Source organism: Urocampus carinirostris, chromosome 14 (assembly GCF_059441175.1).
Source record: "Urocampus carinirostris isolate Australia breed hairy pipefish chromosome 14, RoL_Ucar_1.0, whole genome shotgun sequence".
Classification (NCBI taxonomy): domain Eukaryota; kingdom Metazoa; phylum Chordata; class Actinopteri; order Syngnathiformes; family Syngnathidae; genus Urocampus; species Urocampus carinirostris.
The window spans coordinates 3,537,548-3,640,456 of NC_142362.1; the positions used below are offsets into that span (position 1 = coordinate 3,537,548).

A 102,909-nucleotide genomic window follows, 5' to 3' on the forward strand; every position below is an offset into this window, starting at 1 on the left:
CATTGGAAAGGGAGCTCCATTCCAACACCCTGAATGTTTTACGTAAACAAAGCTAACTGAGGCTAATCGTACGTACGCGTTGTCGTAATCCTCCGTACGAAAGATGACGCTAACACGAACGTGTAAAAATAAAAAAATCAGGTTGTTTACACGTCATTTAGCACAAAAAGTGGCTAGCGCTTCATTGGAAAGGGAGCTCCATTCCAACACCCTGAATGTTTTACGTAAACAAAGCTAACTGAGGCTAATCGTACGTTCGCGTTAGCGTCATCTTCCGTACGAAAGATGACGCTAACATGAACGTGTAAAAATAAACAAAGGGTAAAGAAAAGAATTATGAATAGGATTTCTTACCTTTGTGGTGGACCTCTTCCAAAACTTGCGGCAGTTGCTTGCTTATAGCGCTAACTTCCTTAGCCGCATCACTCGATTTCGATAACGCGAACATACGATTAGCCTCAGTTAGCTTTGTTTACGTAAAACATTCAGGGTGTTGGAATGGAGCTCCCTTTCCAATGAAGCGCTAGTCACTTTTTGTGCTAAATGACGTGTAAACGACCTGATTTTTTTATTTTTACACGTTCATGTTAGCGTCATCTTTCGTACGGAAGATGACGCTAACGCGAACGTACGATTAGCCTCAGTTAGCTTCATGTTTACGTTCAAGGTAAACATTCAGGGTGTTGGAACGGATTCAAACGATTTTACATTACTTTTAAAACGATTCCGGTGATCGTACAAATCGGTTTTCGAACAGTGTTCTGGAACCGATTATGGTCGAGAACCGAGGTTCCACTGTACTTGCGTTGGTCAGAAGACAGAGGGGGAAAAAAGCTGTTGTTGCTGCTAGTTCTTCTTTGTTTCTTTATCTCCTTGTTTTCCTTATCCTCACTGCGAAATGTGGAACTGGAGTGCCACCTCCAATTTCGTTGTCACGATATATCCCATGTTGTAGCAATGACAATAAAGGTATATTCTATTCTATTCTATTCTATTCTAGTTGTGTGCCAAAATCTGAGAAAAAAACGTTCGCTGTTATTATGACTGATTTGTTTCACTTTTGAATATTTTCACCCGGGGTTGGGTAGGGTTACTTTAACTTGATTACTTTCAATGACTTTTGGATTACTCTAATACCAAATATGCTAATAAAAGACAAAAGAAACTAAATATGAATCAAATGATGACTCACAACACGTGGTAAGCTTTCTCTCCTGGCTTTGATCTCTTTGATCTCCGGCAAAACCAGGGTTGGGTAGGGTTACTTTAACTGGATTACTTTCAATGACTTTTGGATTACTCCAATACCAAATATGCTAATAAAAGACAAAATAAACTAAATATGAATAAAATGATGACTCACAAGGCGTGGTAAGCTTTCTCTCCTGGCTTTGATCTCCGGCAAAACCAGGGTTGGGTAGGGTTACTTTAACTGGATTACTTTCAATGACTTTTGGATTACTCCAATACCAAATATGCTAATAAAAGACAAAAGAAACTAAATATGAATAAAATGATGACTCACAACACGTGGTAAGCTTTCTCTCAAATGTTGTTACAGTCTAGTTTGTCCTGTTTAATTTCAATATAAGTTTTTGATATCAATCCTGTCTGTCTGTCCTGTGTGGTATCGACCCTTTCCTTCTGTTTAAAATCAATGCTCCCACCCACCCTTTGTCAGTCCGTCAACAAACCTCTGCCCCGCAAGACGCGGGTTTTGACTCTGTCCGGGTCCCTGTTGGTATTTCCTGTTCAGTATCGTTCCCGTTTTTTTTGTCCTGTTTAATATCGGTTTCAAGTTTCGTTCCCGTCAAGTTTGTGCTATTTGATTTCGATATCCTGTTTTGATATCAATCCTGTCCGTCCCATTGTTTAATATCGGTTTCCAGTTTCGTTCCCGTCTAGTTTGTGCTGTTTAATTTCGATACCCTGTTTTCATATCAATCCTGTCCGTCCCGTTGTTTAATGTCGGTTTCCAATTTTGTTCCAGTCCAGTTTGTCCTGTTTAATTTCGATATAAGTTTTTGATATACCATTCTGTCCGTCCGGTTGTTTAATATCGGCTTCCAGTTTTATTCCCGTCTGGTTTGTCCTATTTGATTTCGATATCCTGTTTTGATATCAATCCTGTCCGTCCCATTGTTTAATATCGGTTTCCAGTTTTGTTCCCGTCTAGTTTGTCCTGTTTAATTTTGATACCTTGTTTTGATATCAATCCTGTCCCTCCCGTTGTTTAATATCGGTTTCCAGTTTCGTTCCTGTCTCGTTTGTCATGTTTAATTTTGATACCCTTTTTTGATATCAATCCTGTCCGTCCCGTTGTTTAATATCGGTTTCCAGTTTCGTTCCCGTCTAGTTTGTCCTGTTTAATTTTGATACCCTGTTTTGATATCAATCCTGTCTCTCCCGTTGTTTAATATTGGTTTCCAGTTTTGTTCCCGTCTAGTTTGTGCTGTTTAATTTCGATACCTTGTTTTGATATCAATCCTGTCTCTCCCTTTGTTTAATATCGGTTTCCAGTTTTGTACTTGTCTAGTTTGTCCTGTTTGTTTTCGATATCCTGTTTCATGATTGATTCTTGTGTGTCCGTCCTGTGCGGTATCGACCCCATCTGTCCGATATTTTCTTTTCAATCGGTATCGATCTCGTCGGCCTCTGGCTTCCTATCATTTCACGCCAGACTGCTGCCAAACATGCATGACTCCCTATTTCCCGTAGAATAAAAAGCTTGTGTGAGAAACGTCACGCGTTTGGGTCCTGAAAAGGCGTCCCGCGGGCCAGATCAGGCCCGCTAAGGGATTGAATCCGGCCCGCGAGACAACACTCAGAGAAGCGCAAGAGAAAAACAAGCGGCAGGTTGAAATATGTCAACTTGATGTTGCCAAAGGAAGGTGCCTCTCACAAAGACACTGTACTTGTATTTATTTCTCTCTCTCTCTCTCTCTCTCTCTCTCTCTCTCCTTTCAACCCCTTTTCTCCCACTCTGTCTCTCTCTTTCACTCTCTGTTTCTCTCTTTTTCTCTTCCTTTGTTACTCTTTGTCTCTTTCTCTGTGTCTTTTTAACTTCCTTTGCTCCAACTTCCTTTTTTCCTTTTCTCTCTTTTCTCTCTCTCTCTATTCTTTGCACTTTCTTTTCTCTTTTCTCTCCTTCTGTCTTTCTATTTCCCTTTGGATTTCTTTCTACCTCTCCTTTTCTTTTCCCCCTCTCTCTTTGACTTTTTATCTTTTGTTTCTCATGCTCTCTCTCTCTCTCTCTCTCTCTCTCTCTCTCTCTCTCTTTCCATCCCTTTTCTCCCACTCTGTCTCTGTCTCTTTCACTCTTTGTTTCTCTCTTTTTCTCTTCTTTTGTTGCTCTTTGTCTCTTTCTCTCTCTGTGTCTTTTAACCTCTTTTGCTCTAACTCCTTTTTTTCCTTTTCTCTCTTTTCTCTTTCTCTCTTCCTACCCTTGGCGCTTTCTTTTCTCTTTTCTCTCCTTCTGTCTTTCTATTTCTCTTTGGATTTCTTTCTTCCTCTCCTTTTCTTTTCCTCTTCTCTCTTGACATTTTATCTTTTGTTTCTCATGCTCTCTCCCTCTCTCTCTTTTTTTCTCTCTTTGTCCCGCCCTCTCTCCATTTCCCTCCCTCTTTCTCTTATTTCTTGATCTCTCTTTTTCTTTCTCTTTAATCTACTAGTCTGGCCCCCGAGAGAATGTTTGTTCTATCGCGTGGCCCCCGAGTTAAAATGAGTTTGACACCCCGGGTTTAGAAGAACTGGCCTAAGTCTGCCGCCCTCTGCTGGCTGTATAGGGTAAGCGCACACAGTAGACTTGGAACCGAAAAATAGAAAGCCAACGTTGAGAGTAATCGAATTTAAATGTGTTTTTTTTTCATAATAAAACATTAAACGTTGGAATTGTGTGTTTTGGGGCCCGAACAGGGTGTAGAGGTAGGGGTGGGGGCCACATTGGGTTTAAAAAATAAATAAAATGGTCCTGGAGTTATTTCATTTACATATTATATGTCTTTTAATTTGTTTTTAAATCGATTTGTTTTCATTAAATTGTTTTTAAACGCTAAAAATTAAAGTTAAATAATATATTAGGTCCCAGTTTCAGCCCTAAATTTGATATTTAGTTGTGTAGCATATATGTAGTTGTATTATTATTTTTTTGTAATATTTCTGCAGATTTTTGCAGTATTTCCCCAGTACTTTTGTAGAATGTCTGCAGTATTGTTTTGTAGTATTTATATAGAATGTTAAAATGTTTTCCTAGTAGGTTATCTATAGTATTTTTGTAGTAATACTGTGGTTGTATTTTTGTCGTATTTCTGTCGTAATATTTCTGTAGTAATAGTTTTTTTTGATAGTATTACTATAGTAGTAGTATTTCCGTAGAAGTACTTATGAAGTATTTCCATTGTAGTAAGTCCTTAATAGTACTTTTGTAGTATTTATTTACTATTTTCGTAATATTACTGTCTGTGTTTTTTTTTATAGTTTTGTTGTAACAGTTCCGTAGTAGTATTTTCGTATTATACTATTACTGTAGTAGTATTTCTTTTCAGAATGAAAGCAAAATAATGAAAGCACTAAACATGATATTTAGTTGTGTAGCATATATGTTGTTGTATTATTATTTTTTTGTAATATTTCTGCAGATTTTTGCAGTATTTCCCTAGTACTTTTGTAGAATATAGTATTGTTTTGTAGTATTTACATAGAATGTTAAGATGTTTTCCCAGTTATCATTTTGGTAGTTTAGCTATAGTATTTTTGTTGTCATACTGTGGTTGTATTTCTGTCGTAATATTTCTGTAGTAATAGTTTTTTTTAATAGTATTACTATAGTAGTAGCTTTGTAGTATTTCCGTAGAAGTACTTATGAAGTATTTCCATTGTAGTAAGTCCTTAATAGTACTTTTGTAGTATTGATTTACTATTTTCGTAATATAACTGTCTGTGTATTTTTATAGCTTTGTTGTAATAGTTCCGTAGTAGTATTTTCGTATTATACTATTACTGTAGTAGTATTTCTTTTCAGAATGAAAGCAAAATAATGAAAGCACTAAACATGATATTTAGTTGTGTAGCATATATGTTGTTGTATTATTATTTTTTTGTAATATTTCTGCAGTCTGATTTTTGCAGTATTTTTCTAGTACTTTTGTGGATTTTCTGCAGTATTGGTTTTGTAATATTTACATAGAATGTTAAAATGTTTTCCTAGTAGGTTATTTTTGTAGTAATACTGTGGCTGCATTTTTGTGTTATTTTTGTCGTAATATTTCTGAAGTAGTAGTTTTTTTTTCTAATTATAGTATTACTATAGTAGTAGGTTTGTAGTATTTCCGTAGAAGTACTTATGAAGTATTGTAGTAAGTCCTTAATAGTACTTTTGTAGTATTTCTTTACTATTTTCGTAATATTACTGTCTGTGTTTTTTTTTATAGTTTTGTTGTAATAGTTCCGTGGTAGTATTTTCGTATTATACTATTACTGTAGTAGTATTTCTTTTCAGAATGAAAGCAAAATAATGAAAGCACTAAACATGATATTTAGTTTGTTGGAATTTTGTAGTATTTTGGTAGTATTTCTGTCGTCATATTTTTGTTAAAGAGGACAAAAATGGCACCCAAAACTTTATACATACATACATATAAATACATATACACACACATATCTATCTCTATCTATCTCTATCTATCTCTATCTATCTATATCTATCTATATATCTCTATATATATATCTATATATATATATATCTATATCTCTCTCTGTCTGTCTGTCCATCTCTGTCTGTCTGTGTGTCTCTGTCTGTCTGTGTGTCTCTGTCTGTCTCTCTGTGTCTCTGTCTGTCTCTCTGTGTCTGTGTCTCTCTCTCTGTGTCTGTGTGTCTCTCTCTCTGTGTCTGTGTCTCTGTGTCTCTGTGTCTCTGTGTGTCTGTGTCTCTGTCTCTGTGTGTCTGTCTCTTTGTGTGTCTGTCTCTTTGTGTGTCTGTCTCTCTGTGTCTGTCTCTCTTTGTCTCTGTCTCTCTCTGTGTCTCTGTCTCTCTCTCTCTCTCTCTCTTTGTGTCTCTGTCTCTCTGTGTGTGTCTCTGTCTCTCTGTGTCTCTGTCTCTCTGTGTGTGTCCCTGTCTCTCTGTGTCCCTGTCTCTCTGTGTCTCTGTCTCTCTGTGTGTGTCTCTCTGTGTCTCTGTCTCTCTGTGTGTGTCTCTCTGTGTCTCTGTCTCTGTGTGTGTGTCTCTCTGTGTCTCTGTCTCTGTGTCTCTGTCTCTCTCTGTGTCTCTCTCTCTCTGTGTCTCTCTCTTTGTCTCTCTCTCTCTGTCTCTCTCTGTGTCTCTCAGATATATATATATATATATATATATATATATATATATATATATATATATATATATATATATATATATATATATATATATATATATATATATATATATATATATATATATATATTCATAGTGGAATCCCTACTTAGGTCACAACGTTTGTCTGGTATCTTGTGTCAAGAACCGGAACAGGAGGAGGACCCAGATGCGTGACGTTTCTCACACAAGCTTTATTTTACTGGAAATGGGGCAGTCATGCATTGCACGAGCAGATATCGGACGGTTGGGGTCGATACCGGACAGTACGGGACAGACAGGATTGATATCAGGCACTGGAGACTGGAGTCCGATAAAAAGGACGAGATAGACGGGAACGATACCAAACACTGGAGATCGAAATTAAACAGGACAAACTAGACGGGAACGCTACCAGACACTGGAGATCGATAACAAACAGAACAAAATAGCCGGGAACGAAACCGGAGATTGAGCTTAAACAGGACAAAATAGACGGGAACGATACCGGACAGGAAACACAAGCAGGAAACCGGACAGAGTCAAAACCCGCGTCTTGCGGGTGCAGAGGTTTGTTGATGGACTGACAAAGGGTGAGTGAGAGCACTGAGCTTAAATAGGAGGGAAGCCAATCAGTCAACGAGCCGCAGCTGGCGCCAAACGGGCGGAGCCCATTGGGTGCCATGGGCAACAGTGACATCTTGCTTCTATGCTGTACTGGTTTTCATTCACATTAGACAATAGAGTGCCTTCTAGTGGTCAAATATTACACACTGGGGCTTAAAAGGATTTAATTAGATTTTTCAAATTTAGATGCAATTTAAATTATTTCGCTTACAGTAAATAAAGCCATTCTTTGATATAAAGACTGTTATGCATAGGCGTACAATTTTATGGATAATGTGTAGTATTTACTTGCAGGGGGGTAACCTGCCCAGTTTTTAAGAAACCCCCCAAAATAATGGCATTTACAACTCTCTCTTCCTTAATAAAAGGTGTGTGTACTCTATTAGAAATAGTAAAAACTGAGTATGATGTAGTAATAGTAAAAAAGCACTGCTGTGCCGTTAAAACAGCTTCCAGTTGCTTCACCTTTTCACAGCATTCTTTGCCGGTTCGCTTTTTGCAGTCAGCGTGTTTCGTCTGGAGTGTCCTCTTGATATTATATGCTTTGAAAACAGCCACAGTCTCTTAGCAAATTGGCAGACCCAAACGCAAAACACAAGAGATATGCTCTTCCACTAGGGGGCCATGTTTATTTAAACAGGAACAAAAAAAACTTTATAGGTGAGAAGGAGGTGCGAGACCTGTTTATTATTCTCTCCAGTTTTCGTTCACGTCTAGTGTGTCCTGTTTATTTTCCATATCCTGTTTCATTATCAATCCAGTCTGTCCGTCCTGTGCGGTATCGACTCTTTCCTTCTATTAAGATCAATGCTTTCACCCACCCTTTGTCAGTCCGTCAACAAACCTCTGCCCCTGGCAGTGGAAGTTATCTTGAAAAGGGGCTTGAGAGAAAAACCAGAGAGAGGCGACTTTGGGTGAAGAAAGATCTTGAGGCAAGGATTTGGGAATACCTTTAAGCAAGATGGGAACCGAAGGAGGGGATAATGTGGCAGGTATGGCGAAGTTGGAACAAGTTTTGTCATCTTGGAGCTGGAAACGCTTCGGGAATCAAAACCTTGAGAGGATTCCAGAATCAAAACCGTTGAAAAACTTTAGGAATCCAAGACGGTTCAGCAAGGAGGTATGGGAGACCAAGATCCCCTGGGGAAGCGGGAAAGTCAGGGGGACTGGAAAATGTGGCACTGCTGCCATCTGTTGGTGAAGGACTGCCAGTGCCAAACATGACACATGCAGTTGTTTCGGAATTCCGTGAAAAAATACAGTAAATTCCGGACTATAGAGCGCACCTGATTATAGGCCGCACCCACCACATTTTAAGAGGATAACAGCTTTTGTACTTACACAAGCCGCACCTGTATATAAGCCGCTTGCGCCCACATGAAAACATGAAACACAATCACAAATTTAATCCGAACCCGACTTTGAGTCCCGCGATTGTAACTGGATATAAAATACACAGTCCAAAAACCACACCCGGCAAAATGAACGGAAAATGATACCGGTACTTAAGGTTTGATGCAGACCTGCAGAGTCCGGGTCCCGTTGAAAATAATCCAAGGAAAAAAAAAGTATATTTGCAAAGGTAAGGGTGGGAAAAATATATATCCACTATTGTCCGTCTCACCTTTACTCCACTTTCCGTCAGCCCCTGTTGTTTTCGCCCCTTCTTTTTGATTCGCCCGTGGAAAACATATCAGAATAAGTCTCTAAAATAAATACATTACAAAAATATACAGTTGCAAATACATATTATACATGGTTATACATATTTACAAAGAAAGACGGTACACCGAGAGAGTTTTCAAAGCTTTAATAATAATATTATAACTTTCATCCCAAACCGTGCCTGTGAAGGGTAGCAAAACGCTACTGGCAACATGCTCGCAACACAGTAAACGGCTCTGTTAAAAAAAACATACCGCACTTGTAGTAATCACGGTAAACCGTCCTCATCTTCCTCCTTACAACTGACGTCATCAAAGTCGTCTTCTCCAGTATGGGAAAGAGACTTTACCATATAGGAGTCGTCCCACGCTCCCTTATTCAAAAACACGCTAGCAACACGCTCTCAAAGTAAAGTTTACGCGCAGTAGCTCTGTTTCCTTCTTTATCGGACCGCTCGATTGCATTTAGCTTGAAAGCTGCGTCATGTGCCTTTCTTTTCGCAATTTGCATGGTGAGGATATGTCTACGCTAATTTGATTTGTGCACAAGCTAAGAAGTTGCAGTCTTCCTCTGCACATACATTCCACCGGTCTAAATCTTACCTTTTGTACTCGAGCGCCGCTGGCGACTGTTAGAAAAATGACATAAATTGGCCGCATCACTGAATAAGCCGCAGCGTTGAACGTTTGGGAAAAAAGTAGCGGCTTATAGTCCGGAATTTACGGTACTCCAATTTCCACTTGTACGGGAAGCAGCGGCCCTCACAGTCAACTTTCCTTTTTTTATATACAATCGCCATTTCGGAAATGGGTTGAAATTCTCACAGAAAGCCAAGGGTAAGCTGGGCAAAGGGCTACTGCCATCATCTGGTGAAATGATGAAAACATTTTGTACAAATTTATTTTATACAGCGTATCAATATCTGTAAATAACGAATATTTATTATTGATTGCTACTATCACAAGTTGCTGCCTACTAGGTTTTTATTTTGTGTCTGTCATGATAAGTAATTTGGAACACCTGTGCCCGCTCGTTTGGCACCAACCGCTCTGGGCCATCTGATTGGTTCCCTGTCCTTTCACTCTCCTGTCGTCAGTCCGTCAGCAAACCTCTGTTTCTACAAGGCAAGCATTTTGACTCTGACTCCTGTCGGTCCCGCTTTTTACACCTGGTTTTCCCACCCGTCCGTTCCTGATGTCTCCGTTTGTCTCCAGCTTCGACCTGTTTTTGACCCGACCGCATTTGCTCTCCCGTCCCGGCTTACGACCCGTTTTTCCTCCCGACCACGTTTTTGCTCTCCTTTCCCGGCTATCGACCTGTTTTTTTCCGTCTTTGACACCGCCATCTCCCGCTACGGAAGATCCACTTCCATATTCGGATCACGATCGCGAGCACTGCCCTTCCTCTTTCTATCAATAAACCCGTGGTTAACGCTACGCATTTGGGTCCTGATTCCGTTCTGGTCGTGACAGTGTCCTGTCTTGTGTTGTGTAAGTTTCGATATACTTTCCTTTGCATAATGGCAATTGTACTACTATTAATTTCTATTTCACTTTTAAAATTCTGTCCAACAACCTCGTAGAAACGTTATCAGTCATTAAAAAGATTACGTCAGGCATTTAAATAAGTAATAAATAAGAAAACACCAAATATGTGAACAGATTTTTGTTTTGTTCCCCTTTTAAAATTTTTTATCTATTATATTTAAGCCTATCCTGTCTTTTATTGAGGAATAGAGAAGAATGCTATGATTTTTGAGGATGCTTGGGTAGAGTTTTGGGGTGCTTGAGCACCCCTAAAACTGGGCTGGTTACACCCATGATGTGTGCACTACATGGGGTAGCTTTGAATTTCATGACAATAAAGGTGTTTTATTCTATATTGTTGATTTAAAGACAGACAGAACTGGCCCCCAGGCCGGACTTTAGGTAGCACCCGGAAGCTCTGAGTCTAAAACAGGGGTGTCCAACTCATTTTAACTCGGGGCCACACGATAGAACAAAGATTCTGTCGGGGGCCGGACTAGTAGATTAAAGCGAAAGAAAAGAGAAAGAAATAAGAGAAAGAAGGGAAATGGAGAGAGGGCGGGACAAAGAAAGAAAAGGAGAGAGAGGGAGAAACAAACGAGATAAAAAGTCGTGAGAGAGGGGGAAAAGAAAGGGAGATGAAGAAAGAAATCCAAAGAGAAATAGAAAGACAGAAGGAGAGAAAAGAGAAAAGCGCGAAGGGTAGGGAGAGAGAAAGAGAAAAGAGATAAAAGGAAAAAAGGAAGTTAGAGCAAAAGAGGTTAAAAGACACAGAGAGAGAAAGAGACAAAGAGTGGGAGAAAAGGGGTGGAAAAGAGAGAGAAAGAGAGAGAGAGAGCAAGAGATCATGAGAAAATAGAGAAATAGTGAGAGAAAGGAAGAGAAAGAAAGAAATCGAAAGAGAAATCGAAAATAGAAAGAGAGAAAGAAAGAAGGAGACAAAAGAGAAGAAGAGAAACAGAGAATGGGAGAAAGAGAGAAGGGAAAGTGAGTGAGAGAAAGAGCAAAGAGAGAAAAAGAAAAAAGGAAGAGAGAGCAAAAGAAGGTAAAAAGAAACAGAGAAAGAGACAAAGAGGTACAAAGGAAGAGAAAAAGAGAAAAAGGGAGGTAAAAAGAGAGAGAGAGAGAGAGAGAGAGAGAGAGAGAGAGAGAGAGAGAGAGAGAGAGAGAGAGAGAGAGAGAGAGAGAGAGAGAGAGAGAGAGAGAGAAAGAAATACTAGTACAGTGTCTTTGTTCGAGGCACCTTTCTTTGGCAACATCAAGTTGACATAGTTCAACCTGCAGCTTGTTTTTCTCTTGCGCTTCTCTGAGTGTTGTCTCGCGGGCCTTATTCAATCCCTTAGCGGGCCTGATGTGGCCCGCGGGCCGCCTGTTTTCGCCTGTGGTCTTAAATGTCCCCTGGTTGAGAAGCGCTATAAACCGTGAACACTAATTATATTTGTATTTGTTATATCATTTCACTTTTTTTTTTTAGGAGAGAGGGGGGGTCAAACTCCTTTGCAACGATACAAAGGGGGCGGAGTCTCTACAACCCCCCCCGCCCTACTAAGCTACAGCCCCCGCCCACTCCCAAGTCTGTTTATAATCCAGATGCGCTTTTTGCCGAGTTGCCTTGAACGCAGCAGCTGCAGACGAGCGAAGCATTGAGCACAATGACGGCGCTCGGCAACACCTACGACGTGATCGTGGTCGGCGGAGGGATATCAGGTGAGGGACGTATCACTCGGTTAGGTTTTAAACAAACGGGGATTGTTTACTTACAAAGTCGATATCTTTCCGCGAGGGCGATACTAGTGCGGAGGTGACAACTGTTGCAGGTTTTGCAGCGCACGCTATTCCACTTTCCCCCGAAAAGGAGGACATTTAATCTGATTTTTGGGGTTTTTTTGTGCAGGATTTGTTGATAAGCAACAGTCGGAAGGCGCCTGTTGAGTAAGAGCTAATCATCCAGGCACAAAAAGCAGACTTTTGCGTTACATAAGAGCAAGAGGGGCGGATTGGATGGTGGGGTCTTTCTGTCTTTGCTATCTCTTGTTTTGCTTTCATGGTGGATTACACATTCTTGGCAAGGTTTTTTTTTTAACATAAATAATAAATAGCAACATGGTGCAAGCGATAGCATCATTGTACGCATACCTGTCAAGCTCCAGGGCTCCATGCCCTTACAAACTGTCGTATTTTTCCTTACAAAATACAAAATAATCTATTTTTTGTTTATTTATGTAGTTTAACATGTTATATTGTACATGTGTTTCGTTATATCATATATATTGTTATTTACAGGGTTGGGTAGGGTTACTTTAACTTGATTACTTTCAATGACGGATTACTCCAATATCAAATATGCTAAAAAAAAGACAAAAGAAACTAAATCTGAATAAAATGATGACTCACAACACGTGGTAAGCTTTCTCTCCTGGCTTTGATCTCCGGCAAAACCAGGGTTGGGTAGGGTTACTTTAACTGGATTACTTTCAATGACTTTTGGATTACTCCAATACCAAATATGCTAATAAAAGACAAAAGAAACTAAATAGGAATCAAATGATGACTCACAACACGTGGTAAGCTTTCTCTCCTGGCTTTGATCTCTTTGATCTCCGGCAAAACCAGGGTAGGGTAGGGTTACTTTAACTGGATGACTTTCAATGACAATTGGATGACTCCAATACCAAATATGCTAATTAAAGACAAAAGAAAGTAAATATGAATAAAATGATGACTCACAACACGTGGTAAGCTTTCTCTCCTGGCTTTGATCTCCGGCAAAACCAGGGTTGGGTAGGGTTACTTTAACTGGATTACTTTCAATGACTTTTGGATTACTCCAATACCAAATATGCTCATAAAAGACAAAAGAAATTAAATAGGAATAAAATGATGACTCACAACACGTGGTAAGCTTTCTCTCCTGGCTTTGATCTCTATGATCTCCGGCAAAACCAACATCAAATGCGACAGAAACAAAATGAGGATAAATCCAACATCATTTTTGCCATTCCATGTGTTCCGTTACTCCCCAAGCCTGCACAAAATGGAGTCATTTTATTCCTATTTAGTTTCTTTTGTCTTTTATTAGCATATTTGGTATTGGAGTCATCCAAAAGTCATTGAAAGTAATCCAGTTAAAGTAACCCTACCCAACCCTGGTTATTTAACATTTTGTTGTGAGACACTGAGTTGCTCGACATGAATGAGGTTTATTATAAAAAAAAGTTCAAAAATGAAGTCGCTTGGACGTTCACTGTAGAAGGAAAAAATACATGCAAATAGAATGAAGTAGAATAATACATTTTCTTATTCAAATTATGAATTCTTTTTCATAATTAAATTATTGTTGTAATATACTGATTAAAGGGATGACCACAAACCTGTCTTTTTTTCATTTTCTCCTTTTATACTTCCTTTTTTACTTCTTTATACAACATCATCAATCGTAATATAATGCGTCAAAGCAAGTGAGCCGTTTGGGAGCCGGCTCTCTTGAATGAGTTGAGCCGAAAAAGCCGGTTCTCTAAAAAGAGACGGCCGTGCAGACGAAAACTCTAACCGCGAGACCAAAACAACAATGCCGGATCTGCCTGACGAAAAGTTTGGAGTGCGGTAAATCTTTGTTAAAAAATGATAATGACAATTTGGTGTCAAAAACGATGCGTCCCGGGGACGCACGTCGATTTGACACGATGCGTCCCCAGCAAAAATAATGCATCTAGGACGCAGGGACGCGGGCAAACCAGAACACTGATAACCACAAACCTGTCTTTTTTCATTTTCTCATTTTATACTTCCATTTTTTCTTAACTTCTTTATACAACATCATTATTCATAATATAATGCATCAAAGCAAGTGAGCCGCTTTAATGAGTTGAGCCGAAAAAGCCGGTTCTCTGAAAAGAGACGGACTTCCTTTCACTACACAACTACCACATGAAATCCGACGTTTTTAAGACCACATGTATTTCAAATTTACTCAATCAACCCCGCCTGTTTTCAGATCAGAATGACTTACGGCGTTTTATTTCAGGTTCGGCCATTGCGACTCGATGATTGTATCTAAAGAAAATTCATAACTATGTTGTAATGTAGGCCTACTGCTCTCCTTTCGCTTTGTTCATCGGAATGATGCATGATGGGAAATCCCCAGGCGGCAGACGCATGTGCAAAGTATCCTCAAACCGCTCGCTTCGTTTGCAACGAAAAAAACGATACAGAGATAGAGGCTACCGCGGCGAACTCCTTTGACTCGATTGATTGCCGTTTGGTGATCGTCGGTGTATACCGGATGGTAACCATCATTGCCAAATTTACGTTTTTCCGTACAGATTTCCTTGTACGTCGTACTCGTCTTAAAATGCATAAAAAACGTACTTTGTACGGAAAAAAGTATGTCGTACGTGAGATGAGAGCGAAGCCTGACGAGTTCTTTATTATCATTGTATTGCTCCAACAAAATTAATTTTGCAGTGCAGTTGGCAGATATACTATATAAAGACGAAAAAATATAAAGTATTCCCCTCTATTATAAAGTATTCACATGCATAAAAAACTATACACAACCGGAATATTGCAATTAAAACCAGGAAAAATGAATATTGCATGAATAACTGTTACAAAGTCAACTAAAATACCCCCCATTTGCACAATATTTTGGAAATGTGTCAGGACCAGAACAGAAACAGGACCCACTTGCGTACGTTTCTCTCAGTTTTATTGGGAAGAAGGGAAAGGATTGCACACACGATACGGTGGTCGCAGGGAGCAGGTCGCTCTGAACGCAGAAGTGGCACTTCCGTGGCGAGCGATGGCGGTGTCGGGAGCGGAAAAAACAGGTCAGTAGCCGGGACAGGAGAGCAAAAAGAACGTGGTCAAGATCCGCAACGAGTCGAGAGCCAGGAGAGGAGAGTAGACGTGGTCAAGATCAAGAAACGTGTCGAAGCCAGGAAACAGACGGGAGCCAAAACAGGAGTGAGTCAGGGTCGAATAGCTTGCCTAGCGTAAACTGAGGTTTGCAGACGGACTGACAACAGGTGACAGAAAGGAGTGGGTTTAAATAATGACAGGGAGCCAATCAGAGTCCGAGGCAGTTGCCGTCAAGGGGGGCAGGCACAGGTGCCTCGCATCAGTAATCATGACAAAATGAAGTCAATGCAAATGAAACATAGTAATTGATATGACAAAATATCGTTTCTTGGTTTTAGTTATTGTTTCTGCATCTTTTAAAGTGGCAAGAAGTATTTTATGTTCGTACTGGTTAACGTTTTTACATTGTATCGTATACTTTATTTACACAAGAGAGCTAACTGTGGTCATTGCCGTTGCTGTTTACGTTCCACCGGATGCTAACGTTGGCATAGCGCTAAATCTCTTGCCTGCTGCTATCAATAAACAGCAGCTCGCACACCCCGACAAAGCTTTTATCGTCGCCGGCGACTTTAATCGGGCATGCTTAAGGACTGTACTTCCCAAATTCATTTAATATGTGGACTGAGCAATTAGGAAAAAAAACACTGGACCGTGTGTACAGTAAGATCTAGTTGGATCCGGCCATCTCTGTCTGTCCCTCACCCCCTCATACACCTCCTTCCGGAGGAAAACAAAGCCTATGCAATCAAGGACAGTACAAACATCTTCTTTGTTCCTTTATCTCTTTGTTTTCTTTATCCTCACTGTAAAATGTGGACCTGGAGTGCCACATCCAATTTCGTTGTATATATTCAACCCATTTTGTAACAATGACAATAAAGGTATATTCTAAAAAAACAGCCATATTGTTAGAGTAGGAAGAAATAGCTTACCAATTTTGCTCTGGTATTGACTGTTTGCTATCTGTTTTGATACTAAGCAGCACGCCGTTGGAGTCATGCTGGCTATTTAGTGATTCTGCGGGCAATTATTTTAAATGACAGGATGGTAAATCAACAGTCTGCTCAATATATTCACTTAGTATGAACATTGTTTGGTGCAGCTGGAGGCTATTGATCGACACTTTGATTGTCCCCGTTTGCTTTTGGTGCTCTCACCTCCAAACTATTGATGTGCACCTCTTTGTGTCTTCAAGATTCGGAATTCAATCCGGAGACAATACAGATCCTGTATTACGCTCAGGGTTGGGTAGGGTTACTTTCTATTACTGTATTTTCCGCACTATAAGGCGCACCTAAAAGTCTTCATTTTTTCAAAAGCTGACCATGCGCCTTATAATACAGTGCGCCTTATTTATGGATCAATATTAAATCGTAAAGTCTTCCAACTAACTTGCAGCCGCCGACTCGATTTTCCCCCGAATGAGTAGTCCGTGGTGTATGCTGGGATTAATTTACCGGCGTTTCATTGGCTAACCAATGTGTCAATCATCATTTGAATCGATCACTATTGGCTAAAGTTATTCGGAGGTCAAGGGGCGGATCCTTTTTATCATTTACAGGCTGGCATTGGTTTAAACGGCAAAACAAAGCCTGCAATTGGCCGAAAAAGATGAATGTGTATAGCACATGGTTGACGGCATAGAGAAAACATTTTTTACTATTCTGTATTTGTAAATATTTTATTCTCTTGGATTTACTACACTCACGGATATAAGAGGACCATGGCTGCACATTATTATTGAACACAACAACTTCGGTGAGCTACTCCGGCTATATATTTTCCCTGTATCTTGTTTCAGACTGAACTCGATGTTTCTGTGATAAGCGGTGCAGATAATGGATGGAATGGAGTGTCTATTTTTAAATTAAACTCAATTCCAAGTGTTTATTGTCATATGCACAGTAAAGTTGCGAGCGAAAATAGAAACTAAGGAATGGTTGGCGTTTCTTGAATCCCAAGACTTTAACCTTCCGAATGATATTTGAAATGACGCATTCAAGTGACATCGTACGGACACCGCATTCGCACGTGTCTACGACACGTATTTGCTTCTTTGCAAGCTTTGGGAATGTTAAGGGGGTAATAAGTCGGACTGAACTATCTGACTGTTTTGTCCACGTTCCCATTGTAGCGCTTTATAATCCGGTGCGCCTTATGTATGTCAAATATAGGACCAAAAACTATTTTTTGGGGGTGCGCCCTATAACCCAGTGCGCCCTATAAGGCGGAAAATACGGTACTTTTGGATTACTCCAATACCAAATATGCTAATAAAAGACAAAAGAAACGAAATATGAATAAAATAATGACTCACAACACATGGTAAGCTTTCTCTCCTGGCTTTGATCTCCGGCAAAACCAAGGTTGGGTAGGGTTACTTTAACTGGATTACTTTCAATGACTTTTGGATTACTCCAATACCAAATATTCTAATAAAAGACAAAAGAATTTAAATATGAAAAAAATGATGACTCACAAGACGTGGTCAGCTTTCTCTCCTGGCTTTGATCTCTTTGATCTCCGGCAAAACCAGGGTTGGGTAGGGTTACTTTAACTGGATTACTTTCAATGACTTTTGGATGACTCCAATAGCAAATATGCTCATAAAAGACAAAAGAAACTAAATATGAATACAATGATGACTCACAACACGTGGTAAGCTTTCTCTCCTGGCTTTGATCTCTTTGATCTCCGGCAAAACCAGGGTTGGGTAGGGTTACTTTAACTGGATTACTTTCAATGACTTTTGGATGACTCCAATACCAAATATGCTCATAAAAGACAAAAGAAACAAAATATGAATAAAATGATGACTCACAACACGTGGTAAGCTTTCTCCCTGGCTTTGATCTCTTTGATCTCCGGCAAAACAAACATAAAATGCGACAGAAACCAAATGAAAAACAATCCAAACAGCTTGCCAACATCATTTTTGCCGTTCCATGTATTCTGTTACTCCCCAAGCCTGCACAAAATTGAGTCATTTTATTCATATTTCGTTTCTTTTGTCTTATTATTAGCATATTTGGTTTTGGAGTAATCCAAAAAGTAATTGAAAGTAATCAAGTTAAAGTAACCCTACCCAACCCTGTTTGGCAGTGACCATTTTGAACCCCTTCAGTGTCATAAACGTACTTTCACTTCATTTAGTTTTTTTTCGCATTGCAAAAAAAACAAAACTATCCTACCCCTTCTCAAGGTTTCTTGTTTACCTCCAGCCGAGGTTTGTGTCAGAACCAGAACAGACGGAGGACCCAAGCGCGTAGCCCAATCCCCCCCGAAACAATTTTTACACACATTTTTACTCCCGATTTATTTGATTTCCCTCTTCTGGCAAAAAAACACTCTCTCTCCCTCTCTCTACCGGACTTACTGTTTGTATGTTCTCCCCATGCTGGCGTGGGTTTCCTCCGGGCACTCCGGTTTCCTCCCACATTCCAAAGACATGCATTTCGGGTGGATTGGCCGGTCCAAATTGTCCCTAGGTGTGAATGAGCGAGCGAGTTGTCTGTCCCTGTGTGCCCTGCGATTGGCTGGCAACCCATTCAGGGTGTCCCCTGACCACTGCCCGATGATTGCTGGGATGGGCTCCAGCACCCCCGCGACCCTGCTGAGGATAAGCGGTGCAGATAATGGATGGAGGGCACTACGGCGGCGCAGTGGTTAGCGCGTGTGCGGCACAGTTCTAAGCTCTTGGGAACCTCCTGTGTGGGTTCAAATCCAGCTACCAGACTTACTCTGCGGAGTTTGTATGTTCTCCCCGTGCTTGCGTGGGTTTCCTCCGGGCACTCCGGTTTCCTCCCACATTCCAAAAACATGCATTTCAGGTGAATTGGCCGGTCCAAATTGTCCCTAGGTGTGAATGAGCAAGCGAGTTGTCTGTCCCTGTGTGCCCTGTGATGGTCTGGCAACCAGTTCAGGGTGTCCCCTGCCCACTGCCCGATGATTGCTGGGATGGGCTCCACCACCCCCGCGACCCTACTGAGGATAAGCGGTACAGCTAATGAGATAATATATATAAGTATAACCTTATCCTCCTTGTTTTATAACCTTATGTTCTCTGTTCCTTATCTTCTTGGTTTCTTTACCTCACTGTGAATGTGTGAAACTGGAGTGTCATGCCCAATTCCGTTGTCACCATATGTAAACCCATTTTGTAACAATGACAATAAAGGTATATTCTATTTTATTCTATTCTATTCTATTCTATCCCTGGCCTTCACAGTGTGATAAGTGGTTGTCACAAGGCGCTGCTGTCCATCTGCGGTTGTCTCAAGCGGCAAAAAGGACAATTCCATGTCCAGCACAAACGGGAACGCTCGTGCAACTGCCAGGGTTTTTATGCGAGTAAACAAACGATGCGGTTACGAAGGTCCGTCTAATGGTGAGACACGAAGAGGTTGAAGCCAGCCTTATTGGATTTGATTGCTTCTCAAGCGTTTGTGTGAGCGCTTGACGACATTTGAACCGACACTGACCTAAATGTCTCCGTCTAAATCAGGGGTGTCAAACTCATTTGAACTCGGGGGCCACACCATTGAAAAACATTCTGCCGGGGGCCGGACGAGTAGATTAAAGAGAAAGAAAAAGAGAGATCAAGAAATAAGAGAAAGAGGGAGGGAAAAGGAGAGAGGACGGGACAAAGAAAGAAAAAAGGGAGAGAGGGAGAGAGCGTGAGAAACAAAAGATAAAAAGGCGTGAGAGAGGGGGAAAAGAAAGGGAGAGGAAGAAAGAAATCCAAAGAGAAATAGAAAGACAGAAGGAGAGAAAAGAGAAAAGAAAGCGCGAAGGGTAGAAAGAGAGAAAGAGAAAAGAGAGAAAAGGAAAAAAGGAAGTTGGAGCAAAATAAGTTGAAATACACAGAGAGAAAGAGACAGAGACAGAATGGGAGAAAAGGGGTGGAAAAGAGAGAGTGAGAAAGAGAAAGAGAGAGAGAGAGAGAGAGAGAAAGAAAGAGAAAGAGAGAGAGAGAAACAAAAGATAAAAAGTCATGAGCGAGGGGGAAAACAAAGGGAGAGGAAGAAAGGAATCCAAAGAGAAATAGAAAGACAGAAGGAGAGAAAAGAGAAAAGAAAGCGCCAAGGGCAGGAAGAGAGAAAAGGAAAAAAGGAAGTGGGAGCAAAAGAGGTTAAAAGACACAGAGAAAGAACAAAGAGCAACAAAGGAAGAGAAAAAGAGAGACACAGAGAGTGAAAGAGACAGAGTGGAAGAAAAGGGGTGGAAAAGAAAGAGAGAGATAGAAAGAGAAATAAATACAAGCACAGTGTTTTGTCCGAGGCACCTTTTTTTGGCAACATCAAGTTGACATATTTCAACCTGCAGCTTGTTCTTCTCTTGCGCTTCTCTGAGTGTTGTCTCGCGGGCCAGATTCAATCCCTTAGCGGGCCTGATCTGGCCCGCGGGCCGCCTGTTTGACACCTGTGCATTAGAGTTTCTCACCTTCATTGTGCTCAAATGCTCACAAGTCACTGGGGGCCAACATTCTCGTTCAAGGATATCAGACCGGAGGGAAGCTGTAATTGTGGATCAATACCGAGCCTGTCGGTATCGTGATTGAAGAGGCTCGCTTGTAACTTAGCTTTGAGTCGATTGTTTATGTCTGTTGTCTGACAAGAATAAGGACACACATTTCTTTCAAAGCCAGTTGCTGTAGCCGGGGACCCCTCCCTTGGTCGCTACCCAGCTCGTAAAGGTCCGGCTGCTACCCAGTGGGTAAAGGTCCGGCCACCAGGCGCTCGCCAGCGGACCCCACCTCCAGGTCTGGCTCCAGAAGGGGGCCCCGGTAACCCGTGTCCGGGCGAGGGAAATTGAGGACCAACGTTACAGGAGATCCACAGACGGGTCGGTGCAGCGTCTGCCGTCATTCGGACCCTGTACCGGTCCGTCGTGGTGAAGAGGGAGCTGAGCCGAAAGGCAAAGCTCTTGATCTACTGGTGGATCTACGTTCCTACGACCTATGGTCATGAACTTTGGGTCATGACCGAAAGAACACCATCCCGGATACAAGTGGCTGAAATGAGTTTCCTCCGCAGGGTGTCTGGGTTCTCCCTTAGAGATAAGGTGAGAAGCTCAGTCATCCGGGAGGGACTCTGTAGAGCCACTGCTCCTCCGCATCGAGAGGAGCCAGTTGAGGTGGCTCGGGCATCTGATAAGGATGCCTCCTGGACGCCTCCCTCGGTAGGTGTTCCGGGCATGTCCCGCCGGCAGGAGGACCCGAGGGCGACCCAGGACACGCTGGAGAGACTATGTCTCTCGGCTGGCTTGGGAACGCCTCGGGGTCCCGTCGGATGAGCTGGACGAGGTGGCTGGGGATAGGGAGTTCTGGGCTCTCCTGTTAAGGCTGCTGCCCCCACGACACGACCCCGGATAAGCGGAAGATAATGGATGGATGGATGGATGGATTTCTTTCAAAAAGACAGTTCCTAAAGCAGTTCTAACTTTTGATGAGCACTGAATTTGGGACATACTGCCTCAGATTCTGATTGGCTCCCTGTCATTATCTAAACCCACTCCTTTCTGTCACCTGTTGTCAGTCCGTCTGCAAACCTCAGTTTAAGCTAGGCAAGCTATTCGACCCTGACTCACTCCTCTTTTGGCTCCCGTCTGTTTCCCGGCTTCGACACGTTTCTTGATCTTGACCACGTCTACTCTCCTCTCCTGGCTCTCGACTCGTTGCGGATCTTGACCACGTTTTTTTTTCTCTCCTGTCCCGGCTACTGACCTGTTTTTTCCGCTCCCGACACCGCCAACTAGTTATCATATTGGGTGGGAAACAGAGACAAGCTGCTACGTCACACTTCGCTAATCACTGGTTCAGTGCTTTGCGGATTTTGAATTGAATTGAAATGCTTTACTGTCCCAATCACAATCACAAAGAGTCTCAAAGGGCTGCACAGATCAAATACTATTGCAAACTACAGACTATTATGACACCATCCCCTGATCCAAAACCTACATGAGGGCAAATAATACACATTATCAACATAAAATATAGGTTATTTATCTGCTAGAGAATAGAATTGTGTTTTAAGCTTAGATTTAAACATTTCCAGATCGAATCTCAGGGGGAAGAGCCTTCCACAGCACCGGGGCCCGAATGGAGAACGCTCTCGAACCTGCAGATCTCTTCTTGGCTCTTGGGATCACGAGTAGACCAGCGTTTTCAGAGTGAAGGCTCTGGACCGAAACTTAGGGGGGAATTAAATCTGAAAGATATGAGGGAGCAAGTCCATGCGTGATTTTGTATACTACCAACAGAACCTTCAAATCACATCCTAAGCTAACACGGTTAGCTAAAATTGGGGTCATGTGATTAAACTTTCTCGTCTTAGTTAAAAGCCTCGCTGCAGCATTTTGTGCCAGCTGAAGGCTCTTAATTTTGGACTTCGGGAGACCGGAGAGTAGGGCATTACAGGAATCGAGACGCATGAATTATAATCTCCGCATCCGACTGAGACAGCATAGGGTGAATTTTAGCAACGTTGGCAAGATGGAAGATATCTGTTCTAGTAACATTCTTAACGTGTGTTTGAAAGGACAAATCGGGGTCAAATATGACACCTAAATTTTTCACTGAGTCACTCTGGATGATATTACGTTTGTCAATGTTCAGAGCCAATGTTCAAGTCACGGCATTTAGATGGACCAATCACTAGCGTTTCGGTCTTTTCAGGGTTGAGGCGCAAGAAGTTGGGTGACATCCATTCTTCTATCTCAGTGAGGCAGGCTTCATTAGTAATATCACATAATGGGAGCATGTAAATGCTGAAAGGAAGGGGGCCAAGTACTGAACCCTGCGGAACACCACGGGTAACACTAAAGGGCTCAGATGCAATGTTCCCTCTAATTTTCCAGGGGTCGGAGCGTTCACACAAAGTCGGTGAGCAGCGCTTGAAACAACAGTGAGCCACCATAATCCCAAGTGTGGCAAGATAATTCATGATCAAACATGTCCAAAACTTGACATCAAGTTACATTTTGCTGAGTTTCCGGCAATGCAAAATGATTTTTCTCTTTTGAATGAATTGACTATTGCATAGGTTGTACGGCCCACAAACGTCGTTTGTTCTTACAATTCTTTCACAAGATATCTATTTCTTTTTATTTCCTGATGTATTTTGTCGCATAATACTCACATTTTTGGGGTCTTATCTAGTCGGTTTCACGATACAGAACTGTATTTAATCACATTTTAGTGGAAGTACAATGTTGGCAACAAGATTAACTTTGTATAATTGGGAATTATTTGAATGCAACACAAACTTTTTCTTATTTTTTCAGTATTTTTTTTCTACTTTTTTTTAATTCTTTAAAAAAAAATAATCATTGTGTTTATTTTTTCCGAGCTGTTACTTTTTTCCTTTTGTTCTCTATTTACTTTTTTACTACATTTTTTTTTCTTTTTTTTCTGGCTTTTTTTCCAAAATGTTCCTTCTTTTTTTCTCTTCCTTTTGTTTCTTTTTTTCTCAGCTTTTCCCTACTTTTTCATTTTGGTATTTTTTTTCTTTTTTGTTCTATTCCCCCCCTTCCTCTAAGTCATTTTGTGCATCATTTTACATACTATTTGGTCATGTTGGGATGAAAGAAGTAAAAACAACCCAAAGAGCCGTTTAGGACCCGAAAGAGCCGGTTCCTTTTAGTGAGCCGAGCCGAAGAAGCCGGTTGTCGACAAACTCTACTAACTTTACTCAACTTCGTTCTACTTCGACTCGACTTTAAAATACCGCATTTAGGACACAACGTCGGGGGAACCCGTGTATTTTGACCTTCATGCACTGTAACTTTGACTTAGTCGCTTCTTAAATAGTAATTTTGAGCCCTGATTTTTGTGCGCTGGCTCGATTTTCTTGTGCGCCGAGACTGTGCGAGCAGTGCGCAATTGCGCACGTGCGGAGCTTAGAGGGAACACTGCTCAGATGTCATTTCACCCTATTCTACACAGTGCGTCCTATCGGAGAGGTAGGATCTGAATCATAAGAGGACGGTTCCCGAGTGACCAATCCATTTTTCCAACCATTCTAGTAAAGTATTATAACGGGTAATGGGATTTTAACCCATGACTTCATGAAATGAAATGAAAAGATCTGCATTTCTATAGCGCTTTTCAAGTCAATGACTTCCCAAAGCGCTTTACAATGTACTCCACATTTCCCAATAGCGGCCTTGCAGCCATGTAAGTCAATAACCAGCTTATTGGGGGTATTAGGGGTTCAGTGTCTTACCCAAGGACACTTCGACATGTAACACGGACGAGCCGGGATTCGAACTGGGATCCCTCGATCCCAAGACGAGCGCTCTACCTCCTGAGCTACTGCCGCCCCATGAACTGCCGTGCGCCCACTTTGAGAAACCAAAGAAACCAAATTCTCATGAAAAAAAGGTTCCTGAATATTGCTAACTGCTGCCAGTTCTTTGCCAATATCCAAAACTAGCTCCACACACAGATTTTTTTTTTTCATTTTCTCCCAAAATTACCCAGACAATCTAGAACAGGGGTGTCAAATTCATTTTAACTCGGGGGCCACACGATAGAACAAACATTCTGTCGGGGGCCGGACTAGTAGATTCAAGAGAAAGAAAAAGAGAGATTGTCGTGTCCAGTATGGTCGCCGTGGCGACCGGCTGGCCCCGCCCCCTGGGCACCGGCTGTAGTAAATCAGCTAATTTGCGCGTCTGTTACTTAAGGGTGGGTTTTGGGTTTTACGGGTGCTGGCTCATTGCATTTTTTGTCTGCATTTCCCGTTCTGTTTTGCTCTGTCCTGTTTTGTTCGAGTCGGAGGAAACCTGTGTTTTCACGTTTTGAGTAAAAGCCTGTTTTTGTTCTGTTTTGTCCCGGAGATTTGGACGACTTTTATTTTCCTTAATGAAAGTTTTGATCGTCAACGCAGATGAGTTCTCCCTTCCTGCCTCCGTTCTGGTCCGGTCCTCGTGACAGAGATAAAGAAATAAGAGAAAGAGGGAGGGAAAAGGAGGGCGGGACAAAGAAAGAGAGAAAAGAGAAGTCGTGAGAGAGGGGGGAAAGAAAGGGAGAGGAAGAAAGAAATCTTAAGAGAAAAAAAAGCGCAAAGGGTAGGAAGAGAGAAAGAGAAAAGAGAGAAAAGGAAAAAAAGGAAGTTAGAGCAAAAGAAGTTGAAAAGACACAGAGAGAGAAAAGAGACAAAGAGCAACAAAGGAAGAGAAAAAGAGAGACACAGAGAGTGAAAGACACAGAGACAGAGAGTGGGAGAAAAGGGGTGGAAAAGAGAGAGAGAAAGAGACAACATCAAGTGGACATATTTCAACCTGCCGCTTGTTTTTCTCTTGCGCTTCTCTGAGTGTGGTCTCGCGGGCCGGATTCAATCCCTTAGTGGGCCTGATCTGGCCCGCGGGCCGCCTGTTTGACACCCGTGATCTAGAAGATAAAAGCTTTTATCATTTGTGTATTCTCGTCTTCGACTAGAAGCCGAGTTTGTTTAAACCTAATTTGAGAATACTAAGCTTTGTACTCAATCTAAATGAGCTTTCTTATCAAAGAGAAGGCTATTTTTCTGGATGGCTGCAGGCATAAACAAGCTCTGCACAGATGCTCTTTGTTCTCAAAGACAGACAATGACCTTTCCCAGACTGGCACAGGTAATAGCATCACTATAATAGCCTCGCGGATTTTCCGAGGCTTCTGAGCACGCGGCTAATGCTTTCTCTAAAGCAGGGGGTGTCAAGCGGGCGGCCCGCGGGCCGAATCAGGCCCGCGAGACAACGCTCAGAGAAGCGCAAGAGAAAAACAAGGTTGAAATATGTCCACTTGATGTTGCTAAAGCCAGGTGCCTCGAACAGAAGACGCTGTACTTGTATCTCTCTCTCTCTCTCTCTCTCTTTCTTTCTTTCTTTCTTTCTTTCTTTCTTTCTTTTCCACCCCTTTTCTCCCACTCTGTCTCTGTCTCTTTCACTCTCTGTGTCTCTCTTTTTCTCTTCCTTTGTTGCTCTTTTTCTCTTTCTCTCTCTGTGTCTTTTAACCTCTTTTGCTCTAACTTCCTTTTTTCCTCTTCTCTCTTTTCTCTTTCTCTCTTCCTACCCTTCGCGCTTTTCTCTTTTCTCCCCTTCTGTCTTTCTATTTCTCTTTGGATTTCTTCCTTCCTCTCCCTTTCTTTTCCCCACTTTTTATCTCTTTTGTTTCCCCCTCTCTCTCTTTTTCTTTCTTTGTCCCGCCCTCTTTCTTTGTCCCGCGAGACAACACTCAGAGAAGCGCAAGAGAAAAACAAGCTGCAGGTTGAAATATGTCCACTTGATGTTGCCAAAGCCAGGTGCCTCAAACAAAGACACTGTACTTTATTTCTCTCTCTCTCTCTCTCTCTTCCTCCCTTTTTCTTGCACTCTCTATCCCTCTCTTTCACTCTCGCTGTCTCTCTTTTTCTCTCCCTGTGTCTTTTTACCTTATTTTGCTCTCTCTTCCTTTTCTCTTTCCCTCTCACTCTTTTGCTTTCCCCTTCTCTCTTTCTCTCCCTTTCTTGTTTCCTTCTCCTTTTCTCTTTCTATTTCTCTCTGGATTTCTTTCTTTCTCTCGCTTTCTCCCTCTCTCACTATCTCTTTTTATCTCTTTAGTTTCTCACATTCTCTCTCTCTTTTCTCTCTCTCTTTCTCCCTTTCTTTTTTGACCCACCCTCTCTCTTTTTCTCTCTCTCTTTATGTGTCTCTCTCCCTTTCCCCTCCCTTTTTCTCTCACTCTCGGTCTCTTCTTCTCTTCCTTTGTACCTCTTTGTCTCTTTCTCTGTTTCTTTTTACCTTCTTTTGCTCTCTCTTCCTTTTTTCTTTTTCTCTCTTTGCTCTTTCTCTCACTCACTTTCCCTTTTCTCTTTCTCCCATTCTCTGTTCCTCTTCTCTTCTTTTGTCTCCTTCTTTCTTTCTCTCTTTCTATTTTCGATTTCTCTTTGGATTTCTTTCTTTCTCTTTGTCTCCCTCTCTCTCACTATTTCTCTTTTTTTCCTCATGATCTCTTGCTCTCACCTTGTATTGCAGCCATGTAAGACGCTTACCTGCTTATTAGGGGTATTAGGAGTTCAGTGTCTTACCCAAGGACACTTCGACATGTAACACGGAGGAGCCGGGATTCGAACTGCGATCTCTTGATCCCACCTGAGTTGTAGGATTTGTGAACAGTGCTATATTCTCGTTTGCCCGCGTCCCTGCGTCCTTAACGCATTATTTTTGCTGGGGACGCATCGTGTCAAATCAACGTGCGTCCCCGGGACGCAACTTTTTGGACACCAAATTGTCATTATCATTTTTTAACAAAGATTTACCGCACTCCAAACTTTTTTGCCTGGCAGATCCGCCATTGTTGTTTTGGTCTCGCGGTTCTAGTTCTCGTCCTCACGCCGATCTCCAGTTCGAGTCGTGTAGTGAAAGTCCGTCTCTTTTTAGGCTCAACTCATTAAAGAGCCGGCTCTCCAACGGTATACACCGACGATCACCAAACGGCAAATCAATCAAGTCATACGAGTTCGCCGCGGTAGCCTCTATCTCGGTATTGTTTTTTTTTCGTTGCAAACGAAGCGAGCGGTTTGATGCTACTGTGAGCATGCGTCTGCCGCCCGGGAATTTCCCATCATGCATCATTCCGTGGTAGTTGTGTAGTGAAAGGAAGTCCGTCCCTTTTTAGAGAACCGGCTTTTTCGGCTCAACTCATTCAAGAGAGCCGGCTCTCAAACGGCTCACTTGCTTTGATGCATACCTGTCAACAGGTAGGTTATTGCTGTACAAAGTACGTGTATTATGCATTTTAAGACGGGTACGACGTACGAGAAAATCTGTTCGGAAAAAAGAATATTTGGCAATCATGGGTACCATCCGGTATATTCCGACAATCACCAAAGGACAAATCAATCAAGTCAAACGAGTTCGCCGCGGTAGCCTCTATCTCGGTATTGTTTTTTTTCGTTGCAAACGGTTTGACGCTATTGTGCCATCATGCATCATTCCGTTGTAGTTGTGTAGTGAAAGGGAGTCCGTCTCTTTTTAGAGAACCGGCTTTTTCGGCTCAACTCTTTTGTTTGAGAGCCGGCTCTCAAACGGCTCACTTCCTTGAATGATGATGTTGTATAAAGAAGTTAAGAAAAAAAGGAAGTATAAAAGGAGAAAATGAAAAAAGACAGGATTGTGGTTATCCCTTTAATCAGTATATTACCAACAATAATTGAATGCAGAAAATGAATTCATATTTTGAATACGAAAATGTATTATTCTACTTCATTCTATTTGCATGTATTTTTTCCTTCTACAGTGAACGTCCAAGCGACTTCATTTTTGAATTTTTTTTAATAATAAACCTCATTCACGTCGAGCAACTCAGTGTCTCACAACAAAATGTTCATGAACAATATATATGATATAAGGAAACACATGTACAATATAACATATTGCCGAGTCATACCTAAGACTTATAACATTGGTAAAATGGCGGCGCCCTCTGTTGGCTGCGGCTGCATCGGCTCGCTACAACGGGTCAGGTGTATCGACATTTCGTTCTGTGTACATTGTTACAAAGAATGACAATACAAAGGAAATTATTATTATTACTATTAAACTACTTAATGTCATGTCCAGCATGGTCGCCGTGGCCCCGCCCCCTTGGCACCGGCTGTAGCAGATTTTCTAATTAGCGTGTGTGCTTCTTAAGGGCGGGTTTTGGGGATTGCCGGTTGCAGGTTCATTGCATTACTTTGCATTATTCTGTTCTGTTTGACTTGAGGAAACCTGTACTTGCCCGTTCTGAGTAAAAGCCTGTCCCCGGGACCCATCACTTTTCACAGCTCAAATGAACACTGAGAGCACGAAAGATCAAAGTCCATTCAGACGGAGGCCTGGCTAAATATTGTAAAGATAAATACTGACTTGAGTTTATTATCATTATGTCACGCATCAATCACACATTGAAATTTGGACCCAATTTCCCCCAATTGGTCCCGCGTTTTGCACCCGTTTTCCACCCGTCCGTTCCTGATTTCCCCGTTTGTCTCCGGCTAGGACCTATTTTTTGACCCCGACCACGTTTCGCTCTCCTATCTCGGCTTACAACCCGTTTTTTGATACCGGCAACGTTTTGGCTCTCCTGTCCCGGCTATCGACCTGTTTTCACATTCTTGACACCGCCATCTCCCGCTACGGAAGATCCACTTGGCGGCTTTTGCTCAGGAGGTAGAGCGCTCGTCTTGGGATCAAGAGATCGCAGGTTCGAATCCCGGCTCCTCCATGTTACATGGCGAAGTGTCCTTGGGTAAGACACTGAACCCCTAATGGCCCCAATAAGCAGGTCGGCGCCTTGCATGGCTGCATGGCCGCTATTGGTGTGTGAGTGTGTGTGTGAATGGGTAAGTGTGAAGCACATTGTAAAGCACTCTGGGAGTTCTTCATTGACTTGAAAAGCGCTATATAAACACGTTCCTATTCTGTGAGCGGCTTGCTTCCCGCATCCAGCGAGCACATGATCACGGGCGCTGCCTTTCCTCTTTGTCTCAATAAACTTATGAGAAACGTTACGCGATTGGGTCTACCCTTTGTTCTGGACATGACAGAATTGGGAACTTTTCTACTCGTTGATGTCATCTTACGGCTTGAATCACTATTGCAGTCTTATGTGACCTGTGCAAGTACAAGCATCTCTTGAATGCGCTCAAATAAACAAGCCTTTTCTTACTTTCACCATTTTCTGTCATGATTACTGATGTGACTCAGCTGTGCCCGCTCATTTGGCGCCACTAACCGTGGGTTCTGATTGGCTCCCTGTCTCTATTTGAACCTGGTGTCTGTCCATCTGCGATCCTCAGATAACACTAGGCAACCCTTTTTCGACCCTGACTCCCACTTGTCCCGTTTTTTGCTGCCGTCTGTACCCCTTCTTCGACCCGTTTTTGATCCTGACCACGTCTACTCTCCCGTCCCGGCTTTCAACCTCTTTTTGTCCCCGACCACGTCTTCTCTCCTTTTCTGGCTCACAACTCGCTTATGACTCTGACCACGTTTTTGCTCTCCTGTCCCGGCTACTGACCCGTTTTTCCGTTCCCGAAACCGCCATCGCTCGCCACGGAAGATCCGCGTTCGGAGCACAATCCGAGTATCCGAGCGGCCTGCTTCCCGCGTCCAGCAATCACCGGGTGGTGGCCGCAACCCTTTTTCTTTCTTCCAATAAAACTTGTGAGAAACGCAACGCAAGTGGGTCCTGTCTCCGTTCTGGTCCTGACATTTTCCTGCTGCACAATAAACGCAGGGACAAGCATGAAATCACTCTCCACACAACGCATCGCCCTCGTCCCGCATCCTTGATTCCTAATGTGTTGCGCATCCCGGACCGTTTAACTAAATAATATAAAGGCTCTTTGAACTCAGTACGGCATCGTTAACACACATTTTCAATTTCATTTCATTAAATAGCCTAACGTACAACTTATATTGTATCTTTGTGCCAAAAGTGAAAAATACATTTTTATTGTTTTAATTTTAAAAGAAAACTATTATAAAGAGATCGAATCTTCTGTGTTGAGTTTGCATGTTCTCCTCGTGCTTGCGTGGGTTTCCTACAGGCACTCCGGTTTCCTCCCACATTCCAAAAACATGTCAGGTTAATTGGCCGGTCCAAATTGTCCCTGGGTGTGAATCAGCGAGTGAGTTGTCTGTCCCTGTGTCCCTGCGACGGGCTGGCAACCAGTTCGGGGTGTCCCGAAGATAGCTGGGATGGGCACCCCCGCAACCCTAATGAGGATAAACCATGCAGATAATGGATGGGTGGATACTATAAAGCACAGGTGTCAAACAGGCGACCCGCGGGCCAGATCAGGACCGCTAAGGGATTGAATCCGGCCCGCGAGACAACACTCAGAGAAGCGCAAGAGAAAAACAAGCTGCAGGTTGAAATATGTCAACTTGATGTTGCCAAAGACACTGTACTCTCCTTGTCTCTCTTTTTCTCTTCCTTTGTTGCTCTTTGTCTCTTTCTCTCTCTGTGTCTTTTTAACTTCTTTTGCTCTAACGTCCTTTTTTCCTATTCTCTCTTTTCTCTTTCTCTCTTCCTACCCTTTGCGCTTTCTTTTCTCTTTTCTCTCCTTCTGTCTTTCTATTTCTCTTAGGATTTCTTTCTTCCTCTCCCTTTCTTTTCCCCCTCTCTCACGACTTTTTATCTTTTTTGTTTCTCTCTGTCTCTCTCTCTCTTCCACCCTTTTCTCCCACTCTGTCTCTTTCACTCCCTGTGTCTTTTAACCTCCTTTGTTCTAACATCCTTTTTTCCTATTCTCTCTTTTGTCTTTCTCTCTTCCTACCCTTCACGCTTTCTTTTCTCTTTTCTTTCCTTCTGTCTATTTCTCTTTGGATTTCTTTACTCCTCTCCCTTTCTTTTCCCCCTCTCACGACTTTTTATCTCTTTTGTTTCTCACGCTCTCTCCCTCTCTCTTTTTCTTTCTTTGTCCCGCCCTCTCACCTTTTCCCTCCCTCTTTCTCTTATTTCTTTATTTCTCTTTTTCCTTCTCTTAAATCTACTCGTCCGGCCCCCGACAGAATGTTTGTTGTATCGTGTGGCCCCCGAGTTCAAATGAGTTTGACACCCCTGCTATAAAGGGTATGGCGCTGCTCATTGGTAATTATCAAGCCTGTGGGAATTAATTCAGCACGGCGGCGCAGTGGTTAGCGCTTGTGCGGCACAGTTCATGTCATTCAAACCTGTCGTGGGTTCAAATCCAGCTCCAGACTTTCTGTGCGGAGATTGTATGTTCTCCCCGTGCTTGCGTGGGTTTTCTCCGGGCACTCCGGTTTCCTCCCACATTCCAAAAACATGCATTTCAGGTGAATTGGCCGGTCCAAATTGTCCCTAGGTGTGAATGAGCGAATGAGTTGTCTGTCCCCGTGTGCCCTGCGATTGGCTGGCAACCAGTTCAGGGTGTCCCCTGCCCACTGCCTGAAGATGGCGGGGATGGGCTCCAGCCTCCCCCCGACCCTAATGAGGATAAGCGGTACGGCTAATGAGATGAGATGAGATGAGATGAGATGAGATTATAAATCACCATTAGATGGCAGGAGTGGCTTGGATCAGATCTTTGTCCACACATTGAGGAAGACCATCTTCCTGGTGTTGCTTCCTTTTCCTGGCGAATGAGTGTGTGTAGGCGCCCCCATATGCCGAGTACGCGTCGTGAAGTTTGGTGAAACATCTTTTTCTTTTTTCAGGGTTGAGTGCAGCCAAGCTTCTTCTTGAAAGTGGACTAAGCCCGGTTGTCTTGGAGGCTCGTGACAGAGTTGGCGGGCGAACTTTGACTGCACGGGTAAGAACTGAATGTCGGTGGATGATGCTAGCCTTAAGAATTCATTGCTAACGTAAGATACCTTTGTTGATCATGGAACAGATGTCCGACTCAGTTGGGTAGTGCTCAGGGTGTTCCAAAAGTAGGCTCCCTGTCCCTATTTGACTATTTTAGCATATTGCACTAATACGATCCCAAAACTGTATGTCACATCCAACATGCAGTGTTCCCTCTAACCTGCGCACATTTTCTCCTACATTAAATGGCCCCACGTTGGGCGCCATTTTATGTAGGAGAAAATGCAGGTTCGATATCTTTTAAGTCTTCTTACGTGATTTAATAAAGTACACCAAGGCTTGCCATGAGGGGGAGCTCTTTATTTCGTCATCCCAAAGAACTCAGAGAACTCCAGACATAACAACGCTTTTATAGCTTCAGTTTGAGTACAACCCAAAAGGCGGCCCTAGTCCTCTTAACAACAAGGAAGATGCTGTCGTACCCTTATTAGGACATGTTGTTCGCCTCAGTTTGCTCAGAGAGTCCTTGAAGGTCCCAAGGACCTTCCCGAAATGATGTCAACATTCTGTCACACTGTAAGCAAGTCTTTCTACATTTCTTTCTAAATGTATGCAACTCTATTCTACAAATGCAAGTCTATTTTCCACAACAAAGATCGCTCGGAATACGAAACAGATCGATTGCCAGGACGGGGGAGCAAAAATGTAATCGAGTTTAGAGGGCGTCAGAGCCGGGAATCACACAGGAATCAGGACAGGAGAAAGTCAGGGTCGAAAAAGGCTTGCCTAGCGGGAGCTGAGGTTCGCAGACGGACTGACAACGGTTGACAGGAAGACGGGGGGTTTAAAAGGAGATAAGGAGCCAATCAGCGTCCGAGGCAGTTGGCGCCAAAGGAGCAGACTCAGGTGCCTCGCATCAGGAATCACAAAATGGCTTCTCTGGTTGAGTGAACACTATTAATGTGAAAAATCAATAGCCTTACAAAAAAACGTAATTAGCTTTAAAATGGCACAACTTTTATCTACTATTTATAGTTAAGAAGATAATAGGGACTTCAAATATGGCCACAACTTTTGGAACACCCGTTATTTTGAATGTATCAGTATTCAAAAATAAAGAAACAGTGTTTTAAGCTGATTTATGTTCCAATTCATTTTAGAACAAGGAAACGAAATGGGTGGACCTGGGCGGGGCTTACGTGGGCCCGACACAGAATCGCATTCTCCGATTGGCTAAGCAGTACGGCATTAAGACTTACAAAGTCAACGAGGAGGAGGATTTGCTCCATTATGCCGAGGTGAGTGTTCCAATCTTCTTCTACTAACATCTGATTTTGGTCCACGTACCTGTCGGATGGACGTTCAATGTTAATATTACCGTAAATTCCGGACTATAGAGCGCACCTGATTATAAGCCGCACCCACCACATTTTAAGAGGAAAACCGATTTTGTACATACACAAGGCGCGCCTGTATGTAAGCCGCATGCGCCCACATTTAAACATGTAACGCAAACACAAAATGAACCCAAACCCGACTTCAAGTCCCGCGAATGAAACTGAATGTCCTTCGTTAAAGTCCACAGTCCAAAAATCACAGCCGGCAAAATGAACGGAAAATGATACCGGTACCTAAGGTTTGATGCAGACCTGCAGAGTCCGGGTCCCGTTGAAAGTAATCCAAGGAAAAAAGTGTATATTTCCAAAGGTATAGGTGGGAAAAATATATCAGATGAACACATTCACTGTCTGTCCCTCACCTTTAGCGGTCCCCACTTAAACTCGGCACCCCGCGTTTGTTCCACCCCTCATTTTTCGTTCACCCGTATCAGAATAAGTGTTTAAAATAAATACATTACAAAAATATACAGTTGCAAATACATATTATACATGGGTTAGACATATTGACAAAGAAAGACGGTACACCGAGAGAGTTTTCAAAGCTTTAATAATAATAATATAGCTTTGACAGGGCAGTTAATGGTAGCAACACTCGAGCGCCGCTAGTGGCCGTTAGAAAAATGACATCAATTGGCCGCATCACTGAATAAGCCGCAGGGTTGAAAGTTAGGGAAAAAAGTAGCAGTTTATAGTCCGGAATTTACGGTACATAAATTGTAACTTTGTGTTTTTTGCAAAGTTCTTGTCCTGGGGATTTAAAACTGTAATTTTCCCATTACATTTTAGAAAGTTTTTTTTCTTTGTGTCGCTTGGTGATACATCTGGCTAGCGTACCTTGAAGAGTTGGTACTCTCCTTTTGACTATGGTTTTCATTTGCAAATACTGTAAAAACTATCCAGCTTATGTTTTACATTTTTTGATTTAGTTTTTTATATGATATAAAGATGTTGTTGGAAGATAGATGTCAGAACCAGAACAGAAACAGGACCCAACTGCGTGACGTTCTCACACAAGCCTTTTATTTAACGGGAAATGGGGAGTCATGCACGCTAGGAAGCTGGTCTGGCGTGGAAGGACAGGAAGCCAGAGGCCGACGAGATTGATTCCAATTGCCTGAGCAGATATCGGACAGATGGGGTCCATACCGGACAGGACGGGACAGACAGGATTGATATCAAAACAGAAATTAAACTGGACAAACTAGACGGAAACGAAAACTAGAGATAATAATAAACAGGACAAAAATAGACGGGAACGATACCGGACATGAAACTCAGGCAGGAAACCGGACGGAGTCAAAACCCACGTCTTGCGGGGCAGAGGTTCGTTGACAGACTGACAATGGGAGAGTGAGAGCACTGAGCTCAAATAGAAGGAAAGCCAATCTGTCAACGAGCCGCAGCTGGTGCCCCACGGGCGGGGCCAATTGGGCGCCATGGCAACCGTGACATGTATAAGTAAACTGTATTGTTTTGTACTAAAAAATAATCCTTTTCATAAAAGAATATGCTCTATAAAGATACCTAGTTGAGTTTAACCTACCTTTGGAAGATGAGCTTCAATAGTTGGGCGACACATGTGTTCTAGGGCTTTTTCCCACGCCGTCTGGGTAGAGTAGATCATTGAATTTTCAAAGCATGTGTGCCGGTTAATAGCTGTTCTAACCAATAAGCAGTAATTCTGAATTCAAATACTTGAGTTACTATCAAACATTTTCCTGATAATTCTGAGTCTTGTCCATTATCAACTAGTCTGTAAGTCTCATTAGCAACACACACAGACTTTTAAAAAACAAAATTGGAATTGAAGGAATATGGAAGGAATTGAGCATGAGCAGACCTGACCTTCACGTCAGTGCCCATAAGAAACTCAGTGATGCAGCGCTTTTACGGATCACAAATAAAAGGAAAGAGAAAACAAATACAGTGGAACCGCGCAAGTGCGCTTTTGCGGGTTCAGAGCTTGGCGGGTCTAAAAAATATACCTTACCTTCTCAATAAAAGCATTTATTGACTTGACGCCATTGAGCGCGAGCTTATGTCAACTGAGGACACGGTGTGGACACTCTTATTGTGAAGGGGAGGGGGAGGCCCTGACACAATGCTTAGTTATGGTGAGTTACCGCTTCGCTCACCCCCCCCCCTCCTTTAACTCCTCCCACCTCACCCCCTTCTTATGTGGCGCTCAGTTTTTTGTTATAACATGAATTTCACTCTCTCTCTCTCTCTCTCTCTCTCTACCCGTATTCTATATGGTGTACTGTATACCTGTATACGTTTTTTTAAGCATTTTTGAAGGGGCGCCGCTATTTCGCTGATTTTCAGTTTTCGCGGGTGGTCTTGGTCCCCATTAACCGCGATATCCGAGGGATTACTGTATATTATCTGTTGTCTATCCACTGTTGACACAATTTAAGGACAAGACATGTCATTAAAGTAGCGTTCTTTTTGCTCTAAAATCTAAGTTCCATGAGAAAAAAACTTTAGAAGTGAAGATTCCAGGTGAAGTACGGTACCCAGCGAAATGATTGGCCCCTGAAGAAATTGTCACATTTCAGGTTTCAAACTTATAGCTAAAAAAACTGAAAATATTTTCCAAGAATCATCAACATTTGAGACAAGATTGTAAAATCGAAACCAAATGATTTCAACATTTCATAATATATTCAAGAAAAAAAACAGTAGTTCCCTGATGATTTCTGAATGATCCAATGTTGACTTAAATGACTTCAATAACAGAGTGCAACTGTAATGCATCTACTTTGTGATGGGCTAAGAGGTCTGTGAAAGGAGTCACTGGAGAACAGATATCGTTATGAAGACCAAGGAACACACCAGGCGCGTTTGGGATAAAGTTGTGGAAAAGTTCAAAACAGGAATGGGATACAAGAAGATTTTGCGAAATTTACACACCTCCCAGAGCACTGTGTGAGCAGTAACATCAAAATGGATATAACATAAAACCATTGCAAAACTATCCAGACCTAGCCGTCCTTCTAAACTGTCGGACTAAATAAGGAGAAAACTAATCAGAGAACAAACCAAAAGGCCCATGATCACATTGGATGACCTGCAGGCGTACACAGCTGAAATGGACCAATCGGTGTTTATGACAGCTATTAGTCAAACAGTGGCAAGAAGAAACCCTTTTTCCAAAGAATACCATAAAAGACTCGTTTGGTGTTTGCAAAAAGCCACATGGGAGAAACAAATTACTAATGGAAATAGACCAATAGACCAAAGACCAAAATAGCGATGAATAAAGTATCTATCTATCTATCTATCTATCTATCTATCTATCTATCTATCTATCTATCTATCTATCTATCTATCTATCTATCTATCTATCTACCAAAATATAACTTTTTGGGCTGAATGCAAAGCGTTACATTTGGAGTAAGAGTAACACTGCACATCACATCAAAAACCATCCCCACTGTCAAACATGGTGTTGGCAGCATCGTGAGATTCTCTGGGATTGCTTTTCTTAAGCAGGGACTTGGAAGATTGTTAGAAATGATGGGAATTTGAATGTAGACACATACTGGCAGAAAATCTATTGGAGTCTGCAGGAGACCTGAGAACGGGGCGCAGGTTTACCTTCCAACAGGACAACGACCCTAAATATTGAGCAAAATCTAAAACGGAATGGTTTGAAACTAACATTTTAATGGTGTTCTGATAGACATTAGTAAAAGTAGAAAGTGAACGATGATTACAGACATACTCGAGTCGTTGGAATGACTAAAAGTGTAACAAGCACATTGCAGTTCTGAGAAAAATATTTGACATACTGGTGCCGAAACCAAGATCCACGCACACAAACTCCCACAATGATGGGACGAGTGAAGTAGTTTCCAATATCCTCAATACTGATCTACAGGAAGTATTTATACGCTTTCTTAAAAAGTGAAATCTCCAAAGGGGAAAAAAATGAACCCTATTTCATCCCAACTGGCAGCAGGGTTGGGTAGGGTTACTTTAACCTGATTACTTTCAATGACTTTTGGATTACTCCAATACCAAATATGCTAGTAAAAGACAAAAAAAACAAAATATGAATTAAATGATGACTCACAACATGTGGTAAGCTTTCTCTCCTGGCTTTGATCTCTTTGATCTCCGGCAAAACCAGGGTTGGGTAGGGTTACTTTAACTGGATTACTTTCAATGACTTTTGGATGACCCCAATACCAAATATGCTAATAAAAGACAAAATAAACTCAATATGAATAAAATGATGACTCACAAAACGTGGTAAGCTTTCTCTCCTGGCTTTGATCTCTTTGATCTCCGGCAAAACCAGGGTTGGGTAGGGTTACTTTAACCTGATTACTTTCAATGACTTTTGGATGACTCCAATACCAAATATGCTAGTAAAAGACAAAAAAAAACTAAATATGAATAAAATGATGACTCACAACATGTGGTAAGCTTTCTCTCCTGGCTTTGATCCCTTTGATCTCCGGCAAAACCAGGGTTGGGTAGGGTTACTTTAACCTGATTACTTTCAATGACTTTTGGATGACTCCAATACCAAATATGCTAGTAAAAGACAAAAAAAAACTAAATATGAATAAAATGATGACTCACAACATGTGGTAAGCTTTCTCTCCTGGCTTTGATCTCTTTGATCTCTGGTAAAACCAGGGTCGGGTAGGGTTACTTTAACTGGATTACTTTCAATGACTTTTGGATGACCCCAATACCAAATATGCTAATAAAAGATAAAAAAAACTAAATATGAATAAAATGATGACTCACAACACGTGGTAAGCTTTCTCTCCTGGCTATGATCTCTTTGATCTCCGGCAAAACCAGGGTTGGGTAGGGTTACTTTAACTGGATTACTTTCAATTACTTTTGGATGACTCCAATACCAAATATGCTAATAAAAGATAAAAAAAACTAAATATGAATAAAATGATGACTCACAACATGTGGTAAGCTTTCTCTCCTGGATTTGATCTCTTTGATCTCCGGCAAAACCAGGGTTGGGTAGGGTTACTTTAACTGGATTACTTTCAATGACTTTTGGATGACTCCAATACCAAATATGCTAATAAAAGGCAAAAGAAACTAAATCTGAATAAAATGATGACTCACAACACGTGGTAAGCTTTCTCTCCTGGCTATGATCTCTTTGATCTCCGGCAAAACCAGGGTTGGGTAGGGTTACTTTAACTTGATTACTTTCAATTACTTTTGGATGACTCCAATACCAAATATGCTAATAAAAGAAAAAAAAACTTAATATGAATAAAATGATGACTCACAACATGTGGTAAGCTTTCTCTCCTGGCTTTGATCTCTTTGATCTCCGGCAAAACCAGGGTTGGGTAGGGTTACTTTAACTGGATTACTTTCAATGACTTTTGGATGACTCCAATACCAAATATGCTAATAAAAGACAAAAAAACCTAAATATGAATAAAATGATGACTCACAACATGTGGTAAGCTTTCTCTCCTGGCGTTGATCTCTTTGATCTCCGGCAAAACCAGGGTTGGGCAGGGTTACTCTAACTGGATTACTTTCTATTACTTTTGGATGACTCCAATACCAAATATGCTAACAAAAGACAAAAGAAACTAAATATGAATAAAATGACAAAATTTTGTGCAGGCTTGGGGAGTTTCTTGGAACACACGGAACGGCAAAAACGATGTTGGCAAGCTGTTTGGATTTATTTTCATTTTGTTTCTGTCGCATTTGATGTTCGTTTTGCCGGAAATCAAAGAGATCAAAGTCAGGAGAGAAAGCTTACCACGTGTTGTGAGTCATCATTTGATTCCTATTTAGTTTCTTTTGTCTTTTATTAGCATATTTGGTATTGGAGTCATCCAAAAGTCATTGAAAGAAATCAAGTTAAAGTAACTCTACCCAACCCTGTAATCGGACTACATTTTTAAATAAATACCCTGAGTAAGACATTCTAAAATATTTTGCACCAGCTCCAAACATGCCAACCATTAGGCCTCTTCTTCTGTATAATAATGACGCTTATCTTGGCCTCGGGGGTTATGATGAAGTTAGCTTTGGATTGTGTCTGACAAGATTGCTGAAAGCACTCAAAAAGGAGAGATGCAATCAGTGTTCCCTCTAAGCGCGTGTGCAATCGCGTACTGCTCGCACATTCTCAGCGCACAAAAAAATCTAGCCAGTGCACAAAAATCAGGGCTCGAAATTACCAAATGAGAAGCGATTTAAGTCAAAGTTACAGTGCATGAAGGTCAAAATACACGGGTTCCCCCGATGTTGTGTCCTAAATGTGGTATTTTGAAGTCGAGTCGAAGTGGAACGAAGTTGAGTAAAGTTAGTTGAGTTTGTCGAGAACCGGCTTCTTCGGCACGGCTCACTAAAAGGAAACGGCTCTTTCGGGTCCTAAACGGCTCTTCGGGTTGTTTTTGCTTCTGTAAATCCCAACATGACCGAATATTATGTAAAATTATGCACAAAATGACTTAAAAGAAGGGGGGAATAGAACAAGAAATACCAAAATGGAAAAGTAGTGAAAAACTGAGAAAAAAAGAAACAAAAGGAAGAAAAAAAAAGAAGGAAAAATTTAGAAAAAAAAGCCAGAAAAAAAGAAAAGAAACAAACAAAGGAAAAAAGTAAATAGAGAACAAAAAGAAAAAAGTAACGGCTCAGAAAAAATAAACACAATGAGATTTTTTTAAAAGGAACATTTAAAAAAAAGTAGAAAAAAAACACGGAAAGAAGAAGAAAAAGTTTGTGTTGCATTCAAATCATTTCCAATGATATCAAGTGAATCTTGTTGCCGACATTGTACTTCCACTAAAAAATGTGATTAAGTACAGTTCTGTATCTTACTAAATAAGCCCCCAAAAATGTTAATAATAATAATAATAATAATAATTTCCTTGTATTGTCATTCTGTGTAACAATGTACACAGAACGAAATGTCGATTGCACCTGACCCGTTGTAGCAAGCCGATGCAGCCGCAGCCAACAGAGGGCGCCGCCGACCACTTTTTAAGTCTTAGGAATGACTCGGCCGGGGCGCGAACCACCGACCTCCCAGTCTCAAAGCGGGCGCCTTACCATCTAGGCTATGCGACAAATATATCGGGAAATAGAAAGAAATGGATATCTTCTGAAAGAATTGTAAGAACAAACAACGTAGGCCGTACAACCTTTGCAATAGTACAATAGTCAATTCATTCAAAAGAGAAAAATAATTTTGCATTGCCGGAAACTCCGCAAAATGTAACGTGATGTCAAGTTTTGGACATCTTTGATAATGACTCAGTTGCCACACTTGGGATTGCTGTTGCTCACTGTTGTTTCAAGCGTCGCTCACACACTTTGTGTGAACGCTCAGACCCGTAAGGAAAATGACCGGGAACATTGGATGCAATCGTTCTTTGCTTTTCCTCCAGATCTGGTTAGCATGAGGCGCTTCCTTGTCTTCCTCCGCATGATTCGATTTCATGCTGCTGCTGTCTTTCTAACCTCGGAATCACATGACTGACTCTGTGTGTGTGTGGTGGATGTGAGCTTTGTTAGGTTTCATAAATCCCAATACCAGAGAAAAACCCTGTAACCGCCGACTAAATGAAATATCACTCTTTGTATCATCATGCTATTAACACGAACTACCGCATGAGTGCGTTTCCCATAACAACTATCAGATCAAGATCTGTCTGAAGCTTCCTGGATGGTTTCCATGACACTGGGCCTCCATCAAAAGCCCTGCGCAATGTCTTCCAGTATTTCATAATGCCTTCCTGCAAATATATGAAGAACTACCGTAAATTCCGGACTATAAAGCGCACCTGATTATAAGCCGCACCCACCACTTTTTGAGGTATTTGACACTTTTGCACTTACACAAGCCGCACTCATGTATAAGCCGCGGGCGCCCGCGGTAAAGCTTAATCCAGGACGGACTGTGAGTTCCACAATTGTAGGGGTTTTTAAGGGTTATTGATCTATCTTCGTTATTCATTATCCGTTATCCGTTATCAGTCAGTTCATTATACGCTACAAAGCCTAGGAGCCGGGACACTTACTCTCAGCCAAAAGGCTAAGCTAAGGTCCTAGCCCTAAAGCCTTGTTGCGATCATTGCGAATGCACCGTTCCCGGAGGTACTGCAATACCGGGCCGATGCGTGGAGTGGACAGAGCAAGCTCTTATTCCATCTCCGGAATGCAAAAATCAAAAGCCAAAAGGCCAAGCTAAGGACCTAGCATCAAGGCCAAGCTAAGGACATAGCATCAAAGCCAAGGCCAAGCTAAGGACCTAGCATCAAAGCCTTGCTACACCGTTCCCAAAGTTCACAGTTGTATCCCGAAACGCCTTTGATCTAGAGGCAATAACTCCATAGTACACAAATCCAGACCCATAGTTGACATCACTGATAGATAATGATACCCGTAATTTACGTAGGATGCAGACTTGTAAAGTCGGGGTCCCGTTGAAAGTCATCCAAGGAAACAAAATGTATATTTCCAAAGTTAAGGGTGGGGAAAAATATATATCTACTATTGTCCGCTGCGACAACAGACAGATCTACCGGTAACTCAGCTTTACCACATTTCCCATCAGCCCGCGTTTGCTCCGCCCCTTATTTTTGATTCGTCCGTAGAACACATAGCAGAATAAATCTCTAAAATAAATACATTACAAGTAAAATTCACGGTAGAGTGTCTAATTTCCCTTCGGGGATGAACAAAGTATCTATCTATCTATCTATCTATCTATCTACAACTTCCTCCTCATTACTATCGCCATCAAGGGCATCTTCATCAGTATCAGAACGTATCTTAACATTATAGAAAATATATGCTAAAACTTAGAGATTGCAATCTTTCTTGGTGCACACATTCTACTGGTCTTAATCTTACCTTTTAAACTCCTGCGCCGCTGGTGGCCGTTAGAAAAATTCCATAAATTAGCCGCTTCACTGAATAAGCCGCAGGGTTGAACATTTGGGAAAAAAGTAGCGGCCAAGGGTCTCCATGTCAGAGCTGTTTTAAAGTCTATTCTCTGAGCCACAGGAAGCCAGTGCAGCGACCTGAGCACAGGACTAATGTGGTCGTACTTCCTGGTTCTAGTCAGCAGCATTCTGGATGTTCTTTAGCTGTCTTACAGCTCGTTTAGAAAGTCCATGGGCACCAGCAGAAGGCCTGTCCCTGAGGTTCTTAGGGTCCGAGATGGTTCATATGGGACCAACATGTCGCAGATGTACTTTGGTGCTAGACCATGAAGAGACTTATACACCAGCAGAGCTGTCTTGAAGTCTATTCTCTGAGCGACAGGAAGCCAGTGCAGAGAGCTGAGCACAGGACTAATACGGTCGTACTTTCTGGTTCTAGTCAGGACCCGAGCAGCGGCGTTCTGGATGTTCTGCAGCTGTCTTACAGCTCATTTATAAAGTCCAGTCAGAAGGCCGTTACAGTAGTCCAACCTGCTAGAGATAAATGCATGGATAAGTTTCTCTATAGGTCAGTAGCTAGCCCTGCTATTCTCAGTTTCACTAAATAGCACTATTTGTGCTGTCCAAGGTGATCTATCTCATTCGACAGCTGCACAATATTCGTAAACATTGCTGATGGTGTGAAATAGTATAGCTTTGGCGTCGGCAGAGGGTTGGGCCACCTTTGTGCAAAGAGTCTATCTTGACCTGAAAAGCCCTGGTGGAAAGTCAGTGGAGTAAGGTTCACAGCCAGTGTTCCCTCTAAGCTTCGCGCGTGCGCAATCGCGCACTGCTAGCACATTCTCAGCGCACGAGAAAATCGAGCCAGCGCACAAAAATCAGGGCTCGAAATTGCTAATTAAGAAGCCAATTAAGTCAAAGTTACAGTGCATGAAGGTAAAAATACACGGGTTCCCCTGACGCTGTGTCCTAAATGTGGTATTTTGAAGTCGAGTCGAAGCAGAACGAAGTTGAGTTAAGTTAGTAGAGTTTGTCGAGAACCGGCTTCTTCGGCTCGGCTCACTTAAGGGAACCGGCTCTTTCGGGTCCTAAACGGCTCTTCGGGTTGTTTTTGCTTCTTTAATCCCAAAATTACCAAATATTATGTAAAATTATGCACAAAATGACTTAAAGGGAAGGGGTATTAGAACAAAAAAGAAAAGAATACCAAAATGAAAAAGTAGTGAAAAGCTGAGAAAAAAAGAAACAAAAGGAAGAGAAAAAAAGAAGGAAACATTTAGAAAAAAAGCCAGAAAAGGGAAAGTAGGAAAAAAGTAAATAGAGAACAAAAAATAAACACAATGAGATTTTTTTAAAGGAATTAAAAAAAAAAAAAGGAAAAAAACACGGAAAAAAGAAGAAACATTTTCTGTTGCATTCAAATAATTTCCAATGATATCAAGTCAATCTTGTTGCCAACATTGTACTTCCACTCAAAAATGTGATTAAGTACAGTTCTGTATCTTGCAACCGACTCAATAAGGCCCCAAAAATGCTAATATTATGCGACAAAATATATCAGGAAATAAAAAGAAATGCATATCTTGTTAAAGAATTGTAAGAACAAACGACGTTTGTAGGCAATCGTACAATAGTCAATTCATTCAAAAGAGAAAAATCATTTAGCATTGCTGGAAACTCAGCAAAATGTAACGTGATATCAAGTTTTGGACATGTTTGATAATGATTTAGTTGCCACACTTGGGATTATGGTGGCTCATTGTTGTTTCAAGCGTTGCTCACCGACTTTGAGTGAACGCTCAGACCTGTGGAAAATTACAGGGAACATGGTTCACAGCCATTGTGTAATCATGGGGCTAGCTTTGCTAGCGTGACAGCGTTGCTAACCAGCTTCCCCTTGCCAGATTGTAATCCAAAAGGCAAGCGATTGCCTTCCTTATCAGCGAGCTTCTGAGGTCTTTCATGTCACTCATTGGCTAGCCGACTTTTTATGAAGTATTTTATGACCTTATTATGTTTTATACTAGGCTTTATCAATCACACTATGGGGCTTCCTCATAAAACCTTTTCTTATGATCTGATAATCAAACGCTGATCCGGTATGAATTGCTAAACAATTATTTGTCCTTTATATATTCTTGACCAGGGTTGGGTAGGGTTACTTTAACTGGATTACTTTCTATTACTTTAAAAATGACTACATTTTGTGCAGGCTTGGGGAGTAACGGAATACATGGAACGGCAAAAATGATGTTTGGATTCATTTTCATTTTGTTTCTGTCGCATTTGATGTTCGTTTTGCCGGAGATCAAAGAGATCAAAGCCAGGGGAGAAAGCTTACCACGTGAGTCATCATTTAATTCAGATTTAGTTTATTTTGTCTTTTATTAGCATATTTGGTATTGGAGTAATCCAAAGGTAATAGAAAGTTATCAAGTTAAAGTAACCCTACCCAACCCTGGTTTTGCCGGAGATCAAAGAGATCAAACCCAGGAGAGAAAGCTTACCACGTGTTCTGAGTCATCATTTTATTCCTATTTCGTTTCTTTTGTCTTTTATGAGCATATTTGGTATTGGAGTCATCCAAAAGTCATTGAAAGTAATCCTGTTAAAGTAACCCTACCCAACCCTGGTTTTGCCGGAGATCAAAGAGATCAAAGCCAGGAGAGAAAGCTTACCACGTGTTGTGAGTCATCATTTTATTCATATTTAGTTTCTTTTGTCTTTTATTAGCATATTTGGTGTTGGAGTCATCCAAAAGTAATTGAAAGTAATCAAGTAAAGTAACCCTACCCAACCCTGGTTTTGCCAGAGATCAAAGCCAGGAGAGAAAGCTTACCACGTGTTGTGAGTCATCATTTTATTCATATTTAGTTTCTTTTGTCTTTTATTAGCATATTTGGTGTTGGAGTCATCCAAAAGTAATTGAAAGTAATCCAGTTAAAGTAACCCTACCCAACCCTGGTTTTGCCAGAGATCAAAGCCAGGAGAGAAAGCTTACCACGTGTTGTGAGTCATCATTTTATTCAGATTTAGTTTCTTTTGTCTTTTATTAGCATATTTGGTGTTGGAGTCATCCAAAAGTAATTGAAAGTAATCAAGTAAAGTAACCCTACCCAACCCTGGTTTTGCCGGAGATCAAAGAGATCAAAGCCAGGAGAGAAAGCTTACCACGTGTTGTGAGTCATCATTTTATTCCTATTTACTTTCTTTTGTCTTTTATTAGCATATTTGGTATTGGATCATCCTAAAGTAATTGAAAGTAATCAAGTAAAGTAACCCTACCCAATCCATGTTTTGCCGGAGATCAAAGAGATCAAAGCCAGGAGAGAAAGCTTACCATGTGTTGTGAGTCATCATTTGATTCATATTTAGCTTCTTTTGTCTTTAATTAGCGTATTTGATATTGGAGTCATCCAAAAGTCATTGAAAGTAATCCAGTTAAAGTAACCCTACCCAACCCTGCTGGTATAACCTTTGCTTCAATGAACGTTAGCCGAGTAATCTCCTACCTGGTTGTTGACTAACAGGTCAAAAGTCGGAACGACTGACAAAAGTGCAATCATCATAAAATAGATAAAACTAGAGTTGATCCATACACCCTTTTTATGGTCAATTTCAAGCACTTATTGAGGACTATTAAAGGCAATTCTCCTTTTAAAGGTATGAATCGTGTATTTTCTAAAGGCAAATTTACCGCTGTGATTTTTAATTTTGCCTGTGCAAATATGGAGATATGATTTTTAAATCTTGAGTAAATCACAAATACATACCTGTCGCGTTCCAGGGCTCCATGCCCTTACAAACTGTCGTATTTTCCCTCACAAAATACAAAATAATCTTTTTTGTCTTTTTTATTTATGTACTTAAACATTTTATATTGTACATGTGTTTCGTAATATCCTGTATCAGGGGTGTCAAACTCATTTTAACTCGGGGGCCACAGGATAGAAGAAACATTCTGTCGGGAGCCGGACTAGTAAGATTAGAGAGAAAGAAAAAAAAGAGAAATAAATAAGCGAAAGAGAGGGAGAGAAGAGGAGAGAGGGCGGGACAAACAAAGAGAGAGCGGGAGAAACAAAAGAGATACAAAGAGAAGTCGTGAGAGAGGGGGAAAGAAAGGGAGCGGAAGAAAGAAATCCAAAGAGAAAAAGAAAGAAGGAGAGAAGAGCGCGAAGGGTAGGAAGAGAGAAAAAGGAAAAAAGGAGGTTAGAGCAAAAGAAGTTAAAAAGACACAGAGAGAGAAAGAGACAAAGAGCAACAAAGGAAGAGAAAAAAGACAGAGAGTGAAAGAGACAGAGACAGAGAGTGGGTGAAAAGTGGTGGAAAAGAGGGAAAGAAAGAGAGAGAGAGAGAAAGAGAGAGAAAAAGAAATACAAGTATAGTATCTTTGTGAGTGGCACCGGCCTTTGGCAACATCAAGTTGACATATTTCAACCTGCAGCTTGTTTTTCTCTTGCGCTTCTCTGAGTGTTGTCTCGCGGGCCGAATTCAATCCCTGAGCGGGCCTGATCTGGCCCGCGGGCCACCTGTTTGACACCTGTGTCCTACATATTGTTAATTCACATTTTGTTGCTCGACATGAATGAGGTTTATTATTAAAAAAGTTCAAAAATTAAGTAGCTTGGAAAATAAAATACATGCAAATATAATTAAGTAAAATTTTCCTTTTCAAATTATTCATTATTTTTCTGCATTAAATTATTGTTGGTAATATACTGATTAAAGGGATAACCACAAACTTGTCTTTTTAAATTTTCTCCTTTTATACTTTTTTTCTCAACTTCTTTATACAACATAATAGTTCGTCATATAATGCATCAAAGCAAGTGAGCCGTTTGAGAACCGGCTCTCTTGAATGAGTTGAGCTGAAAAAGCCGGTTCTCTAAAAAGAGACGGACTCCCTTTCACTACACAACTACCACAGAATGATGCATAATGGGAAATCCCCAGACGGCAGACGCATGCGCACAATAGCATCAAACCGCTCGCTTCGTTTGCAACGGAAAAAAACGATGCAGAGATAGAGGCTGCCGCGGTGAACTCGTTCGACTCGATTGATTTGCCGTTTCGACTCAATAGTTGGTGTATACCGGATGGTACCCATCATTGACAAATTTGCATTTTTCCGTACAGATTTTTTTGTACACGTCTTAAAATGCATAATAAACGTACTTTGTACGGCAAAAACGTACAGGTTGACAGGTATGCAAATATATTTGTTTTTGAGACTGATCTCTCCCCATATACGTAATTGTTGGGTAAAAGGGGCGGCAGTAACTCAGGAGGTAGAGCGCTCGTCTTGGGATCAAGGGATCCCAGTTCGAATCCCGGCTCGTCTGTGTTACATGTCGAAGTGTCCTTGGGTAAGACACTGAACCCCTAATACCCCCAATAAGCGTCTTACATGGCTGCAATACAGCTGTTCCCGCTCCTTTGGCGCCAACTGCCGCGGGTTCTGATTGGCTCCCGATCAGCATTTGAACCCTGTCCTGTCTGTCCCCTTTTGTCAGTCCGTCTGCAAACCTCAGTGAACACTAGGCAAGCCTTTTTCGACCCTGACTCCCAACTGTTTTTTGTTCCCGTCTGTCCCCCGGCTTCGACCCATTTTTGATTCTGACCACTTCCACTCTCCCGTCCCGACTTCCGACCTCTTTTTGTCCCTCACTACGTCTTCTCTCCTTTTTTGGCTTACGACTCGCTTCCGACCCAGACCACGTTTTTGCTCTCCAGTCCCAACTATCGACCCATTTTTTTCCGTCCCTGACTCCGCCACCGCTCTCCACGGAAGATCCACTCCCGTGTTCGGAGCACAATCCGAGTTTCAGAGCAACCTGCTTCCCGCGTCCAGCAATCACCGGATGGTGGGTGCAACCCTTTCTCTTCCTTCCAATAAAAACTTGTGAGAAACACAACGCAAGTGGGTCCTGTCTCCGTTCTGGTCCTGACACAAAATTTACTTAGATCTACAAATGTATTTGTGATTTACCCAAGATCTAAAAATCATGTGCCTCTAAAAATGCAAATCGTGGATGTCCTGAGGTTAAAGGAGCTAAACATCAATGGTCGGTAGTCCCCAGCTGATGACCCAGTCAGGCCCAAGTTTTTAGGGTACACGAGGTTTCCAAAGACACCGAAGGAGACAGGAACACCACCATCCTCTGTTTCCAATTGGACCTGGAAAACACATGAGAAGATTGTGGACATTTTTAAGGACTTTAAAAACTTCAGGATTATAATTGCGGACACTATTCACATTGTATTTCTTCTTCTAATGGGATTTGAGAAATTGTCAGGACCAGAACGGAAACAGAACCCAATTGCGTAGCAAGGCGTGGTCGGGGTCGGAAACGAGTATTAAGCCAGAACACGAGAGGAGACGTAGTCGAGGACAAAAGAGGTCGTAAGCCGGGACGGGAGAGCAGACGTGGTCAGGAGCAAAACAGGTCGTAGCCGGAGACAGACGGGAGCAAAAACGGGACAGGTGGGAGTCAGCTTCAAAAAAGGCTTGCCTAGTATACACTGAGGTTCGCAGACAGACTGACAACCGGGGACAGACAGGACTGGGTTCAAACAGGGACAGAGAGCCAATCAGAACCCGCGTCGGTAAACAAGCGAGTCACATGAGTAATCATGACAGAAATCAGAAAATTGTCTTTGAAATTCCTCAAAACATGCTTGAATTTGGCTATGAAAAATTGTACCAATCCTGTTTTTCTTTTGAATCAAGACCAAACATCTTTATATATCACACGTTGTACATATTTTACCTGAGAAAACAAAGAAACACCTACCTACTAAGGTGTGCTCGCTGGTTTTAAAAGGATTAAACTGTCGACAGATTGTTGACAGGCTACTATGTGCAATAGGTAAACACCACATTTGCTAAATATTTCACTAAGACTTCTAGATTTGCATTCAATTATCCTTTTTTAATGTATTTAGAACAAAATCCCTTCGGTTATTTATACAGTCTTCAGTACTTTGTGGTCTCGTCAAAACAGGTTCTACCTCATTCTGCTAGTATGTGGTGTACATAGATAAAGGATTAATAAAATGTATTTTGCTTAAAATCAATCATTAAGTCGGGCTGGTCAGGGTTCCCTACTGCCATTTTCTAAATTTTATTTCAAAAAGGCAAGAGTTGAGGTCAGGTGGTGGGAGAATCGAGTTGGGTTTGCAGGAAAGGTAAAACTGGGTGTCTTCTGTGAAGCAGTGGAAAGAAATATTGAATTTCCTGAAGATATGAGCATAGGGGGAGAAGGTTATAAAGAGGAGGGGCCCCAGGACAGAGCCCTGAGGCACACCTGAGGAGACTGGAGAGGGGTCAGAGGAGAAGGACTTGAGTTGAATTGATTAAATGCGGCCAGAGAGTAAAAGACGCGCGGGTTCCTCCCTCCACCTCCCTAACGTCAGATGTCATTTCCCTTTCCTACCAATAGCTTACAAGCTTTAGAAACTTTCTTTCAGCTTTTCGGACAAATATTTCACTATTTGCAGATTGGAATCTGCAGAATGATTTCCTTTTCAGTGCCATTTTGTTAAGTTTTACTTTCATTTGCTGCATGTCGCCGAAATGCGCACTTCAGCACCGAACTATTCATATAGGCAGACTAAACCCCAAGCTGTGTAGTCTGTGCGGCTCCTTGACAGATTGGCTTTCCGTCTTTTTAAGCTCTGCTCTCATTTTTCCTTGGTCAGCCTGTCAACGAACATCTGCCCCGCAAGACATTGGTTTTGACTCGGTCCTGTTTTCCTGATGGTATTCCCTCTTATTTTGTCCCGTTTAATATCGGTTTCAAGTTTCGTTCCCGTCTATTTCTGTCCTGTTTATTATTCTCTCCAGTTTTCGTTCCCGTCTAGTTTGTCCTGTATCTTTTCGATATCCTGTTTCATTATCTATCCTGTCTCTCCCGTCCTGTCCGGTATCGACCCCATCCGTCTGATATCAACTCGGGCAATTGGTTTTGATCTCGTCGGCCTCTGGCTTCCTATCATATCACTCCAGACTGCTGCCTCAAGTGCATGCAATAAAAGGCTTGTGTGAGAACGTCACGCGTTTGGGTCCTGTTCCGGTTCTTGACACTCTAGGGGGCGTAATAAACACTAAATTTACGAGAACTAAAAAGAGATCCTGAAATGATTGTTTGAGTTAGTTTTTTTTGGGTAAGTACACTAATTATCTTTGTTTTTATTTTACATCATGGGTGTCCAAACTTTTCAGAGCACTGCCAAAAAGCACAAAGAAGAATACAAATTGTGGAGATTCAGAGTGACGAAAAAGCACAATTTTCTTCTCAATTTTTTGCCCAGCCTTTTGCAAGGTTTTCGGGTACCTGTAGCTATAAGATGGTGGGCAACTATGTTAGGTATAGGTGAGATGAGGTATATAAAGGCAAACGTTTTGACCTCCGTGTCAGGACCAGAACGGAGACAGGACCCACTTGCATTGCGTTTCTCACATGTTTTATTAGAAAAAAGGGAAAGGGTTGCTCCCACGATCCGATGTTGCAGGAAGCAAGTCACTCTGATACTCGGATTGTGCTCCGAACACGGAAGTGGATCTTCCGTGGCGAGCGAGAGCGGTGTCAGGGACAGAAAAAGCAGGTCGGTAGCTGGGACTAGAGAGCAAAAACGTGGTCTCGGTTGGAAGCGAGTCGCAAGCCAGAAAAGGAGAGAAGACATAGTCGGGGACAGAAACAGGTCGAAGCCGGGACGGGAGAGCAGACGTGGTCAGGATCAAAAACGGGTCAACGGGAGCAAAAAAACGGGACAGGTGGGAGTCAGGGTCGAAAGAGGCTTGCCTAGTGTTTACTGAGGTTCGCAGAGGGACTGACAAAAGGGGACAGACAGGACTTGGTACAAATACCGATCGGGAGCCAATCAGAACCCGCGGCAGTTGACATCAAAGGAGCGGGCACAGCACAGTAATCATGACACTCCGAGTTCTTAAATAAATGCATGTTTATATGTATTTTTGCTTATTTTCCAATGTATCAATATTGATTTTTAATTGCAAGCCCTGCGATTGGCTGGCAACCAGTTCAGGGTGTCCACTGCCCAATGTTTGCTGGGATGGGCTCCAGCACCCCCGCGACCCTACTGAGGATAAGCGGTGTAGCTAATGAGATGAGATGAGATTTTGAATTGAATGATTTTTGGGGGAGGCATTAAATATTACACACTGCCCCTTTAACTAGCCTTAATGTGAGGAAATGAGCAATTTTGGTTAAAGTTGGCAAAATTTTGAAGAAAGTCTAGGAAAAAAACTACAGTTTTTTGTAAACCTATCACTGATTGGTCTGAAAATATAAATACATACCATTGTGTCCATTAGGGAAAGTCTTCTACCTTCAAACAAGGTTTCCCAGTCACTTGGAACCCCCTCATCAAGTTGGACTTCAACAATCTTTTCAGAACTTTGGACAAAATGGGCGAGGAGGTAAAATCACTTAAAGTACTCGAGTCGTATTTTCGTAACGATACCAAAACCTGACCAATTGTTTTTCCTACTTTCCAGATCCCCGCCGAAGCCCCATGGAAAGCCCCTCATGCTGAGGAGTGGGACCATATTAGCATGCAGCAACTCATTGAGAAAACTTGCTGGACCAGGTAACATGCGATACTTGTTACTGAAAACAGTCAATTATTACCGTATTTTCCGCACTATAAGGCGCACCGGGTTATAGGGCGCACCCCGAAAAAATAGTTTTTGGTCCTATATTTGACATACATAAGGCGCACCGGATTACAAGGCGCTACAATGGGAACGTGGACAAAACAGTCCCCGCGACCCTAGTGAGGATAAGCGGTACGGCTGATGAGATGAGATGAGACAAAACAGTCAGATAGTTCAGTCCAACTGATTACCCCCTTAACATTCCCAAAGCCTGCAAAGAAGCAAATACGTGTCACAGACATGTACGGAAACAGTGTCTGTACGATGTCACTCCAATGCATCGTTCCAAATATCATTCGGAAGGTTAAAGTCTTGGGATTCAAGAAATACCAACCATTGCTTAGTTTCTATTTACTTTTTCGCTTGCAACTTTACTGTGCATATGACAATAAACACTTGGAATTGAGATTAATTTAAAAATAGCTTATCACAGAAACATCGAGTTCAGTCTGAAACAAGATACTGGGAAAATATATAGCCGGAGTAGCTCACCGAAGTCGTTGTGTTCAATAATAATGTGCAACCATGGTCCTCTTATATCCGTGAGTGTAGTAAATCCAGGAGAGTAAAATATTTACAAATACAGTACAGAATAGTAAAATACTGTTTCCTCTATGCCGTAGTTCGACCTAACATGCTATTCACATTCATCCTTTTCAGCCAATTGCAGGCTTTGTTTTGCCGGAATGCCGGAATTATTGCCGTTGTTATCACTTTCTGTATTATGTTTCGACTTATTACCGACAATGAAGAAATTACCAATTTTGTGTTGATTTTCACCTTAAATCGACGACAACCACCACAACAATGACGTCATCTCGAAGCAACGAGATCTCGTTGGCCGAGATCGGCGTGCGGACAAAAACTCGAACCGCGAGACCAAAACAACAATGGCGGATCTGCCTGACGAAAAATTTGGAGTGCGGTAAATCTTTGTTAAAAAAAAAAATAATCGGGTAATAATGACAATTTTGTGTCTAAAAAGTTGCGATTTGACACTATGCGTCCCCAGCAAAAATGATGGGACGCAGGGACGCGGGCACACCAGAACACTGTATTACGTTTAATTTTTGTATATTTTGCCAACCAGAGTGCAACTTTATTTTGGTTATAGCAAGACAATACTGATTCCTTGCCTTGTGTTCCAAGTGCCGCCCGCCGCTTCGCCACACTGTTCGTCAACGCGAACGTAACCTCGGAACCTCACGAAGTGTCGGCCCTCTGGTTCATGTGGTACATCAAACAGGCGGGGGGAACTTTGAGGATCTTCTCCACAACCAACGGAGGACAGGTATGACTTATGAATACGCAGATTTTAACTGAGCGAGATCTGTGAACTTCAGAATTGTCAAATCACAACAGTTCATTAGACCTGGGTCAACTGCAGTCCTAGATTTTCGTTAGATTACGTGGTTGTTTGAATATATATATTATCAGTGGGCAGGGGACACCCTGAACTGGTTGCCGGCCAGTCCCAGGGCACACAGGGACAGACAACTCGCTCGCTCATTCACACCAAGGGAAAATTTGGACCGGCCAATCCACCTGAAATGCATGTCTTTGGAATGTGGGAGGATACCTGAGTGCCCGGAGGAAACCCACGCAAGCACGGTGAGAACATACAAACTCCGCACAGGGAGTCCGGTAGCTGGATTTGAACCCACACAGGAGGTTCTCAAGACCTTAGAACTGTGCTGCACACGCGCCAACCACTGCGCCGCCGTGCTGCCCTATACATATAATATAGAGGCTTTATTTATATTTATCATATATGATAAAAGAAATCTCAGACAGTTGATGACGGGTTAGCTGTATACGACTCATTTTTTGATCTTCATAAATGCTTTTATTGCATCCTTCTCTTAATAATTTGCTCCTTATGAAAATAATAAAAACATTATTATAATTGTGTAAAATAAATACTAAAGTATTCATTTTAAGTCTGTCTGTCTGTCTGTGTCTGTCTCCCTATTTCCCTACCTCTACCCATCTATCTATATCTCTCTCGATCTCTACCTGTATCTCTTCCTATTTCTCTCCATCTCTATCTATTAATCTCTTTATCTATCCCTCTATCTGAATCTTTATCTTTCTTTCTATCTCTCGATCTCCCTCTGTGTAGCTCTGTCTATATCTCTATCTTTCTATATCAATCTCTATTTATCTTTCTGTCTGTCTATATCTATGTATTGCTGTATCTCTATCTTTCTATTTCAATCTCTTTATTTATCTGTTCGTCTGTCTCTATCTCTACCTCTCTCTCTCCATCTTTATCTATTAATCTCTATATCTATTTATCTGTATATCTATCTTTCTGTCTATCACTGTCTATCTCTCTGTCTCCCTCTGTGTAGCTCTGTCTATATCTCTATCTTTCTATATCAATCTCTATTTATCTGTCTTTCTGTCTATATCAGGAGTCCCCAAACTTTTTCCTGTGACGGCCACATAACTTTTCCCTTCTCTGATGAGGGGCCAGGGTCAGTTTGTAAGAGAAAAAGTGTGATGATTGCAGGAGTTCCTAAATGTAAAAATTTATTCTACATCTCACCTTCAAAATAGATGGTAAATGTCAGTCTCACACGACACCATTTACTTGTTGACATTAAGAGTTATTTATTGAACAAGTCTCATTAAATCACGTGAGGTCCCGTGAGACTTGCCCCAAACACCCTTCTCTGACCTGTGAGACTATGTCATCTATTGGTGATATACTGGCACTTCACTTTTTCTGCTTTACACCAAAATATAACATTTTAACTGGTCAGCAACCCTTGTTGTGCAATATAAAATAGTTACTTACCAATAGTTAATAATGAAAATAGTTCATAACTAAGGAACATTTTATTGCAAAAGTCCAACTTTATTATCAAATATAAAATCAAAATGCTTTCTGGTATTGTTCAGGAGGCCGGACCAAATGTGGAGGCGGGCCGCATCCGGCCCGCGGGCCGTATTTCAATCCCTTTATTTATCTGTCTGTCTGTCTCTGTGTCTCTACCTATCTCTCTCCATCTCTATCTATTAATCTCTATATCTATCTATCTGTATATCTGTCTTTTTGTCTATCTCTGTCTATCTCTCGGTCTCCTTCTGTGTAGCTCTGTCTATATCTCTATCTTTCTATATCAATCTCTATTTATCCGTCTGACTGTCTCTCTGTCTATATCTATATCTTTGTATCTCTATCTTTCTATTTCGATCCCTTTATTTATCTGTCTGTCTGTCTCCCTATCTCTCTATCTTTCTGTGTCTCTTTACCTGTATCTCCACCCATCTCACTGTATCTCTATTTCTCAATCTCTATATTTGTCTGTCTGTCTGATAGTCTGTCTGTCTGTCTGTACCTATCCATCTTTCTACATCCCTACACACCTCTCTATGGTTCTCTATCTGTATATCTCTCTATCTTTATCTATCTATCTCTTTATTTGTCTCTATCTCTCTATCCTTCTATCTCTATCTATCTTTATCTCTTTACCGTTTGTGTGTTTGTGAATATACAAACATTAAATCTTATTGCAGGCAGGCCCGATCCCTATTCCTATGTTAGTTCCCCACTCGCAGAAACAACCCTATTTTTTAATATCCGATGTTAGAAAAATGAGGGTGTGGTGCACTCAAACATATTGAACCCTACCCTAGTTCAAAAGTCAAGTCGGCACACCCATTCGAACGGAGTGTTTACTCGGTGGTAAGTGACATGAATTGTTTCTCTTTGTTCTCTTTATCCCATCCAGGAGAGGAAATTTGTGGGCGGTTCGGGTCAGATCAGCGAATGCATGGCTAAAGAACTGGGCGATCGCGTCAAGCTTCAATCTCCAGTCTACAGGATTGATCAGAGTGGCGACATGGTGGTTGTGGAGACCGATAAACAAAAATATATGGTAGTGCTCATTTTTCACGTCACATGCCCTTCTTGGTGTTCCGCAACCACCGGACCGTGGATATCTCTCGGTCTCCCTCTGTGTAGCTATGTCTATATCTCTATCTTTCTATATCAATCTCTATTTATCTGTCTGTCTGTCTATATCTATGTCTTTCTGTATCTCTATATTTCTATTTCAATCCCTTTATTTATCTGTCTGTCTGTCTCTGTATCTCTACCTATCTCTCTCCATCGCTATCTATTAATCTCTATATCTATCTATCTGTATATCTATCTTTCTGTCTATCTCTGTCTATCTCTCGGTCTCCTTCTGTGTAGCTCTGTCTATATCTCTATCTTTCTATATCAATCTCTATTTATCTGTCTGTCTGTCTATATCTATGTCTTTCTGTATCTCTATCTTTCTATTTCAATCCCTTTATTTATCTGTCTGTCTGTCTCTGTATCTCTACCTATCTCTCTCCATCGCTATCTATTAATCTCTATATCTATCTATCTGTATATCTATCTTTCTGTCTATCTCTGTCTATCTCTCGGTCTCCCTCTGTGTAGCTCTGTCTATATCTCTTTCTATATCAATCTCTATTTATCTGTCTGTCTGTCTATATCTATGTCTTTCTGTATCTCTATCTTTCTATTTCAATCCATTTATCTGTTTGTCTGTCTCTGTGTCTCTGCCTATCTCTCTCCATCGCTATCTATTAATCTCTATATCTATCTATCTGTATATCTATCTTTCTGTCTATCTCTGTCTATCTCTCGGTCTCCCTCTGTGTAGCTCTGTCTATATCTCATTCTTTCTATATCAATCTCTATTTATCTGTCTGTCTGTCTATATCTATGTCTTTCTGTATCTCTATCTTTCTATTTCAATCCCTTTATTTATCTGTCTGTCTGTCTCTGTGTCTCTTGGAATTGAGTGTAATTTTAAAAAAGACCCATCACAGAAACATCGAAATCACTCTGAAACAAGATACTGGAAAAATATATAGCCGGAGTAGCTCACCAAAGTCGTTGCGTTCAATAATAATGTGCAACCATGGTCCTCTTTTATCCGTGAGTGTAGTAAATCCAGGAGAGTAAAATATGTACAAATACAGAATGGTAAAACATGTTTGCTCTATACCGTAGACAACCAAACATGCTATTCACATTTATCTTTTTCGGCCAATTGCAGGCTTTGTTTTGCCCCTTTAGCGTATGCAAGCCTGTAAATGATAAAAAGGATCCGCCCCCTTTACCTCTGAAAACTTTAGCCAATAGTGATCGATTCAACTGATGATTGACACATTGGTTAGCCAATGAAACGCCGGTATATTAATCCCAGCATACACCGCGGACTACTTCGCGTTCGGGGGGAAATCTAGTCGACGGCTGCTTGCATTAGTTGCAAGACTTTGCGACTTAATATTGATCCATATATAAGGCGCACTGTATCATAAGGCGCATGGTCAGCTTTTCAGCTTTTGAAAAAAATAAAGGCTTTTAGGTGCGCCTTATAGTCATGAAAATACGGTACTTAAAGCGCCAGTGTGTAATATTTGACCACTAGATGGCCCTGTATTTTCTTATGCAAACAAAAACCAGAGAGTACAGCATAGCAGCAAGTTTCCAGGCAAACATGGCTGCGACTTCAGGTAGGGATTCCACTTTGTACAAGTAATACAAATTTCTCAACCTAGAATTCCTTTTTAACAAAACTAAACACTGGTTTGATAGTTCAGGTATTTTTGCCTAGTATTTTAAGTTTTTGTACCACTAGGAGGCACTAAATATTACACACCCTTAAAGAGATATATTTGAAGGTTTTCTTGGCATGAGCGTCACAGAGAGGCAACACAATAACTCACTGTTGCTTCATGCTGCCATCTACTGGCTTTTGTTATATTTATTTTTTAATTGTGTATTTTTTTTCTTTTTTTTCTACTTCCTCAGGCCAAGTACGTGATTGTGGCTACTCCTCCTTGTATTAACCTGAAAATTCACTTCAAGCCGGAGCTGCCCCCACTGAGGAACCAGCTCATCAATCGTGTCCCTATGGGTTCCGTCATCAAGTGTATGGTGTACTACAAAGAGAACTTTTGGAGGAAAAAAGGTGTCTACACATTTTGTCTTTTGGGAGGGAAGGTTGGTGGTCAAGTCAAATCATGTTTATGACGTTCTTAATCGCAAGGAGTCTCAAAGGGCTGCACAGACCACAGAATATTGCAAACTACAGACTATTATGACACCATCCCCTGACCTAAAACTGACATGAGAGCAAGGAAAAACTCAAAACCCTCAAGTCAAGTCATGTTTATTTGTGACACAAGGAGTCTCAAAGGGCTGCACAGACCACATATTATTGCAAACTACAGACTATTATGACACCATCCCTGATCTAAAACCTACATGAGAGCAAGGAAAAACTCAAAAACCTCGAGTCAAGTCATGTTTATTTGTGACGCCCTTAATCACAAGGAGTCTCAAAGGGCTGCACAGACCACAGACTATAGCAAACTACAGACTATTATGACACCATCCCCTGATCTAAAACCTACATGAGAGCAAGGAAAAACTCAAAAACCTCAAGTCAAGTCATGTTTATTTGTGACGCCCTCAATCACAAGGAGTCTCAAAGGGCTGCACAGACCACAGACTATTGAAAACTACAGACTACTATTAGACCATCCCCTGATCTGAAACCTACATGAGGGCAGGGAAAAACTCAAAAACCTCAAGTCAAGTCAAGCTTTGTTTTTTTGTGACGCCCTTAATCACAAGGAGTCTCAAAGGGCTACACAGACCACAGATTATTGTACAGACTATTATGACACCATCCCCTGATCTAAAACTGACATGAGAGCAAGGAAAAACTCAAAAACCTCAAGTCATTACTGTTACACTATCCCCTGATCCTAAGAACACCTGAGTAGATGCTTTCTTTCGCCAACAAAGTTGGACCTCTCCACACGCTGAACCTTCTCAGTACCACATGCAGGTCTTTGGCGCTACCTAGTGGTTCCCTGGCACTTTATCAAAACTGTTTCATTTCTGTAGGATAGAACCGGTAACTAAATGCAGTTTTCTATAACGCCCACATGATGGCGGCAAAGTGTCATGTATTTTTAAATGGATCGAGTCCTCAATGTCATGAACCAGAACAGGATCAGGACCCAAACGCGTATTTTACGGAAAATGGGGAGTCATGCACGTTAGGCAGCGGTCTGGCGTGGAAAGACAGGAAGCCAGAGACCGACGAAAACGATTCCAATTGCCAGAGTTGATATCGGACAGATGGAGTGGGTACCGGACAGGATGGGTGAGACAGGATAGATAATGAATCAGGATATTGAAAATAAACAGGACAAACTGGACGGGAAGATAAACTGGAGAAAATAATAAACAGGAAAAAAATCGACGGAAACTAAACTGAAAACCGATATTAAACAGGACAAAATAGACAGAAACAATACCAGACAGGAACACAAGCAGGGAACCGGACGTCTAGGTGCAGAGGTTCGTTGACGGACTGACAAAGGGTGAGTAAGAGCACTAAGCTTAAATAGAAGGGAAGCCAATTGGGCGCCATGGCAACCGTGAAATTTAATTCATAAAGTTGCGCAATAAAAAGCAGAATTATTTCTGAAAATTATAATTTGACGGAGGCAGCATGGCGGCGCAGTGGTTAGCGCGTGTGCGACAGAGTTATAAGGTCTTGGGAACCTCCTGTGTGGGTTCAAATCCAGCTACCGGACTTACTCTGCGGAGTTTGTATGTTCTCCCCGTGCTGGCGTGGGTTTCCTCCGGGCACTCCGGTTTCCTCCCACATTCCAAAGACATGCATTTCAGGTGAATTGGCCGGTCCAAATTGTCCCTAGGTGTGAATGAGCGAGCGAGTTGTCTGTCCCTGTGTGCCCTGCGATTGGCTGGCAACCATTTCAGGGTGTCCCCTGCCCACTGCCCGATGATTTCTGGGATGGGCTCCAGCACCCCCGCGACCCTACTGAGGTTAAGCGGTGCAGCTAATGAGATGAGATGATTTGACGGTGAGGAAATTATTTGTATATAAGAAAAACTTTTATAAAGTACAGTACTTTTATGCGTTAAATAAATGGAAATAAATCTTGTTTATTTTATCTGTCTTTTAAAAAAATATTTTCATCAATTTTTAGTCTTGTGGTTTCAGGTATTTGTGGCAGCATGATCATCGAGGACGAGGGGGCGCCCATTGGATTGACGTTGGACGACACAAAGCCCGATGGCAGTGCGCCGGCTATTATGGGGTGAATAGAGAAAACTCACAATCATCCCATCACTGAGTGCAGTTACTTCAACTGGATTACTTTCAATTACTTTTGGATTACTCCAATACCAAATATCAAGTCAAGTCACATTTATTCCTATAGCCCTTAATCACAAAAATGTCTCAAAGGACTGCACAGGATTACAATTACACCATCGCACAATTACCTGATCTTAAACCGGCATGGGGTCGATACCGGACAGGACGGGTGAGACAGGATGGGTAATGAATCAGGATATCGAAAATAAACAGGACAAACTAAAAGGGAACGTAAACTGGAGAAAATAATAAACAGGACGAAAATAGACGGAAACTAAACTGAAAACCGATATTAAACAGGACAAAGTAGACGGGAACAATACCGGACAGGAACACAAGCAGGGAATCGGACGGAGTCTAAACCCACCTCTTGCGGGTGCAGAGGTTCGTTGACGGACTGACAAAGGATGAGTAAGAGTCAATATGCTAATAAAAGACAAAGGAAACTATATATGAATAAAATGACTACATTTTGTGCAGGTTGGGGAGTAACGGAATACATGGAACGGCAAAAATGATGTTGGCAAGCTAATTGGATTTATTTTCATTTTGTTTCTGATGTTCGTTTTGCCGGAGATCAAAGAGATCAAAGCCGGGAGAGAAAGATTACCACGTGTTGTGAGTCATCATTTTATTCATATTTACTTTCTTTTGTCTTTCATTAGCATATTTGGTATTGGAGTCATCCAAAAGTCATTGAAAGTAATCCAGTTAAAGTAACCCTACCCAACCCTGTATATATATATATATATATATATATATATATATATATATATATATATACAACTTTAACTGGATTACTTTCAATGACTTTTGGATGACTCCAATACCAAATATGAGAGTAAAAGACGAAAGAAACTAAATATGGATAAAATGATGACTCACGACACGTGGTAAGCTTTCTCTCCTGGCTTTGATCTCTTTGATCTCCGGCAAAACCAGGGTTGGGTAGGGTTACTTTAACTGGATTACTTTCAATTACTTTTAGATGACTCCAATACCAAATATGCTAATAAAAGACAAAAGAAAGTAAATATGAATAAAATGATGACTCACAACACGTGGTAAGCTTTCTCTCCTGGCTTTGATCTCTTTGATCTCCGGCAAAACGAACATAAAATGCGACAGAAACAAAATGAAACTAAATCCAAAAAGCTTGCCGTTTTGCCGTTCCATGTATTCTGTTACTCCCCAAGCCTACACAAAATTTAGTAATTTTATTCATATTTAGGTTTTTTTTGTCTTTTATTAGCATATTGACTCTTACTCATCCTTTGTCAGTCCGTCAACGAACCTCTGCACCCGTTTTGCCGTTCCATGTATTCCGTTCCTCCCCAAGCCTGCACAAAATGTAGTCATTTTATTCATATTTCGTTTCTTTTGTCTTTTATTAGCATATTTGGTATTGGAGTCATCCAAAAGTCATTAAAAGTAATCCAGTTAAAGTAACCCTACCCAACCCTGCAGGTACCTGGTATCGATACTCTTACCCTTCATCAACTGCTGTTTTTTTCCCCTTTTGACAGATTTATCCTGGCACGCAAATGCAGAAGGTTCTGTGAGCTCACCAAAGAAGAGAGGTATTGTTGCCATGGTGACAAAAGAATTCAATTAAAAAACGACAACAAACATTTTCTCCTGTTCAGGCTCAAACGCATCTGTGAAAGCTTCTCTAAAGTGATGGGCACTGAAGAAGCTCTGCATGTAAGTCTGGAATCCAAAGATATTAAATATCAAAATGTAGCGTTTACCAAATCGTTCGAATTATTTATGTGACTCCATTAACTTAACACAACTTACATTCACTCAACAATTTATGCGCGCTCGTTTCTTGAGGGAAAAACGATCAGGAAAGCCGACAGTGTACTCCATCTAAAATGGCCGAATTAGTGACGTTGGCTTCTCTGGAAAGCCCTCTTCTGAAATCTTTTAGCTTTCTCCTATTGGCCATCTTCTCGCCGCTTAATGGTGTGCCGGCTCCTCCCATGGGGGTGCCGAGGAAGCCCAACGTGGGCTTCACAATCTCATAGACGAGCGTCTTGATGTCTGGAACATTCTGTGTCAGCACACTCACGCGTCCTGTTATCAACAGAACGAGACAAAATATCGGAACAGCCTGCCCTGTCATTTAACTAAAGCCCACTTGGTGAAAAATTTCATTGCATTATGAATCAATTGTATGAAATCCTTTATAGTCAAATGTATAAAATCCTTCAGAACTCATTTGTGAAATCCGTTACAGTAATTTACCCGCTATTTGGGATGTTCTTAAATCAAAACACAAATATGCAGAGGTCGGTAGAATAGCCCAAAATCTACTCAAGTTGAAGTACTGTTACTTCAAAATAATATGACAGAAGTAGAAGTAAAAAGTAGACAGTCATCCAAAATATTGCTTGAGTAAAAGTAAAAAAGTATTACTATACTCAAGGGCTGAGTAACTATAGCAACGCCTCAGTGTTTACGGATCCCTTAACCGCACCGACGAACCAACCACCCAACCGATCCTTTAACTCCCTGTGGTGTGTCTTGGGCAAGTACAGCCTGGCGAAGCCCATTCCTCTCCGGGATGTTTTTTGAGGTAGGGGTTTGCTCCTCCACCTGAAACGGTACTGGTTTTCATGTTTACCAGTAGCAGGAGAAGCCTGACTCAGATACAGCACCTTCAGCATCTGGTCGCCGTTGTTCTTCATTCCAACGTCATCCCACTCTTCAGAGATGAGCTCGACCTTGACATTGAAGGACAGTAACACGTGACTTTAGAGGAGAGCAAAAACGTGGTAGGGGACAGAAACGGGGTCGTAAGCCAGGACGGGAGAGCAGACGTGGTCGGGATCAAAACAAGTCGTAGCCGGAGACAAACGGGAGCAAAAACAGGACAGGCAGGAGTCAGGGTCCAAAAAAGGCTTGCCTTGTATAAACAGAGGTTCGCAGGCGGACTGACAACAGGCGACTGACCAGAATGGGTCAAATAGTGACAGGGAGCCAATCAGAACCTGCGGCGGTTGGCGCCAAATGAGCGGGCACAGGTGATTCCCATCAGTAAGCATGACATAAACAAAAGAAACCAGGTCTCTGACCAGAATCAGAAACAAAAAGACGCGCACTAAAGTGGAGGGAATGTAACAGGTTCAACGTAGCGGAGTAAGAGTACTGTTTCTTCATCACAAATCCTATTGAAGTAAAAGTATTGTGATTTAAAAATACTCCCAGAAGTAATAAATGTCCCAAAACTTCCATCCATGTCACGACCAGCACAAAGGGTGGACCCAATCGCGTAACGTTTCTCACAAGTTTTATTGAAAGAAAGAGGAAGGGCTGCGCCCACGATCTGATGCTCGCTGGTCGCGGGAAGCAAGTCGCTCTCGCAATCGGATTGCGACCCGAATACAGAAGTAGATTTTCCGTAGTGGGAGATGGCGGTGTCCGGGACGGGAAAACAGATCGATAGCCAGGACAGGAGAGCAAAAATGTGGTCGGGGTCGGAAACGGGTCGTAAGCCAGGACGGGAGAGCAGACGTGGTCAGAATCAAAAGACAGGTCGTAGGTCGGGACGGGAGAGCAGACGTGGTCGGGACAAAACAAGTCGTAGCCGGAGACAAACGGGAGCAAAAACGGGACAGGTGGGAGTCAAGGTCGAAAAAAGAACTATAAACAAAGGTATAAACAGAGGTTCGCAGACGGACTGACGACAGGGGATTGACAGGACTGGGTTCAAATAGTGACAGGGAGCCAATCAGAACCTGCAGAATGTAGCGGAGTAAGAGTACTGTTTCTTCATCACAAATCGATTCAAGTAAAATTATAGTGATTTAAAAATCCTCCTAGAAGTACAAAATGTCCCAAAACTTCCATCCATCCATTTTCCACTTATCCTCACCAGGGTCGCAGGGGTGTTGGATCCCATCCCAGCCATCTTCAGGCATTGGGCAGGGAAAACCCTGAACTGGTTTCCAGCCAGTCATCATAAAAATTACTCAAGTAAATGTAATTCATTACTACCCACCTCTGCAATTATGTGCACCAGGCGATCAGGGTTGGGTAGGGTTACTTTAACTGGATTACTTTCAATGACTTTTGGATGACTCCAATACCAAATATGCTAATAAAAGACAAAAGAAACGAAATATGAATAAAATGATGACTCACAACACGTGGTAAGCTTTCTCTCCGGGCTTTGATCTCTTTGATCTCCGGAAAAACTAACATCAAATGCGACAGAAACAAAATGAAAATCAATCCAACATCATTTTTGCCCTTCCTTGTATTCCGTTACTCCCCAAGCCTGCACAAAATTGAGTCATTTTATTCACATCTAGTTTATTTTGTCTTTTATTAGCATATTTGGTATTGGAGTCATCCAAAAGTCATTGAAAGTAATCCAGTTAAAGTAACTTTACCCAACCCTGCAGGCGATCCACTACGAAGAGAAAAACTGGTGTGAAGAGGAGTATTCGGGAGGATGCTACACCGCCTATTTCCCACCTGGCATCCTCACCCAGTTTGGAAGGTAAGACATTGGAGAAACATGCTACGTCCCTAGTGAAGATCCATTATCGCCTCTGCGTCTTCTCCTTGCAGGGTTTTAAGAGAGCCGGTGGGCAGGTTGTACTTTGCAGGAACCGAAACGGCCACTGAATGGAGTGGCTACATGGAGGGAGCTGTCCAAGCTGGGGAGAGGGCCGCTCGGGAGGTCAGAACACACATCGGATCATGTTAGAACAGTGGAATTTTTACTGAAATGTAGTTTTTAAAAAGGCTACTGTTTAAAATAACTCAATGTGGATTTTTTCTAAAACAAAAAGCACAATTCAACAACAGACAAGTTGTCAAAAAGGGAGCTAATAGCTCATTTGCATAGCTAAGAGCTAATCGCAATCGCGCACTGCCCGCACATTCTCAGCGCACAAGAAAATCTAGCCAGATCACAAAAATCAGGGATCGAAATTGTTAATTAAGAAGTCTCATCTCATTAGCCGTACCACTTATCCTCATTAGGGTCGCGGGGGGGCTGGAGCCCATCCCAGCCATCTCCGGGCAGTGGGCAGGGGACACCCTGAACTGGTTGCCAGCCAATCGCAGGGCACACAGACAACTCACTCGCTCATTCACACCTAGGGACAATTTGGACCGGCCAATTCACCTGAAATGCATGTCTTTGGAATGTGGGACCCACACAGGAGGTCACATTGACCATCCGATGTGATACTCAAAAGTTTTCCCTCCAGTGATTTATGATCGAGTATTAGTATAAACGTGAACGGTCTGACCTTCTGTCATGAACCAGGGCGGAATCTCGGACCCAATTGCGTTTGTTTCAAAAGAATCTTTATTAGAAAGAGTTGTCGGAACTGGCTTTGGACGCCGGCGTCTGTCAGTTATCAGCCGCTTCGGACGGAATGGCAGTTCCGTGACAGCTAGGTGGAATCGGTACAGCTTAGCGGGCAGGTCGATGGCCAGGGCGGGGGAGCAGTTTGAAAACGTAGAACGGAAACAGGTCAAAATCAGAAGGCAGGCAGGAATCAAGCAAGAGCTGTCTTTGGTAGTTGGTAATCTGGCGAAACACACAGGAATACAGAAGTACGGTCTGACGTCCTTCCCTGGACGCTGACCGCTTAAGAGGAGAACGTCAGCCAATCAGAGAGCGTGCTCCGGCGCGCCAAACGATTGCCCGCAGGTGACTTCACTTAGGCAATCAAGACAGGACAGGCACACTGCATCTGATTTGATTGTTTGAGAATTTGGCATAAAGCAGTCATAGTTTATTTTGGCTCTTTGCTGTGAACAAATGACAAATGATATTCATGCTTAATTCCCAAAAGCCTAGAAACAGTCCGTGCAACTTGTCAGAATCTCCATTCTTTCGGCTGACAGTGAGAGCCTGTGGCCAGGCTAACATCATTAGCATCATGCGATACCCTCTTACCTCATTTCAATAACAAGGTTGGCTAGCAGTTCCTCACTATCGCCAGGCATTATTTCGTCTGCCTGACTAGAAAATTTCCGTCCCACCTTTAATTCACTTTGATGCTGCAATACTAGAACCTGAGAGTCACTTATCAATGCATTTATATCTCATGTATCCCTTTTGTCCCAAATTCCGGGCATCACATGTTTGGAGCAATAAACTGGTGTCATGATTACTGATGTGAATAACCTGTGCCCGCTCCTTTGGTGCCAACTGCCTCGGACTCTGATTGGCTCCCTGTCCCTATTTAAACCCACTCCTATGTGTCCCCTTTTGTCAGTCCATCTGCAAACCTCAGTTAACACTAGGCAAGCCTTTTCGACCCTGACTTCCACCTGTTTTTGCTCCTGTCTGTCCCCCAGCTTTGACCTGTTTTTGATCCTGACCACGTCTACTCTCCCGTTCCGGCTTTCGACCGCTTTTTGTCCCCGACCACGTCCACTCTCCCTTCCTGGCTTACGACTCGCTTACGACCCCGATATTGCTCTCCTGTCCCGGCTACTGACCCATTTTTCCGTTCCCGTCACTGCCATCGATCGCCACGGAAGATCCACTTCCGCGTTCATAGCGACCTGCTTCCCGCGTCCAGCAATCACCGGATCGTGGGTGCAACCCTTTCTCTTTCTTCCAATAAAACTTGTGAGAAACGCAACACAAGTGGGTCCTGTCTCCGTTCTGGTCCTGACAGAATCTTCATTCTTTCGGCTGAGAAAGAGTGAGAACCTGTGGCCAGGCTAACATCATTAGCATCATGCGATACCCTCTTATCTCATTTCAATTACCATGTTGACTAGCAGTTCCTCACTATCGCCAGGCTTTATTTAATCTGTTTGCCTGACTAGAAGACTTCCGTCCTGCGAACCTCCGTTAACACTAGGCAAGCCTTTTTCGACCATGACTCTCACCTGTTTTTGCTCCTGTTTGTCTCCCGCTACGCTGTTTTGATCTCGACCACGTCTGTTCTCCCGTCCCGAATAACGATCCGTTTTTGATCTCGACCACGTCTACTCTTCCTTCCTGGCTTACGACTCACTTACGACCCCGACCACGTTATTGCTCTCCTGTCCCGGCTACTGATCCCTTTTTCCGTTCCCGGCACCTTCATCGCTTGCCACGGAAGATCCACTTCCGCGTTTAGAGCGACCTGCTTCCCAGGTCCAGCAATCACCGGATCGTGGGCGCAACTCTTTGTCTTTCTTCCAATAAAACACAGTCAATGTTCCTCACTATCGCCAGGCTTTATTTCATCTGTTTGCCTGACTACAAGACTTCCGTCCTGCGAACCTTAGTTAACACTAGGCAAGCCTTTTTCGACCCTGACTCCCACCTGTTTTTGCTCCTGTCTGTTCCCCGGCTTCAACCTATTTCTGATCCTGACCACGTCTACTCTCCCGTCCCGGCTTTCGACCTCTTTTTGTCCCCGACCACGTCTACTCTCCCTTCCTGGCTTACGACTCGCTTCCGACCCCGACCGCGTTATTGCTCTCCTGTCCCGGCTACTGACCCGTTTTCCCATTCCTGACACCGCCATTGCTCGCCACGGAAGATCCACTTCCGCGTTCAGAGCGACCTGCTTCCCGCGTCCAGCAATCACCGGATCGTGGGCGCAACCCTTTCTCTTTCTTCCAATAAAACTTCAGTCTGTCCCCCGGCTTTGACCCATTTTTGATCCTGACCATGTCTACTCTCCTGTCCCGGCTTTCGACCTCTTTTTGTCCCCGACCACGTCTACTCTCCCTTCCTGGCTTACGACTCGCTTCCGACCCCGACCACGTTATTGCTCTCCTGTCCCGGCTACTGACCCGTTTTCCCGTTCCTGACACCGCCATCGCTCGCCACGAAGTTCCACTTCTACGTTCACCTGTTTTTGCTCCTGTCTGTTCCCCGGCTTCAACCTATTTTTGATCCTGACCACGTCTACTCTCCTGTCCCGGCTTTCGACCTCTTTTTGTCCCCGACCACGTCTACTCTCCCTTCCTGGCTTACGACTCGCTTCCGACCCCGACCACGTTATTGCTCTCCTGTCCCGGCTACTGACCCGTTTTTCATAGGCGCAACCCTTTCCCTTTCTCTGTCTCCCTTCTGGTCTTGACAACTGGCTTTGTTGAAATACAATTCCCCCTGCTCCAAAAATGATTGTTTCGCCTCTTTAGTCATCGATGTAAAATTCATAGACATCTTTTAGTTTTGCAATGTTTGTCTCCTTCACGTCTTGTTTCCTGACAGGAGCGTCTCAAGTGTCTCTTTTGCAAACACTGCTTGCATTTTGCATGAGCGCTATCTTAGATTTATCTGGCCAATACAAATGTGACATAAATAGTTTATTGCACAAGCAAACAAGCTGTTTTGTTGCACTGGAAATAGGAAATTCAAATGGGAGGAGGAAATAACACTCTTTAATGATAAATGTGGTTGTGGTGACATTTCAGGGTCTACAGTAGGTTACAAGCAGGGTTGGGTAGGGTTACTTTAACTGGATTACTTTCAATGACTTTTGGATGACTCCAATACCAAATATGCTAATAAAAGACAAAAGAAACGAAATATGAATAAAATAATGACTCACAACACGTGGTAAGCTTTCTCTCCTGGCTTTGATCTCCGGCAAAACCAGGGTTGGGTAGGGTTACTTTAACTTGATTACTTTCGATTACTTTTGGATGACTCCAATAGCAAATATGCTAATAAAAGACAAAAGAAACGAAATATGAATAAAATGATGACTCACAACACGTGGTAAGCTTTCTCTCCTGGCTTTGATCTCTTTGATCTCCAGTTAAACCAGGGTTGGGTTGGGTTACTTTAACTTGATAACTTGAGTAACGGAATACATGGAACGGCAAAAATGATGTTGCAAGCTGTATGGATTTATTTTCATTTTGTTTCTGTCGCATTTGATGTTCGTTTTGCCGGAGATCAAAGAGATCAAAGCCAGGAGAGAAAGCTTACCATGTGTTGTGAGTCATCATTTTATTTATATTTACTTTCTTTTGTCTTTTATTAGCATATTTGGTATTAGAGTTATCCAAAAGTCATTGAAAGTAATCCAGTTAAAGTAACCCTACCCAACCTTGGTAGTCCTGCAAAATAATCCTCATGTCCAGAACCAGAACAGGACCCAAACGCGTGACGTTTCTCACACAAGCCTTTTATTTTACGGGAAATGGGGATTCCTGCACGTTAGGCAGCAGTCTGGCGTGGAATGTTTGGAAGCCAGAAACTGACAATATTGATACCAATTCCCGGGGAGATATTGGACAGATGGGGTCGATACCGGGCAGGACGGGACAGACAGGAAAGATATCAAAGCAGGGTATCGAAAATAAACAGGACAAACTAGACGGGAACAAAACTGGAAACCAATATTAAACAACGGGACAGACAGAATTGATAGCAAAACAGGATATTGAAATTAAACAGGACAAACTAGACAGGAACGAAACTGGGAACCTATATTAAACAACGGGACAGACAGGATTGATATCAAAGCAGGGTATTGAAAATAAACAGGACAAAAACTAGACGGGAACAAAACTGGAAACCGATATTAAACAACGGGACGGACAGGATTGATATCAGAACAGGATATCGAAATCAAACAGGACAAACTAGACGGGAACAAAACTGGAAACCGATATTAAACATTGGGATAGAGAGGATTGGTGTCAAAGCAGGGTATTAAAAATAAACACGACAAACTAGACCGGAATAAAACTGGAAACCGATATTAAACAACAGGACGGACAGGACTGATATCAAAGCAGGGTATGGAAAATAAACAGGACAAACTATACGGGAATAAAACTGGAAACCGATATTAAACAACGGGACAGACAGGATTGATATCAGAACAGGATATCGAAATCAAACAGGACAAACTAAACGGGAACGAAACTGGAAACCGATTTTAAACAACGGGACAGACAGAATTGATATCAAAGCAGGGTATTGAAAATAAACAGGACAAAAACTAGACGGGAACAAAACTGGAAACCGATATTAAACAACGGGACAGACAGGTTTGATATCAGATCAGGATATCGAAATCAAACAGGACAAACTAAACGGGAACGGAACTGGAAACCGATTTTAAACAACGGGACAGACAGAATTGATATCAAAGCAGGGTATTGAAAATAAACAGGACAAAAACTAGACGGGAACAAAACTGTAAACCGATATTAAGCAACGGGACAGACAGGATTGATATCAGATAAGGATATCGAAATCAAACAGGACAAACTAGACGGGAACGGAACTGGAAACTGATATTAAACATCGGGATAGAGAGGATTGGTATCAAAGCAGGCTATTGAAAATAAACAGGAAAAACTAGACGGGAACGAAACTGGAAAGCGATATTAAACAACGGGACGGACAGGATTGATATCAAAACAGGGCATCGAAAATAAACAAGACAAACTAGACGTGAACGAAACTGGAAACCGATATTAAACAGGACAAAATAAACGAGAACCATACCGGACAGGAAATACCAGCAGGAAACAGGACCGCCTCAAAACCACGTCTTGCAGGGCAGAGGTTCGGACTGACAAAGGAAGAGTGAGAGCACTGAGCTAAAACAGACGGAAAGCCAATCTGTCAATGAGCCGCAGCTGGCACCACACGGGCGGCGCCAATTGGGCGCCATGGCAACTGTGACACTTTATCTTTAAAAAGTGTACCCTTAATTTGATGACTTATTTTCTGTAACTGTAAAGGAATACAATTAAATATTTCTGTATCCTTATTATATAACGTTTTCCGCCTGATTAATAAACACTGCCCTCTATTTACTCTTCTCCAGATTCTGTGCACGATGGGAAAAATCCACCACAGCTGTATCTGGCAAAAGGAACCCGAGTCGGAGGTGAGAAGATCCTTTTGGGAATCGAACTCGCGTACCGCGTGACGTACCAGTTACACCCCTCCTGATTTCCATCTCAACAGGACGTACCGGCGCTCCCCTTCGTCACCACCTTCTGGGAAAGGAACTCGCCTTCAGTGGGCGGCCTGTTGAAGTTCATGGGAGTTTGCACGTTCCTGTCTGTGGGGGCGGTCGCCGGTTTGGTGGCCTACAAGAAGGGCCTCATCCCTCAATCTTAAGACACTAAAAAAAACAAAAATGATTGCAATTTAGCACTTATTGAGAGCCAAGTCCTGCTGGGAAAAAAGTGACTGTTAATTCGTTGCTACATTTAAAAAAAAAAAATCAGATTACCGTATTTTACAGAATATAAATCGCTCGGGCTTGTAAGGCTACGTTCACACTGCAGGGCTTGATACTCAATTCCGATTTTTGTCAGGCATAAGAGGATATGTGACATCACACCTAATGCTTGTTTGAGGAAGTACTCATGGATGTTAGCACCGTAGCGTTGTCCGCCTAAATACTAATTCATTCTAAACCTTGCTTTCCCCATTGAATGCTAACTGTGTGGTGGGATTTGAATCTAGAATGAATGAATGAAAACTTTTATTTCCAACATTGAAATCAAAACAGAACAAAAAAAAATAACTCACCAACAAAATTATGTTACATAATATGTTCGAAAATGATAACAACAAGAACTAGACAATTCCCGCGGCAATTGTAAGAGTTGTGATTGATCTGGAAGATGATCCCATCATGTATATATAACCCCGGTTGTTAGCATTATGAGTTAGCATAACATTTTTAACCCAGTCATTTTTTTACTTGGTTCTGTGGGGGGACTCCGCCCCCCCACACCCCCCCGGTACTGGCAAGTTCATTTCGGATGGGCCCATAATCGTTGACAACAAGCATAAGCCTTGTGGAGGTCCAAAATTCACATTCATGGTAAAAACATAGTAATAACACTGTTATTACACTTTCAAAACTTTTAAACTATACATGTTCAAATAGAATGGGCCGTTCGATTTGAGTTGGCCCATCCGGAATCCATTGAGCTCATTCGTTTTGCTAATTCGTTAGCATGTGGCCATTAGCATAATTTTTTAGCGTGAAGCCGTTAGCATTTAGCCTTTAGCATCACTTTTTGGCATGTATCTGTTAGCATAACTCGTCAACATGAGGCCATTAGCATATATTGTAAATATGAATTCGTTAAAATATAGCCATTACTGGTGGTTCTCACCTTTGGGATTATGAATTTAATACTGCCCCTTAAATTATAATTTCCCTCTCCCCGAATGAATAATTTTTGGATGTGTTCTGGCACTATGTTTTTGTTGACCTTAAATAGCAGTGAAAAAATTTATGAAATCATCCAATTTTAATAATCTAGATCACGGGTGTCAAACAGGCGGCCCGCGGGCCAGATCAGGCCCGCTAAGGGATTGAATCCGGCCCGCGAGACAACACTCAGAGAAGCACAAGAGAAAAACAAGCTGCAGGTTGAAATATGTCAACTTGATGTTGTCTCTCTCTCTCTCTTTTCCACCCCTTTTCTCCCACTCTCTGTCTCTGTGTCTTTCACTCTCTGTGTCTCTCTTTTTCTCTTCCTTTGTTGCTCTTTGTCTCTTTCTCTCTCTGTGTCTTTTCAACTTCTTTTGCTCTAACTTCCTTTTATCCTTTTCTCTCTTTTCTCTTTCTCTCTTCCTACCTTTTGCGCTTTCTTTTCTCTTTGGATTTTTTTCTTCCTCTCCCTTTCTTTCCCCCCTCTCTCACGACTTCTCTTTTCTCTCTTTCTTTATCCCGCCCTCCTTTTCCCTCCCTCTTTCTCTTATTTCTTTATCTCTGTCACGAGGACCGGACCAGAACGGAGGCAGGAAGGGAGAACTCATCTGCGTTGACGATCAAAACTTTCATTTAGCAAAATAAAAGTCGTCCAAAACTCCGGGACAAAACAGAACAAAAACAGGCTTTTACTCAAAACGTGAAAACACAGGTTTCCTCCGACTCAAACAAAACAGGACAGAGCAAAACAGAACGGAAAATGCAGACAGAAAATGCAATGAGCCAGCAACCGTAAAACCCAAAACCCACCCTTAAGTAGCAGACGCGCAAATTAGCTGATGTACTAAGTGCCCAGGGGGCGGGGCCAGCCGGTCGCCACGGCGACCATGCTGGACACGACAATCTCTCTTTTTCTTTCTCTTGAATCTACTAGTCCGGCCCCCGACAGAATGTTTGTTCTATGGTGTGGCCTCGAGTTAAAATGAGTTTGACACCCCTGATCTAGATATTGTAACTACCACTTGAAGATACTATCTCTTTAAGAATGAACTCGGGCAACATGTTATGAATCCGTGAGTTACAAAATCATGTTCATCTTCCGTGAATGTGTGTTTTTAATGACACTCTGTGTTTGCAGCCGCCGTGGTTGTTGATTTCCTAGCTTCCTCTTGATTGGTTCAAGGCAGAATAGTAACGTCTGCTGCCTACCGATGAGGTCGAATGAACGCGTCTCGACATTTCAAAAGATCGGATATGCATCAGATTCAGGACCACCTACGAAAGTGGCGTGGGTCGGGTGTAGAAGAAGTGGGCGGAGTTAAACGAATCAGATTTTCCTGCAGTGTGAACATAGCCTACGTCGCATTAGCTAGAAAACACATAATTAAGAAAGAATATTTATAAATTTCACCGTGATAATAAGTTTTTTTCATAGTTTGGTCGGGGGTGCGACTTATACACTGGTGCAACTTATATTAAAGTAAAATTATCAACACATTCAGTTGAAAATATTATTATTTTCTCAACGTTCCTGTCCCGAAAGTACTTTTTTTTTCCAACTGGCTCAAAAGTGATTTCTATAGAAGGTACACATGCTCTGTTTCTATTACATTTCCCGGGAAAGTACATACATACTCATTTTTGGTGACGTTTGGGCAAGTGACGTATTCTAGGGGAGGCATTTTCGGCACAGCTGTCAGGACAAGAACGGAAACAGGACCCGCTAGCGTTTCTCACAAGTTTTATTGGAGGAAAGAGGAAGGGCTGTGCCCACGATCCGATTATGTAAGTGGATCTTCTGTAAGTGGATCTTCGATTGCCGGGACAGGAGAGCAAAAATTGTGGTCGGGGACAGAAACAGGTCGTAAGCCAGGACTGGAGAGCAGATGTGGTCGAGGACAAAAACAGGTCGTAACTCGGGACGAGAGAGCAGACGTGGTCGGGATCAAAACAAGTCGTAACTGGAGACAAACTGGAGCAAAAACGGGACAGGCTGGTGGTCGAGAACAAAAACATGTCGTAACTCGGGACGAGAGAGCAGACGTGGTCGGGATCAAAACGAGTCGTTCCCGGAGACAAATGGGAGCAAAAACGGGACAAGCGGGTGGTCGAGAACAAAAACAGGTCGTAACTCGGGACGAGAGAGCAGACCTGGTCGGGATCAAAACGAGTCGTAGCCGGAGACAAACGGGAGCAAAAACGGGACAGGCGGGTGGTCGAGAACAAAAACAGGTCGTAACTCGGGACGAGAGAGCAGACGTGGTCGGGATCAAAACGAGTCGCAGCCGGAGACCAACGGGAGCAAAAACGGGACAGGCGGGTGGTCGAGAACAAAAACAGGTCGTAACTCGGGACGAGAGAGCAGACGTGGTCGGGATCAAAACGAGTCGTTCCCGGAGACAAATGGGAGCAAAAACGGGACAAGCGGGTGGTCGAGAACAAAAACAGGTCGTAACTCGGGACGAGAGAGCAGACGTGATCTGGATCAAAACGAGTCGTAGCCGGAGACAAACTGTAGCAAAAACGGGACAGGCTGGTGGTCGAGAACAAAAACAGATCGTAACACGGGACGAGAGAGCAGACGTGGTCGGGATCAAAACGAGTCGTAGCCGGAGACAAACGGGAGCAAAAAACGGGACAGGCGGGTGGTCGAGAACAAAAACAGGTCGTAACTCGGGACGAGAGAGCAGACGTGGTCGGGATCAAAACGAGTCGTAGCCGGAGACAAACGGGAGCAAAAAACGGGACAGGCGGGTGGTCGAGAACAAAAACAGGTCGTAACTCGGGACGAGAGAGCAGACGTGGTCGGGATCAAAACGAGTCGTAGCCGGAGACAAACTGGAGCAAAAACGGGACAGGCTGGTGGTCGAGAACAAAAACAGGTCGTAACACGGGACGAGAGAGCAGACGTGGTCGGGATCAAAACGAGTCGTAGCCGGAGACAAAAGGGTGCAAAAACGAGACAGGCGGGTGGTTGAGAACAAAAACAGGTCGTAACACGGGACGAGAGAGCAGACGTGGTCGGGATCAAAACGAGTCGTAGCCGGAGACAAACGGGAGCAAAAACGGGACAGGCGGGTGGTCGAGAACAAAAACAGGTCGTAACTCTGGACGAGAGAGCAGACGTGGTCGGGATCAAAACGAGTCATAGCCGGAGACAAACGGGAGCAAAAACGGGACAGGCGGGTGGTCGAGAACAAAAACAGGTCGTAACTCTGGACGAGAGAGCAGACGTGGTCGGGATCAAAACGAGTCATAGCCGGAGACAAACGGGAGCAAAAATGGGACAGGCGGGTGGTCGAGAACAAAAACAGGTCGTAACTCTGGACGAGAGAGCAGACGTGGTCGGGATCAAAAGGAGTCGTAGCCGGAGACAAACTGGAGCAAAAATGGGACAGGCGGGAGTCAGGGGTCGAAAAAAGGCTTCCCTTGAAAAACAGAGGTTCGCAGACGGACTGACAACAGGGGACTGACAGGACTGGGTTCAAATAGTGACAGGGAGACAATCAGCACCCCCTGCGGGTTAGTGTGAAAATAACATGTGAATTGATGTACCGTTGAAAAAAATGTAAAACTCAATGATGTAATAATATGACAATAATTTCCCTTACAAGTCGCACCAGAGTATAAGTCGGGACCCAGGCCAAACTACAGGAAGGACTTTGACTTATATTCCGAAAAATACTGTAATCTCCTGATGAGGGGCCAGGGTCACTTTGTAGAAGGGGGTGGTTAAATGTAAAAAAAAATATTGTTTTCCAGAAAACCACAATCAAATAACCCTTCTGGATTATTCACAGTACCAAAGTCGGAAAATCAAAAATAACACTATAACCAAATAACTGTTTTCTGGATTTTTCACGGAACAAAAGTTAGAAAAAATAATAACAATAATAAATAAATAAAAAATAGTTATATTCTGTAGGTTCATAAAATCGAAACTTTCTGGTCGTGCCGTGCACCGTCCTAACAGTTCCAAGTTCAGCTGACTTGCCTGAGCACCGGCCCGCCAGTGGCATAGATGACATGTGAAAAGGCATCTTATTATCACACTGTTTTTAGTCACAGTACCAGAAAGGAATGTTTATTTCGTTTGTGCGTTTCACATGTGATAATGACAATAAATGCTATTCTATTCTTCTATTTCAAGCACTGTTCAAATTTATAGTCATCGTAATATGTGAAATGCACAAAAGATAGATAGAAATGTGGGGGTGGGGTTTAAGTTGGGCTTTTACTCCCCCGGGTGGCGTTAAAGAGCCGCATGGCATGAGGAAGAAATGATCTCCTCAGTCTGTCGTTGGAACAAGACTGTGACATAGTGTGATGAGATAAAACCCAATGACTTTTCATGTGTCATTTATATCACCGGAATCCCAGTGTTAAGAGTTCATTCAGCACCCTCACCGCCGTGACCTGGGTTCAAATCCCTTTACAACCAAAAACGCGAACCCAGACTATAAGTGCTCTCTGCTCTGTGACTGTTCAGGGGTTCGGGACCAAATGTGGAGGCGGGTCGTAGTTTGGGGTACACTGATCTAAATAGTTACCTCTCATGATAACGTCCGTCCCCTAGTTCGTCCCCTAAGGGGTGGGCAAACCACGGTCCACCCTTTTTAATCCAGATCGGCAAAAAAAAAAAAAGGTAAAAAATATAATGATAATATATATATACACACAGCAGTCTCTCATTTTTTTGTGGGGTTTTTGTTCTGCAAAGTATTGTCAAAATCCGTTAATATAACACTATTTATTATACATTAAAACCAAAGAACAAACCCTATTTACCAATTGGTCATGAAAATTAGCTCTCTGCTTTAAAAAGTTTTGTGAACCTGAGTCTACATCAGGGGTGTCAAACGTGCGGCCCGGGGGCCAGATCAGGCCCGCTAAGGGATTGAATACGGCCCGCGAGACGACGCTCGGAGAAGCGCAAGAGAAAAATGAGCTGCAGGTTTAAATATGTCCACTTGATGTTGCCAAAGCCAGGTGCCTCTCACTAAGAGGGTGTACTTGTATTTCTTTCTTTATCGCTCTCTCTCGCTCTCTCTCTCTCTCTCTCTCTGTCTCTCTCTCTCTCTCTGTCTCTCTCTCTCTCTGTGTCTCTCTCTCACTTTCTGTGTCTCTTTCGCTTTCCTTGTTTATCTTTGTCTCTTTCTCTCACTGTGTCTTTTTACCTTCTTTTGCTCTCTCTTCTATATTTTCCTTTCTCTCTTTCTCTCCTTCCCTCTTTTTCTCTTTCTATTTCTCTTTGGATGTCATTCTTTCTCTCTTTCTTTCCTCCTCTCTCACTACTTCTTTTTATATCTTTTTTGTTTCTCACGCTCTTTCCCTCTCTCTTCGCTCTCTCTTTTCCCCTTTCTCTCTTTCATTGTCTGACCCTTTCTCTTTTTCTCTCCTTTCCTTTCTCTTATTTATTTCTCTCTTTTTTTCTTTCTCCTCAATCGACTAGTCCGGCCCCCGAGGTAAAATGAGTTTGACACCCCTGGTCTACATGATCTTTTTTCCTTATTGATTGCAGAGGTATCAGATTTGAGACAATCGGCAGATCCATACAACCCAATTCAATCAATCATTTTGTCCTTCTTGGATTTTTTAACCCAAAATGGCTTATTACTTGATACCCACCCTTATTTTACACTCATCATACATCTCCATCAAGCCTCCATGAAAATCATGGGGTTTTTTTGCGTCCTGCCCTTGTTCAAACGTGAATATCTGTGATTGTGTGTACAATGTTTACTAATTACTGGTGATTTCAAGTGCTGAATTGTTGTGATGATGAAGCAACTCTTATTTTAGTGAAGGTTAGGTGTTGGGTCTGGTAAACCTAAGTCCACCAGAGGGCGCCTAATCGGTTTGTAATTCGGACAGGTCCCTTTTAAGGACATTTTTTTACAGAACTTGTACCCATTATAGTTTTCCACCATCCATTTTTCACCAGTCATACCGCCATCACCTTTTCCAGTTCTACCTTTGTTTCTGAGGTTTGGTTTTTGCTTTCTGGTTTGGATAGTAAAGTTGTTCATTGACCCTTTGTTTTATCTCAGCTCATCTCATTAGCCGTACCGCTTATCCTCATTAGGGTCGCGGGGGGGGGCTGGAGCCCATCCCGGGCAGTGGGCAGGGGACACCCTGAACTGGTTGCCAGCCAATCGCAGGGCACACGGGGACAGACAACTCACTCGCTCATTCGCACCTAGGGACAATTTGGACCGGCCAATTCCCCCATCCCAGCCATCTCCGGGCAGTGGGCAGGGGACACCCTGAACTGGTTGCCAGCCAATCGCAGGGCACACGGGGACAGACAACTCACTCGCTCATTCGCACCTAGGGACAATTTGGACCGGCCAATTCCCCCATCTCAGCCATCTCCGGGCAGTGGGAAGGGGACACCCTGAACTGGTTGCCAGCCAATCGCAGGGCACACGGGGACAGACAACTCACTCGCTCATTCGCACCTAGGGACAATTTGGACCGGCCAATTCCCCCATCCCAGCCATCTCCGGGCAGTGGGCAGGGGACACCCTGAACTGGTTGCCAGCCAATCGCAGGGCACACGGGGACAGACAACTCGCTCGCTCATTCACACCTAGGGACAATTTGGACCGGCCAATTCACCTGAAATGCATGTTTTTGGAATGTGGGAGGAAACCGGAGTGCCCGGAAGAAACCACGCAAGCACAGGGAGAACATACAAACTCCGCACAGGAAGTCTGGAGCTGGATTTGAACCCACGCAGGAGGTTCCCATGCCACTTCACCGCCGTGCTGCCCTCTCTCTCTTATAATTAAATACAATTATTTTGAGCGCTTTGCCCTGTTTCCTGTTTCTTGCGTTTGGGTCCATCGCAAAATCACAATTTTAGGACTCGACCAAAACCAAACCTCAGAAACAAATGAAAAAGTGGTATGAATGATGGAAAATGGATGGTGGAAGAAACGTGTGGAAGGGTCAGGTTCATTCGGGACAGGTGTGGGGTAAAAGGACACACCTGTCATTAACAAGAACGTAATCAGGACCCAAACGCGTGATGTTCTTTTTTTTTTTTTTTCCCCATATGTTTGTTTATTGAAGGTACTCCAGTTCCACATTTTATAGTGAGAATAAGGAAACAAAGAGATAAAGGAACAAAGAAGATGTTTGTACTGTCCTTGTTGTATAGGCTTTGGTTTCCCCCGGAGGAGGGGTGCAGAGGGGGTGAGGGACAGACAGAGATGGCCGGATCCAACCTAGATGTTTGATCTTACTGTACACATGGTCCAGTGTTTTTTCCCCAATTGCTCAGTCCACGTATTGAATGAATATGGAAAGTACAGTCCTTAAGCACGCCGGCGATGATAAAAGTTCCGTCGGGGTGTGCAAGCTGCTGTTTATTGATAGCAGAGGGCCGGAGATTTAGCGCTATGCTAACGTTAACATCCGGTGGAACGTAAACAGCCACAATGACCACAGTTAGCTCTCTCGGTAGATGAATGAATCAGGATATCAAAAATAAACAGGACGAACTAGACGGGAACAAAAACTGGAGAAAATAATAAACAGGACACAAAAGATGGAAACCGAAATGAAACAGGACAAAATAAACAGGAACAATACCGGACAGGAAATACCAACAAGAACAGGACCCAATCGAAACCCACGTCTTGCGGGGCGGAGGTTTGTTGACGGGCTGACAAAGGAAGCGTGAGAGCGCTGAGCTTAAAATAGACAGAAAGCCAATCTGTTAACGAACCACAGCGGGTGCCACACGGGCGGGGCCAATTGGGCGCCATGGCAACCGTGACAACACCTTTCCTCATTACAAACCGATTAGGCGCCCTCTGGAGGACGGAGGCATGCCAGACCCTAACACTAGGTTCTGTAATTGTCCTTGTATTGTTGTCTCAAGGTTAAAGCTCTTTCCACGGCAGTTAATAATTTACCTAGCACACTTATTGACAGTTACATTTCCTGATTTACCTTAAATGCCGCAACAAATCACAAATTTTTCTGACCACCTTTTTCTGTTTTTAGTTAAAGTGAGTGCCGCATTTGAATGTATTTTTGGGACATTAATTGTGAAAATTTTTGCCCCATCGTTTATTATTTCTCCCTCATTAATGATATAGTTTCACGGTCTTATTAATGAGTCGCTTTGATATCATAACGTAACACTTTTAATCCCAAATGTTTACATTTTAACATTTGTGTAGTTCTCTTTAACGAACTTATAAGATGAATACATATTTTTAAATGGAAAGTGGGTATTTTTTGACCACAAGATGTCGCTGTAAAGTGTTGTGCAACCGAAAACAAGTGTGAAAGGTTTGTCAGGACTAGAAGGGAAACAGGACCCAATTGCGTGACGTTTACCAGTGAGTCTTTGCTTCTGGTGAACTCTCGGACTGTTGGTCCTCATTTTTTCTGTCATTTATCTGCTCTTTCTCTGTACCGTTTTTGTTCCGGGTTGTTTTTATTGCTGTGGATTCAATTTCCCCTTCTTGACATTTTCGCTTGGTGCCGCTGGTTTCCTGGAGATTGGTGACTGCTTTTTTCCTCTTTCCTGTTTTCATCTTCTGGCGGAGATTGGTGACTGCTTTTCTCCTTTTCCCTGTTTTCATCTTCCGGCAGAGATTGGAGACAGCTTTTCTAAGTTCGGGGACAGAAACGGGTCGTGAGCAAGTTTTATTGAAACAAAGAGGGAAGGGCTGCGCCCACGATCCGGTGTTCGCTGGACGCGGGAAGCAAGTCGCTCTCGGATTCGGACTGTGATCCGAACACGGAAGTGGATCTTCCGTAGCCAGCGATGGCGATGTCAGGGACGGAAAAACGGGTCGGTAGCCGGGACTGGGATAGCAAAGCATGGTCGGGGTCGGAAACGAGTCGTAAGCCAGGATGGGAGAGTAGACGAGGTCGGGATCAAAACAGGTCGTAGCGGGAGACATACAGGAGCAAAAACGGGACAGGCGGGAGTCAGGGTCGAAAAAGGCTTGCCTTGTATACACAGAGGTTCACAGACGGACTGACAACAGGGGATTGACAGGACTTGGTTTAAATAGGGACAGGGAGCCAATCAAAGCCAGCAGCAGTTGGCCCCAAATGAGCGGGTACAGTTGAATCACTTCGGTAATCGTGACAACATTTGAAGTTTAGTAGACAGTCAAAAAAAGAGAGAAGGCTTCAATGGATTTGGAACTTGCAAGGAGATTAGTCGAGAGTGCCCAAACATCAGATATTAAATTCCATCCTGTTCTAAAAACCGTCACCTGAGCCTTTTGCTTGTATTAAATCTCTTAGGTTATGAATGATGAACAATGATGTAAACAGTGCATAATAGTCAGACTAACGAACTGGTAACCCATGCAAACTTTTTTTGCATGTGTCCAATATCAAAAAACAGAATAAACTTGCAGAAAGGCACAAAGAAAAATACAAACTATAGGGCGTTATTTTTCCTCATTTTCAGCCATTGGCAAGGTTTTGGGTAGCCAGAACAGCAAGATGTTGGATAATAATGTCAGCTTCCTCTAGGTGAGGCTCGTATTATGGTAAATGGACTGCATTGATATAGCGCTTTTGTTGTGGATTAACTGTAAATCAGCAGCCTCGGAGTTGACAATAGCCTATTGTGTGCAGACATCTGGCAGGATGTTATTGCAAGAAATCACAAGTTGTTGCGTATATATTTTGGGGCGACGCCCAACGACGTCCTCTCCAAAATAAGTGGCGCAAAGTCAAAGCGCTTTACCATACACTTCACACTGCCCATTCAAACACACACTCACACACCGATAGCAGAGTCTGCCATGCAAAACTACCTACTACCTGCATACCGCGGTTCCGTGTCTTGCCCAAGGACACTTCGACATTTTGTTGAACACAGTACGAACAGCCCAGCATCTATTGGCCAAATTCTGATCGTTGCTGAACGAATGCTGAATAAAGAGCGTTCCCTCTCCGCCATATTTCTGTCTCTGCGTATATATTTTGGGGCGACGCCCAACGGCGTCCTCTCCAAAATAAGTGGCGCAAAGTCAAAGTGCTTTACAATACACTTCACACTACCCATTCAAACACACACTCACACACCGATAGCAGACTCAGCCATGCAAAACTACCTTCTACCTGCATGCCGCGGTTCAGTGTCTTGCCCAAGGACACTTCAACATTTAACTCGAGAGGCCGGGAATCGAACCTGTTATCTCTTTGGCCCCAAAATGACCGCTATACCTTCAGAGCTACCGTTAAATGAATCCAAATTTTCCTGACTTACAAGTTTTTAAAAAACTGCTCGTATATATAGTTCTTGAATTTTTGCATGTTTCTTAAATCAATATTGTTATTTTCTTTTAATAAGTAAATATTTTTTTACCACTCGGAGGCACCAAATAATACACACCGTCCCTTTAAATCAACTTTTTGTTCAGTTGTATCTGCAAAGGGATATAGTGTTCTGTTTAGCACCACCTAGTGGTAAAAATTGGAGTTGAATAAAAACAATAGTGATTTGAGTCATTAGCAAAAATAGATGAATTATATAAACATCCATGGTGCGTTTTGGTCACTTAAATCTTCGTTTTCAGTTGCACTAAACAATACAGCGACATCCGGTGATCAAATATTACGGACTGTCCCTTTAAATGTGATGTTTTTTTGCAAAAGGGTGAAAGGGCAGGTGTGACTTTGTGTCTTTTTACTTGTTCTTGTTCCAAAGATCAATGTATGTTTGGGTATTGTCTGTGAAGTGTTCTGTCATGCCTTCATTGTGAAACAGTGACGTTTTATTCATCATATTTGAGATGATCTTTGTAGTAGATTGCCTTATTTTGTATGTTATGTATGATTCACGTTTTGTGTCCCTCTCGGGATGCCGTACTCTCTCGTCTTGAGCAGTTACCGAGTAAAAATTGAAGCTGGCAAGAAGTCCTGTGTGGTGGCATCATTCTTTAAAATACCTAATATACAGTCAAGAAAATAAGTATTTGAACACCCTGTTATTTTGAAGGTGCATGTCCACTGTGAGAGAGATAAACTAAAAAGAAAAATCCAGAAATCACAATGCATGTTTTTTTGACAATGTATTTGTGTGATACAGCTGCAAATAAGTATTTGAACACCCTGCTATTTTCCTATTTCTCCCACTTAGAAATCGTGGAAGGGATCTGAAATTTTCATCGTAGGTGCATGTCCCCTGTGAGAGAGATAAACTAAAAAGAAAAATCCAGAAATGACAATGCATGTTTTTTTAACAATCTATTTGTGTGATACAGCTGCAAATAAGTATTTGAACACCCTGCTATTTTCCTATTTCTCCCACTTAGAAATCATGGAAGGGATCTGAAATTTTCATCGTAGGTGCATGTCCACTGTGAGAGAGATAAACTAAAAAGAAAAATCCAGAAATCACAATGCATGATTTTTTAACATTTTTTTGGTGTGATCTAGCTGCAAATAAGTATTTGAACACCCTGTTGTTTATTTATTTCTCCCACTTAGAAATTATGAGGGGTCTGTAATTTTCATCGTAGGTGCATGTCCACTGTGAGAGAGATAAACTAAAAAGAAAAATCCAGAAATCACAATGCATGATTTTTTAACATTTTTTTGGTGTGATATAGCTGCAAATAAGTATTTGAACACCCTGCTATTTTCCTATTTCTCCCACTTAGAAATCATGGAAGGGGTTTGAAATCTTCATCGTGGGTGCATGTTCACTGTGAGAGAGATAAACTAAAAAGAAAAATCCAGAAATCACAATGCATGATTTTTTAACATTTTTTTGGTGTGATACAGCTGCAAATAAGTATTTGAACACCCTGTTATTTTGCTATTTTTCCCACTTAGAAATCGTGAGGGGTCTGTAATTTTCATCGTAGGTGCATGTCCACTGTGAGAGAGATAAACTAAAAAGAAAAATCCAGAAATCACAATGCATGATTTTTTAACATTTTTTTGGTGTGATATAGCTGCAAATAAGTATTTGAACACCTGTGTATAATCTAGAAATCCTGACCCTAAACGACATGTTAGTTAGAAGTCTACCTGCATTCCATGTATCATCCTGAACCAGATGCACCTGTTTTAGGTCCTTAGGTGCATAAAGACACCTGTCCTTCCCATACAATCAGTAAGACTTGAACTTGTAACATGGCAAAGACCAAAGAGCTGTCCAAAGACACCAGAGAGAAAATTTTACACTTTGACAAGGCTGGAAAGGGCTACGGAGCAACTGCCATGCAGCTTGGTGAAAAAAGGTCCACTGTTGGAGCAATCATTACAAAATGGAAGAAGCTAAACATGACGGTCAATCTTAATCGGAGTGGAGCCCCATGCACGATGTCTCCTGGTGAGGTCTCAATGATTCTAAGAAAGGTTAGGAATCAGCCCCGGAATACACAACAGGAGTTGGTCAATGACCTAGTGGGAGTCCGGGTCAAAAAAGGCTTGCCTAGTGTTCTCTGAGGTTCGCAGACGGACTGACAAAAGGGGACAGATACGAGAGGGTATAAATAGGGACAGGGAGCCAATCAGAGTCCGAGGCAGATGGCGCCAAAGGAGCGGGCACAGGCAATGTTCCCTGTCATTTTCCTTACGGGTCTGAGCGTTCACACAAAGTCGGTGAGCAATGCTTGAAACAACAGTGAGCAACAGCAATCCCAAGTGTGGCAACTAAATCATTATCAAAGATGTCCAAAACTTGACATCAAGTTACAGGCGATGCAAAATTATTTTTCTCTTTTGAATGAATTGACTATTGCAAAGGTTGTACGGCCTACAAACGTTTGTTCTTACAATTCTTTCACAAGATATCCATTTCTTTTTATTTCCTTTATTTCTATTTGTTAATATTAACATTTTGGGGGCTTATTGAGTCGGTTGCACGATACACAACTGTACTTAGTTACATTTTTTAGTGGAAGTAGAATGTTGGCAACAAGATTCACTTGATATAATTGGAAATTATTTGAATGCAACACAAACTTTATCTTCTTTTTTCCGTGTTTTTTTTCTATTTTTTTTTAAATTCCTTTAAGATAAATCTCATTGTGTTTATTTTTTCCGAACAATTACTTTTTTCTTTTTGTTCTCTATTTACTTTTTTTCCTACATTTCTTTCTTTTCTTTTTTTCTGGCTTTTTTTCTAAATTTTTCCTTCTTTTTTCTCTTCCTTTTTGAGTGCAACACAAACTTTCTTTTTTTCCCTGTTTTTTTTTCAAATTAGTTTTAATTCCTTTAAAAAAATATCATTGTGTTTATTTTTCCTAGCTGTTATTCCTTTCTTTTTGTTCTCTATTCACCTTTTTTCCTTTCTTTCTTTCTTTTTTTATGGCTTTTCTCTGAATTTGTCCTTCTTTTTTCTCTTCCTTCTCTTTCTTTTTTTTTCTCAGCTTTTCACTCCTTTTTCATTTTGGTATTTTTTTCTTTTTTGTTCTATTCCCCCCTCCCTTTAAGTCATTTTGTGCATCATTTTACATAATATTCGGTCATGATGGGATTAAAGAAGCAAAAACAACCCGAAGAGCCGTTTAGGACCCGAAAGAGCCGGTTCCTTTTAGTGAGCCGAGCCGAAGGAGCCGGTTCTCGACAAACTCTACTAACTTTACTCAACTTCGTTCTCCTTCGACTCGACTTCAAAATACCGCATTTAGGATACAACATCAGGGGAACCCGTGTATTTTGACCTTCATGCACTGTAACTTTGACTTAAGTCGCTTCTTAATGAGTAATTTTGAGCCCTGATTTTTGTGCGCTGGCTCGATTTTCTTGTGCGCTGAGAATGTGCGAGCAGTGTGCAATTGGGCACGCGCGCAGCTTAGAAGGCACACTGGGCACAGGTGAATCATTGGTAATCGTGACACACGTTGTAGACCCCCGATCTAAAGGATGCCCTAACAATATGAGCCTCTATAGTTTATTCATCATATTTTATGTTTGTAGAGTATTCATTAAGAAGCAGTCTCCTGTCATGATTACCCAAGTGGAGCCACCTGGGGTAATCAGGTGGCGCGCTGGAATGTGCTTCCTGATTGGTTAATGCTCCCTTTTTAAACGCGTTACGCGGAGAACTCTTGGTCGGAGGATTACTTCTGTACCCCGTAAGACTCTTCCGATTACCTGTGCCTTCTTGTTTACCTGATTCTGCCTGCCTGCCTCCGATCCGACCTGCCTCCGATTCGACCTGCTTTCGTCCCACGCTACGATCTTCTCTTCAGTCCTGAATTGTACGAACGCTCTGGGGTCTCCTGCTCTGTTCTGGTCTGCCGTGACAGTCTCCTCTTATTTCTTATTAGATCTTAATTTGCATTAAAATGCATAGAAATAACCTCCTACCGACTGAAAACTCGCTATACATTGCCTTTAATTCCCTCACACGTGTTCCTGTTAATTCCCACGGAGAGTGTCAAATCCAAGCTTCATCGTGCTCCGTCAGATCCCTTCTAATAGTAGTGACTGTAATCAGTACGCAGCAGCTTAGTAAATGCGAAGCGGGGTTAACTGGAGCTGCATAGTGCTGAGGCTTTGCCACTTGACATATGGCTCTTTAATTGCACCGATCACTGCCAACCTTGGTGCAGAACCCCGCCGGCCGGCCCCATCACGGATTGACATGGCACATTCGGTCAGCGCTTTCTAGTCCTCTGTGATGTGTTTGGCTTCCTTGCCTTCATGGACACACCTCAGGAGAAACACATAGACTGCGGCCCTGCTCACTTTGCTGTGAGCACTGCTCTCATATTCTCAGCGCACAAGAAAATCTAGCCAGCGCACAAAAATCAGGGCTCAAAATGACTCATTGAGAAGCGACTCAAGTCAAAGTTACAGTACATGAAGGTAAAAATTCACGGGTTCCCCCGACGTTGTGTCCTAAATGCGGTATTTTGAAGTCAATGTCGAACGAAGTCGAAAAGTAAAGTCAGTGGAGTTTGTCGAGAACCGGCTTCTTCGGCTCGGCTCACTAAAAGGAACCGGCTCTTTTGGGTCCTAAACGGCTCTTCGGGTTGTTTTTGCTTCTTTAATCCCAACATGACCAAATAGTATGTAAAATGATGCACAAAATGACTTAAAAGAATGGGGGAATAGAACAAAAAAAGAAAAAAATACCAAAATGAAAAAGGAGTGAAAAGCTGAGAAAAAAAAGAAACAAAAGGAAGAGAAAAAAAAGAAGGAACATTTTAGAAAAAAGCCAGAAAAAAAGAAAAGAAAGAAATGTGGGAAAAAGGTAAATAGAGAACAAAAAAGAAAAAAGTAACAGCTAGGAAGAAATAAACACAATGAGATTTTTTTAAAGGAATTTTTAAAAAAAGTAGAAAAAAAACACGGAAAAAAGAAGAAAAAGTTTGTTTTGCATTCAAATCATTTCCAATGATATCAAGTGAATCTTGTTGCCAATATTGTACTTCCACTATAAAATGTGATTAAGTACAGTCCTGTATCTTACAACCGACTAAATGAGCCCCCAAAAATGTTAATATTATGTGACAAAATATGTCAGGAAATAAAAAGAAATTGATATCTTGTGAAAGAATTGTAAGAAGAAACGACGTTTGTAAGCTGTACAACCTTTGCAATAGTACATGAGTCAATTCATTCATGTCTTACCGTTGGCAGCTCTCTCTGTAGACTGCCAACAAACCCCGCCTCCCGGTCACATGTCAGAAGCCAAAACCAAACCCCACCCCATACCAGCAGGTGGCACTGTTGGACTCATCATTGCAGGACATTTACCAAAAAACTATACACATACTTCAGCAGGAATTTCAATAAAACAAAAGTTATTATTACACCCGTTACATATTATAAAGGGTTTCTTCTTTCATGTGTGATTTTACTAGAAAAACAAGCTAAAAAATAAGTTGAATGAATGAATGAATGAATGAATGAAAACTTTATTTTGAACATTAGAATAAAAACAGCTCAACAACAAAATAATGTTACATAATATGTTCGAAAAGGAGTCGTAAGAATCAAATCTTTATATTACCTGCCCCTTCATCTTCCCTATTAAATACACCAATGATAATAACAACAATAATAATAATATTAATAATAACAGTTACGTTATAACAATAGCAACAATAACAACAAAGTTAACCATAATTCTAGACGCACTATTCCCAATCTCTCGTATCCCTCATACCCCATTTTCTTCATCTCTGTATTACGCCAGTAATGTTTTTTTTGTATTTAAATTTGAACAAGTGAATAATCGGACAATGTTCAATCTCGTCTTGTAAGTTGTTCCAAAGTTTGACTTCACCCACAGACACACACATACTTTTCCTGGTTGTTCTCACCTTTTGGATTATGAATTTACGACAGCCCCTTAGTTTATAATTTCCCTCTTTCCAAATGAATAATTTACGGATGTTTTCTGGCACTATGTTTTTGTTGACCAAATGTCAGGTTCAACCCAACACTTGTAACAAAAACCTGTATACAAAAAAGACACAGAGAATTGTGTATGGTTTACTTGCAAGGGAAGCGAACGGAAAACTGCTTTTGGTTACAGTTCCTCCAACTCACTCCAACGCAGCCTTACCTCACCTTGCCTTTTATTCAGAAAAGGAACGCCCTAATTACAAGGTGGTTTCGCCTCTTAAACAGAAGAATGCATTTGAAGGTTAAATGTTCCAGTTTAAAACCAGTTCTTGCACAACAACTTGTTAAATGAAATGTGACTGATTAACTCTCTTCCACTATACTCAGGAAAAGATCCTTGGCCTTCGAGTCAAATCTGTAACTGATTTACACCGTTAGTTCTCTTGGGTGCAGTGGAAAACCTTTGCTGAGAGGATATCCTATTTTTGTAAGCACAATATCTCACAAGTTGGGTTATACAAATAAACACGACTTGACGTTTTTGATCTATGAGTTTGAAGACTGAGATACGGCAACGCGTCAAAAACGTCTTGGTGGGGGCAATACTTTTGCAAGGCACAGCATGCATGCGGTGAGCAAATTGATGAAAGTGCTTTGAGGCAAGCAGCATGTCAGCCTCAGCCCGCGATTCCTCACTCTGGCTTTTCCTTCCGTCTGTCTCTCCCCCCTGCAGACCTCTCAATCACTGTTGCAGGCTGATAAATAACTCAAGTAAATAGCAAAGCCTCCTGAGTCTGCAGCAGTGCGGGCGGAAGGGACCCATTTGAGAGGAAAGCTTTGCGAGTCTTTATCCCGAGAGTGCACGAGCGCACTACGTCCGAGAGTCAAGCCCCGGAACTCAAAAATAGTCCGATGGAAAGTAAATGGTTCTGTGCAGGGAAGCAGGAAATGAGTGCAAGTCAGATAACCGGCAGTCCCTGTCTTCTTCGACCCCGCTGGGACCAAATGTGTCCCATTATCTTTGGGAAGGTAATAGAGTTGATGGGGGTTTTGAATTTAGCTTTCTTTACATGGACCTGTCTGCCTGATTTGATTTGGGAGAGTAATCCAAAATAAAATGGCACAAAACTGGGGTCTCCAACGCCTCCAAGGATTTTATAGTATTTTTTATTTTTTGGGGGATTGACTCTGTCATGATTACCGATGGGAACCACCTGTGCCCGCTCCTTTGGCGCCAACTGCCTCGGACTCTGATTGGCTCTCTGTCCCTATTTAAACCCACTCCTATCTGTCCCCTGTTGTTAGTCCATCTGCAAACCTCAGTTTACACTAGGCAAGCCTTTTTTTAACCCTGACTCCAACCTGTTTTTGCTCCTGTGTGTCCCCCGGCTTTGACCCGTTTTTGCTGCTGACCACGTCTACTCTCCCGTCCGGGCTTTCGACCTTTTTTGTCCCCGACCACGTCTACTCTCCTTTCCTGGGTTACGACTCGCTTCTGACCCGACCACGTTTTTGCTCTCCGGTCCCGGTTACTGACCTGTTTTTCCGTTTCGACACCGCCATCGCTCACCACGGAAGTCCCACTTCTGCGTTCGGAGCGACCTGCTTCCCGCGCCCAGCAATCACTGGAGGCAACCCTTTCCTTTCTTTCAATAAAACTGAAAGAGACGTAACGCAATTGGGTTCTGTCTCCGTTCTGGTCTTGACATGGGAATAAAGTTGGCACCAACAAAACATTCTTATAAATGCAGACCATTAGTGTTACTATATTTACCATTATGTATATTGCCATATATTGAACATTTTTGTTTGGCAGGCCGGACTTAAAAGCCTCATGGGCTGCATTTGGCCCGCGAGCTGTAGTTTACCAACCCCTCCTCTGGATCCTCAGCACCCCCAAAGCTCTAGTGATTAGCCAAGGGCACAGCTTTGAAGGTTGCGTCGAGTAAGACTGCCCGTGAAATATGAAGCCCCGCTCGAAGCGTGTGTCGGTGACTTAGCATCACGTGACCGTGAAAGTGAAGTCTGGTTTTTGGCCGAACTCGTCGAGCGGATGATGCGAGAAAATAGGAGAAGAAAGTCTTTTTTCGCTTCTGGTATGGTAGCAGGCTCAATTTTGGCCCTCTCTTCTGACTTTCAAGCAGGGTGCTGCAGCAGGCCAGGTAGGGAGGGATGCTTAAAGTGCCTGTCAGTAACAGAATGGAGGGGCTAAGGGCGCTAGGAGAGACAAAAAAAAGGAAACCTTTATCTTCTTTGAGAAGCAACAGAGAAGCGAAGTATAGATATATTATATACCGGAGCCATATCCCCCTAGTGGGAGGTGGCTAGAGTCAAGAAGAAATTCCTGACTCTTTCTGGGAGATTGACACAGAGGAGGGGGGTTCCCAGCCCCTCCCTCCACCCAACTGATGTGTTGGGAGTCATTAGGTGACCAAACCCCCCAATTCCAACCCCTAATGCCGAACGCCAAGCAGGGAGGCAACAGGTACCAATGTTGTAAGTCTTAGGTATGACTCGGCCGAGGCTTGAACCAGCAACCTCCCAGTATCGGAGCGGGCGCCCTACCCCCAAGGCCACCGAGCTGGAAGTATAGATACCAGCAAAATATGTCATGATTACTGATGCGAGGCACCTTTGCTCGCTCCTTTGGCGCCAACTGCCTCGGACTCTGATTGGCTCCCTGTCACTATTTAAACCCCCGTCTTTCTGTCACCTGTTGTTCGTCCGTCTGTGAACCTCAGTTCATGCTAGGCAAGCTTTTCGACCTTGACTCACTACTGTTTTGGCCCCCGTCTGTTTCCCGGCCGTTTTCTGATCTCGACCACGTTTTTTTCTCTCTTGTCCCGGCTACTGACCTGTTTTTTTCCGCTCCCGACACCGCCATCGCTCGCCACGGAAATAGCTCTTCCGCGTCTGAGCAACCTGCTCCTTGCGACCGTGTGTGCAATCATTTCCCTTCTTCCCAATAAAACTGAGAGAAACGAGTCCTGTCTCCGTTCTGGTCTTGACAAAATAGTATCAATCGGTTCCAAGTACCTGTTCGGTATCGATATTTATATCGTTCCGCCTAACTCCAAGGTACAGTGGTACCTCGGTTTTCGAACGCCTCTCAGTTTGAACAAATCGGAGTTCGACCAAAAATTTCGAGAAATTCTTTCTTCGCTGTTGGGTCAAAAATTCGGAGCTCGAACGCCGGTAATGCGTTAGTGCGTACGCTAGTGTGCCATGCTGAGCGGCGTACGGGTGTAGATGGCCCCCACCCCTCGTGACCAACTGTTATCACGTGCGCACTTGCCTCTTTTTGCTTTCGCTTTTAATATCGGTGAACGGAGTGTTTTAGCCCCTAACTATGCCTCCGAAGAAGGTCGGTGCAAGCAGGACAGGTGAAAAAAGAAAAGTTGTTCGTACAACTATTGCCTTTAAGAAAGACATAATAGCTAAATATGAAAGAGGTGTGCGAGTTTCCGATCTTGCTAGGGAATACAGCATGCGCCTTCTGCTGACCACCACAAAGGTAAGAAATCCTATTCATAATTCTTTTCTTTATCTTTTTATTTTTTTATTTTTACACGTTCATGTTAGCGTCATCTTTCGTACGGAAGATTACGATAACGCGAACGTACGATTAGCCTGGGTTAGTTTTATGAATGCGTTGAACATTCAGGTAAACATTCAGGGTGTTGGAACGGAGTCCAAAATTCAGGGTGTTGGAACGGAACCCCCTTTCCAATGAAGCGCTAGCCACTTGTGCTAAATGACTTGTAAACGAGCTGATTTTTTTATTTTTACACGTTCATGTTAGCGTAATCTTTCGTACGGAAGATTACGATAACGCGAACGTACGATTAGCCTGGGTTAGTTTTATGAATGCGTTGAACATTCAGGTAAACATTCAGGGTGTTGGAACGGAGTCCAAAATTCAGGGTGTTGGAACGGAGCCCCCTTTCCAATGAAGCGCTAGCCACTTGTGCTAAATGACTTGTAAACGAGCTGATTTTTTTATTTTTACACGTTCATGTTAGCGTAATCTTTCGTAGGGAATATTACAATAACGCGAACGTACGATTAGCCTGGGTTAGCTTCATGTTTACGTTAAACATTCATGGTAAACATTCAGGGTGTTGGAACGGATTAAAACCATTTACATTATTTTTAATGGGAAAAACGATTTCGGTGATTAAACAAATCGGTTCTTGAACAGGGTTCTGGAACGGATTATGGTCGAGAACCGAGGTTCCACTGTACATGTTTATTCATCATTGAAATCCACAAAGCAAAATAACTGTCAGAAAAAGATGTTGGATCAGCAGCCACATAGTTTCCATGCCTCTGGACATTGCTGATGCAAAAGCAGGCAGCCCTGGGACTTCTCATCTCTCTCTTCAGCATTCACGGATGGCAACCCCGTGCTCATTTCCCAGCCCTGACCCCATTCATGCGCTTCAGTGGCCACCAGAACCCAAGAATTGATCCTTTTTTGGGAGAAAGAAACTACTTCTACCTCCGATGCCCAGGTGAGCACAGTCTCAATGTAAAAAAGTATTTGGGTCCTTCCTGATTTCTGTGTATTTTGCATATTTATGACTTACAAATGTTTCAGATCATTAAACTATTTCTGATAGCACAGAGAGACAACCCAAGGAAATACAGAATCGTTTTGAAATGTTGATTCAATTTAGTATGGCACCAATAAAAATTAAAACCTATCAGGCCCTATGTGAAAAAGTAGGGTTAGGGTTTAGGGTTAGAGGGTTAGGGTTAGAGGGTTAGTGTTAGGGTTAGTCTTAGGGTAACAAGGTTAAGGTTAGTGTCAGGGTCAGGGTCAGGGCTAGGATTAGGGGGGTTGGGGTTAGTGTTAGAGGGTTAGGGTTTAGGGCTAGGGTTTAGGGTTAGGGTTAGAGGGTTAGGGTTAGAGGGTTAGGGTTAGGGTTGAGTGTTAGGGTTAAGGGTTAAGGGTTAAGGATTAAGGGTTAGGGTTAGGATCAGGGTCAGGGTCAGGTTAGGAAGCAATCTTACTTTCTCAAGGTCCCCCCAAAAAAAATTTTTTGGAGGTCCTTGGGAAACCAAGTTTCTGCACTGGCCATCCAGGAAACTGGAGCGTTTCTCACCTGCGTTCGTTTAGTCCATCTGGGAAAAGAGTGTTAAGTTTTTCTATCCAGTGTCTTTCTGCCTTACGTCTTTCCCTTTGTGTCCAATTGCTGTTTGTTTGCAGGCCCCATATTTCTAAAGCCTGTAGTCCATGTTGAATGAAGTGGGCGACAAGATGTGTATTATTTTGTCTAATATTCCTAATGTTGTAAATGTGTTGTGCTAATCTACATCTGATAGAATTTCCTGTCTCTCCTATATATTTAATATCACAGTGTTTACATTTTATGACATAAATACAGTTTTCTGTGGTAGGAGTGATTCTTTGTTTAATTAGGTAGTTTGTCTTGGTAATGGTGTTCCTAACTGTGGTGGCTTGTTTGTAGAATGTGGGCCCCTGCGTTTGTGTTATGTTAATTTTTGGTAATTTACTTTTTACTAAGTAATCTTTGAGGTTTTTGTTTCTTTTAAAGGCTGAGATGATTTTGTAATCTTGGATTATGCCTGTGTTCTGTAGTGTCTGATTGATATTTTGTCTAATTTTTCTATTAGCAATTTGGCTAAATTCTGAGTAGGTACTTATTAGGGGGATAATTTTCTGTGTGTCCCGTTGCCCTGTGGCTAAAAATGTTTTACGGACTTGCCTGAGGAACGATCTAGAGTATCCTCTCGGTCTCAGTGCCTTGAATAGGGTTTGAGTAGCCTTTACAAAGTCCGTATTTTGTGAGCAGATTCTGTGGAATCTGAGTAACTGTGATTTTATTAAGCCCCTATAGGTGTGTTTTGGATGTAGGCTGTTTTTGTGTAAGAGTGCATGTGTGTCTGTTTCTTTGAAGAAGGCCTTAGTGTCTAAAGTTTGTGTTTGGGTGAATGAGGGTCCTTTGTAAGTGGTTGTGTCTAGAAAATCTATCTGATGGTCATTTGTGGAATGTTTGACTTTAATTGTATTATGGTGTGTGTTGAGGATTTGTAGGAATTGGTGGAATTCCTCTATATTATGTGTCCATGTTCCCCAAATGTCATCCAAGTATCTAAAGTAATTGGTGGGTAGTTTGTCGCATTTTTCAAAAGCTGTCTCCTCCCAATGTGCCATGTAGATGTTAGCATAGGCAGGTGCAAATTTTTTGCCCATGGCTGTACCACTGATCTGTAAGTAGAATTCCTTGTTGAATTCAAAGTCGTTCCTAGTGAGGTTAATTTCTAGGAGTTGTATTAGTTCTGTGTCTGGGCGTTTGTCGTCCGGGTATTTTTCCATCCAGCGCTTTACTGCTGTTAACCCTGCGACTGTGTTTATGTTTGTGTAGAGGCTATCTATGTCAATGGTAAATAAGATTGTTTCCTGTGTTATTTTAATCTGTTTTATTTTGTTTACGAAATCATATGTATCTTTAATGTAGCTATTATGTTTTGTGGATAGTGGAGTGAAGAAGTGGTCTATGTATTCCGCGATCCTGTAGGATTCACTGCCGCAATCTGAGACAATTGGTCTTCCTGTCGGCACTTCATACGGAATAGTCCACGATAGTGGTGATTTGTGTATTTTAGGTAGCAGGTAAAATCTACGGGGTCTGGCTTCCTCTTCCCCTATTAGGTAGCGTTTTTGTTTTGTAGTTATATATTCATTTTCTAGAAGTGTTTGTAGGATATCTTCTATTTTCTGGGCTGTTTCTGGGTATATTGGTTTTGTTAATTTCTTATAATGTGACGTATTGTTTAATTGTCTGTGTGCTTCATATATATATTGTGTTCTGGTGCTAGGGTTAGGGTTAGGGTTAGGATTAGGGTTAGGATTAGGGTTAGAACCTGTTAGCGAGTTGGACCACTTTTAACAGAAATCACACATTTACGATAATTGGCAATGAGTTTTTCACAACGCTTTGGAGGATTTTTGTCCCATTCTTCTGTGCAAAATTGCTTCCAACCTATCATCTTGGAGAGTTTTCTAGCATGAACTGCCCGTTAAAGGCCCAACCACAAATCAAAGGAATTCAAGATTTTTTTTATAAGTGATTGAAATCTTTCAGTCTGGAAAATGTCCTAAAGCTATTTCCACAGCTGCAGAGCTTCAGATAACTACTGTCGGAGCCATTATCCACAAATGGAGAAAACTGGCAACAGTGGCAAATCTTTCCAGTAGTGGTTGACCAACTAAGATTAAGAGTGTAATGGCGGCTTATCCAGGAGGTTGCAAAAAAACCTCCAAAAACCACATTTCTGGTGGTCTACCATGTCACAGGGAATTTAAAAGCACGCTGTAACATCCGCTTTGCCCTCTTTTTCCCTGGAATCCATCCCAAAAGTGCTCTGTGGCCCGATCGCCCATGACTCGCTCTTTTATCGGACTTGGAGCCTTTAAATAGGCTGAACGTTGACTCGGCCCCAGGCCCCTTCTCTCTCTCTCTCTCTGTCCCTGCCTTGACCCGGGATCAGGCAATGAGACTTGCTAAAGAGAGAGAGAGTGCCTCAAACTTGTCTGCATCCTATGGTAATAACATGGACATTTTTCACAACGGCCATCTTGGTGCTCTGGTCATATTTATTCGAACACACCATAAACAATCTCTAATCATTCGCTTTGTTAATTATCTTAATGTCTAAAGTTTATCCATCATCTTTTTCCATTCACTGAAGAGACCCCCTCCTCCATCACCAGGGTTGGTTAGGGTTACTTTAACTGGATTACTTTCTATTACTTTTGGATGACTCCAATACCAAATATGCTCATAAAAGACAAAAGAAACTAAATAGGAATAAAATGATGACTCACAACACGTGGTAAGCTTTCTCTCCTGACTTTGATCTCTTTGATCTCCGGCAAAACCAGGGTTGGATAGGGTTACTTTAACTGGATTACTTTCAATGACTTTTGGATTACTCCAATACCAAATATGCTAATAAAAGACAAAAGAAACGAGATATGAATAAAATGATGATTCACAACACGTGGTAAGCTTTCTCTCGTGGCTTTGATCTCTTTGATACCTGGCAAAACCAGGGTTGGGTAGGGTTACTTTAACTGGATTACTTTCAATGACTTTTGGATTACTCCAATACCAAATATGCTCATAAAAGACAAAATAAACTAAATATGAATAAAATGATGACTCACAACACGCGGTAAGCTTTCTCTCCTGGCTTTGATCTTTTTGATCTCCGGCAAAACGAACATAAAATGCGACAGAAACCAAACGAAAATAAATCCAAACAGTTTGCCAACATCATTTTTTGCCGTTCCGTGTATTCCGTTACTCCCCAAGCCTGCACAAAATTTAGTTTCTTTTGTCTTTTATGAGCATATTTGGTATTGGAGTCATCCAAAAGTAATCAAAAGTAATCCAGTTAAAGTAACCCTACCCAACGCTGTGGATGCTAAGTATACTTCTCCGCAGGGGGCTAATTATTTTCCTTCAAGATGACTCTTGATAAATTTCACATATTCCAGGTTTCCCCAGAAAATGGTGAGTCGGCGTTATATTTTTTTACTGTACATGAAGACAAAATGGTGGCAAAAGAATTGCTCTCAGAGGTAAACAATCTCAATAAGGACAATATGAATGAATGAATGAATGAATGAAAATTTTATTTCGAACATAAAAATTAAAAACAGGACAAAAACAATGAGTCAACAACGAAATAATGTCCCACAAAATGTTCGAAAAGGGGTAGTCAGAAGCAGATGCTTATTTTTCCTACCCCTTTATCTTCCCTATTAAATACATTTTATAGGTAGCTCCCTCTTGTGTACAATACAACAAAATCTCATGGATATACTTATTACATAGGTCAGATATCAATAATTATAAGTTACAATAATCACATATTTTATACACTAATCTTCGCAATACCCATCCCTCAACGTCATAATGCGCATAATGTCACTGCGGCACCAGTGATAATATCAATAAAAATAAACACAATATTTATAACAGTTCTGATGTGATAATAGCACAATAACAACAAGTTAGCCATGGTTTGAAGTGCAGTATTTCCAGTCTCCCTCATATCCCATTTTCTTCATCTCTGTATTTCGCCAGTAATGCTTTTTTGTATTTAAATTTGAACACATGGATATTTGGACATTGTTTGATTTCATTTTGCAAATTATTCCAAAGTCTGACTCCACACACAGACACACACATACTTCTCCTGGTGGTTCTCACCTTTGGGATTTTGAATTCACCACAGCCCCTCAAGTTATAATTTCCCTCTTTCCGAGTGAATAATCTTTGTATGTTTTCTGGCACTATGTTTTTGTTGACTTTAAATAACAGTTGTGAAGTGAAAAATTTTATTAAATCATCCAGTTTCAATAAATTGGACTGCATGAATAAAATATTGGTATGATCCCGATATCCTACCCTGTGTATGGTTCTTATTGCACGTTTTTGAAGGATAAAAAGGGGCTGTAGTGAACTTTTGTAATTATTTCCCCAGACTTCTGCACCATATGTTAAATATGGCAGAACGAGAGAACAATATAATAAATACAATGCATTATAATGTAAAAGAACTTTGGTTTTATTAATTATTGAAATGCTTTTAGATACCTTTGTTTGTATGTGTCTGATGTGTGTTTTCCAACTTAGTTTATTGTCTATTATGACCCCTAAAAACTTAATTTCTGATACAATGTCTATTGTGACACCATCCATTTTTACTTCTAAATTTTGATTTGCCTTACGATTACCAAAGAATATTACTTTGGTTTTATTTAAATTTAAAGATAATTTATTTATATCCATCCATACTTTTAGGTTAATTAGTTCACGATTAATACAGGTTACCAAATCCATATAGTTATCATTTGAATAGAAAATGTTAGTGTCATCTGCAAATACTACTATTTTCAATAGTTTTGAAACATTAAAAATATCGTTAATATATAAATTAAATAGCTTTGGTCCCAGGATAGAACCCTGTGGTACTCCACAACAGATGTCCAAATATTCAGATGAAAACTCTCCCATTTTTATATATTGCTTCCTCCCCGTCAAATAACTTTGAATCCATTTCAAAGCCACTCCCCTGATGCCATATCTTTCCAGTTTTTTTAATAGTATATTATGATTAATGGTATCAAATGCTTTTTTTAAGTCAATAAATACCCCAACTCATACAATAACTCATGTCGGGATAATTTGGATGCTTTGGCATTATCATCATCCCATTTTTTTAATACTCACACAATGGATTTATATGATCCCGCAAGCTACAATAATGCTTAAAGTTTTAGTGCAGAAGTGTCAAACAGGCGGCCCGCGGGCCGGATCAGGCCCGCTAAGGGATTGAATCCGGCCCACGAGTCGACGCTCGGAGAAGTGCAAGAGAAAAATGAGCTGCAGGTTGAAATAGGTCCACTTGATGTTCCAAAGCCAGGTGCCTCGAACAAATGCTGTTCTTGTATTTCTCTCTTTCTCTCTTCCTCCCTTTTTCTTGCACTCCCTATCCCTCTCTTTCACTCTCCCTGTCTCTCTTTTTCTCTCCCTGTGTCTTTTTACCTTATTTTGCTCTCTCTTCCTTTTCTCTTTCTCTCTCACTCTTTTGCTTTCCCCTTCTCTCTTTCTCTCCCTTTCTTGTTTCCTTCTCCTTTTCTCTTTCTATTTCTCTTTGGATTTCTTTCTTTCTCTCGCTTTCTCCCCCTCTCACTATCTCTTTTTATCTCTTTAGTTTCTCATGTTCTCTCTCTCTTTTCTCTCTCTCTTTCTCCCTTTCTTTTTTTGACCCACCCTCTCTCTTTTTCTCACCCTCTCTCTCTCTTTCTCATTTTCTTTCTCTCAAATCTACTAGTTTAATCTAATTTCAATCGATTTTGACAGTTTTTATAGCATTTCGGAAACATGATAAGTCAATAATGTTGTCAAGAACCGGAACAGGAAGAGAACCCAAATGCGTGAAGTTTCTCACACAAGCTTTTATTTTACAGGAAATGGGGCAGTCATGAACGTTAACCCAAACGCCGGTGATTCGGCCATCGTTGGGCGGAAGTCGTAAGGCAGCAGTCTGGCGTGGAATGACAGGATCGATACCAATTGCACGAGCAGATATCGGACAGATGGGGTCGATACCGGACAGGATTGATATAAAAACTGGATATCGAAATTAAACAGGACAAACAAGACGGGAACGAAATTGGAGAATGATAGTAAACAGGACAAAATAGACGGGAACCATACCAGACAAGAAACACCAACAGGAAACCGGACAGAGTCAAAACCCACGTCTTGCGGGGCAGAGGTTCGTTGACGGACTGACAAAGGGTGGGTGAGGGCACAGAGTTTAAATAGAAGGGAAGCCAATCTGTCAACGAGCCGCAGCTGGCGCCACACTAGTGGGGCCAATTGGGCGCCATGGCAACCGTGACACTTGTTCGTGTTTTTATTCCGCTTGCATACAATAGAGAACGTGGTGATGGTTTTATTATTGGACACCAGCAAAGTAGATGGTTTAGAATGCGGGAGTTGTTCGTTCTATTGACTTTTATTGTGTACTTCCCCAGGGCCATCACCACCCTAGATGAGCAAACAAAAATGGAAATGGGTTTTTCTTTTTGGTTTTGTTAAATGTTAATGCACGAAGCTGTGAAAATATATAGTTTTTGACCTATTTTGTTGCTGATGGAGTATTATTTTCCTGCCTTTTGTCCTTTTTTCTCTTTAAAGTATTTATTACACGTTTACCCTGCAGTGTAATGTCTAAAGGTTTCGCAACGTTGTAGAGGTAAAATCTGGAGCCCGAACTCGAGCCTAGCCTGAAATTTGGGTCGGGTTGGGCCTAAAACGTCAATTGTTACACTCGAATCCAGGCTGGGCTACTCGCCCGCTGCCTTTCTTTATTTTTTAAATATCCACCCGTCATTGTTCTTTGTTGCTTTTTATTTGTGTCGAGCAGTGGAGAATCCGAAGGATTCAGTCACCTTCTCGCGCAGGGCAGTCCACATTGGCGCGATAACTAGTTAATAATGAAACATGTAGCGTAAATTCTATAGAGCGCACCTGATTATAAGCCGCACCCACCACATTTTAAGAGGAAAACCGATTTTGTACATACACAAGCCGCACCTGTATATAAGCCGCACGCGCCCACATTAAAACATGTAACACAATCACAAAAGTAACCCAAACCCGACTTTAAGTCCCGCGATTCTGACTGAATATATAGAACACAGTTCAAAAACTACAACCGGCAACATGAACGGAAAATGATATCGGTACTTAACGTTTGATGCAGACCTTCAGAGTCCGGGTCCCGTTGAAAGTAATCCAAGGAAAAAAGTGTATATTTCCAAAGGTAAGGGTGGGAAATATATATATCCACTATTTTCTGCCGCGTCCACAAACAGGTCTCACCTTTACCCCACTTCCCGTCACCCAACGTTTGCTCCGCCCCTTCTTTTTTATTCGCCCGTGGAAAACATCAGAATAAGTCTCTAAAATAAATACATTACAAAAATATACAGTTGCATCATTTTCCGTTCATTTTGCCGGCTGCGATTTTTGGACTGTGTACTTCAATGAAGGACATTTAGTTTCAACCGCGGGACTCGAAGTCGGGTTTGGATCAAATTTGAGTTTGTGTTACAATTTTTTAATGTGGGCGCATGCGGCTTATATACAGGTGCGGCTTGTGTATGTACAAAATCGGTTTTCCTCTTAAAATGTGGTGGGTGCGGCTTATAATCAGGTGCGCTCTATAGAATTTACGGTACATGTTTCATTATCAACTAATTATCGCGCCGCCGAGTACACCAATGTGGACTGCCCTTCGCGAGTCAGTGACTGAATCCTTCGGATTCTCCACTGCTTGACACAAATAAAAAGCAACAAAGAACAATGACGGGTGGATATTTAAAAAATAAAGAAAGGCAGCGGGCGAGTAGCCTGGATTCGAGTGTAACAATTGACGTTTTAGGCCCAACCCGACCCAAATTTCAGGCTAGGCTCGAGTTCGGGCTCCAGATTTTACCTCTACAACGTTGCGAAACCTTTAGACCAGGGGTGTCAAACGTGCGGCCCGGGGGCCAGATCAGGCCCGCTAAGGGATTGAATCCGGCCCGCGAGACAACGCTCAGAGAAGCGCAAGAGAAAAACGAGCTGCAGGTCTAAATACGTCCACTTGATGTTGCCAAAGCCAGGTGCCTCTCACAAAGACGGTGTACTTGTATTTATTTCTTTATCTCTCTCTTTCTTTATCTCTCTCTGTAGCTCTCTCTTTCTTTATCTCTCTCTTTATCTCTTTCTTTATCTCTCTCTTTATCTCTCTTTCTCTTTATCGCTCTCTGTCTTTATCGCTCTCTGTCTTTATCCCTCTCTCTCTTTATCTCTCTCTCTCTTTATCTCTCTCTTTATCTCTCTCTCTCTCTCTTTCTCTCTCTCTCCTTTTTTTTCTCTCTCCCTCTTTCACTCTCTGTCTCTTTCTCTTTCTTAGTTTCTCTTTGCCTCTTTCTCATCTGCGTCTTTTTACCTTCTTTTGGTCTCTCTTCCATTTTTCCTTTTCTCTCTTTTGCTCTCTCCTGCTTTCCCCTTCTCTCCTTCTCCCAATCTCTCTTTCTCTCCTTCTCTTTTCTCTCCTTCCCTCTTTCTCTCTATCTATTTCTCTTTGGATATCATTCTTTCTCTCTCTTTCTTTCCCCCTCTCTCAATATTTGTCTTTATATCTTTTTTGTTTCTCAAATTCTCTCTCCCTCTCTCTTCTTTCTGTCTTCTCTCTCTCTCTCTCTCTTTCTCCCTTTGTCTTTTTCATTGTCCCACCCTCTCTCTTTTTCTCTCCTTCGCTTTGTCTTATTTCCTTCTCTATTTTTCTTTCTCTCTAGTACACTAGTCCGGCCCCCGAGAGAATGTTTGTTCTATCGTGTGGCCCCAGAGGTAAAATGAGTTTGACACCCCTGCTTTAGACATTAAAAGGTTTCGCAAATGTGG

General features: G+C 42.1%; 1 protein-coding gene and 1 pseudogene across 1 annotated transcript; one reads left to right on the forward strand and one right to left on the reverse strand.

Moving 5' to 3' along the window:
• The first annotated feature begins 11,746 nt into the window (after positions 1–11,746).
• Positions 11,747–80,502, forward strand: maoa (monoamine oxidase a). The gene is made up of 15 exons (XM_088352232.1): positions 11,747–11,847; positions 32,191–32,285; positions 33,442–33,579; positions 51,922–52,026; positions 52,105–52,196; positions 53,413–53,554; positions 56,004–56,150; positions 58,088–58,247; positions 60,321–60,417; positions 62,003–62,056; positions 62,123–62,180; positions 64,889–64,986; positions 65,058–65,169; positions 71,252–71,314; positions 71,395–80,502. The coding sequence occupies exons 1-15, from the start codon at positions 11,793–11,795 to the stop codon at positions 71,548–71,550; spliced, it is 1,572 nt and encodes a 523-aa protein (XP_088208358.1). The 5' UTR covers positions 11,747–11,792; the 3' UTR covers positions 71,551–80,502.
• Positions 41,772–41,887, reverse strand: LOC148352461 (U2 spliceosomal RNA; annotated as a pseudogene).
• Positions 80,503–102,909: the final 22,407 nt, after the last annotated feature.

What these genes read in the sequence shown, in the direction of transcription:
- maoa (XM_088352232.1), top strand. Translation starts at nt 11,793, where the DNA reads ATGACGGCGCTCGGCAACACCTACGACGTGATCGTGGTCGGCGGAGGG. An exon ending in GAACTTTTGGAGGAAAAAAG is followed by an intron (nt 58,248 to 60,320) that starts GTGTCTACACAT and finishes TTGTGGTTTCAG; the next exon opens with GTATTTGTGGCAGCATGATC. An exon ending in GCACTGAAGAAGCTCTGCAT is followed by an intron (nt 62,181 to 64,888) that starts GTAAGTCTGGAA and finishes CCAACCCTGCAG; the next exon opens with GCGATCCACTACGAAGAGAA.